The 144,179-nt window shown below is 40.2% G+C and overlaps 1 protein-coding gene across 1 annotated transcript; it reads right to left on the bottom strand.

Moving 5' to 3' along the window:
* Positions 1 to 34,287: 34,287 nt before the first annotated feature.
* Positions 34,288 to 111,261, bottom strand: Il23r (interleukin 23 receptor). The gene is made up of 11 exons (XM_087907167.1): positions 110,909 to 111,261; positions 109,988 to 110,090; positions 105,802 to 106,119; positions 87,688 to 87,811; positions 81,851 to 82,011; positions 77,159 to 77,304; positions 64,183 to 64,339; positions 49,458 to 49,544; positions 46,617 to 46,719; positions 42,575 to 42,665; positions 34,288 to 39,916 (listed from the first exon to the last, which is right to left on the bottom strand). Exons 2-11 carry the CDS (start codon positions 110,082 to 110,084, stop codon positions 39,260 to 39,262), a joined length of 1,941 nt encoding a protein of 646 aa, XP_087763293.1. The 5' UTR covers positions 110,085 to 110,090; positions 110,909 to 111,261; the 3' UTR covers positions 34,288 to 39,259.
* Between the last annotated feature and the right edge of the window lie 32,918 nt (positions 111,262 to 144,179).

The following is a 144,179-nucleotide window of genomic DNA, read 5'->3' as shown; positions in this document are numbered from 1 at the left end:
TGTTTTTGTGCTAATGCTAATACCATTCAATTTTTATTGCTATAGTCCTGTAGTACAACTGGAATTGGGGGATGATGACACTTCCTGCAGTTATTTTATAACTCAGGATTGTTTCAGTTATCCTGTTTTGGTTTCATTTTATTTTTTTTGCATTTCCTATGAACCTGTCTTTTCAATATTTGTGGAGAACTGCTGTGGAATTTCAATGGAATTTTGAATCTGTTGGTTGCTTTGGGAGGATGGCCATTTTTATTATTTTAATCCTACTGATCCATGACCATGGAGATATTCCATCTTTTGATATCGTCTTCAATTTCTTTCTTCAATGTTTTAAAATTTTTATCATATAAGTCTTTTGCTTTCTTGGTTAGAATTACTCCAAGAACTCTTTCCCTCCCTCCCTCCCTCCTTCCCTATCTCCCTCCCTTCCTTCCTCCCCCTTTCCCTCCCTCTCTCTCTGCAGCTATTGTGAAAGGTATTATGTCTCTGATGTCTTTCTTAGTCATTTGTATATAGAAAGGCTACTTACTCTTGTTTGTTAATATTGTATCCTGTCCTGTTACTTTATTGAAAGTATTTATCAGCTGTTCAAGTTTCATGGTGGAGTGTTTAACGTCATTTATGTATATAATCATATCATCTGCAATACTTTGACTTCTTCTCTTCCTTTGTATCCCCTTTGTCCCCTTTAGTTGTCTTATTGGCCTAACTAAGACTTCAAGTACTATATAGAATATGTATGTAGAGTGTGGACAAACTTGTTTTATTCCTATTTTAATGGAAATGTGGTGCGGGAGATTTATCTGTATTCTGTTAATCATGTATTTTAATAAAATGCTGATTGGTCAGGCAGAAAATATAGGCGGGTCAACCAGACAGGAAGTACAGGCGGGGGGATGAGAACAGGAGAAGGCTAGGAAGGAGGAAGCCCATTCCTCTATTCCTGCCCAGACCATAGAGAAGCAAGATGTAACCTATCCTGCTGGAAAAGGTACTGAACCACATGGTTAACACAGACAAGAATTATGGGTTACCCTAAGATGTAAGAATTAGTTAATAAGAAGAGTGAGCTAATGGACCAATCAGTTTATAACCTAATGTAGACTCTGTGATTCTCTTTGGGACTTGCTGGCTGTGGGGTACTGTGCGGGACAGAAACCCCAACAAGCCGGCCCTCATGTTACAGATGGAGCCCACATGGATAACTGTGTGATAGTGGGGCAAGGCCAGTTCAGGCACCCTCTCCTCTGCTGGCCAAGCACCTAGCTGGGGACATCCCTGTGGACACCTGGGATCCCCTCTAGAGTCAAGTCTTTTGCCAACCCTAAAATGGCTCCCTTAATGTAGATAGCTTCTTCTTTGCTCTGTATAACCCATTTCTATTAATCTGTGTATTGCCACGAAATTGTGGCTTATCAGAAAGATTGTGGTGGTGTCTGTCTCCTTCGGCAGCTACTTTGACTCTGCCTACTCTCTCTATCTCTGTTCAGATTTCCTACCTGGCTTAATTCTGCCCTGTCATAGGCTGAAGAAGCTTCTTTATTATTCTTCATGGTAATGAAACATTCACACCATCGGAGAGGAATCCCATATCATCTCTACCTTCTGTCTAAATAAAAAAGAAGATTTTCACTTTAATATAGTAAAATTACATATAACATAAAAAGGTATCAAGCAAGAATTACAGTTTCTTTGTGAGTCTAAAGTTTCACATATAATTTATATTTTATCTAAGGAAAATCATAGCTGTAACTACCTGTCTTCAACTCTTCAAAGACACTAGAAGGATATAATATTATCTAAATAAACAGGAAATGCATTGTAAGCAACTTCTAAAACTTTAGAATTGAAAGAGACATCTTGCTACCTGGACAGTCACTCAGAGTTGTTCTGTAACATTGTAGACTCCCTCTTCAGCCTATAGGTCCACAGTATCCAATAGATTTTTTTTCATGAAGCAGGAAATTTGAAAGATTATGTTGCCTATATTGGCAGTTTGTCAGTCACTTTCTTCTATGTCCTGCAGAATATCTGGCAGTTTCTATGGTGGAGCAGGAATCCTGAAGGACGATCCTGTCTTTTGAAAAGTACAGCAGTCACTTTTCTGTGGGTCCTGCATGTTCATTTTATACAGCATACCATCCAGCAGTCCAGGCAAGAGCAGTTTTTGGACAAAATGGCTAGCAAACTCCATAAGGAGCCTCTTTGATGTTCATCATCCTCTTGAAGTAATTAGTGCTGACAGAAGCAGACATTTCTCATTATTGTGATCAGTCTAAGTTCTTACAACCTTTTAAATGCCATGTTCTGTAGGTCTTTGGGTGCTGAAAATTATCTATCTAACTGAAATGCATCTCTTTATATCTAGAAAAGCTAACTAATATCAGCGAATCAATCCCACACCAGTTATGTTTTAAGGGGTTATTTATTTTGGGGGGTAAAACTTACATACACCATAAACCGTCAGGAAAGGAGCCTAGTCGCTGGAGCAGGAGCCGGTAGCAGGAGCCGGGACCAAGCACCGGAACCAAGAGCCGGAACCAAGAGGGCCTGATCCGGATCTGCTTCTCTTTTTAAAAGAGAAATATACCATGCCCCAGTGGGCTGGTATTTCAGCAGCTATTGGCTGACGGAGTGGAAGTCGCTCCCTGCTGCACTGTGGGCTCGTATTTCAGCGACTATTGGTTGAGGCAGTGGAAGTTACTCCCACAACACCTCCCCCTTTTGTTTAAGTAAGAGAGTTCTAAGCCTACTATGAAATTATATACAGTAAGTACAAACCTACACAATTATATACAATAAATACAAATATCCTATTCTAACTAGCTTAAGTCTTGTATAAGAAATAACTTGGCCACATCATGAAAGGAAAGTAACTACGTTTATATAATCTTCAATCCCATCAAAGATCTGAGAAGGGAAATAATGTTACCTAAGTAATTAGGAAGTGCAATCAAACTTCCAGAACATGTAACAAATCACAGAGACAACTGGCTACCTGGGCAAACACCCAAAATCACGTTTGCAGCGTTGAAGCAACCAACTTTGGCTAAGGCCTAATGTAACTGACATACCATTTTCAAAGGCAAGGAACTTTTCAAAACTATCTTATCCTGTCTTGGCAGGATATGACAGTCCTGTTTTATCCATTTACGGATACTCTGTAACTCTGTCAGTAGTTGAGGTATGGGCATTTCTTTACCCAACGGCCAGTTCTGCCAAGAAGAAAGGCTCCAGGTGGAGTGTCTTTGGTGCTCAACATTCTCTCGGGAATAGATCAGTGTTGCCAGGAGCGATTGTGTCTCCCTACCACAGAACTCTGAGTTAGATTAAAGGCCATTTTCTACAGCTCTTTGAAGAGGTTGAAGATTATCTATCTATACTGAATATAATCTCTATGTATCTAAAGAACCTGATTAGTCTAATTGTAAATGACAAACTTAGATGACTATTGATCTATATTATTCTCAATATCTATCTAACTTAAAGACTGAAATAGTAAACAACTGTGCAATAAATGGGGACAATATGACCTCCAAATATAAACAATGTGCAAGTATACATTGCAATATGGTAAATATATATATCAATACATAAACAATATATAAGTATCTTAATCAGAGGTAGAAGTGTACAATGCAATATGGTAAAATATACATATATCAATACAATATATATATGTCAATACATAAAAATGTTTTAAACAGAGGTAGAAGCATGCATGCATAAAATAGTCAACATAATTTAACTTTGTATCAATATATAAGAATCAATACCAATATATTTGTCTAAAAACAATAACTCACAAGTACAAAGCTATTATCCCATAATCCAATTATCCCTCTTTTTTTTTTTAAGGATTCCTGCGCTTATAAAATTCCTCCCCCAACCCTCAACCCTATACTAATTATAACCAACCCCTAAATGATGTCCCTAAACCGAAGGACAAACTTTACTGGGAGAGGGGACATCGTTCTCTAGAATTACTTCCAGCTGTCATGGGGGCGACATTCTTTCTGGGGGATCCTGTGAAAGCAAAATGATGGTTAAATTTCAAGATCAATGTCTTTTAAAATTGCAAATAGTCTCTGAGTATTTTGTGGAGGACTGACCAGAATGTTGTACAAGATGTGCATCATTTCAGCTAACCATGTTGGAATCATCTTGTGCAGCTGGTACCCAAAACAGGTCTTGTAGTAGCGCTATCAGTATCATGATGTCATATCAACCAGGTGGAGTTGTTGTTATGGGGCTTATCTTCTTCCTGGAATCTTCAAATGTCACTGCAGGAAAAACTTATTGTTCATTGTGGAAAACTTAAACATTAATCATATATATTAATCATATATTAATATCATATATTATATGATTATAAGAATATATAATCATATATTAATCATATAGACATATACAGACATACATATATTCAATAAAAGACATGATAGATATATTTAATGAAAGGTATGATAGATATGAAGAAAAGTAAAGATGTTTTCTAAACTCATATTCCTTTCTGTCCCATATCATGGCTCTTGACATGAGACAGAAACTCCAGAAACTCTGGGTTTTTCTTTTAACAACAGGCTTGGAATTAGAGAGGGACTGAACCAGAGTCCAACTCTAAAACCAGCTCTATAAATTTAGAAATATGATTTAGTATATTTTACTTACAGAACCTATTCAGTTTTCTTGATAGTCCTTATTGGGCCATTATTTTCCATCTGTCAGTATTCAGATATCCAGGGTCCCTTGAACTTTTCAAAAATCAGTGTTTTCCTGTGGAGATAAGAACAGAACCCTGCCCCCATTCTATATGTTTTTCTTACAAACTGTATGAATATCATCATTGTGGATGAGCTGTCATTTCTCCTTTCCAAGAGGTTTCTCCTCTTCAAATCGAACCTTTATTAATTTTGATGGTATCCACAATTTTTCTTCTCCTGTGGAAACAAGAGCAAAACCCCTTCCCCAACGTAGTACATCTCCTGGCCTCCATTGAGAGGTCAGCATGTCTTTGAAATAAACAGGTTGGTTTAGTTCAGAAGTTTTTTCCATTATCCAATGCCTCTCTGCTGCTGTTGTTCCTTTCTCATTAGCATTAAGAAAATTCAAGGTTAATAAAGCATTATGCAATCTATTTCTGGGAGTATCTTTTGTCCCTTTCTGTTTGTTTAGCATATCCTTTATAGTACGATTTGATCTTTCTATAACTGCTTGACCTGTAGGATTGTATGGTATACCTGTAACATGCTTAATATTATAATAAGCAAAAAATCGTTTCATTTTCCTAGATACATAAGCTGGACCATTATCTGTTTTTATTTGTGCAGGTATACCCATAATGCCCATAACTTCTAATAAATGTGTGATTACTGAGTCAGCTTTTTCTGAGCTTAAAGCAGTTGCCCACTGAAAGCCTGAATAAGTGTCAATGGTGTGATGTACATATTTTAATTTGCCAAATTCTAGAAAGTGAAACACATCCATCTGCCAAATTTCATTCCTTTTAATACCCTTTGGGTTAGTCCCTGCAGGCAATGGTGTTTGGTTATAAAAAGAGCAAGTAGGGCATTTCTTTACAATCTCCTTAGCTTGTTGCCATGTAATAGAAAACTCTTTAGTCAAGCCTTTGCTATTGACATGATGTTTTTTTATGAAATTCAGATGCCTCCAGCACACTACCAATCAATAATTGATCAATATCTGCATTACCTTGTGCTAGAGGACCTGGCAGACCCGTATGGGATCGGATATGCGTTATATACATAGGGCAGAGCCTGTTTCTGCTCATGTCTTGTACCTGGATAAACAATGAGGTCAGTTCTGTATCATCAGGTATAAATTCAGGAGTTTCAATATGCAAAATAACTCTTTCTGCATATTGTGAGTCAGTAATTATATTAAGAGGTTCTTTAAAATCCCTAAGCACCATAAGGATGACATATAATTCTGCCTTCTGGACAGAATCATAAGGACTTTGTTTCACTTTACTCAATTCTTCTGATTTGTAACCTGCTTTCCCTGATTTATTAGCATCGGTATAAAATGTATGGGCTCCGGTTATTGGAGCATCACGGACAATTTGAGGGAGGATCCAAGAAGTTCTCTTTATAAAGTTAAGTCTCTTGCTTTTTGGGTAATTGTTATTGATTTCTCCCAAAAAATTAGCACAAGCTCTTTGTCATGGTTCATTGTCTTTTTTATCTCATCAGCAGTGAAAGGCACTATAATTTCTGCTGGGTCTATACCTGCTAATTGACGAAGTCTCAATTTTCCTTTTATAATCAATTCAGAGACTTTTTCCACATAAGTTTTTAATTTTTTACTTGGTTTGTGTGGTAAAAAGATCCATTCTAAAATAGTATCTTCCCTCTGCATTAAAATTCCCATAGGAGAAATTCTGGAAGGCAATATAACTAGAATGCAACTAAGATTTGGATCCACCCTATCTACATGTGCCTCCTGTAATTTTTCCTCAACCATCATCAGTTCCTTTTCTGCTTCAGCTGTTAACTCTCTGGGACTATTCAAATCTTTGTCACCATCTAAGGTTTTGTTTAAATGAATTATTAGATCAGGTGTTATCCCAACAGCTGGTCGTAGACTGGAAATGTCTCCTAATAATCTTTGAAAGTCGTTAAGCGTTCGTAACCGGTCTCTCCTGATTTGTGCCTTTTGAGTCTTAATTCTTTGTAAGCCTATTTTATAACCTAAATAATTAACAGAATCTCCTCTCTGAATTTTTTCAGGAGCAATTTGCAATCCCCATTTAGGTAATACTAGTTTTACTTCTTCAAACAGCCTTTCTAAGGTATCTTTGTTTTGATCAGATATCAGGATATCATCCATATAGTGGTATATTATGGACTTAGGAAATTGTTTGCGTATAATTTTCAATGGTTGGCTTACAAAATATTGGCACAGGGTGGGAGAGTTCAACATTCCCTGTGGGAGGACGGTCCACTGGTACCTCCTTGCAGGCTGAGAGTTATTATAGGTAGGCACTGTGAAGGCAAACTTTTCTCTATCTTTTTCTTGTAATGGTATAGTGAAGAAACAATCTTTCAGATCAATAACTATAAGAGGCCATCCCTTTGGTAACAGGGAGGGCAGAGGAATTCCAGATTGCAGAGGGCCCATAGGTTGAATAACCTTGTTGATAGCTCTAAGATCTGTCACCATTCTCCATTTACCAGATTTTTTCTTAACAACAAACACAGGAGAGTTCCAAGGGCTGGTAGATTCTTCTATATGTCCAGCATCTAATTGCTCTTGTACCAGCTGTTCTAAAGCCTGTAACTTTTCCTCAGCTAAAGGCCACCGTTTAGTCCATATTGGTTTCTCAGTCAACCATTGTAGAGGCATGGCTGTTGGTACCTCTGAAGAGCCATCAATTGTGTTGTGTTCTTGTATAGCTCTAATGGCTGGTTTCTGCCATCTGTAATATCTTGTAATATTGTCCTCAGAAATATAGGCTCTGGAAGCAGCAGGAATGTTAATTTGGGTATTCCATTGCTGCAATAGGTCACGGCCCCATAAATTCACTGCAATATTTGCTACATATGGCCTTAGTTTTCCTATTTGTCCGTCTGGACCTATACAATTCACCCATCTCGTGCTTTGTCTTACTCGAGATAGGGTTCCAATTCCCAAGAACTGAATATCTACCTCCTGAGGAGGCCAATGCAGATGCCAAGACTCTGGAGTAATGATACTTACATCCGCACCTGTGTCCAGTAAGCCAGTAATAAGTTTGCCATTTACACACACTCTTAGCTGTGGTCTTTGTTCATTTATACAAGTCTGCCAGAATATTCGTTTACTTTGTCCTCTTAGATTTCTTGATTCATTCACATTTATCTCATCCTTCAGGCCGTTATTGCTTTTAACAGCAGGCATGGGGCATTCTAATTTCCCTGAAGAGGCATGTTCTCTGCAGTGATCGGAAATGACTGGACCACATTTGCCATGGGGGCCTTCGAGAGGCCCCCTATTGAATTTCCTGATGGCAACGGGTTGCCCTGTTTATCTCTTGTTGACCTACACTCATTCGTCCAATGCCTGCCCTTTCCACATCTCCTATATAAACCTGAAGGCTGAGTCCTCCTATTCCTGTTATTCCTAGAAGAGGCATTATTCCTGGAATTCCATTGTCTGCAGTCCCTTTTCATGTGTCCCATTTTGCCACAATGAAAGCATTTTGTAATCTGATGTCTCCTTTTACCTTTGGAAATTGCTTCTTGTACCCATGTTTCATTACCATAATCAAATGTATCAACATTCATTGTATGTAAAACCCATTCATCCAAAGGCGCTGATCTGAGCTTTAAAGGCCCCAGGATCCTTTTTCATTCTACATTGGCATTCTCATATGCCAAAGACTCAATTACTATATTTCTTGCTTCTGGATCAGGTATCCCTATTTGTACAGCCTTAGTTAGTCGTTGCAAAAAGTCACTAAAGGGTTCTCTCTGACCCTGTTTGACCCTGACATACGATTCTACTCTCTGACCTGAGTCTTGAACCCTGTCCCAGGCCCTTAGAGCTGCTGTAGCACATATGGATAAAATGTTTTCATCATAAAAAGCTTGTTCCTGAGGATCAGATTAAGGTCCTTCCCCTAGAATTTGATCTAGAGAAACCTCAATTCCTTTCGCTGATTCTTGTTGTTGTAAAAGTCTGGCCTCTTGTTTGAATAGGCATTTGAAATGCCATAAAGGTCCATTCTCGAGGACAGCTGATGTGAGCTGGTTCCAATCTTGAGGGGTGGCCCTGTTGCTCAGAGCCCAGGATTTTAACATCTCCCTAACAAAGGATGAATGTAGTCCATAATTCACAATTGCTTGTTTAAATTCTTTCAGATCATTCATACATATAGGCTCCCATGTATGTTCTTTAGTGACCTTAGGGGTTTTGGAGCCAGTTATCTTTTCTGATGTTATTACTGGAAAGGCAGGTATAACTCTATGTAGAATGAGAGTTTTTTGAGGTGAAGGTTGCCTTTCTACCTTTTGCTCCTGTTCATCAGAGTCTATGATTTCCTCAATCTTATTAAATCTGCTCACCATTGCTTTCTATAAGTCCTGAATCTCCTGTCCAGTATTATGCTCCAAAGCCTTCATTAACGATTCTAAGGCATGGAGCTTGTCCGTCAGAGACACTATTTCCTCCTTGGACACAATCGCCTTCATTGATAATTCCAAGGCATGGAGCTTGTCCGTTAGAGATATGATATCCTCCTTGGACATAATCCTCATGGCATGTACTGTGCCTTCTTGTATGAAAATCCTGTCAATTAATCTATCATACCCTTTTGATAAAGTCCGATTTTCACATTCAATGGTTATAATCCTCTCAGCTAATGTTTCAGCACTTACAGTCATGGACTGGAGGTTATGAGTCATTTCCTCCAGAGCAGTGAAGCTCCCTTCTAAAGAAGCAATATCAGACTGTACCTTCTTGATATTTTGGTCAGTCGACTGAGTCATATCAAACAAAGATCTAGTCTCCTCCTTGAGAACTCCAAACTCTGATCTAGTCTCCTGCTTGAAAACTCCAAACTCTGATCTAGTCTCCTCCTTGAAATCTCCAAACTCTGATCTAGTTTTTTCCTTGAAATCTCCAAACTCTTTTTTGAGGAGGTTGGTATCAGTCTGAATTGTTCTTAAGGTTTTAATCTCTGTCGTCAGCATTGTAGATTCAGTCTGTAAGGACTGTATCTTTCTTATAAAATAGCCAAACACCAGAAAAGCAACAGATCCCAGGAATAACAAAGTAAGAGGAATATCTGAGACATTCTTCAGAATATCCTCCATAGCGCAATTAAAAAAAAACCATTGAACTTTTGGATAGTAATATTTTCTGACATTTTCAATCAAAGGAAATTGTACTTGTATGTATGTATGTATGTATTTATTTTCAATCAAAAAGAAAAATCTTACCTGTAATGACCGTTGCCTGCCAGTAGGAGGTGGGGCGTACCTGAATCCACGTGGCAGTGGTGTTGATTCAGGAAGTCAACTCTAGAATATATACACTCAAATCCAGAGGTTAAATCCACAGATCACAAAAGGTCAGAGAGCTTCTAGTGGCCAATAAACAAGGCAATAAACAAGGCCCTGCTGCTCTGTTCAACCGGATGCAGAGGGTTGTGACACAGCCACTGCGCTGTTGCTAAAGAGGCCTAGTGCTTTGGGCCCCGTGTCCCTGTGCTGGGATTAAGGGTCAAGCTGTCCCTGTGCTGGGATTAAGGGTCAAGCTGCTTGCAGCACTCCTAATCAGTTATGGCGGATGGCAGGGATTTCAAACAGCTTGCTGGAACTTCAAAGGGAGCTTGCGCTGTGAGCTCTTTGACTCACATTGCAAGGAAAAATTTAAAAATCCGTGCCGAACAGGGCAAAGTAAGCCGGCAGAGACTGTCTGGACCTGTGTATCCTAGGAGGCCGAGCTGGGGGTGGGGAGGTGGGGCGGTTCTTAAACCAAACGTTGGACGTCAATTATCAGTGAACCAATCCCACACCAGTTATGTTTTAAGGGGTTATTTATTTTGGGGGGTAAAACTTACATACACCATAAACCGTCAGGAAGGGAGCCTAGTCGCTGGAGCAGGAGCCGGGAGCAGGAGCCGGGAGCAGGAGCCGGGACCAAGCACCGGAACCAAGAGCCGGAACCAAGAGGGCCTGATCCGAATCTGCTTCTCTTTTTAAAAGAGAAATATACCATGCCCCAGTGGGCTGGTATTTCAGCAGCTATTGGCTGACGGAGTGGAAGTCGCTCCCCGCTGCACGGTGGGCTCGTATTTCAGCGACTATTGGTTGAGGCAGCGGAAGTTACTCCCACAACAAACTAACATAATTAAAAGTTTGGCTATTATAAGCGACTGTTAATCTGTAATTTTAAATTATACATTGCATTTTTAAATGAGCTGTATAAACATCATACCTTAAAATAAGCTGAAATACATATACACAGTATAGCAAATCAACTTTAAAATTATATCACTAGTCCAAAGTCTGTAACAATGCAAAACACTCCTCTCTAGATTATATCCCCCTTTAAATGAAAACAAAAATTTATAAACAATCATTTTTGGAATTTGGGCAAAGTTTTTTTCAAATTGCTTCTTACTGCTTATTGAGCAAAGTATTTTTAGGGTTCACAGAGACCTTTTGGGTGGTCTTGTTCCATAAAACTACATTAGCCTGGAAGGAATCCACAGGTTACCATCCTCTGTGGATACAAAAGCAGAACCTCTTTTCCAAAGCAACATATCCTTAGACCCAAATTTCAAGTCAAGATACCTTTAAAATATATATCTTGGTTTAGCTTCACAGGTCCCAGAATCAAATGTCTCTTTGCAGTCAAAAAATTCAAATGAAACACAATAATATGCATAATCCAGACTCTGTGTATTTTCCATCTTTACATGAGTTATTTTTACTCCTCTAATCTAGGACTGTCTGTACTCTTTTATATTACTTTTACTGTCTCTTTAAAGACTTTGTTTTATTTTTAAAACTATTTATTTCTTTTCAAACCAACTGTCTAGACTCTTTTTCTTCTCTCTTCCAAGGCATTTTTTTTAAAAAAAAACATTCTGTGACCCGCTCAGAGGTTTATTTTTTGTTGGAATATATCTTTATTGTATATTTGTAATCATTTTCTGATCAGAAGTACTTTTTTTTTTTAAAATGTTAAGCAGGTGTTGCTAGAACCAACTCCACAGTCCTGCCTGTTTGCTTTGTCCAGTCCAACATGGTAGAGATATGTTCAGTGCCTCTGTAAGCCATGCTTACCAGCCCAGCTTCAGGAATACAGCTGTTCTATGTCAGTATTAAGCAACTAGTAGCATGCTGTTCACAAACCACATTTAAGTGCAGGGCTCCTGAACATTCCAGAGCTGTTCATGCTGCCAGCATGAACCAGGAAGCCAACTCTTAAAGAAGTTGCACCTCTTTGCTGTCAGCAATCAGAGTCTATCTGAAAAAATGCAGCATCAAGAAGCTGTGCTTGGCTCTGGTTTTTTGGGTCTAGAAGCCCTCTTTTTTCCTTTTTAAAAGCCTTTTTAGGTCTTATGTGGATCAATGCCCCAGATAGTGGCTGCCATTTGAAGAGTGAGGCCCAGCAGCCAAAGGAGAAGGGAAGGGTTACTGAGAGCAGGAGTGCAGGACTCGGCAAGGGAGTGACCCAAGCAGCGACAATTCAGGGTGTCCCAGCCGGCCAGCAAAGGGGATGGTGATGGCAGGACATGGGCCAGCTAGGATGAGAGCCAGCCCAACTATGGACTCCGTAAGCCTGTGTGCAGTGTCCAGCTAGCTCATTCAGTAGAGCATGAGACTCTCAATCTCAGGGTCAAGGGTTCATGACCCACGTTGGGTGCTATTTTGTAAATGGAGAGTGCTCATTCATTCCTGGCCACTCAGAAACAAACAACCACACAGAGACTATACTAATTACAATACTGCTTTCCAATAACTTAGGCACACTCATGGCTAACTCTATATCTTAAATTAACTCATTTTTATAATTCATGTATCAGCATGAGGTTGGGACCTAGCCGTAATGTTCCAGTGTTGGCATCTTTCTCTTTCAGCTGCTATATGACATCTCCTTGACTCTGCCTACTCTCTCTCTACTTTTCCAGTTTGGCTATATTCTGCCTTGCCGTAGGCCAAAGCAGTTTTATTCACTAACCAATAAGAGCAACACATATACAGAAGGACGTCTCATATCAGTGATTTTCTTCCTTTGTTGAATCTTTATATGGTTTGGGTATCAGGAGACTGTGTCTTCATAAAAAGAATTAGGCAATATTCCTTCTGTTTCTATTTTGCAGAATAATTTGAGGAGTATTGGCATCAATTCTTCTTTGAAAGTTTGGTAGAATTCTGCACTGAATCCATCTGGTCCTCAGCTTTCTTTTTGGTTTGAAGACAGTTAATTAGTGCCTCTATTTCACTGTGGGTTATAGGTATGTTTAAATTACTTATTATGATCTTTATTTAGCTTTGGTAGGTGGTATTTATCATAAAAATTTTCCATTTTTTAAAAGTTTCCAATTTGGTGGAGTACAGATTTGTAAAGTATGTCCTATGGTTCTCTGATTTTTTTAAATGACTGTTTTTTATATTACTCTCTTCTAGTTTTATTAATTTGGATCTTCTCTCTGTGTTGTTTAGTTAATTTGCTTAAAGGTTTGTCCATTTATTGAATTTCTGAAAGAAACAATTTTTTGTTTTATCGATTCATTCTATTTATTTGTTTTTCCTACTTTATTGATTTCAGCCCTCAGTTCTCTTATTTCTTGTCATTTACTTTTCCTGTGTGTCATTATTTCTTTTAGTTTGCTAATATAAGACCTCCAATTTTTTATGTAGCCACTTAGTGCTATAAGTTTTCCTCAGCATTGCTTTAATTGCGTCCCATAAGTTTGGGTATGCTGTGTATTCATTTTCATTGAATTCTAAAAGAGTCTTTGATTTTTCTTTATGTCTGTCTTCTCCCATTTTCATTCATCAGAGAGTCGTTCAGCTTTCATGAATTTGTAAACTTTCTCTTGTTTCTGTTGTTGATACCTAGATTAATCTGTGGCAGTCTGAGGGTATAGAGGGTGTTATTTCAATTTTCTTGTATTTGTTGAGATTCGCTTTGTAACTGGGTATGTGCTCAATTTTGGGGAAAGTTCCATGAGGTGCAGAGAATAAGGTATATTCTCTTGTGCTTCGGTGAAATGTTCTGCAAATATTTATTTTTGTTGCCTGGGGGACCAACCTCCAGCAGCACAGGGCTCAAGGGGAAATCCACTGAGTCTGTGATTCAGTGCATTGCAATTTTCTTAACTGGGGGGTGGGGATAAGGAAAAAGATACTCACACATTTTCTGGATGGATTCCTTCTTCTGTCATCTTCATTCTATGCTCTATGTCCTCTTTCCTTATCCCTATTCAGAAATGTCCTTTCTGTCTCTCTTGACATTTTCCTTTTAACTCTTTCGTTTTTCTTTCTTTACAGTTTATATATCCCAAAAAATCTTCCATGCAGTATAAAATTACAATGTGGTTACATTCTATTCTTTAAGTGAATGATTACAATGATTACAGCTAAAATTAAGTTTTTAATCTCCCTTACACGATTAAAACAAAGTTATCTCAAGAAGCTACATAAATTTACATCTAAGGAGGTTGGTATAGATTAACAGAATGTGAGCAAGCAGGGTGTTTTTCTCAGCCACTTCTTTTATTGGCAGGTAGCATATTGCAGTTATAAGAAAAGAATCAATCACTTTATTGCTTATCTTGAAAGATAATCCTTTAAGGACTCTTAAAGGAATCATAAACCTAAACTTTTAAACATAAAAAAACAATCAGTAAGCTTTACCTTAAATCTTTAGGATGCAGATCCACTCATCAATATTTTTTTATATTAGGAGATTTAGGACAAAATGGGTATCTTTGATCATCAGTTAGTCCTAGCAAGCATGTCAGTTAGTAATAATTGAGATGTTTTGTATTTTTGTTCCTAACCTAATGAATTTATAACTCATATACGTGTGAACTTTTTATTGTTTTCAAGGTTTTTCCATCTCAAAGCTATTATCAAAACATCTAATCTAACCTGATATGATTTTAAGGGTTTGTTTCAGCATTGATGCACACTGAAACCTGTGAGTGCATCTTTCAGCATTAAAATTAAAAGAATTTGAGCCAGCCTGACTCCTGGTGACTCAATTGTTTTCTTTAATCATTAACTTGAACTGTGATTTATGTAGCTCCTTAGATGAAACTGATAGACCTTAGTTGTGTGACAAATATAAATATAATATATATTATATCTATTATATAATTTACTGTATTTATTATATTGTTTATATTGCATATATTTTAATAATCAGAACTCTGTTTAAACTAGCATTATTATTATCAATTAAACAGTACAGCTTAAGAAGAAATTATCTTCATAATAATCCACAGGTAAAAATACCTAGTACAGAATGTTTCCATGAGATAACACACTACTTTATAGACAGTGGGGATCTCCCCCCACACCCATTCATACCATGCCTGACAGAGACAGATGGCCTTGGCAAACATGTAAAGGCACAGTGAAAGCAAAAGACATTCTGGAGTCTGTGATCTCTGGGCCTTACCTATTTCAGATTCATACATTGGGGATTTGCCTCCTGGTGGGCTGACACTTTGAATTTAGTTGTCACCTGCTGCTCCTCTGACATGGCCACTGGTAATCTGTTAGATCTGTTTGGTTTATGATGTCATTCAGTGTCAAGATTTCTTTGTTTAGTTTTTATCTGATAACCTGTTTATCACTGTGTAGGTCAGTATGTGATTTAAGCAGTAGAAGTGTTTCTTGGGTGTCCTTGTGTTTGATGCATAATTGTTTAGAGTTATGATATCTTCAAGGGATTTTTTCTTTGATCAGTATGTAGCATTTTTTCCCTATCTTTTTTGATTAGTTTTATTTTGAAGTCTATTTTGTCATATACTAAAATGACTATTTTGTAACATGAGGGCTGGCTTGTTGGGGTTTCTATCCCGCCTAGTACCCCATAGCCAGCAAGTCCCAAAGAAAATCATACAGATATCTCCATAAGTTATAAAACTGATTGGCCCATTAATTCAGTCTTCTTATTAGCTCTTGTAGTTTATATTAACCCATTGTTCTTATCTATCCTAGCCACATGGTTCAGTACCTTTCACGGCAGGGCAGGTCACATGTTGCTTCTTCGGTGGCCTGGCCTGGACTGGCGAGAGAGCTTCCTGCTTCCCAGAATACCCCTGTTCTCCTTGCTCCACCTCTACTTCCTGTCTGGTTTTCCCGCCTATACTTCCTGCCTGGTCAATCAGCATTTATTTAAAATATGATTGACAGAATACAGACAATTTTCCCGTACCACTTCCCCCCTCCCTTTTTTTTTGTAAACAAAGAGAAATATCCATAGTCCATTTTTGGGAATGTAGGTGTAGTATTCCAGGCTACTTCTGGCTGATTGGGGGCACTGATAACACATCTTAATAGAATTTAAAAAATGCAACATAAGAAAATGCAACACATCTTTTCATCATTAAATAAATATTCCACAGCATAAAAGAATGTAACATGTCTTTAATGTTCCATTAACACTTGAACATATTCATAATAGGTATTTTTAAGTTTTCTTGTGTTTTAGTTATGTTGCATTTTTTAGGGCCTAATGTATTAGGGTTGCTTGGCTCTGGTGGAGCCATATTGTCTTGGGTGTCATTGTGTTTTTGTGGTGGTATCTATGCATCTGAGTTTTGCCTGATTCTAATTCTAGGTGTTTATACTGTTGATACATGGTCTTGTCTTTGTTGGGCAGATGTTTTGTTCTTTGGTTCCTACTGCTTTCTCTGGATTTTAGTAATGTGTGGTGCCTGTGGCTTGCATGATAAGTAGTACTTCTTAGTCTCTACCAGGTGTAGCCACTGGGGTTCCTGGTAGAGTGTTCTCTAGATATTGGGAGTTGACATTTAGGATTGGGGACAGGCTAGAAGAGGGTGCTGAGAATTTCCACAGGAAGGGGAGAAGCTGAGTCTATCATGAGGTTTGGTGAAGTCCCAGGGAGTGGTGGCAGAGAGGGAGGACAGGCTCCTGCAAGGGTCTTCTACAGGGCTGGGTTTGACTCTGGGGATTTAGTAATGGAGGACAGGAAGGAGGGTGCAGATTGCCTACTTAATTCCCAGGCTAGTGTGTCCAGTGGGTTCCCAGGTAGAGAGTGCTGGTGGCTAAAACAAAGGGATTGTGTGAGGCAGGAGGATTGGGTGTGCCAAGAAAGGGTATCCCTTTTCTTTTTTTTAAAGACACAGACATTCCATAGGGGATCTTGTGAAGGTGCAGCCATTTGGATGTCAAAGAGTGCTCAGACATCTTGGTATCTGACTTCCAGCCTCCAGAACTGGAGGAAAAATAAATTTCTGCTGTTTCAGCCACCCCATTTGTGGTAGGAATTTGTTGTGACGATCCTACCACCTCAACTCCCAGGATTTCCGAAAGGCCAAAAGTACATGAAAAGGTACTCATTAGTCATCAGAAAAATGCAAATTAAAACCACAACAAGCTACCATTCCCCACCTACTAGAATGGTTATAATTAAAATATCTGATGGTACAAAAAATTTAGTTACTACTATAATTACTGCTATACTCAATAGATACATATAATAGGTTGTCTTTGGCACTGTTCTAGAGAAATACATCACAGAGATAAAAAGACAAAACAAAACAAAGACTGCCCTAACTTCTTTGAACTTACAGACTTAGAAGGAGGATAGAAGTCTAGACCAGTCAAAAGAAGTAATCCAGGCTAAAAACTGTGATTGTGAAGGTGGCTTTGGGAGCACACAGCAATATGATCTAGGCTAGATTAAGGGCAACAACAATGATAATTAAAAAGAAGGGAGAGCGTGACAGATCTTTTCTGACAGAACAGGACTTAGACACGTGATTTCAAAGCAGGTGAGTAATTGAACTACCTCAGAGATTCTGCTCAAATAACTGATTTACATTACTGAAAGGCAAGACCCAATGTGTTTGGAAAGACAGAAGGCCATATGGGGTATTCACTTCCCTCCTCTTCAGGATGATCCAGTTCTGGTCCCAAATCACGCTCAGCAGCATAGATGACTGCAGTTCAGGTTGGCTTCATGTGAAAGTTGCAAGATCCAGGTTTCCAGGAACCCCATGCTCTTTTTAGTACTATACTACCATCTTCCTGAGACTGTAAATAATTTTGTCATAGAGTCCCATATTTTCATGGTACATGTATTAAATAGCAGATCCAGCCTATTGCTAAGAGTAGTCATAAACCTTAGCAATTTAATGTGTTCCTAGATACTTTGTAGGTGGCTCAATACCCTGGATAAAGAGGTTTTTTTTTTACATAATAGAATGACAAGTCACAGTTAAGAAAAGATGTATATTTGTTACCCAGAGAGAGAGGGTCCAAAGAGGTTTTATGGCAGAACAAACATGACAGTCAGTTAGGGTTTCTTTGCTGTGAAGAGACACTATGGCCATTGCAACTTTTATAAGGAAAATGTTTAATTGGGTCTGGCTTACACTTCAGAGACTTAGTCAACTGTTGTCATGGTGGGAAGCATAGTGGCACACAGACAGACATGGCACTGGAGAGGTAGCTTCTACATCTGAATTGGCAAGCAGCAGGAAGAGAGAGTGAGTCACTAGGCCTGACTTGAGTTTCTGAAACCTCAAATCCCACCTCCAGTGACACTTCCTCTAACAATGCCACACCTATTCCAACAAGGGCTCACCTCTATTAATGCCACTTCCCATGAGTCTATGGGGGCCCTTTTCATTCAGACCAGTATACATGTCATAGAGAGATAATGGGAAATCTGACCTGAAACTTAGGTTCCTGGGTTAGCCAAACATAATCATCACATTTTTGAAATGATTCAAATTGGCAGAACAAGTGTGAAGGCCATACAAAGAATTTTCACATTTCCCCAGGTTACCTGTTTTATTTTATTTTATTATTTTTTAGAGAGATTTTGTCACATTTCTTTTATTCTGTGCAAAAATATTCTGGGAAAAAGCTCTGTCCACAAATATTTACTAAAGTTTCAGTGACTACAGAGAGTTTGGACTATTGCGGGTCCCAGAGCATAATTATAATTTCTATATTTTTAGTCTCCCAAAAGAGCTATACCTTGTCCACGTCGGTGTCAGATGCAATATCCTGATAAACAGATTAAAAACCCTTGGGATATGCTGTGGGAAAATGGTCTTTTATCCTGTCACTTGTATTATTTTTAATAAAATGCTGATTGGCCAGTAGCCAGGCAGGCAGGAAGTATAGGTGGGGCGACGGTGACCAGGCAGGAAATAGAAGCGTGGCAATGAGAATTATGGGAAAAGGAAGTTTGAGTCTGTAGTCATGACCCAACTGCAGAGGAAGCAAGATATGCTTGCCTCCCTGAAAAAGGTACCAAGCCACGTGGCTAACATGGACAATAATTACGGGCTAATAAAAGTTATAAGAGTTAATAAGAAGCCTGAGCGAATAGGCCAATGGTTTATATTTAATGCAGACCTCTGTGTGTTTATTTGGGACTTAACTGCGAGAACCAGGCAGAACAGAAACCTCTGTCAACAGAGATATATATGCTTAACAAAACTTTATTGTCTTCTGAGGGAGGTTCGAAGAATGCCAGGAGACAACACCCAAAGCCTGTAGTTGAGATTCTCCCATTTTGCAGAAAGTATCTCCCAGATGGTTCTATCAATATACTAAAACCCAGAAAAGCCTTGATTTTTTTAATATTCTTTGTCCTGTTACCATAAAACTCCATGAAACTGCTTCCAGGTTGGAACATTGTATCCCAGGCCATGACCATTTAAATTTTGGTTCTAGAACAAACTTTCTCTTATTTCCTTTGAGTTGAGAGCTGTATTTTTGTGTGGATGATTCCTTATTATTTTCTCTCTCTATTTTCTTCCCCTTGAATTCGTCAAGAGAGGCTGCTTGCAGATGTATGTGTTTTAATGTAAATAAAAATAAGCCTTTAAATGCTCACAGTATAGCATTAAACACACTAAACTTAACATTATTCTATTTTTCTTTTTACAATCTTAGGCATCAAAATTTTGGTGACTGTCCCAAAAGCACTTGACAGAAAAGTCTGTCATGCTTCCTTATGTGCAAGGTTTGGTCCACATTCAAGTGTTTCATTCAGTGGTAGACTCTGGTTCTTTAATGATTTATTATGGCTGGATCTGGATGTTTGTCACAGATGTGCTTTCAGTAACTTTTCCAGGACATGTACATGTGTGTGTGGGCATAAACACACACACACACACACACACACACACACGCTCATCTGTTGATGTTTATATTGTCTTGGTATTTATTATGATTTATATATTATTGCTTCTAAGAGGGATCTGTATTTGCATGCCTAATTAAAGAAACAATTTGAACAGCAGCCCCTGAGACTCACTGAGGACCCTCTAGTGCATTGCTGGATTAGGCACATGGATAGGTATGAAGGGACATGTCTTTCAAAGGTGTATCTCTCTATGACCACACACTAGTGGGTGATGCTGGGCAATACTTGGTTTCCTTTGCCATAAAAGAGTGGTGATAACCCGTGCCTCAGAGGCTGTTAGGAAGGATAATTAAACAACGGAGGTGAAGAATCTGGTGTGAATGAACGTGTGCACTGAGATTTTGTTTCTGTCAAGTTTATGTATTAATGGTAATGATGCCTAGTACCTCAATAAGCCTATTTACAGCAGGAGGTGTTGGAGCTGACACTTAGGTAATTTCTTCCTCACTTTGTAGGAAGAGTTATCTGGTCTCTATGCAAATACAATGCTTTCTCTTTTACATGCTACACCACATCAAACTCAGTACCGTGCAAAAGATTTTTGCTTATGTAGTCCTAGGAAAGAAAGCTTGCATCCGTTGGCTTGACAATTTTGCTTAACCATACTTTATTCACATTCTGAAACTTAGCTGGGCATTTTAGGGGTGGCGGTGGTTTCCTCTTAGTTGATGCTTGATATCTTTATCCAGGAACAGTGTTTTAATCAGAGACATAAAGTCATGACTAGGACCATTTATAACTATAAAAACAACAGACCTTCCAGCCTATTTCAGATTTCCAGTCAGGATGTTTGGTGAGTTGATAACATGAGTAGTGTCTCCTCAAAAGCCTCTAAGACCGCGGTGTTTTCACGGCTTTTCAGTTTGATTTCATTTGCTCTATCACCTGAAATTGCAAGGATGTCAGTGGAAGAGGAGTTGTGAGGGTAGCTTCAGGTTTAACCCCCAGCATACTGCTTCCTTAGGCTGGGGTTCAGTTCGGAGTTCAAGCACTTTAGAGTACAAGGTTAAACAAACACTGCGAGTTGTTGCTAACCATCATTAACACAAAATCATGTACATTCTAGAAGACAAACATGAAGTTTTTCTTTAATTTTTTTTCTGAGAAATGGTATCACTTGAGAATCTCACTTGTAAATAACAGAAGCTAGATTCTAAGTGGCAAAAGAAAATAGACTGTAAGATGGAAGGATGAACCATGAGTTATGAGTATGACTGAACTTTAAGGAAGTATTTATAGCTGACTTCCAATCCCAGCACTTGAGAGGTAGAAGTAGGAGGGTGTGAACTCAAGGGCAGCTTGGTCTACACAGCAAGCTCCAGGCTAACTGAGAATACACAGTAACATATTGTCTTAAAAATTATGTATTAGTTTTTATGACTATGGGTGTTCTGTCTCTATGTATGTCTGTGCGCCGCATGTGTGAAGTACCCACAGAGGTTGGAAGAGACTGTCCTATCCCTTGGGGCTGGAGTTATAAATGGTAGCAAGCTGCCATGTGGATACTGGTAAACAATTACCTGTCCCCTAGAAGAACCTAAGTGCTCCTAACTGCTGAGCCATCTCTCCAGCCCTGTAATTGAACTTCATTTTATTTTAGTTTTTCAATGTAATAATTAGTAATAATATGCCTCCTCAGTGGGGAATTACTCCACATGCTGAGAGATGAAGGACAAGCTCTTTACTTAAGGGTCTGACCAACTGGGGCTAACAACCAAAGAGGAGTCTGCCCCAACTGAAGATTTCATTAGATTTTATCCACCTTCGGCTTATGCATCCTATACATGTGGTCATCATAAATTTCTTTCGGGTTTGGCCCCAGGTTACACTTCCAAACAATTTAAATAGGGACAGGAGACTGCAAGTCTGGGGCCTTAGGCAGACAGGAGATTTACACCACAAAGACATTATATATTGCCAGAATTATTTTAAGTATGCCCGTGTAACAACAAATAACAAATAGGGTCACCTGGTAGAATTGTTTTTCTTGATAAGAGTACAGCAGTCCTAATGACAGGCCTGGACTTAATGATGACTGTGACATTACACTGCTGCCCTTTAGAGGTATTCCTTTGTATGAAAATCAGGGCCTAATGGCTGGTCAATCGTGGTGAACATTTACACCCTAGAATTCCAAATTTCCCTTGTTGCTAACAGGCTGGTTCAGCATAATACTTATCTTTGGGATATTTTAGAGATAGTGTTCTCTTAGCTAAATTCCACTTGTGAGACTTCATGTCTCCTAAGCAAATCTATTAGTAAATCTCTTATAACATCAATTTCATTATTTCTGGGTTTCTTCTACATCAGGGCGATGTTATATGTATGTAAGTTCTGGTGTCTGGGAAGGCTGGAGGCATTGGATCGCCTTGGAGCTAAAGTGACTGATGACTATGGATGTACACGGGTGCTAGGAACCACACTCAGGTCCTATGAAAGAACAGTCTATGCTTTCAACTGCTGAGCCATCTCTTCAGTCCCATAATGGCACTGAGTTTTAGCTCCCTAGCAGGAGAGCCCACTCTCCTAATTTCTCAGATCGGAAGTCAGAGCTTCAGTGTATGTATTCAAGAGGAGCAGTTCTTTCCACATTCCTGGTGATGTGGTGATGTTCCTATAGTTCCCCCTTTCTGGTTCCCTCCTACCTACCCACACATTCCTTCGGTGTCAGCCAGTCAGCTAGCTTCTATTGACGGGCGTGGCGTATACACCTGTTTCAAGAGAAGTTTATCAAGGCTCTCTTTCAGGACTTTCACTAAAGATTGTGTGCATTTGCCCCCTGCTAGATCCATCAAAGCCTCTCCTTAGAAAACTTGGAGTTAAGTGTGTGGGGGAGAGACTCCAACAGCACACTAGAGACCTAGTTCCAAAGCTGCTGTCAGTCTTGTTTTTAGCCATATGGCCAGAACAGAAGAAGTAGGCTCTGCAGTTACCAAGCAAGAATAAACAGATATATAGAAAACATAAAAATGAATGGAAGTTCTAAATGGTTTTGGTCCTTAGTGTTGTTAATTATGGCTGGATTTAGTGGCCTCTTTGCGTAATTTCAGAACTCCTAAGGCCGAGGCAGGAGAACGAGAGGTTTGAGGCTAGCATAGATTATTTAGAAAATCTGTCTCAATGATGTAAAAGAAACCCAGAATAATAAAATAGATGTTACAAATGATTTTCCAGTAGATTTACTTAGGAGACATGAAATCACAAAGTGAAATTTAGCAAAAGGAGCGCTGTCTCCAAAATAGCCCAAGGACAAGCCCTGTGCTAGCCAGGACTGTTAGAGACAACAAAGTTTAGGCTGCTGGGATGTAAATGTTCACCAGAATTGACCAGCCTTATGGAAGATTCCATTCCCATAACAAAGATAATTTCCATTTAACCCACTGTGGCAATTTGAATGAGAATGGCTCCCGTCTATTTGAATGCTTAGTCACCAGGGGGTGGAACTCATTGTGAAGGAATAGGAAGTATGACTTTGGAGAGGAAATACTGGAGAAGGGCTCTGAGGTTTCAGAAGCCCACACCAGGCCTGTTCTATCTCTCCAATGGGAAAGACTATCTCTTTAACAGGAACCCTCCTTTATTTCTTTAATGGGAACCCTAAACGTCCAGCTTCTAGAGAACCCTCTCAGGATTTAAAAGAAGGTCTCCACAATAAGAAAATAGGAACTAAAAATCTGTTCAGGCACCAGACAATGGGAGCCTTAAAGTTTCAGCCTTTAAGAAGTCTGCTCAGGGTTCAATTAAAGACATCATGAGTAGCTAAAGGGGGGCGGCTAAAGATCTGAGGGTAAAGAAGTCTACTCACAACAGGTTTCATCTATCCATAATTCTTTATTCTTCTCTCTTCAATCCATCATTTTTCATTGTTCCTTCTTGTTCTCCCTGGTTCTAAACTGTTCTTAGTTCTTTATTGTTCTACCCATTACAAATGTTCACAGTTATATATATCCTTAAAATCAGCAATTCCCCAGCCCTAGAAGGTTCCAGGGCTAGAATTCTTTTGCTCTATAGAAAATCAGATAAGGGTTTTCACGCACGCACGCACGCACACACACACACACACACACAGAGATCCGTGTGAGTGAGTAGTACATGTTCAGTGAACTCCTTAATGGAGAAAATTAGTTTAAAAAGGAATTAAATCATCAGGGAATTCTAGAGGGGAAAGTTAGTGTGCTATGCTACATTTTTAGGCAATAGATAAAAAAGCTAAAAGGTTTATTTTCAGTAAACTTATGGGCACGGATGGTTTAAATTAGTGCACCACTCTTTTTCTTCCAGTATGCATAGAGGCTACCAGGTAACTAGGCAACCTGTGGGAAGCTGATGGCTCTTGATTAGATTACACATACACCAGATGCTGCAGTTTCTATAGGCCTAGGTCTGGAGTGTTGCTCTAGGCAGTAGAAACAAAGAAGGGACCCAGGCCTCTAAATTATCGGTTCCTATGTATGCTGTTATCAGTTATTTTGGTCTAGGGTGTTGTCTTTCTCTGGGTTGCAGCTGATTAGCCCTTCTGCTGTCCTTTACAGTAAAACAGAAGCCATAAACTTCCAGAACTAAAATCATCAGTAAACCGAGGTGAAAGTGAGTATAAAGAGTTAAGAATCTTTTGAGTGAGGTAAAACCAGAACAACAGCTTGGGCAATTAGCAATTCTGTCCTTGTATATCTGTGACTATCTTAGATGGAATGCTTTATGCCTGGACCCTAAACACTGACCAAATGCCTGCTGATTAAGATAATTGCAGGAAGGCACATCTCTTCACTTACCTAGGAGAGAGGAACAAGGCCTGGCAGTGGGAAACTGTTCAGAACTAGGGAATGAATCCCCAAATATGTAACAGAAAGGGAGTTCAGCTACAGCAAACAATCCACAACAGAAAACAACCACTTATTCACAAGGCAGTAACGCCAAAAAGCCTTGCCTTTTGGTTTAGCCTTTACCAGATCCCTTGGTTCTGATAAATTGCTCATGAAAAGATGGCTGAGCAATTACTGTATAATGTTGTGGCTTGGGGCTCTCCCTCTCTCTCTCTCTCTCTCTCTCTCTCTCTCTCTCTTTCTCTCTCTCTTCCTGTGGCATGTGGATCAGGATGTCAAACTCCCAGTTATTGCTCCAGAACCATGCTTGTCTATTTTGAGTCATGACAGTGAACTAACCTTCTATGAGTGTAAGCTTGCATCCAATTAAATGATTTTTTTTTAAAAAAAGAGTTGGCTTGGTCATGGTGTCTCTTTACAGCAATAAAACAGTGACTAAGACAGTAACATACTTGGCACGGATAAAAGAAAGTCAGTAACCCCCTAGTATTTTAGTATATAGTTCAGTTGCCCATTACAACCTCAATAAAAGCGTACTCCATCTACCCTCTGAAATGCAGTTTCTGGTTACCCACTGAATCCATCAGAATTAGTTTAAAAGTGCCAGTGAGATGGTTCAGCCAGTCGAAGCTCTTGCCTCAAAGCCTGATTGATGATCTGAGTTTAATATGTGGGGCCTATGTGGTGGGAGGAAAGAACTGACTCCTGCAGGTTGTTCTATGACTTTCACATGTATACACACACACACACACACACACACGCATGTGCGCACGCACACACACATACACAGGATGGGGGGAGGAGATACATAATAAGAAATAAAAGGATTAAGGCCAAGTGATGGGCAGACACAGATGGATTTCTTCGAGTTTAAGGCCTGCAAAGTCTACAGAGTGAGTTCCAAAACAGCCAGGACTACACAGAGAAACCCTGTCTCGAAAAACCAAAAACAATAACACAGAGAAAAACCAAAATAACAGCAACAAAAAAGGATTATTTCAGATACAAATAGCAAGACCTCTAATTACAGAGATTTAAAATAAGCAAGGCATAGTGGCAAGCACTCATAGTCCCAGTTACTTGGGAGGCTGCAGCAGAAGAATCCTGAGAAGGATCCTGAGAGTAAGATTCCATCTCAAAATAAAGGGACAAACTCTAAACCCTCAATTTCAAGTTTAAAAGTCCAAAATATTAGTTAGATTAAGGAAGTTGGTCCAGAGAAACTCCTTAAATCATTGGCTGTTTCTTTTTGCCCCACTACCTTAATTTTTTTTTTTTACGTGTGTGTGTGTGTGTGTGTGTGTGTGTGTGTGTGTGTGTGCCATTGTATGTATGGTATGGAAGTCAATGGAGAACTTCCAGAAGTTAGTTTCCCTTCACCATGCTGGTTTTGAGGATCAAACTCAGGTTATTAGGCTTGGCAACAACTGCCTTTACCTACTGTTATCTTACCACCCCTGCTCAAGCATCTTTGGTATATGGCTTCTAATTTTCAGGTCACCTTATGGATTTGGATGAGGGTTGAAGCTGTACAACTTTCTAGTTGGCAAAAAATGAGAAAAAAAATGGCTTCTTTCTTTATCTGTTCCATACCTCTCTACTGCTTTATAAACATTTCCTAGAACCTCTCTCAATAGTTTCTAAGCATACTTCATTATGGCCAAACCTAGCTGCAAGAGAGACTGGACATTGTATTTTTATTGAGTGTGCTACTTCCATTAGATAGCATATGGACAGAAACTTAGTAGTCCCTGCTATAGTTAATTAGAACCCACCACTGTGGTAAATTCTGGAAACACAGTAAGTGTATCATAAACACACAGTCACAGGCAGTCTCTGCAGAGGACCAAACATCGAGAATCCAGGGCACTTAGAGATAAGTCTGGTGGCAGCGGTGTCCTTCTTGTGCTTTATGGAAGGCAAGAAAGTACAGGGAGTTGAGTTTGTAGATGGACTGGTGGGGGCATGATGAAGCTCCATTGCTCGTCATCTGTAAGTCTGCTTAGGACGGCACTCGCAGTGAAAATAATAGTCAATAAAGGCAAACAGCCCGTTTTCCTAAAGAGGAAACTTAGTTCCTAGAAAAGTATAAAACACCTCTGACAAACCTTTAGAAAGTTCCCACAGAGTTCACAGGAGCTTCGATTTCAGTAGTTTGGTATCACTAGGGTTTCCCCGCTAATTTTTTTCTGAAATGGAATCTGGTTAATTGAAACAGGGTGAGAACCACTGACATATTTGTGGGTACGCTAGTCTGGTAAGTTGTAATAGAGCCCTGGACTGGAGTGAGGGAGAAGGTCTGGCCCAGAAAAGCCTGTATATATCATCAGGCTAAACTCAGTTTCCTTCAGAAAAAGATTGGGTTGAATCTAAACAAATCAGGTGTTATCTAACACAGTGTCTTAGTAAATGAGGTCTTAACAAGACCCTTAGGGTTTCATTGCTGTGAAGAGACATCATCTCCATGGTAACTCTTATAAAGCAGAATGTTTAAGTGGGACTGGCTGATAGTTCAGAAGTTTAGTCCATCATTGTCATGGCAGAAAGTATGGTGGTGCAGAGGCAAACACGGTGATGGAGAGGTAGCTGTGTTCTATATCTGGATCAGTAGGCAGCAGGAAGAAGGAGACAAACTGGGTCTGCTTGAGCATCTGAGACTTCAAAGCCCAAGTGACACACTTCCTCCAACAAGTCCCCATTGCAAACCACCACAAACAGTAATAGAAAATGAGCAAACTTTTGACTGTTAGAAGTCAAGGATTTGCAGCTGAGACTGTAGCTCAGTGGTAGAGCACAAACTTGGTGTGCAGAAAAGCAAAGTTTTAATCACTAATGCTGAATTTCTAAATTTATATATGGAAGGGACATATTTCTCTCTGCTAAACTTCCTATCAGCTATAAGAATGCTTGTATTTTATAATTAAGCTGTTCAAAGATATTTAGTTACTGTTCTGAAAGGTGATCATGCATGTTTGCTTACTCATTTTCTATTATATAGTGCACTGCTTGCCTGGGCTTTATCATCAGGCAGATAGCTGTCTAATAAGTGTGGAAGGTGGAAAGATTTCTTCCCAAATGAGGGACATTGTTTGCTCGGTGGGGCCTTATTTCTATCAAATGAATCCACCCGACAAAAGGGGTTTTGTGCAAAAGCAAAGAAGTCCATTGAAAATGACTGACACAATTGGAATGACTCAGGAAAATAAGACTCAGTAGACAAGAAGAAAAATGTATAAAGTGCAAAGTATTGCTGCTTTCATACCAATCGCATGATGGGCAATTAGGGAACGATCTGGGATGGAGATGCGAGATAGGGGTATTATGAACACAAAACAACAACAGCCTCAGTCTACACAGGTCTGAAAGCTTGTCATTGGCTTCAGGTAACACCGTGTTCCTTCACAGGAAGATGAAGGAATCAATAAACTGTGCCATTGTTTATTCCATCAGCAAATTTGAAGTGCCCACTTATGGGACACTGTTCTTAGCGTTAAATATTTTCAGGGAGGGGCTGGAGAGTTGGTGCAGAAGTTAAGAGCACTTGCTCTTACAGACGACATGGGTATGTTTCTCTGCTCCTAAAGACAGTTCACAACCATCTGTAACTCCAGTCCCAGGGGATCGATCTTATGGCATCTTCTGTTCTTCTCAGGCACCAGAATGCATACGGTGCACATACACACATACAGGCAAAACACCCATCCACATAATATAATTATAATAAAAATAATAAATAAATATAAAAAAGGTATTTAAGGAACTGCTAGATGCAAATAATGGAGGCTACTGTCTTGGTTGATTTGTGTACTAAATGGCACAGAAGCAAATAAGACTTTAATGAAGTCTTAAAGTTTGAGGTTTCTTTATCCACTACAAAAATGTGAGTAGAAATTGATGTTAATCCATCAGCTTTCCCTCTGTCTGCGTCCTTGTTGCTACCTTGCCAAACCCATCGTCCTGCACTGCTCTGGGTAGGGGGGAATTCACCCATGCTATTTCTCAGTATCAAGCCTGCCCTGATTCATCACAATCAAAAGCCAATTAGACCTGTAATTCTTTGTAATTTTGTATTTTGACAGAATAAGCCGACAAAATTCCTGCCTTTTTGGGTTTCATATTGTAGTAGGTGACAATGAACAAGATTATTTAATGAGGTATGCAGTATATTCAATGTTAGATCGAATGCTGCAAAAAAAGAGAAAAATCAGTGGAATAGGAAGAATGGTGTTTGAGTTGTGGTGGGGGAGGTATTGGTTTTAGATAGAATTTCACAAAAAGGCCTTCGCACTTGCAGGCTTTGAGCTGAATCATCTGTTGGTGGATCTGCTGGTCAATGTACCGAAGACTGACTTTTGCAGTTGGGATGAAGTGGTGTATATTGAAGGTAGAACACAGACTACCTTTTATGATTAGATAAGTGCCTGTGCTACTTCTGAGTGTGAATGGAGTTGCAGGTGGAGGAGCTCAGGGCTCCTGAACTTGAATATGCTGATGACTGCTCACACTGTGTGTAGGACGCTGTCAACAGTCAGCACCATGTTCAGATCAACTTTGTTATTTCTTCCCCTTAGGGCCTCTAGCAGCCAAACAACTTTCATTTTCTGAAGACTCTTTATCTTCACGTAAAGACAACTTTTATTTGTTACATACTTCTTTTCCTCTCCATCTCACAACTCTGCTGCTATCCCCCCACAGTCCCCTTCAAATTCTTGCTTGTCCTCTTATGTGGAACTTATGTATAAGCTGGTCATCTGTCCTTTCTTCAAGTCTCATACATTGTGGGTTTTCCATGTGTGGATGTTCAATATTTATGTTTTTTCTCTTCTTAATCTCTTGTTTATCACTCTTGTGACCAGATGCTGAAGCTTGTAGAAAGAACCCATTATTGCTCCTGTATAGGGTAGCCATGAGGCCTTATCTGCCTCCCTGATGCCCAAATGGAGATGACAAGTAGATGGTTGAATATATGAATGTGGCCCTCAGGAGAGAGTTTGGATTCACCCAACTTTGTAACATTTAGATAGTGTGTCAGGCACAAGAATGGGCAAGGTCACAAGGGAGAGACTGAGATGAGTACTTTGGGGTCTGTAGTGTCTTAGTGATGAGGAGATGAGGAAAATCTGTGACAGGAGACTGAGACTGGGTGGTTCAAGAAAGAAGTCATTGTATGTGATGTCCATGGAGGGAAGAAACTGTTTCAAGACCGAGACTGGGTGATCCAAGAAAGAAGTCATTAGTATGTGATGTCCTTGGAGGAAAGAAACTTTTTCAAGATGTTAGGGACATCTGTAGTAGGTCACACCAGAGCTTGCATGCCTTGTTGCAGAAAAAAAGGGCACACAGGGAAAAGGACAGTAATAATTTCCTAACATCACACACTGTAGTAAGTTTGAAATTTAAAAACCTTGTTTGTCCTTAATGCAAGTTTTTGGGAGGAAAACAATTAGTCCACTTACACGTGACGCCAGTTGTATTTAGAATTCTATACGCTATCCTTGAACGTTTTTTGCTAATGAGGATCCCTACTCTAGTAAAACAAAGAGACAAAATGGAAAAGATTCAACTTAAGAATTTTTAAAGATGCTTTTAGAAGTCACTGCACACCGGAATAGTAGACAGCTGCCTGTGTCACAGAACGCTTTTGGCTCTTCTTTGGCACTTGCCTTAATCACTTGTCATCATGCTCAAGGCTTCACTGAATTCTTTCTTTTCCCTCAGAAGATTCCCTGTGTTCTCCTAGTCAATCGAGTAGAGCTTCCAAGCTGATCTACCAAAGGCAGCATGCAAAGATGACGAAAGAAAGCAAATATTTGGCAGCTGGTCGTTTCTTAAAATCCCGTTATATTTAATGAAACATAAATAAACTTCATTTCAGTGGCAGAGATAGACTAAATCTACATTGAATCCTAAAGTAAAATGAAAACTGCACTTTTCTTGTATTTAGATAAAAAGCTTTTACAAGTGCTTGTGATGTAACTTGAGAATCACCAAAATGGTTAGTGTGTCTAAAGGGAAGATATCGGTTGTGTCTCTAACTTGAGGCGTCTACACCCGGGTTTGTCTCACTTTCTCTATAGGTCTTATTTTCTCCTCTCTCTTGGGAAGTACATAATTGTAAGGATGTATCCTGTTTTCTCCATGAGTGGCTCTTTCTCCCAACCTTCATGCTTAAACCTACATTAAAAGATCTTTTGTGTCAATGAGGTGGCTAAGCAGGTCACACGCATGTCACACAAGCCTGATGACCCGAGTTTGATTCCAAGAACTCATGTAAGGGGGAAGGAAAGAAATGACTTTACAAAGAGTTGTCCTCTAACCTCCACATATGCACCATGGCATGTAATACCCCTGCCCCATTAATAATAAATAAAATTCAAAACAAAACAACACGGCCTGCCAAAATACATCTTTAATAAAACCTCTAAATGTGCTTCAGGATAATTATGCCTAAAATTCTTCTCTGTGTGAACTCCACAAATGCAGGTTATCCTAAGTGAGGAGTCCTAAATGATTAGAAGAACTCCTCGGGCTGCTGATGGTGACAATGTGGAGTCACTGTCATTGTCCCTTATTGGTGACAATATGGCCATATCTTGCGGAAGAAGAAATCAAATTCCTAAGAGACAAGCAAGTGCTAGAAATCACATTGCTAAGAGGAGGGAAGGCAGACCTTTTTACTCAGCTCTGTGGGCTTCTAATGCCCACTGGCTTCCTAGTTCGCATTGGGAATGTGTGCTAATTGAATATTGTGGCAGCTCCTGCGGTTACAGCTACTCCAGAGGCTGTGGCAGGTGGATTGCCTGAGCCTAGGAGCTTGGAGCTAGCTGGGGCATAATAGTGAGATCCCAGCTCAAACAATCATACATACATACATACATATTTGTGTATATACATATATGTGTGTGTGTACATACACATATGTATCAAACAGTTATACATACATATATACACATACATTTGATTTTACTCACATTGCTTAAAATGTATTTTCACGAAATACTATGCAATGCCAAAATAAAATGTTTACCCTCTAGTGTACTGTTGCACTTCTTTCTTTCTCTTTTATATTAAATTCTCAGGCAGACTATCCTGTCATTGACACTATCTTGTTATTGGGTTGGAGGAGCTCAGGAGGCCTCACCCTCCTTGAAGATTTATATAATTCATAATTATTGGGGGAGGCAGGCATTTCTTCAGTGGGGTAACCACTGGAAAGTTGTCAGTGCTTCTGTAAAACAGTCCATCACTCATGCTTCTTTGAAGTACTCCAGTGAAACTCATCACGTCATTAAAAAAAGAAAAAGAGAAAAGAAAAAGATTTGGTGGTAAAAGGGGAACCAGCTGAGAAGAGAAAGAGAAACAGTGAGAGTGGGTGGTGGACAAGAGGTGATAACGGGGGTGCACACCATCAGACTACATCAGCGAGGATCGGAGGTGGGCAAGAGGTGATAACGGGGGTGCACACCATCAGACTACATCAGCGAGGGTGGGAGGTGGACGAGAGGTGATAACGGGGGTGCACACCACTAGACTACATCAGCGAGGGTGGGAGGTAGACAAGAGGTGATAACGGGGTGCACACCATCAGACTACATCAGCGAGGGTGGGCGGTGGACAAGAGATGATAACGGGATCAGACTATATCATATACATATATGAAAGGCCCCATCGGAACCCATCACCTATAAATACTCTTAACATATACCAAATAGAAAAGCTGACAAAAGTTGGAATAAATAAATTTTCAGGCAGGAAGCAAAAACAAGTGAAAGAGAGGGTTCACTGGCTTCCACACCTCACATGCGGGGCCTGGTGTTGGACTGTTTATGATTTCCTTCCTGTGCTCTGAGAGAGCAGCTAATTTTAGGTTTGTCTTTATGGCTAGAGGAAGTATGTTGTTTTGCTTGAGACAATGATCTAAGGAAAGAAAGTTCTACATTTTTTATATAATAAAAATTTTAAATTTATAAATAAAATAAAAACATGGTTCTACAAATTGCTACCTAGCTTTATGCTGTTTTGTTTATCATTTTTTCCTGTTATACAACTCAACCAGAATGTTCTCACTGTTTCGAATAAAAGTGTATCATTTAAAATCACATTCTTAATATTTGCTAAATGTGAATTATGAGAAGAGATAATAGCTTGCATTTCTGAACATAAGGGCAAACAGAATGTATCTTCAGAGCAGTTATGGGAATTCTACACATACAAGGTATAGAGTCGTTATCCTGAGTTAGGTTGAATATGAAATTGGTAAAATGGCTAAAAGAGCCCTAACATGAAATATCAATTGGAATTTAATGGTTAATCTTGCAGTGGGAAAAAGACATAGTGACACTCTGTCCAGCTCTCTGTAATTCATCTTAAATAGAATCAAACACAATCTATTCATGAATCTGAATTTAATTACTTTACATTAGTTTCATGCTTTTACCTCAGAGAGAGCCATGGTTTATTTTTAATCACTTCTTGTATGTTAAATCAATAGTGTCTGCCAAGTGGGTAACAGTTCCCTTTAAGGTGCAATCCTCTGTAATTGGTATAATTACCTCACACAGAGAGAAGCCACAGTAGGATTCCATATCTCCAGGTTTATAAAATCTAATTATGTTCACAATACAATATTTTATTTCCACTGCTCTCAGAGCCCAAATTTGAACAAAGCCCAGACAAACCACATAGCAACCGGAGAGCAGCGAGGTCGTGCTTCGTGCAGCTTGCCTCTGTCAGCAGTGTGAGGGAGGAGGAGCTCCTTTGCCCAGTCAAGGGAAAGTTAAGGATGCTCAGCATGGAGGTTCTGGGCTGGCCTACTTTATGTAAGATGAAGAATTCTGTTTAGTCCTGGGGTTCAGGCTTCTCCAGGCCAGACTCAGTGCACAGAAAGGGGAAGAGGTGCCCTGTCTGGGTTCTTCATGCTGCTTCAGAGGCAGCTGCAGGTAAGAGATAAAGGGAGGTCTCAAACAGGCCTCCAGAGGTTTCTCAGCAGGAAGTTTGCCTTCCTTGCCTTAACATGTTGAAATTCTGCAACTAATTGTGCCCGAGAAAGGGTAAAGTATTGAAGCACATTTGAATCCTCTTCTCTATGCAATCATGTGCAGCCGCTCTGTCCAAAAAAAAGGATGATTGAAAATACATGGAAAGAAGCTGGGAATGTATGGGGAGGTGTAACCCAACAACTCATGCAGCCCGTGCAGCCCGAGAGCCACAGCTTTATTGTGTCTTCTGTATTATTTCTAACTCCGGTTCAAAGATTCTACTCTAAGTAAAGTACATGGAGAGAGAGATAGATGGACATACAGACAGAGAGGTGGGCAGACAGACTGACAGAGAGATGGACAGTCAGTTAGTCTCTCTCTCTCTCTCTCTCTCTCTCTCTCTCTCTCTCTCTCTCTCACACACACACACACACACACACACACACATCTACTCCAGGAAATGACCCCACTGAATTTCATCTTGTCTCCATTTTTTAAAACAAATCTTTTTATTGATTCTTTGGGAATTTCACATCATGCTTCCCAATTTCACTCATTTCCCAGTCTTTCCACACACACCTTCCACCCTTGTAACCTCCCCCCCACCAAAGAAAGCGAAAAACAAAAATTAAAAGAAAACAAAAAACAAACACACGCAAACCAAAACTATCTCACCTACCCCTGTGGACACAACCTGCTCTTCTATCAGCTGCAGCCTTTTCTCACTCCTGTCATAGTGGTCATGTCTCCAGTTTTGCTGTTCATGTACCGTTCTGCACCTCCATCTTTCCCACCACTCTGTCACATATTCATTTGTCAAAGTGGCGTTGGAAGCATGTGTCATGCAGTTCACTCTTTGCTCAGATAGCTTTACTTGCAAATGTTCATTGCAATGAGTTCAGGGTCTCTGACTTCTGCTACACCATCAGTACTGGATTTTCACTGAGACTCATCTGGATACCCTGCTGCTGTATTGAATCATAGGGATCCTGCAGCTATGGTTCCTAGAGCACATAGGGGTCCCTTCATGTGCTCCAGCAGCTCATAGATGGGGAAGATGTTGGGGTGGGCCAACTCAAATCCCTGAATCTGGGCCTGGGTGACAGCTGAGTTAGTAAGCCTTCCAGCTTTCCCTCACCAAAGCAATGGGGCCTGCTCTCCTATGGTGCCCAGGTGAGGGGCAGGGTGTGCCTCTGTTTTTTGCTCTTATGTAAGAAAGAAGAGTAAAGAGCGAGAAGGTTCTAGAACATAAAATAAATTATTCTTCTTACCAGCTATAGTAATGTACGGAGCAAGGTACTCCACTGTGTTTTAGCATTTTTCCCCTGACTCTTTCGTATTGCTATCTAGAGAACCACTTTCCTCTCACCTGTGTTAAACTAGCAAGCATACCTGGAGACTATTACTAAACTGTAAAATAAAATGGGGGTTTGGGTGAAGAAATGTCTCTTCCAAATTCCTCTTTGATATTTTTTATTTATGCATGTGTATGTTAGGGCATATATATATGCATGCAGGTGTTTGTTAAAGCCAGAAGAGGACTTTGGAGCTCTTGAGCTGAAGTTACAGGCAACTGTGGGCCCCCTAGTATGGGCACTGGAAACAAACTCCAATCACCTACAAGAGCAGTACTCTTTTTTTAAATTGATTTTTATTGAGCTCTACATTTTTTTCTTCTTCTCTCCCTTCCTCTCTCCTCCCCTTCAACCCTCTCCCAAGGTCCCCATGCTCCCAATTTACTCAGATTTTGCCTTTTCCTACTTCCCATGTAGATTTGATCTATGTGTGTTTCTCTTAGTGTCCTCATTGTTGTCTAAGTTCTCTGGTATTGTGATTTGTAGGCTGGTTTTCTTTGCTTTATGTTTAAAAACCACTTATAAGTGAGTCCATGTGATAATTGTATTTCTGTGTCTGGGTTACCTTATTCAAAATGTTTTCTAGCTCCATCAATTTTCCTGCAAAATTGAAGATGTCGTTATTTTTTTCTGCTGTGTAATACTCCATTGTGTAAATGTACCATATTTTCCTTATCCATTCTTTGGTTAAGGGGCATTTAGGTTGTTTCCAGGTTCTGGCTATGACAAACAATGCTGCTATGAACATAGTTGAGCACATGTTCTTGTGGCATGATTGAGCATCCTTTGGGTATATACCCAAAAGTGTTATTACTGAGTCTTGAGGAAGGTTGTTTCCTAATTTTCTGAGAAATCACCACACTGACATATAAAGGGGTTGTAACAGCTTGCATTCTCACCAGCAATGCAGAAGTGTTCCCCTTACCTCACAATCTCTCCAGCATAAGTTGTCATCAGTGTTTTTAATCTTGGCCATTCTTACAGGTGTAAGATGGAATCTCAGAGTTGTTTTGATTTACATTTCTCTGATGACTAAGGATGTTGAATATTTCCTTAAGTGTCTTTCAGCCATTTTAGATTCCTCTGTTGAGAGTTCTCTGTTTAGGTCAGTACTCCATTTTTTAAATTAGATTATTTGTTCTTTTGATGACCAATTTCATGAGTTCTTTGTATATTTTGGAGATCAGTCCTGTGTCTGATGTGGAGTTGGTGAAGATTTTTCCCATTTCGTAGTCTGTCGTTTTGTCTTGTTGACCATATCCTTTGCTTTATAGAAGCTTTCAGATTCAGCAGATCTCATTTATTAATTGTTTCTCTCAGTGTCTGTGCTGCTGGGGTTATACTTAGAAAGTGATCTCCTGTGCCAATGTGTTCAAGTGTACTTCTGACTTTCTTTTCTATAAGGTTCAGTGTGGCTGGCTTTATGTTGAGGTCTTTGATCTATTTGGACTTGAGTTTTATGCATGGTGATAGATATGGATTTATTTTCATTCTTCTACATGTTGATATCCAGTTATGCCAGCACCATTTTTAAAATATGCTTTCCTTTCTCCATTTGATAGTTTTGCTTCCTTGTCAAAAATCAGGTGTTCGAAGGTGTGTGGATTAATATTCGGGTCTTTGATTCGGTTCCATTGGTTGTTCTGTCTGTTCTTATGTTAATACCAGGCTGTTTTCAGTACTGTAGTTCTGTAGTAGAGTTTGAAGTCAGGGATTGTGATGCCTCCAGAAGTTGTTTTATTGTACAGGATTGTTTTGACTATCCTGGGTTTTTTGCTTTTCCATATGAAGCTGAGTACCATTCCTTCAAGGTCTGTGAAGAATTTTGTTGGGATTTTGATGGGCATTGATTGAATCTGTAGATTGTTTTTGGTAAGATTGCCATTTTTGCTATGTTAATTCTACCTACCCAAGAGCATGGGAAATCTTTCCACTTTCTGGTGTCTTCTTCAAGTTCTTTCTTCAAAGATTTAAAGTTCTTGTCATACAAGTCTTCCACTTGCTAAGGTACTGCCTGGGTTTATTCTGCCAGGTTACAGGGACCAACATAATGCCTGAATTCTAAAAATGGGGACATCCAAGCATGGACTACTGCTGGGGATCATGTCTGAGTCCGTGATCCTACCACAGCTTGGGTCTGTATTGATGCCTGTGGCTATGATGCCATCAAAGGTGACATGGATGCCTGGGGTCTAAGCGACAACTTATGGCCATGTTGGTGTGTAAGGGCAATGCTACTGCTGGGGCCATGCTTATCTGAGTGGCCTGCACTAACAGCTGGGTCCATGGTATTGTCTGGGCCAGGGCTGTTGCCTAGGGTTATGCCTGGATCTGTTTTAATGCCCATGACTCCTGATGCCATCGAAGGCTGTGACAATGCCAGGGGTCTGGTCAGCCACTTGAACTTACTTTAGTGTCCGAGGGCTATGCTGTAACCAGGACCATACTAATCTGGGTGACCTGTGCTGTCACTTGGAGCAATGGTAATGTTCAGGCTTGCACTGCTGCTTAGGCCATTTCTGGGTCCGTGGTCCTGCTGCAACTGGGTTCTGTGTTGATCTCCATATTACAACAGTGGGCCATAGGAAACTAGAAAGGGGCCCTAGGGAGGGGGAAATGACTTCTAAGGGAGAGAGGTGGGGAAGGTAATAGAAAACATTTGTTATGCAAGTACAAGTGAAGTTCTGGGGTGGGGAGGGCTTAAGTGGACTGGGGGCAAGAAGATCAAGTAGGGAGAGTGTCAGCCAAAACTGAGTATAAATGTTAAAGCCACAAAGAAACTTGCTACTTTGTAAGCTTATTTGAAAAAAAAAAAAGTTTTTCCTGTGCTGAACATGAAAAAAGGCACGTGGTGGGAGGAGATACCAAAAACTGCTGCTTCCTTCACATCGCCTGGGGTGAGAGGCACACACTGTTCCGGAAGCATCGACAGATGAGCAAAGAACTCTTTGCTTTCATCCCTAAAACTGGGCAAAAGCTTTCTAAATGCGTTATATTTATGATTACAATGAAATGGCCTATGTAAATATCCTTCTCAATAGACCAGATCAGTCAACACACAAAGGTGATCTGTCCTGGCATTTTGCATCAAGTCTAACCTGCCCCTTTCCCTTACTGGCAGTCTCCCCTTAGAGAAGAATAAAGCAAAGTTATTATAATTTACAAGTCAGGATATTTAACAATTACAATTTTGTGAGTGACACTAAACATTCTTTTTAGATTATGTAAAATACAACAAATACACACAGATTTTAGGATAGGCAATAGACTTTCCATCAGGTTCTAAGCATTTTACATTGGGACTAGTTGTTCTACTTTGGAGCACAGTGGCTTCAGAGAATGAGAAGAAGGTAAACTGAGGCATGTAGGGAGCAACTTGCAATGTCTGCAGCACACACTGGCTATGGGACAAGGGTAGATGTAGTGTGTGTCCACCATTCCAAAGTAGGATATGTATCTGTTTTCATGGCGGTTTTCTGAGATCCTCAACACCTGGTTGAGAATAACAGTCAAACCACCTGTCTTGCCAATCCTGTGCCTACTCCCTGGCATGATTTCTGTTAGAATGTAAATACTGGTGTTTGCCACAACATGATGCCCACCACTTAAAAGTGAATGGAGGAATCAGCTCCATGGTTCCAACCACCCTTGATTTACAATTTTTTTTAATCCAAAACAAAGAAAATAGTGGAAGAACAATAAGCAAGTATATTAATTAGCAGCTAGTCTCTGTTTCTGCTTTTCCTTGTTTTGTGGTTTGGCTCTATAGCTAACTTTAGGTGATAAGATAAAAATTAAACTTGATTCTGCCTTTGCAAAGAAATATTCATGTTTTGATTTTAAAGACCCACATTTCACTAGTACCTATTCTTCAGTATTTATTCTTTATACAAACAAAGCTGTTCTGTACAACTTAATGAAGAAACTATGAGAGGAATAGTCCTGGAGGCACACACCTTTAATCCTAGCATTTTAGAAGAGGCAGGAAACGTTGGAGTTCAGTCATCCTTGGTCTTGTAGAGCACTGGAGTCAAACCTGGCTATGTGAGATCCTGTCTCAAGTGCGAATATTAAAAAATGAAAATGAAAACAAGCAAACAAATCTACCCTCACTGTTTTTGTTTTGTTTTGCCAATGAGGAGAGTTCATTCCTGACATCTTGCGAGTGTACGTATACTTCTTTTGAGGGAAGACTTGGCCTTCAGTGGAAAGGCGGCGTCTTTCACTGACTTTGATGGGATAGTCTAGTTTTGAAGAGTGAAATCCCACTGAATTGGCTTTCCAAAATGTTCTGTGGAAAGTAAGAATGAACAGATGGCAAGTCCTCACTCCCGATTGCCAAGCAGGAGACAAATTCATCAGAAAGCAGGGTCTGCTCTGGGATAGTTTCACTGGCTGAGCCACTTTCCAAAACCATGGTGGTTTCCTCCTGTCTTGAGTTTTGTATTTCAAGAGGATTGAATTCACCTTGATTTAAAACAAGGTTCAATTCATCAAGAATTAGTGTTTTGCTTAGTAAAGTCGTACTTGAAGAAGAAAATGCAAAGTTGGGGTATATTTTCAGTCTGGCAAAGCAGTCACCTGTGGCCTCAAGGGTTGTAGACTCCTCATCTCTGCTAATGAAATGGTTTTCCTCAGGGGGAGCATTTGAAATCTGGGGTTTGTAGCCAGTGTTGAGATCGGGAATATACACAACAGAAGAGCTGGTAGACAGCATTGTTAGCGGACAGTCTCTGGTCTCCAGGAGGCCCATGAGCTTTTCTTCCTTGTAACCTGTGGGCTTGTGCTCCGGGGGAGTGGTTTCACTTACCTCTGTAAGCACAGGATCCACATACAGGTCCTGCTCACTGGCAGTATTATCCTCAAGTACACTTTGTTCCTAGAAAAAAAAAAAAGACATTACATCATTTTACAAACAAAACAACCCCCCAAACAAAAACTATTCAAAGGAATCAACTGAATGATTGAGTTAGGGCTGAAAGTTTCCTTCTGCCTTGCTTTTTGCTTTGCTTTGCTTTGCCTTGTCTTGCCTTGCCTTGCCTTCTTCCCTTCCTTTCCCTTCCCTTCCCTTCCCTTCCCTTCCCTTCCCTTCCCTTCCCTTCCCTTCCCTTCCCTTCCCTTCCCTTCCCTTCCCTTTCATCTTCGTGTTTATTGGATGATTTCTGCCTTCTCTTTCTTTGGTGTCTTCTAAACCTTTATTCAGGCCTTCCAAAGATAGAATTAAAAATAATCCATGTTTTAAGCATATTTCTTGGCTATAACCTTTTTCAAAAGTTTTTTAGCCAGACAGTAGGGGCACATGCCTTTAATCCCAGCACTTGGGAGGCAGGAGGCAGAGGCAGGCTGATCTCTGTGAGTTTGAGGCCAGACTGGTTGACAGAGGGAATTCTAGGACAGCAAGGCCTATTACACAGAGAAACCGTGTCTTAAAAAAAATCAAAACCAAAACCAAACAAAAAAGTATTAAAAATTCTATTTATTTATTTTTATTTTATCCTGGGAACCCTTTGTTCACAGGATGTATGTCTGGGTTAAGTTGATTAGTGGTTGTGCTGACTAGTTTTATGTTAACTTGACATAGCTAGAGTCATTTTGGAAGAGTGCTGAGAAAATGTGGCCTCCAGATTGGCCTATGGACAAGTCTGTGGTGCATTTTCCTGACTGATGATTGACATAGGAGGGACTGGATCATTGTGAGCAGTGCCACCCCTGAACTGGGTGCCATAGAAAAGCAGACTGAACAAGCAAGCCATGGAAAGCAAACCAGTAAGCACCACTTCTCTGTGACCTCAGAATCAGTACTTGCCTCAAGTTCCTGCCCTGCCTTCCTTGGATAATAGACTTATAGCTGTAAGATGAAGTAAACCCTTTCCTTCCCAAATTGCTTTTAGTCTTAGTGGTTTATTCCAGCAATAGAAAGCAAATTAAGACAGTGGGCTCATCCAATGTTAAGCAGAACCATTTGTGTGTGTGTGTGTGTGTGTGTGTGTGTGTGTGTATGTGTGTGTGTCTGTTTTTACAATTAGGCCTGAACTGTCCAGATGTTGCTGGCTTCTCTGTACTTGAGTTCACATGACTCTTCTGCCTAGAACTTCTTTCAAGAAAGTCCTCATCTTCCCATATCTCCTCTCTGCCTCCATCACATTTGGGTTCATTTTCTATGGTCATTGCTGTGGTAGTACCACATGTTTCTGACCCACTAACTGGATATTGAAAATGGTGATAGATAAGCAGAATTCTGGAAACATACTTCTGACCCTTTTCTTTGTAGCTGTCAAAGCCCCCCGCCCCAATTCCCTCATTCCCAGGGTCATTCTGGGGCATACTCCTTTTTTCCTGGTTGACATAAATCATATACACTCCTGGTGACACCATCTTCCACAGTCACCCAGCAATAATATTTGCAAGGTCCATAAAGTTAAAACAATGGAATGGTACCCTCCCAAAGACTTGGGCGTCTTATAAACAATCCCCTTGGGGCCTTCAACGGATGCTTCACAGGATGGTTCTTTCCTTCCTCCTCTGCCCTGAAAACACCTAACTGTTCTTTCACCTAAGGAGGGCTTGAAATGCTACAACTTTGTCTCCACACACACACAGTAGCTATGTTTCTACTCTAACGCCCAGACCACACTTCAACTGATATTTCAATTGCAGGGATTTTGTTATTTACTATTTATTTTTAAGTTTATATGTATGTGTGATATTTGGTGCCTGAAGAGGTAAAAGGGCATTGGATCCTCTGAAACTGGAGTTAAAGATAGCTGTGAGCCACCACATGGGTGCTGAAAATTGAACCTGGGCCCTTTGCAAGAACGATAAATACTCTTAACCACTGAGCAACCTCTCCAGACCTGCTTATTTAGTTTGAAAAGGTTTCATTATGTAGTTGGCCTTGAATTTGTGATCCTCCTGCCCCAGCCTTCCCAATGCTAGTATTACTGACATACCTACCACACTGGTGTAGTAAAAAGGAGCGGCGGGCTGCATTCCTGCCGTCCGGACTCCAGCTAGCTTACACTCGAAATAATTACACGGAAACTATATTCTTTTAAACACTGCTTGGTCCATTAGTTTCAGCCTCTTATTGGTTAACTCTTACATCTTGATTAACCCATTTCTAATAATCTGTGTAGCATCTCGTGGTGGCTTACCGGGAAGGATCTTAACCTGCGTCTGTCTCAGAGAGGAGAGTCATGGCCACTGTCTGCCTCTGCTTTCTTTCTCCCACAATTCTGTTCTGTCTACTCCACCCACCTAAGGGCTGGCCTATCAAAAAGGCCAAGGCAGTCTTTTTATTAACCAATGAAAATAACAATAGACAGATGACCCTCCTCCATCATTTCCCCTTTTTCTGTTTAAACAAAAAAGAAAGACTTTCACTTTAACACAGTAAAATTGCACATAACAAAACAGTTATCAAGCAAGAATTACAGTTACAATATTTATATCTACTTTATCTTTTATCATAACTAAGGAAAACTATAACTAATCACACTGGGAACCAATCAGGTTCTCTTTAGTGCTGCTTGATTACCTGTAGCAATTTTGCAACATTACTATTTTCCATATTAGGAATATCTTCATGAAGCCACTTTGGGATCACCAGTAAGACTTTTCTTTTAATTCTAGAAGACAAAATGATACTTTAGAAGCAGCACCTTCCGCTTTCCTTCCTTCCTTCCTTCCTTCCTTCCTTCCTTCCTTCCTTCCTTCCTTCCTTCCTTCCTTTGTTTTTAAGACAGAGTTTTTCTGTGTAGTCCTGGTTATACCGAAACTTACTCTGCAGACCAGGCTGGTCTTGCATTCAGAGAAACCCCTGCCTCTTGCTTCCCAAGTGCTAGGATTAAGGGTATGCACCATCATGCTCTCTTAGCACATTTATTTAGAATCAGAGCAGGCAATCATAGGTGATGTACGGAGCTAGAATGGAATTCAGCTTACCCCACCAAGCAAAGTCTTCCATGTCTTACTTAAAGGTTCAGGTAGAAACCAGTTTGAGGTCTTATCAAATGTTCCTCCTGGTGCTGTCTTCATGTATAAAAGCACTTTCTACATTGATTGTGTGAACTTGTTTGGGCAAACAGGTTGTACCAGGGATATTGACAAGACCACACTGATCTGAGGTATATTTTTATACATCAAGAGACTGAAAAACAAGTAAGACCTGTTATTTAACAGGTTCCCTAAACACATTTATTAAGTAACAACAAAAATGACCAAGTGAACTTTGCAAGATCCTTTGACCTTGACTAACACTAGGGAAAAATGATTTCTTTGCATATATCTATACAATCTTTTAAGATTCCGTTTTTAAAATTAATGCATGTACTTTCTATATTTAAAATTAGACCATGATAGTGAATTGATGTTTCTGTGGCGTTTCTCAGAGTACACTGGTACAGTATATAGTGGTTTTTCATACATATTTTAATTTTAGTTTTAGTTTTATTATATTTATGTGACAATACAACATTCTGAATATATTTTGCATTCTAAAAGACTGAAATTTTAGCTGTTCCTCACAGAGTTAATAATACACCTTAAGGTCACTTAAGACTTGAGACTGCAGGCCTTTTGTGTATTCAGTTTGTTTAACCTGCCTTTAAGAAATAATGTAACAGTCTATCTTCTTGAATTGGATTTTCCATGTAATCAACATTTGCAACCTAAGTTAATGCATAGCTGTAATCTTAAATAATCTACTCTTCCATGCCCCTGAGCCAGGTAAACCATGTGTATAATTTGCTAAAGCAGCAAATATAGAAGTTTAAAGCCACTTTCAAAAGTCTACCATAAAAGTTGAAAGCAGTCATATTGGTTGATAAAAAAAACAGTGTCTATCATTGATGTTATCTGGGTCAGTTGGGATCAGTTGGTGCCGCAGACTTAATCCCTTGTAAAACTCTGTTAAAAAAAGATTTCTGTAAAGTATCCCATTTCTTCCCCCATGTGATAATTTCTGCGTTGTGCAATAAACACAGAGTGAAGCCCTCTTTGAGAGACAGACACACACAGAACTCACAAAGAGACAGACACACACAGGGATAGACACACAGACAGACATATTTGCAAGACAGTCTTCAGGCAGGTACAGGTTTAGACTCACACAACAGAGAGGTGAGAACTGAAGGCACAGAGAACATGAGCAGAGGATTCAAATCTGCACTTTGTTCTTGATTAAATGACTCCAAGGGAAAGGTTTTTACTTCTTTCCTTAGAGCGACACTGATGCATTCTTGATAACTTGACCTTAGTCACTGATAGATATAATCTGTGCATGTTTAAAAGGTGATTTTTGTTTCTGTTTTCGTTCTGATTTTAATAACAGGCTTTTATCAATAATGTATAGTTTTGGTAGCCAACTGTATCTACATATATGTTAAATACTTATATTGGAATTATTTCTTCTTTCTACTTTGTATGTGTGTGTATTTTCATACATACATGTGAATTTGTGGATATGTGTACATGTGAAGGCCTGGGGACAGCCTTGGGTGTCGTTCCTTAGGTGCTATCTCTTATTTGGAAGGCAGGGTTTATTACTGTCTTGGAGTTTGGTAAGTAGGCCAGGTAGGCTGGCCAGTGAGCTTCACAGATATGCCTGTTTCTGTTTTTCCAGCACTAGGATTATGAGTGAGCAGCATGATACCTGTGGCCTTTGTTAACTTGGATTCTAGTACTCAAACTCAAGTCCTGCTGCTTGCGAGGCAAGCACTTTAATGAAAAGCTATTTTCCCAGCCTCTCCTTTATTTTCTTAAAATTATAATTTAAGCAATTAAATTATCCAGGGATTGTTCTATTTTCTTATGGATTATTGCTAACTAAAAGCCTTTGGGTTTTACTAATTATAGTAATAAAATGATTATTAGTTAAAATTGCAAAAATATTTAGGATATATTTAGATGATAAAACTAATATCAAAATTTTTACAGGCATTATTTGAACACTAAGATATTTCTATTGTCTTTGTATTTCATTACATTTTAAAACATCCCCAAACAAAATGACATTCTAGTTTGTCTACTTTGGAAAGGCACTAGGGATATACTTATTAATATATAATTTAAAATTTGAAATATTAAGTAAGTTCTGTGGGGAAAGGTTGTGCAGATAATAAGTATAATATAGTAATTAATAGACTAGTTTGCTTAAACTCTTTCTTCTTCATTTTGATTATATATTTAGATGAAGGATTACCTCCTGAAGCAAGTGATGACAAAGAGGACACTGGCTTCCAGTTTCTGATTGGCTATACATATATAGTTTAAGTCAGAAACCAAAGAATGTTCATGTGTCTCCAAATCTGTGCATTATTACACACATTAGAAAACTGCAACATTAAACAGCTTTAGTCTATTAACATATAAGAAATGCCAAATGCATTTAGTAATATTTAGAAATACCTGGGGCCTTTAATGCTAGAGACCATTCCTTATTCATATCTCATTTTGAACAAGTAGGCATAAACCTTCCTAATACTATACTGGGATAAGTTGTTTGAAAGAAGATGGGCCCTTCCACAAGATTACACAGACCATTACCACTGCTTTTAACTGCCCACCATAACTAGATGGTAAGACATTATTTCTGAAGATACCATATATTTTGGTTGCAGAATATAGGGAAATTATGCTGGAACTGACTCGGAACTTCTTCCTGGTCAGTGTTTATAGTGCTAGAAGGGACTATGTAGGCCACTGAGGGAGAAAAATCATCAATGGTTTTACCCAGTGGTAATTCCATGTTCTACAATACTAAAATGCCAGGCTAGATGTGTTCACTGATGCTACAGTGTCATGGATGTTGCAGGAGTAACCAACAACTTTCTGATTGGATTTGAATCCCTTTCCACAGGAGGTAATTAAATTGTGATACTATAAACCCAGTTAAAAGCTCATGTCTGGAGAGGGGATAAGCCCAAATAAAGAAACAATCTACTACTGTTCTCTTGCTAAATGGTCATGTAGTCAAATTGCCTTCTATGTATTTATTTATAACCATAGATTAGTAATATTCTCAATCTGGGTCAGAGAGGCTTCTTTTTGCAGTAAGCAGAAGTCAATGCAGAGACTCATAACTGGCCAAAGTGCTGAGAAACAAGTAATTGCTTAATGATTAGTCTGAGTGGACCACCTATAATGTGCTCGCCTTGCAAGGCTCAAGACAGCATGACAGTCAAGACAGCATGACAGTCAAGACAGCATGACAGAAGAAGGGGCAGACAGAATGTACGAGCCAGAGAACAGGGAGAAGTGCTGTGAAATGCTGTCTTCAGGACAGAACCTGGCTGTCACACTCGCAGCCTTACATCAGCTGTGGATACCTGTGTGACCTGATCAGTTCCTGAACTCACTTGGAGGTGGAAAGAGGGAACCAACTCAACAAAGTTGTCCTCTGATCTCCACACGCACCTGTGGCATGTGCGCTCTTCCAATCATACATCATACACACACAATAATGATTAAAATCTCTCTTTTCTCAAAATAAAGATGTTAATGTGTGTTTTTTAGTAAATAATTGCCTACATTTTGATAGTATACTTATATGGCCTAAATCAGAAACTGCAAAAACCTACCCTATTCGAAGTGATCTGTTAAACATCGCAATCAGAGAGAAAATCGGCAACAAGATGCCCAAGAAGACCATTCCCGACAAAAATCCAATGTCTTGACTATTATCTAACAAAGGAAAGAAAAGTAATTTTAACTAGGCATTTGTGTCCACGTGATGACCATGTCGTTGCTTTCTGTACTCTGCTTAGAGTGACAGTCAAGAGTTAACACTCACCTAAGACTACAAAGTGACTGCCCTTCTAGATTGCCTGACTGTGTACCCCAGGAAACCATCTTCTGTCTGAGAAAATTGGACCACATCCACCTGAGGTCAGTGGGTTTCTAGAAGTGCATCTCCAGCAAATGTGGTCAGCTCACACGAACATATTTTATATGAATATGTGTTCTGATGAACCTCACTTGGTTTGTCTGACCCAGCTGAGAATTCCCAACTGCTGTGACAATGTCTAAGGCAGTCCCAAGCCACAGCTAGGATCTTTTTGTAACCTTTTCTGCGAGGCAAAATTTATCTGACTTCTCACCATGCATTAAAATGAAATTTGACCTATGAGAAAGCACAGCAATTCTGCTTAGCACAATATATGCTGTGAGAAAGAAATAAAAATTGCTCTATCTTACACCTATTTTAAAAAGACCTTTCTTACATTTTGAAGTCGACTCGATCTCTTTAGCTTTCTCAGTACAGTTTATCCAACACGCGCTGCTCAGAGACTCACCACATTTCTCCCCAGTACCTGGGACGATAACCTCAGTATTTTCAGATCTCGACGATATTTCAGATGTGACTTTACCATCTTGGGACTTGTGGGCCATTCTGAGTTAGCAGCTACCTTTCCATCCTCCTTCTTCCATCCCTGCCCCTTTCCCACTTTTCTTAAATAATTCGCGCTAGGCAGCTTCTAGCCCCACACTAGCCACGTCTCTGCTCCATTCACCTGGGGGTGTCCAGGCTGGCCTTCCTCATCTTTAAACCCACTTGCCAGGTAGGAGCCTGTGAACTTTAGCCTGTTCCAAATTCTCACACACTCGGGAATTGGTATTTTTCTAGGGCTTAAGAGTTATTTTTGAATATTCTAAGCAACTAATGGGGTTACACACTATTGCACACTGTTGGGCATTTGAGCTTGGAATTAGAGAGAAAGTTATCAAGGTCACATGGTGCTCAGAGAAATGGTTTAAGGAGGGGATCAGAGACACCAGGAGACCAGGAGTCTAGTTGAACTCTGCCATTCATTAGCTCTATAGATTTGGGGAATAATTACAAACTTGTTGAGATTCACATTTAATTTTCTATAAGATATAGAACATCCTGTGTGTCTAATGGAGTTGTCATGGGTCCCAAGCCTCCAAAATTTCCACAGAAAATTCACAGTGCATGTGTGCAATTAGAAATCTATACTGGGATGTTTTTGCCTGTTTCATGTTTCTGCACAATATGAGACATTTTCCCTTTTATTTTGTTATTTTTCTCCCCTATCTATGAAAAGTAGAACCTCAAGACAAAGGCATTGTTTACATTTTCCTTCCATCCTTTTCTTCCTCTTTTCTTTTCTTCTTTCCTCCATCTCTTGTCTCCTTCACTCTTTGGCAAGATCTCATATAGCCCAGACTGGCTTCTAAACTTGCTACGTAGCTGAGGTATTGAACTGTTGATCTTTCTGCTTGAACCTCCCCACTGTTAGGATTAAGGCAAATACCACCAGGTCCAGCTTTGTTCATTTTTTTCATTGTTAATTTCCCATCACCCAGAACAGTACCTGATATATAGTCATTTAACACATATTTGTTGAATGAATTAACAACAGTGCAAAAATGTCAACACAACCTGCAAAATTTCTTATTCTAGTCCTGTTAGATTTTTGTGCCAGGAAGCAAATAGTCTACTAGTGAAATAGTCAAGGCCTCAAGTTTTTCAATGTCAAATTTCAATTTGGAGTTATATTGTATTGTATTTTTTGTCTAATTTTTAATTATAATTATATAAATATAATTTTATAATTATAATTTTGTCTAATTTTTGTCTATAAAATTGTCATTGTATAATTTTGTCTAATATTTTTACATGCTAAAACATTTGTGCATGGCCATCATAAAAACACATCAAGCCATATTACCAAATAAAATGGTAACTGGTTCATCTAAAAGAAAGAGCACAGACTTGTATATTTAGAAGGATAGGGCTGAGTGTGATGTCTCATGCCTGGAATCCCAGCACTTGGAAAGCTGAGGAAGGAGACTTGTGAATTTCAGGACATCCTGGAACTGGGCTACAGTGTGAGACCCTGTCTTGAAAAACAAAACAAAGCAAAAACTAACAAATAAATAAATGAAAACAGAAGAGTAAGATTTGAATTTCTAATAGCGTTGTACATTTTGGTATTTTTTAACCTTCCTGAACTTCAGTTTTCCCACCTATAAAGTAGACCCATGGCATTTATCTCAACAGGTTGCTCTTCAGATTGACAGATGATGTATATACAATCCTAGCATATGATGGACAGGTGATATATTTTTTAAAATATTTTAGGACTTGAGACTCAGAAGAGTCTGCTGAAATAACAATGTGACTAACTCACTACCACAGCAGGTTGGACTATTGCTTACAATCAGTTTAAGCACATTTTGAACCTAGTCAAGTATTTCCCAGAAATGCTGATCATTTATTTTTGGTATGGAATTTTTCTGCTGAGGAGGCCTTAGTGCGTGCGTGCGAACACACGCACGCACGCATGCACACACACACACACACACACACACACACACACACACACACACACTACATAATGCATTATCACACACATATGCACACATAAATGTGTGTGCATTTTTTTTTTTTTTTTTACCGAAAATAGAATGTCTTTTAATGACTGTAGCAGCAAGCATCCCAATCTTCTGAGATTCATGGGACGATCTTGATGTGACCTGGGGAACTTAGAACAAGAAAGAGAGAGTATCAGCAATTTAAGTCTTGACATTCAGGTGACCCACTTTCCTGAGACATTCTCTTGTCTGTAGATGATCAAACTAGTAATTTCCATAGGCTCAGAGGGTGGAATAAAGCACAGATCTCAACTATGTACCTTTTCTTATTTTCTTGTCAGTAACTATGTGTCGAAGGAGGAACTTCTGCCTGGACAGTTAAAAACTACTCCAGGCTTTAAAATGCCAATGTGGCTAGCAATTTCACTTGGTTCCTGGCAACATACACCAAGACAATACCAAGATAAAAATTCCACTCAACCACAAAATGCACAATAACTTGTCCCTACTTGGTTTCTTCCAATAGGCGATGAAGCTATGAAGCTATGAAGCCCGAGTTGCCTTGACCATCCAAGCTGCATCACCTCTGCCTTGATACAGACTCTAGTTGCTCATCCTGCTTTGGCTGCACCAAGGGGAGTTTTCATGAGCAGACACTTTGAGGTTGTAACACAGTGGTGCGATGTCACTAATGACTACTCTCTGCTGCTTTCCTGCTCGGCCTCGAGGATCTTGACCAGCCCTGTCTAGCCATCAGACTTTCAGGGCCCCACTAATGAAAACTTCAAAACTGGGTGAGGTAAGAAGTCTTGGCAGTTAATTTACTTTAAGTCTGAATTCAAAAGCGTTCCATAGAAAGCTTGCCCATCTCTTGTTTCCTAATAAATGAGAGCTGTCAGAGGTGACTTCGAAGACACAACCCTCAAGAGCAGGAGACAGCACCAAAGAAGGTTCTGATTCTGAAAAAGGTTCTAGGTTCAGCATTCCATAAATCCGAGTTACCCAGTCGTTCTAGGGTCGCTATTCAAATTCACCTTCTGAAAAAGTGTCTTGCACAACTTGAGATGTCCCTGTTGGCAAGCCACCAAAGTCTTAGGTGATAAATTGTAGTCCCTGGGACTCTCATTAAGAAATGGACAACACATATTCAAAGAAAAGATTCTTACAGACCTTTAGAATTTTTTGAAAAGGCTAATTGTATGTAGTCAACTTCAGTCCAGTTTCTGTCAGTTAGGGATGGGGATTTTATTTTATTTTATTTTTTTTTAGTAAATTTTATTAAATTATAAAAGTTTCCATTTCCACCCCCCCTCCCAACACCCTCCCACTCCCCCTCCTCCCCCTCCTCCTCCCTCTTCGTCCCCCAGGGCAGTCAGGGTTTCCTGCCCTGTGGGAAGTTCCAGTTGGGATGGGGATTTTAGAAGGCAGAGGAATCTGAAAACTGTGAGGATCTTTTCTGTTCTGACTTTCTGCAGCAAGAGCAAAGTGTTCCCTGTGAACTGTGGCTATCAGAAATTATCCTGAACTTCTCAATATTTCCTGAAGTTTCTTCGGCTTCCCAGAAAATAATTCTACTAAATTATGAGTCACGAAGGTTAAGTAGTCATGGCCAACTGCCAGGCCAGCCACCTAGATGGATGCTTCGCTGAGCAGTGACCATTCTCCCAACTTGGGAGGGACTTGCGATTTTGGAATTTTAAGAACAGAAACACAACATTAAAATGCAGCATAATTTTCCATTTAGTAAAGGTAAAGGTTTACAGCATATGTCGCTGGTATTTTTATTATTTGAAAGCTAGCATTTTTATTTAAAAATAATAAATTGTGTTGTTGTAGTTTAGTACAAGTTAATATAATTTTGTTGTATAAACTAAGTTGATTATTTGACAATGAAAACTTCATTGAGTTATTATTAACTCATACAAAATAACTATAGTTCACATTCCTAGCCTTAATAAGTAAATGCAATTTTCCTTTAGAGTCTGTTATTATAGTTTCAAATCAACAAGGTGTACTCATTTAAATTAAATTCGTCATTTAAGAGAGGTGCTTGATTATGAGAAGATAATTTCACGGAGAATTAGGTGTCTGAATAAAATAGCTTATAAACAGGACTATCAGAGAAGAAATCAAAATCTATGACAATTTTTTTAGCCTAGGGCTGAAATGATGCCGCACTTTCTCCATGTTATGCTGCCACCAAGTGGCTAATTTCTTTATAAACCATACTTAATTTTAAGTTATGGCGAAGATATTTTTACAGAAAACAGATGTGTGAGATAAAAACAACCCAATTATACCCTCTTAATTCACCAGCTTTTAGTATTTTGTAGTACATCTAAGTATTTTAACATATGAAAGTACCCGCAAATAGAATGACACACGCACAGACTCCTTCACAGCTGTAAGACATTGTTTGTGTCAGCTTCAAGCACCAGGCCATTAACTACCATGCTGGGAAGCCCTCATGCTATCTCTGGTATTTCTTTATTACATGCGTGGTCTGTTCACAGTGGGGCAATTCTGTCATGAAGTAGAGTGTTGCATTGTGTGACTATTATATCTTCACAGGATATATCTGAGAATATTCAGAAACTCAAATAGTTTCTAGTTTGGAAAGATTTTTTTTTTAAATATTTATTTATTATCTATACAATATTCTGTCTGTGTATATGCCTGCAGGCCAGAAGAGGGCACCAGACCTCATTACAGATGGTTGTGAGCCACCATGTGGTTGCTGGGAATTGAACTCAGGACCTTTGGAAGAACAGTCAATGCTCTTAACCGCTGAGCCATCTCTCCAGCCCCTGGAAAGATTTTTGATGTAGCTTACACATACTGACATGGAAAGTAAGAGTGATCCTAACAGAAGACAGTGTGGCGGCTGGAGAGATGGCGCAGCGGTTAAGAGCACTGGCTGCTCTTTCCAAGGTCCTGAGTTGTTTCCCAGCAACCACATAGTGGTTCACAGCCATCTATAATGTGTTCTAGTGTCCTGTTCTGGCCTGCAGGCATACATGCAGGCAGAACACTGTATACATAAACAAAAAAATCTTTAAAAAAAGAAAACAATATCTTTGGAGAGAGCTAGAGTCTTTACAAAAGAATAGTTCTTCATTCTTGGGCAAAAAACAGAGCATGATTATACTCGTAAGCCCAACAAATAACAGGTTAAATTAACCAAATCTACTCCAAAGGACTAGTTTTAGAAATAATGAATTCTATTGGTTTCTTTGAGCTGGTACCAAATGATCTCCATAGCTCTTCACTGTATGATGACCTCCAGGCAAACCATGTCTGGACAATCTATGTTTGTCATCACTGTGAGGCAACCATCCAGTACCTTCCAGTGTGCTTCAGATGACACAGTAGACCTTAGATGCATGCTGCAGAGTCTCACAATCATGCCTGAAACCTCATCGTAGCTAAGCGTGCTGTTTACTGAGCGGAACCTCTCACCTGGTTGTTACATGTATTTTGTACTGGTCACTAGGCTCATAAATTAATAGTCTCACTTTCGCAGCAGGACAGTTCACGGTGGTGGCCCTGCCAGAAGTCTTCCCCCCTGCCAAAGATGACCTTGTGTCTCTGAGGATAAGTCACAGTGTGTCACCACTGCCTGGCCGCACTGTGTGTTATTGAGCTAAAACACTGAGCATGGATTCTTCAAAGCTTTAGCCTATGGTTATTTTCCCCAGATATCTTTCTTGATCACTCCATCAACACACTCTAATTATGGGAGGCTTGGGAAGTACAGAAGATTATAGAAGGCACACAGGATTTCAGACTCTGTCACAACCTAGAGACAGTCATTTGAAATACTTGTTTCCACATCAATACCCTATTCGAGAGCACATGCTTTAGCAATGCCACAGTGTGTCTTTTGCATCCAGTGTTATATAACGAGCACTTCCTCATTAAAAATTACTCAAAACACACTTACGATTGCTTAATATTCATCATGCTCATACAATGTAGTATCCATTCAACCACACTCCTGTTGAAAAGCTGTTTTGAACATAAACTGCTGACTTACATAAAATAGCTGAGGTCCTATTTCCATCACTTGGAATTACATAATCCCAAATGGATTAGTAATCCTTTCTGTGACTTGTATTCTTCAAAGAAAAACTGGAAAACAGCTATGCTTCACTTAGGGATTTTAATGATTGTCTTAGTTACTGTTCTATTGCAGTGAAGAGACACCATGATCAAGGCAGCTTATCAAAGAAGGCATTTAATTGAGGGACTTGCTCACAATTTCAGAGTTAGTTCATGATTGTTATGGCAGGAACAAAGGTGGCAGATGTAGTAGTTCAGAGCTCACATCTGACCTGCCAGTTGCAGGCAGAGAGAGAAAGAGAGAGAGAGAATGAGAGAGATTAATTGGGTCAGGTCTGGACTCACCTTCTCCACTAAGGCATACCTTCTAATCTTCTATAAACAGTTTCACTAACTAGAGGCCCACTATTCAAACACACAAGTCTGTGGGGGGCCATTCTCATGAGACACAATGAGACAGTTGTTTTACATAAATTAAAGCCTCAAGAACATTATTTATTGCTATGTTGGACATTGGCTCCAAATTCTTACTGTTACAATCAGCTTTGGGACAAGTGTCATTGCACAGGAATTTCCTTTCCTTATCTGTTGATTTTTTCCTATATATCTTGAGCTCCATATCTCTAACTATTTTTCAAGGCTCTGTTTCTATAAGCGGGCTTCTTTGAGATAGTTTTGTCTCTTCCTTTGTCAGTCTTTGTGTCAGTAAAGAATTGTATTACAAGAACTTAGATTAGAGTTGACAGGTGGCCATTCTGGATATTTCTTTCCAAAATAAAGAAGAGGTAAAGCAAGAGGCAACTTTTTTTTTTTAAAAAAAAAACCAACCATTTTCTTAAACCATAAACATCTTTTTTAGGTTCCTATCTTTCTAATCTTACTATAATAATTCAACCATGTAACAACTTTTAAATGTTATCATCCCAGGCAAACATGAGGTGGAGTTCAATACCATCAGAGCATGCGCAAAAATTTGGTCTAGCCTATACTAACTGACAAAACAAAGACACTGAACATACAACAGCAGGCAGGCATCAGTAGCCCAAGGAAAAAACAATAGTAAGTCAACAACCAACTCACCACAAGACTGGGAAAACTAAGCCAGATCAAAAGTTATTTTAAGGAAGCATGAATCACATTGTCCAGGATAATTAAGAATGACAAGGTATTCAGAGACACTACCAACAGACTCTTAGTTCATGCGTTCCTCTATTGTTTACATGTTTACAGAGAAAAGGGAAGTTGAACAAAGGCATCTTGTGGCAACAACAAATAAGAGAATGGGAAGGAAAACAACCAGAAGCTGTTCAAGAAAATTCCCCAAGTCATGTGGACCACACAGAAATGAGGGTCAGAGACCAAAGCACATCAAAACTCTAGAGGTAAGAATTTTGCCTGTTATCAAAGATTCTTTAAAGTTCCAGCCTTGGTTTTAGACACAGTCCTTCCCTGTTCTCAAGTCTGAATAGTCTAGTAGCCTCTTGGGAAGAACAGCACACGTTCCTACCCACTGAGCAATCTCTCTAGCCCTTCAGGAATCTTGAGTTTTTACTTATCCTACAGAAACACATTGGTTTATTAGAAGCAGGACTAGGAGAAGATAAAACCTGGATGGGAAGTTCAAAAATGGCTGATATTTCAAGGAGCGCTGTGTTTGTTTTACAGTTTATTAACTAAGAATCTACAAATTATAATTCATCTATATATGTGTGAACAAGTCTCTAATTATAAATGAGGGAAAATTTGGAAAACTTTGTACAGCATTATCAAATTTGCATTACCTTTAACATATGTTGAGTTCTATTAAGATGTCTGTTTTTTTTTTTCTCTTTAGGCACTAAAAATCCTGAAAAACTGATAATGAGCACCTAAACAGCGCTGGTGGTGCTAGAGCTACTAACTCCACAGGAACAAAGTGAGAAGGAGTTTCCCAGCTTGCTCATACTTGCCTTCCTCTGGAAAACCGTCCAAACAGGTGTCTGTCTTCTCTGGGAAACTTCCACTGAAAGTTGCAGTTCAAGCACACTAATTAGTCATTATGAAATTACTGCCTTTCCCTTGGTACTCTAGCTTCATAAAAGGATTGCGAAATTCAAGCCCTTTTCTATCACAGAGAGGTCTGTAGGACAGACAGTGTCACCAATTTACACTGGTAGTACTGAGTTCAGGGAACTTACTCATTTTCAGTATTGGTTTTCTATAAATTACTGACGAATTATCTTTGTCATTTCTGGTATTATCTATTCTTAAAGTCCCAGAGATTTCTATAGCAGCTGTCCACGTTGTTGGCTTAAAAGCCCTCAGTTGTTCTGTCTCACTGAGGCCTCATAGCCAGAACAAACCGAATGTGGAAGAAAGGGTCATGTGGACACCATTCCTAAGGATAGAGCTGCGCTTGTGCTTCCCAAGAGCCTGGGCTGCCAAGGATGCCAGGATGGGCAGACTCTCAGTAAAGCGGGCAGACAGCACTCAGGAGAATTCCTAAGATTCTTCCGTGCTCTCTGAAGCCTGTGATTACTAAAACCAAGTTTGAAACTGGTCTTGCCCTGCTTCTTGCCTTTGCCAGGTGTTCTTTCTTAAGGAGACTAAACAACAGGATCCCAAACTATCACCAAGGCCTCTTGCCAGTGCATGCTGCTTACAAAGAAGGTTTCCACCAATGACCAGGTTGCAGGGCTGTTGACTCTTCCCCAAAGCTTTTCCACGACCCCCACTTTTATAATATACCTCAACTTAGTTTATCCATCTTAGTGAGGGTACAGAGGCAATGCCTCCACCATCTTTTGCAAGAAGAGTCCAGATAGACCTAGTTCACACAAGTAGATCATTAAGCCAAACAATAACTCCAGAAAGGAGAGCAAAGATCTCTAAATATATGTGTAGAAATGCCGGGTTGTGTGTAGTGGCGACTATGTGGCCTTGGGAGCCCACCTTTTATTTAAGTATGAACCCAATCCGGGAACACTGTTTTTTTTTTTTTTGTTGTTTTTTTTCTTTTTTTTTCTGTTTCCCTTATTGTACTCATTTAGATGGTATTGTTTGCCTCTGGTTTCTGTCTTAGTTATCTAAAGAGCCCAAGAATAGTCTGGGAACAATGAAAATTAAGAGCTGGAAACTAAACCTGGGAAGAATGGTAGCTAATAATTCTCTCTGTTCTTGGGGTGGGAAGACGAGTTTCATTACATTTTCCAGGCTGGCTTAGAACTCACTATACTGTCCAGGCTGCCCTTAAACTCTTGGTGAGACTTGTGCCTCATGCTGGAATTACAGGTAGTAGACATCCAACTAGAGCTTCTATTTGAAGGTTGGTATGCCATTTAGAACAATGTTTCTTACACTTCCTTACAGAAGAACCTGGGAGTGAAGTGACTCAGGAATCTACACAGGCATTCCCAAACAACTGGCCCAGGGCTCCCACTCTGAGAAACAGTGTACTCTAGTTTACTTGAATGGAACCTGCTTGAAAAACTTGTTAAAAGTGTCCATGGCTATCCTACCTTCAACAAAGTTACTTTTTCCATGTGTTCTTTCTTCCTCTTCTCAGACTACTCCCTTCCTTATACCATCCAAGATTTTTGGAGTCCTGTGGTTTCATTATCATCACCTCAGATTAAGCCTGCCTCCTCATCAGTTACTCGTGACAAGGTGTGAAGTACTTGATGGTGTATTAGAATTATTTCCCCACTTGTGCATTTTCAAAGTGAGTCCTCCATTAGAAACAAGGCTCTGTCAGCATAGCGTTATTACTGACATATGTGTGGAGCATTTAGACAAGATGCTGAGATGGGGTGGACACAGGCTATTCCTGGTTCTCTAGGGAAGGCAAACGGCAGAACTGTTCTGCAATCCTATAGCCTGATCTTGCCAGAACTTGGCTATTTGCCTGTTTTGTAACTTCTGGCAAGTTTTTGGACCTCATTACCTTCATCTGGTGAAGGTAGTGGTGGAACAATGATCATGCTGGTTTTACAGGACTATGCCAATAAAGGACAATTTTGAGGTAAAATGGTTACCATAGTGCCCTACCCATAGTAATCATCCAAGAAATGTTAGCTAATATCTTATGTTTTAAAGACTCCCTGTCTTACTAAGGGACTACTTGATAACATGCTAGGATAGAGGAGCATGGGTGTCTAACCAGCAAAACTTCCCCTGTGGGTGTGCTAAAGTCGGACCTTCAATTCTGAGGAATGGATTTTTTTTTCTTTTTTCTTTTTGGTATAGAGCTCTGCTTTCCAGTAAAGGCTTAATACTCAAGGAAGAAAAAGAGATTAAGTAATTCAAGTCACCCAACTCTGACTATAAATGAGCTCTTTCAGTTTCTTTTTGAGGCTGGGTTTTTTTTTTTAAATAAAGCTTTTATTGTTGTCATTGTTGGCAGTACTTGAAGCAGATAGGCCAAGCAGTCTACAACTCACTAACATCTCAGCTTGAGGCCAGTTTTTGCTGCTTGTATCCTCCATCAATTCATCCTTCAATCCATACATCCATTCATCCATTCACCCATTCACCTCCACCCATCCATCCATCCATCCATCCATCCATCCATCCATCCATCCACCAATCCATCATTTATTGGCAGGCTTTCACTACATAGCTTAGGATGAACTTGAACTCCAAATCGTCCTGTTTTAGCCTCCCATGTTACAGGATTATAAGAATGTGTACCTATGCCCAGTCCTAAGATCAAACTTTGAAGGCACTCTTTAGAGAGCAGCAATACAGAGAAATGTCCACTAAACTAGTTGGATATACTTTGGGAAATATGGAAACATGGTGATACACATGTAATAATTTTTAGAAAATAAATTGGGAAAATCCTCTATGAAAGGAACATTATTGCTTGGGCTGTATGTACTTCCTTATAAATAAACCCTTAATTACTTGGAGTTTAACTGTTGGGAAAATATATTACCAAGCAAACTGGTTAACCATAATAATATTATGTGAATAGATTTTGTTTTATGTTTCAATCACAAGTCATGTCAATATTCACCTGTGTAAATTGCTTCTCTCAGATTTTATTTGTATTTGTACATGTAAGGTAATGATACTTACTATGTAATTATTCTTTCCTATCTTCTATAGAATAAAACTTCTCCAATATATAGATCTTGCTCTACTCCTTTGCTTACTGAGGTTCTTAAGCACTTATAAGGCCTCCATGTGGTATAGGCTAAATTAATATTTAATTAACACAATGATAACTGTTTTTTCATGGATTCTTAAAAAGGTAATAAGTAAGAATTTGATAAAACATGCTTGAGAAACTACTACTACCATTTTCCTAAGTCAATATAGCTTTTATTTCTAAACACACCATTGCACCCAAAGATAAATGTGGTTCATATTCCTCTCAAAGAAACTTCTTTTCCCAACAGATGTAGACTGCTACAGGGATTCAGAAGCAGACTGGTCAAAATGCAGAGACTAAGTGACCATAGGATGCAAAGACCTAATCAGTACATCTCCAACACAATCCCAGTACCTAAAGCTCAGGAGACATGATGGGAAAGAGAGCAGAAATATTGTAAGAGCCAGAGGACCAAGATGCCTGTTGTAAGATAGTGTCTTCTAGACACTATAGGGAGTTGCTCTATGATCTCACATCAATATGGCTGCCTAAACAAGACCTGCATAATGAATACATCAGTTGGCATGCCAGTGATGAGGAAACTTTCACAAGACTCCAACCCTAGATGAAGACCTACAATGGCTTCTGAGGAAAGGAGAATTAGTTATCTTTGGAGATAAGCTCTGTCATAGACTATCCATTTCAAATGGTCAACCCTAAACACACATACCTAAGTACAATGATGGATGGATTCAGTAGGATATATATATACAAGGGTCATATCCAAGAAGCGGTGGTGCATGTCTTTTAACTCCAGCACTCGGGAGGCAGAGGCAGGTGGATCTCTGTGAGTCTGAGACCAGCCTGGTCTACAGAGTGAGTTCCAGGTCAGTCATGACTACACAGAGAAACCCTGTCTAAAAAGTGAAACAAAACAATAAAAAGGAGGAGGAGGAGAAGGGATCATGAGTTTGAGAGGAAGTATAAAGGAGATATGGGGTGTAAATGATGTAAATACCGTGTATTTATGTATCAAATTACCAAGGGAATGAAAAAAAAAACCAATTTGGCAACATGCATCTTAAAATGTGCTTAATTCCTGCCCCCCCCATGTGTGTGCCTCAGTCTATGTGATGTGTGTGTGTGTACGTGTGCTTAGCTTGGTTGATGAATGCTGTATATGTGTATATGCTTACCACTGTATGTGTGTTGTATACATGTATGTGCTTAACTGTGTGTGTGTATGCTGGTATATGTGGGGATACTTTCTTCCGTGTATGTGCACGTGGCAGCCCGAGACTGACATCCAGTGTCTCCTTCTATTGTTCTTCACCTTATTATTTTATTTTGAGACACTACCTCTTACTGAACCTGGAACTCACTGATGGCTTAGACTGACTGGTTAGTTAGCCTCTAGCATGTGGCAGGCTTTGGCCTACCCAAGCACTGGGATTACAGAAACACACTGTTGCACATGGCTTTTATATGGGTGCTGGAAATCTGAACTCAGATCCTCATTCTCGCACAGCAAACACTTTACCCACTGAGCCATCTTCCCAGCATCAAATTTGCCTAACTCTTAATCTAATAATTCTTTTTTAGACATAAAGAAATAAAAGCCTAAATGAAAATCTATTTAAAGAAGCTCACTGATAATGATGAAATGAAGTAGCTAAAACTTTGTTTGAATGAGGAAAGAGAGACAGGAGAAATGGATCAGCAGTTAAGGGCACTGTCTGCATTTTGAGAGGTACCAAGTTAGATTCATAGCATCTCCACATTGGTGCATATGTAACTCCAGTTTCAAAGGATCAGATGCCCTCTTCTGGCCTCCTTGGATATTGCATGCATATGGTGTACAGACATACTTGCAAGCAAAACACCCATACACATTAAAAAAAATCTCAGAAAAGGAAATAATTAAATTAATAAGACAACAACAACAAAAAAGATCAAGGGGATACAAACCAGAAAAGAAGAAGTCAAAAATCTCACTATTTGCTGATGATATGATGATTTACATAAGCGACCTCAAAAATTCTACCAAGGAATTTCTACAACTCATAAACACTTTCAGTAATGTAGCAGGATACAAGATTAACTAAAAAAAAAAAATCAGTAGGCCTTCTTTACACAAATGATAAATGGGCTGAGAAAGAAATCAGAGAGCCATCAACCTTCACAATAGCCACAAATAGCATAAAATATCTCGGAGTAACTCTAACCAAAGAAGTGGAAGAGCTGTATGACAAGAACTTTAAATCTTTGAAGAAAAAAATTGAAGAAGACACCAGAGAGTGAAAAGATTTCACATGCTCTTGGTATGTAGAATTAACACTGTAAAAATGGCAATCTCACCAAAAACAATCTACAGATTCAATGTAATGGCCATCAAAAACCTAGCAAATTCTTGATAGACCTCGAAAGAATGCTACTCAACTTCACATGGAAAAGCAAAAAACCCAGGATAGCGAAAACAATCCTGTACAATAAAAGAACTTCTGGAAGCATCACAATCCCTGACTTCAAACTCTGCTATAGAGCTGCAATGCTGAAAACAGCCTGGTATTGGCATAAAAACAGACAGGAAGACCAATGGAACCTAACCGAAGACCCGGATATTAATCCACACACCTATGAACACCTGATTTTTGACAAAGAAGCAAAAGAATCAAATGGAAAAAAGAAAGTGTATTTAACAAATGATGCTGGCATAACTGGATATCAACATGTATAAGAATAAAAGTAGACCCATATCTATCATCATGCACAAAACTCAAGTCCAAATGGATCAAAAACCTCAACATAAAGCCAGCCACACTGAACCTCACAGAGAGAAGGTGGGGAAGTACACTTGAATGCATTGACACAGGAGACCACTCCCTAAACAGACACTGAGAGAAACAATTAATAAATGGGACCTCCTGAAACTGAAAAGTTTCTGTAAAGTAAAGGACATGGTCAATAAGACAAACAAGACAAAATGGCAGCCTACAGAATGGTCAAAGATCTTCACCAACCCCACATCAGACAGATGTCTGATCTTCAAAATTTACAAATAACTCAGACATCGGTCATCAAAAGAATAAATATTTCAATAAAAATAATGGAGTACAGTCTTAAACAGAAAACTCTCAACAGAGGAATCAAAATGGCTGAAAGACACTTAAGGAAATGCTCAACACCCTTAGTCATCAGAGAAAAGGAAATCAAAACAACTCTGAGATTCCATTTTACACCTGGCCAAGATCAAAAACACTGATGAAAACTTACGCTGGAGGGGTTGTGAGGTAAAGGGAACACTCCTGCATTTCTGGTGGGAGTGCAAGCTGGTACAGCTCCTTTGAATATCAGTATGCTGATTTCTCAGAAAATTAGGAAACAAACTTCCTCAACCCAGTAATACCACTTTTGGCTATATACCCAAAATATGCTCAATCATACCACAAGGACATGTGCTCAACTATGTTTATAGCAGCATTGTTTGTCATAGCCAAAACCTGGAAACAATCTAAATGCCCCTTGACTAAAGAATGGATAAGAAAAATGTGGTATATTTACACGATAGAGTACTACACAGCAGAAAAAATGACATCTTGAAATTTGCAGGCAAATGCATGGAGCTAGAAAACATCATATCGAGTGAGGTAACCCAGAAAGACAATTATCATATGTACTCACTCAAAAAAAAGTGGTTTTTAAACATAGAGCAAAGAAAACCAGCCTACAATTCACAATCCCAGAGAACCTAGACAACAAAGAGAACCCTAAGAGAGACATACATGGATCTAATCTACATGGGGCATAGAAAAAGACAAAATCTCCTGAGTAAATTGATAGCATGGGGACCATGAGAGAGGGTTAAAGGGGAGGGGAGCAGAGAAAGAAAGTGTATAGTTCAATAAAATCAATAAAAAAGAAAAAAATATTTAAGTTTGATTTGTTTTACCTTATAAGTGAAATTTCTCCTTATGAAATAAGAAATCTTAAGACCAGGCTCTGTAGGTTCTTATTCTCTTTTATCCTAGATGCAGGACCTTTGTCCTTAATCAACATCTGTTCTGGATATGGTGGCACACACCTGTAATTCCAGCACTTGGAGGGTTGAGGCAGGAGAATTATCATAAGTTCAAGACAATCCTGTATCAGAGTGATACTCTAATACAGGCATGCACACAGATGCACCATTTGTTGGCCTGCCCCTGACCTAGAGTGGGGAAGGATAATCTGCCATTCCACTTGTTCAGACAGAACTGTACAACAAGAAAGATTGAGTGTGGGTCAGTGGTGATGAGAGCGCACAGCATTTGAGCAACTCAGTGCAATGACCCATGAGCAATGTGCTGTCTAGCAAATCATGACTCAGCTTCTACATTTACAAAATGGTGCTAATTACACAACCAAAAATGTTGACAAACCAAGCAAGCTTATACAGAGCAGTACTTTGTAAATTTAACTATATTATGTTTAATTATATGCATTTGAGCAACGCTAGATTCCATTTTAAAAGAACCAGGTTACTTGGGGCTAGAGAAAAGGCTCAGCAGATTCGAGCTCATCTAGAGGATCTGGGTTTGATTGCCAGCACCCACACAGTGACTGACCACCATTCAGAGTTGCAGTTCCAGGGGCCTGCTTTTGGCTTCTGCAGGCTCCAGGCTCAAACAAGTAAACAAAACTCCCATGCACATAAAATCAAAATAAAATAAAATTTGAAAAAGAATTTCATTACAAAATAAATCTATTTTTTATTGAGTTTCAGGAAGTTTTGCCACTACCAACTTAAGACAGAAAATATTAAATTTTAACTTGCAAAAGTAGAGAACTGATAATTTATTGAAAATTATTCCCTTAATAATGTATCTCTAAGATTTGGACATCAGGGGGCGCCAAAATAACTTGTCTTGTTTGGCTCCTTCTACTGGAAGTCACAGATCGTGGTTGCCAAGCTGTTACAAGAAGGATGATGCTATTAATAATGTGAGTATAATTAAGACAAATGTGTTCTTTCTGGAAAGCAAAACAAAACCTGGCGTAGAAAGTACACATAAAGGCATATCTCTGGTTCATGGAGCCACTCTGGAATATTATGACAGTTGTAATTGTTTGTTTTTATTACTTGCTCACAATTGAAATCTGTTCAGCTAAGATGGTGGTATTGCGTGGTGTGATAATAATACATAAATAGATTATGTAATTAAACTAATAATAATTGGAACGAGATCTTTCTAAATCTTTAACAGTGAGGCTTTGCTAAAAAACATTAACCCATGGTTAAGTGTTTTTAACTCTTTCTAGTTACTTTTAGTATAATCAGTGTTTATTCACATCACATTTTGTTTTATTTTTGTGACACTTTTTTTTAAATGTAGCTCAAACCAAGAACTGATAACAAGTTAGTGTGTTTGTAAGAACTGTCATCTAACTGTGTGTGGAATACGTCCTTTGTGAGAAGAAATGAGAGTAAAAGTGTTGAAACCTAAGTATCTCCAGGTGGTTTAAACCACTTCACAAATTGCCACCCTTAAAAAGCTCTAAGCAAATGCTGATTTGAATGTTATCACCCTCCACAGAAAAGCCTTTCTCAATGGTGGCAGGCAAGCTGCAGGAATGCTTAGAAGAAGGAGAAGAAAAGGAGAGCCGCAGAGAATGCAGCATTTAAGCAAACCCACCTGTTTGGGGAGTTTTGTGAACAAAGGGTGAACTCCAGGGCTGCCAGCTTCTTCTACCTCGTCCTCGGCATCTCACTTGAAATACATACTCGCTGTCTGGCTCCAGGTAGAATTCTGACTGCTGCACATCTGTGAAGTTGGTGTCAAATTCCTTAACCTACAATAGATGCACAGAGGTAGTGAGGTGATTTGATGGGCAGTTAGCATGGGTTATTCCATTCAGCAGATCTATGGAACACTACTATATTCCTGAGCACTTCCCAGAGCCAGAGAAAACAGGCAAGAATAGAATATTTTGTATAAAACATACACAACCAGATGCAGTTTTTAAAATTAAAAAGAAAATCCATATTGGTTTATATTTGACAAACTTGGAAATCTCTGAAAATTCCAAAATATGATACCTTTTGTACTTTGGAATAGTTGCCCCTCCCCTCCATGGGATGGAGGATTTCATTGTAATCATTCATATTCTTTCTTTGTGATGGACTTTTTTTTTTTGAGTTAGAATCTGACACAGGCTTGGCTGACTTCAAATGGTGTGTAGCTGAGGATAATCTTGAACTTCTTATCCTCTTGTCCCACCTAAGTATCACTAAAATTTCTGATATGTACCTGTCACACAGTTATTTGGTGCTGTTCGCTGAATTCAGGCAAGCATTGATCAATTTTAAGAATGACTTCACTGAATGAGGAAAATACCTCATTTATTCATGAAAAATCAGCTTGGTTTCCTCGATGTGACAATGGCCACACATTTGGGAGATCAGGAAGCAGAGGCTTCCCTCACAGCCCTCTGCTTGCTTGACTCATCAAGCCTCATAATGAATACAACCCATTCTTGAGGACTCTCCTTACAGATGCTTTTTCTCACAATGCCTTATCCTGGGCAGAAATCAGACCCAAATGGCCAACTTTCTTCTATAACATCATCTTGTCACACACACACAAAATTAAATAATGGCTGTCAATGGCCTAAATATGGTATCTTTGATGTAAACATTTGTATAGACCTAGATTTTATACTGCATAGTGGCAAATGGTTTGAAAACTCCTATAGCAAATGTCTTTCTAACTCTAAAACAGCCTTCTCCCTCTATGTTTTTCTTTACCATATTCTCCACCGTCTCTCCAGGAAGCCTCTTTCTCCAGCAGGTTGGAGACGGAAACTTTTCTCTATGGGTGATAGGAGGCTGCATCATTCCTAAACAGATCTTTGCTATGATGGCTAAAGGTCTGGCTTCTCCAGTGTTGTACTTGGGTTTTGTTTGACCCCCCTGACACATGGTGGTTCATGGTTGCTCTTTTCTGGCTCTCCGGGATCTTTCTAAAAGCCTCCCGATTTCTCTTGGACCTGACTGATGCCGCTGATACTCACCATACAGTTATTCCTCATCTCCCTCCATGTCGGTATGACATGACTAAGACAACACCATTTTGTCCTGACTCAATGTTGTGTTTACTTAAATGGTTCTTAGCTTTCTACCCCACAATAATTACAGCTACCTTGGCAACACATTTGATATTTCCATGACCTTGACTATGGTCCAGGTGTGCTAATCAAAATAATAATGTGTATACAAACTTAACATAAACTAAAATAACTGAGGAAGGTATAAATAAAAAATTAATCGTCTTGTCCTGTCTAAAATAATTACTATATTCTGCTAGAAATGAATGTTTCAAAGTTGCTCTGACCCTCATCTAACTTTGATGTAAATTATGGTCTTTGTGGTTTTTGCCTTTAAAAATGCTGTTTCACTGAGCTTTGGCACCAAGAGACTTTGAGGCATAAGCCTGCTCTTGGTCACTGGCTAATAAAGGCCTCATATACTTTTAATTGACTTACTTAACCAGGGTGGTTGCCTGTATCTTTCTGGTGTGGATTATTACAGGTGCCCCACCTCGTCTCCAGGGCTACACATCACAGGAGCCTCCACTGCTTTCTAGTAGCACATGCACCAGCCCCTACTTGCAGTGTCCCCTCCTGACCAGACCAAATGAAGTCCACATGCATGGATCTAATATTCATGAGAAGTAGATAAAGACAAGATCTCCTGAGTAAATTGGGAGCATGAGGACCTTGGGAGAGGGTTGAAGGGAGGGGAGAGGCAGGGAGGGGAGCAGAGAAAAATGTAGAGCTGAATAAAAATCAATAAAAAAAGCTGCCTGTCAAGGAGTCAATAAAACAGAAATCTTAAATCTTTTTGGCATCACTTCCTTTGATGTTGCTAAATTTATTTGTCTTCAACCTCCTTCTCAACAAATGCAATTCAAAATGCTTTTGAAACTAATCTTGGGCCTCTTGTCTTTCCCTTCCCTTCCTCCCCCTAACTTATTCTCTTCTCCTTTTCCCCATCTCTTTCCTCCTTTCCTTTCTTACATCTCATAGTCTAGACTTTTACAAATCCTTTAGGTACATTTTATGAGCTACTGTGGTCTTTTTATGTTCCTTAGCAATCTTTGAAGAAAATAACCTCAAAATTCACCAGCATTTTAATGACTATTGGAAAGAAGTGAGACACTAAGAAGCCTGCCTGTCTACTCCATGTTTTCAGGTGTGTCTTACTTTCTTCCCAAGTGCTTCTCTTTCACAACCCTCAGGTTTAAAATCTACACTAAAATCTCTTCATAAAGTTCAACTCTGTTTCATACTGACTTGCATCCCCATTTTTTTTTCTACAAGAAAGCCAAGGATGCCTCTTTACCCACATAAGAGTCTATGAAGCACTAAGGGAACTTCTCCAACTGTTGGGAGCAACAGCCCATGTCTGATTGCCGGAACAGTTACACTTCCCACTCTCCAGTTTCACATTGTAGCCTTGAGATAAAATATGCCTGTGCCTGCAACACATATCACACATAGAATATAAGTAGTGTAACTGTCCTAACAGGAAAAAGATATTCTAAAGAGTCATTTGTTCCTCTCCTTTTAGTGATCAAAATATTGAAACAATGGTTCCCAAAGTAAGAATTCATCAAAAAATCTCACACTGGAATGAAAAGGCTGAGGCTCTGGTGCTAGGCAGAGGGAGAGTTTATCTCCCAGAAAGATATTTTACACAGTCACAACAACTTGAATGATATGGCTGGAAGCAAGAAAATGATGAGAGTGGACAGCATCTTGACCGGAACTTCTTAGTTGTACACATCTCTTGCTTTTTGTTTTAACCTAAACCTCATATCAGAACCCTAAAGACAGATGTTGCTATGGTGGAAATGGTGTGTCTGTCACTGGACCTCTTTGTTTCTCTCCCAATATGGCCCCTGAATAAACTCCCCTTTCTGCTTTACACCTTTACTTGGTCTATTTAATTTGACATATTTGACATAAGGAATGGGTATCCAGCTGGGCATGGTAATGTACACCTTTAATCCCAAGCAGTGGCATGGTGTAGGAGATCCTATTGTCTATGTGTTGCTTTTATTGGTTAACAAATAAACAAACTGCCTTGGCTTGTTGATAGGGCAGAACTTAGGTAAGCAGGAAAGATGGAACTGAATGCTGGGAGGAAGAAGGGCAGAGTCAGAGAGATGCGATGTAGCCACTGGAGACGGATGCTAGAACTTTATCTGGTAAGCTACAGCCTCATGGCAATACACAGATTAATGGAGATGGGTTAAATTAATATGTAAAGGTTAGCCAATAAGAAGCTAAAGCTAATGGGCCAAGCAGTAATTTAATTACTACAGTTTCTGTGTGATTATTTTGGCTCTAAGCTAGCCAAGTGGCCGGGAATCAACAAGCACCCTCCCACTATAGTGGCAATCAGGAGGTGAGGCAGGCAAAACTATGTGAGTTGGAGTAGGAGGCAAGGAAGGTAGAGCTCTGAGAATTTGAGCCCTGCTTGGTCTACAAAGTGAGTTTCAGAACAACCAGGGCTGTTATGCAGAGAAACCCCATCTTGAAAAATCAAAAAGCAAACAGACAAACAAAAACCAAACCAACAACAATAAGAGTATCTAAACCTAATCTATTTGGGCTACTGATTGCAACAACTCTAATAACAATAAGAATCAAAGTTAGAAGGTGTTCAGTTAGCATACCCTGAAACCAAAACCAAAGACCCAGCCCCAAATAGAAAATTATAGAAAAATATTCTTTATGAAAACAGGTCCAAAATTCTCAATAAAACACTTACAAATCAAATCCAAGAACATATCAAAAAATTACCCTTTATTATAAAATTGACTTCATCCCAGAGATGTAGGGATGGCTCAACATACATAAATCAATAAAAGTACTCCATAATATAAACAGACTGAAAGACAAAAATCACATGATCATTTCATTCAATGCAGAAAAGGTCCTGGACAAAATCCAACAACGCTTAGTGATAAATGATCTGGAGAGACTACTAATAGAACATACTTTAACATAATAAACACAATTTACAACAAGCCCAAAGCCAACCTCAACCTATAAAGAAAGAAACACAAAGAATTTCTATGAAAGTCTAGAGCAAGACAAGGCTATATACTTTCTCCATACCTATTCAGTACTGTACTTCAAGTGTTAAGTAGAGCAATAAGACAACAGAAGGAGAATGAGAGGATGCTATTGTGAAATAATCCTTTTGTTTACTGTGAAGATATGTTGCTCTCACTGTTAATAAAGAGCTAACTGATCTATATTTGGGCAGGAAGAGATGTGGTGGGGGAGACTAGGAGGATGCTGGGAAGAAGAAGGGCAGAGTCAGAAGGGTCGAGAGGAGACAGAAGAAGCAGGAGATGAACATGTATTGAGATAAGGTACTAAGCCACGTAGAACACAGATAAAAAGTATGGTTAATTTAAGATATAAGAGCTAGTTAATAACAAGCCTAAGCTATTGGCTGAGCATTTATAATTAATAATAAGTCTCTGTGTAGTTATTTGGGAGAAGCTGGTGAGACAGAACTGACTGGCTGTCCAGACAAAAAACTTTGCCTACAGGATACAAATAAGAAAGGATGAAATAAAAGTATTTTCATTCTCAGATGATAGGACTTTACATAAAAGATCCTAAAAACTCCAGTGGAAAATTTCTATAGTTGATAAACATACTCAGCAAAGTAATTAAATACAAAATTAACTCACAAAAATCAGTAGCCTTCATATATAAAAATGATAAACATATTGAGAAAAAGTCAGGGAAACAGTGCTTTCCACAGTAGACTCAAAAAATATATCTTGGGGTAACTTAAATGAAGCAAGTTAAAGACTTAGAAAAACTTCCAGACATTGAAGAAATTGAAGAAGATATCAGAAGATGGAAAGATCTCCCATGCTCATGGATCATTAGATTTAATATTATGAAAATGGCAATACTACCAAAAGCAATCTCCAGATTCAATGCAATCCCCATCAAAATTCCAACACAATTTTTTAAAAATTTGAAAAAGAACAACTTTTAGCTTCATATGAAAACACAATAAACTCAGGATAACTAAAACAATCCTGATTAATCACCGAACTTCTGGAAGTATCACCACCCTTAAGCTCAAATTATGTTTTAGAGCTCTAGTAATAAAAACAGCATGGTATTTACACACACACACACACACACACACACACACACACACACACACACGTTGAAAAATGGAATTGCATTGAAAGTTCAGGTGTAAATTCACACAGCGATGGGCACTTCATTTTTTTGATAAAGAAGTCAGAAATACATACTGGAGAAAAGATAACATCTTCAACAAATGATGCTGATCAATTGGATGTCTGCATGTAGAAGATTCCAAATAGTTCTATATTTATCACCCTGTACAAGACAACTCTAAATGAACCAAAGCCCTCAACATAAGATCATCATAAGAACCTGATAGAAGAGGAAGTGGGAATAGGCTTGAACTAAATGGTACAGGAAAAGATGTTCTGAAGAGGACACCAATAGAATGGACACTAAGATCAACAATTAATAAACAGGACCTTGTAAAACTGAGAAGATTCTGTGTGGCAAAGAACACTATCATTTGGGAAAAGGAGAATCCTAAAGAATGGAAAAAGATTTTTGTCAATTGCCCATTGGAAAGAGTATGTAAAATATATAAGGAACTAAAAAATTTAAACATCAAGAAAGCAAATAATTAAAAAAATGGGATTCAGAACTAAGCAGAGAGTTTGCAAAAGTGAAACACAGGTGACTGAGAAACACAGAAATGTTCAACATTCTTAGTCATCAGGGAAATGCAAATCAAAACTACTTTGAGATTTCATCTCACAACAGTCAAAATTACCAAGATCAAGAAAACAAATGACAGCTCATATAAGGAAATTATAACACTTACTCATTGCTGCTGGGAGCACAAGCTTGTACAGTCATGATGTAAATCAGTGTGTGGATTCATCAGGAAGGTGAAAATGTATCTACCATAAAATCCAGCTATATCATTCTTGGGCATACATCCAGAGGTCTCTATATCTTACTACAGAGAGACTTGCTTATCCATACTCATTGCTGCACTATTTATAATAGCTAAAATTGGAAACAGCCTAGATGTCTATCAATTTATGAATGAAAAATGAAAAAGTGGTACATTTATACAATGATATATTGTTGAACTGTTTGAGAAATTATAAAATTTGTCGACAAATGGATGGAGCTAAAAGGAGTCATCTTGAGTGAGCTAACCTACACCCAAATACTATATGTTTTTTCTTATATTTGAATGTTAGTTCTTTTCTTTCGAGACAAGATTTCTCTAGGTAGCCCTGGCTGTCCTGGGACTAGCTCTTGTAGACCAGGCTGGCCTTGAACTCACAGAGATCCACCTGTCACTGCCTCCCAAGTCCTGGAATTAAAGGTATGTGCTACCATCACAGGGCATGAATGCTAGTTTTTAAGTCTTTGATATGTATGCTACAGTGTGCATAGTTAATCACAGAAGTTAGGGACTGGGAAGGAGAAAGGGATTTCCCAAGGAAGGGAAAATAGAAATAAATAGAATGTACTGTTTTGGGGAGATAGGAGGGATTGAATTGGGAGGATTAAATGGGGAGGGGGAATGAAAGAGAGGGGTAATGGAGAGAATACGGGGAAGGGAAACTAACACTAAGGACCATCTGAGGTACTATATGCAAACCTACTATTGTAGAAGGTTCCTAAAATACATGAATAGATGAAAAAAACTAAGTAAGCGGAGTCACTAATAATGGGGTAGATATTGTTCCAACTATATATCCTATACCACCACGTAAAACTCCATCCCTGCAATAGATTACATATGGTTGAGTTGGCCAGTCGGGCCCTATGGAGACCCCTAAAACACTTCAGGCTGTTTCCAAGGCTATTGGTTGCATTCCACAAACTGATCAGAAGGCCCTATTGCTAAAAACAGTACTTATATAGTTCACTGAGCACTCAGAAGTTCAGCTGATGTCCAGCTAGGAACTTCACTGCTACTGACTAGTGTTCATGATCTAGAAGGTATTTATGCTACCAGAGTGGAAACACCAACTAAGCTACAAACCTTGAGATCTACATTGGTGGCCTCAATGCACGATATTCTGGTTCAATAGTGACATAAACACTCTGCTTGGATTTAAGACCCACTTCATGGGATGGAACCCATGCCAGACATTGCTAGGATGATCAAGAACCTGACACTAGATAGTCCATGGGTCTAGTGGAAAACAATACTATTGTTCTGCTAAAGGACCATAGCAATAAAATGACACCCTGCTATGCTCACAGATCAGTGCCTTGCTCAGTCATTGTCAGAGAAGTTTCTTCTTGCAGTATATGAGAATAACACAGAGACCTACAACTGGAAAATGTATCATATGAATTTTTTCAATTAAAAAGGTAAACAAATAAACAAACAAACCAAAAATACTAAAATAAAAAGCAGATACTCACTTTATTTCAGATAAACTATAAAATTAATTTCTCTATAGTCTTACGACTTAAGATACCATAGGAATGACCAATACATGCAATTTCTTCTTGCTATTGGTTCCAAAAACCCTGTATGATCAGGTTCTTCACAGCAACAGTTCATTCCTGGTACCAACTTCTGTACTAGTTATGTTTTCCTTACTGTGATAAAACACCATGACCAAGGCAACTTATTGAAGAGTTTCTGGTCTACAGTTCCAGAAGGATAGGAGTCTGTGATGGCAGAGGGGAGGCATGGCAGCTGGAGCAGGATGCTGAGGGCTCAGTCTTGAACCACAAGCAGGAAACAGAGTGACCTGGGAGCAGTCTGTAGATCTGAAAACTCAAGGCTCACTCCCAGTGACAGACTTCCTCTAGCAAGGCCACACTTCCTAAATCTACCCAAATGTTATCACCAACAGGGGACCACGTGATCAGATGCAATGGGGGAACATTTCTCATTCAAACTACAACACACTTCAAATGTGTCCTTTGTTCCTGGAGTCCACGGCTTGCCAAAACTGTTAACAAAGTTTTTAGGGTTAGAGCCTAAATAAAGCTGGCAACCCTAATAAGTTAGGCATAGTCACTCATCTACAATGGGTCAGTTAAAAAGACCAAGACATGATGAAAGGCAGGATGAGGTGATTTATTCAATGTGGCCATACTGGGGGAGAACTAGGAGGTCCAGTACATCTTATAAGGTCTGAAATGAAGTTTAGGTTCAAATAAAGGGTAAAATATGGCATTGCTATGTAATTCTCGTTAAGGTGTGGTCCACCCATTACCACTGTCATGGTTCCAGCTGTCCTTCAAATTGGTCTGACAAGTTGGTAAAGCTGTGTGAACTCTCTTTGGGAGAGGAATTAACCCCTCTATCTGGGACTAGGATTCTAGCAAAAGATTCCTGGTGAGGAATTCCAACATCTTAGGGACCATTATATCAATATTCTGATAGCCAAAGAGAGGGGCCATTCCATGGCAGGGAATGTAGTTTACATTTAAGATTGGCAAACTGAAGTCAATGAAATGAATGGACATGAATTTTTTATTTGTGTGTTTATTGTTACTCAAAATTTTGATGTGAAATGACACAAATGTGTCTATGCTATTGACATATCTCACACACAACCATCATTGGAGATCTGGTCTTATTTTGTAATTTGGTCTACACTGTGTCTGGCTTATGTTCCTACTTCTATTGCTGAGACTTTCTTAAATCTTCTTTGTATGTCCCAACCCGATCTTGGAATTCAAGAAGGGATTGTGAACTGAATTTCTTTGAAGAAACAAAGTCTATATTAAAGGTCTTGCAGATTCTGACCTTGGCTGATCAGAACATCCTGATTATGGAGAGATGCAATGTTGCCGTTTAAGCCTGGTGTTTTCTTAGGCTTTCTTACCCCCTTTAACAGCCATTTGTCTTAAGATTTGAATCTGGCCTAACATTCTCTGTGGTAAATGTCTCAGAATGTATCACTAAGCTCAGCAGATTGAGGTATCCACTAACTTTACAATTAGCAACAGTTAGAAGAAGGGTGCTGCCGGCTGCACAGAAGAAGAACAGAGCTTTGACCCTGTGATCTGAGTCACAAGATTTTCTTTAGAAAATCCTGCCAGCTAATTTGATAAAGACTGTCCTCCCAGAGCTGAGGTGAAAGTGCAGCCCTTTTCAACTTTTCAGTCTCTTTTTTCTGGAATGACCTAGATGAAAACATTAAATAAAGCTTCATCCTGGCTATCTTTGACTTGACTGGAAAATTATGGAAAGAAATGGTGATCCACCTTTTTTTTCTGTGTTAGTGACTGTATTTTAGAAGCATGCAGAAGAGGATTGACTGTGAGCTTTGGATTGGAACATGTTGCTTTCATTTTCTGACTATTCACTGGGTCTCTGGAGTAATACAGAGTTAGTGAGAGGCACTTAGGTACTATGCAAATGTGGAAACCCTTGACTTGACTCATTCAGGCTTCACTTCATTTATACAATGGAGTTAAAACTACTTGTCATAAAGGAATGCTGGGAGGTTTGTGGTGAGGATTACAGAAGATAATGAATATGATGGGGATAGGAGGGAGGAGTAGAGGCACCTTGACACTTGTTGTAGAGCAGTTTCCTTAGAAAAATTTCTCTGTGGTGGAGTGGAGGCTCACGAAGTTCAGGAGGCAAACAAAATCTCCCACCATTGACCAAGAGAACAGAAACTTGGAAGACTCTCCTCCCTAGCAGAAAAATGTGCCAGCAGCTGCTGGGGGAGGGGCCGCTGGCAGCTGGGTGCTGCACAGAGAAGAGACTGAGTTATCTCATAGCTGTGCAGACAGTTCCAGGGTGGATGCTTTCAGTGAGTCATCACCACTTTTGGGACCTTTGGGTGATGCAGCTGTTTTTGAGTCATCCCTGTTCCTGTGGGAAACCTGCCACCTATAGTCCTGCTAGGAACCCAATAAAAATTAATTGCTTCACCGAGTTGGACATTGGTGTAATCTTTTGTTTGTTCTGTCATGGGTTCCTTTTCTGTGGTGAATAGGCTCCTCCCATCTATCTATCTGTCTGTCTATCTATCTATCTATCTATCTATCTATCTATCTATCTATCTATTATCTGTGTGTCTGCCTGTCTATCACATATCTTCTATCTCTGATCTATCTACATCTATGATCCATTTATCTATCATCTATCTATACTCCATCTATCCACCACCCTCCCCATTTATGTGTGTATATATTACATCTTCCTAGGAAAATGTCATCACAAAACATTATAATACATTCTGTATTATAAAAGTGCATTTACACTTCATAATTTGAAAAAATACTGCAGGAACACATTGTAAAAGGCCCAGCACCACTTTTTAGCAGTTTGCTTGAGTTAACTTTCAACCTAGTTGTAATCCAGAGTGATTTGGTAGGAATGTAAAATCAATGACCTTGAGTGTGTGTGAACTCCCTTCCCCTCACACAGAGGTCATAATGTGGGAAAGTGTAGGAGGTAAGCAGACACAAAGCTGATCACCTGACCAGAGGGACAACATTAAACCTTTGAATGATTTACTGCCTTTTCTGACGTTCTATAAAAATATGCTAACTTCAGCATCCTGAGGATGAGTTCACTAAAACTCCTGTCACAGAGATAGGCAAGGAATGGCTCTGCCAGCGGGCTTGAACTCTGGACGTGATACATTTCAGTCTTCCCACAGTGATGAAGTTCCAATCAGTCATTCAGTCTCTGGAAACACAGTTTCTTTTCACCAACTCTGTACCTAAGCTATGCTGTATATATGTGTGAATGCATATATAAATACAAATATTAAAAAAACTTAAGTATATTTAGGACCACCACTGTGTCTTTTAAAACAAATAAGCTTTCAAGATCTTTATTTTAGTCAGACCTATGTAAGAGAAAAACCTCTATGTATTTTATAGACTGACATTTTAAAAAACTACTTTGAGACTTAGACAAACATCTTAGAATTTGCAGCTCATTTTAATGGTTTAACCACAATGATAAATTTTAAAAGATTATTCATCTTTGGATTTTACTTAAAATAATGATAATAATGATAATTATAATAAAGTCATAATTCAGATACTCTAGGTGTCAACACATCCGAGAAATTATTCTCAGATGGAGGAACCTTGCCTGGCAAAGTCAGCAGGGCCACTGACTCTGAAAACTGTTACTTTCATCTGCAATTTCATTTGTGCAATAACAGCTATGATATCTCCCTATTATCATGCACTCTCATGTAATGTGTACATGTATTCTCATGATTACATATCGGTCTTATAGGCACACATATTTGTGGATGGGCAAAAGCATGACTTCTTACTACACTATGTTCTCCGTATTAGGGTGAGAAACTTAGAAGCCTATTCTCTATCATTAGTCTTACTGACAGAGCAAGCTAGCCAGGCATGTGTTCTTCTGAACAGATCACAAATGGAACTTTCACAGATTTTATTTATGAAATTGCAAGTGTCTGTCCTTGTAGGATCTAGACCTTCAGAGGATTTATGATGAATGGGGATGGTATTGCAAGAGTCTGTCATTGATATATCTTAGTCCTTCAAGAGACCAATAGCACCGAACTGGCTAACCATGTCCAGATATTATTAATCACACTTAGGAAATGGAAAATAATGCAAGTATCCTTTACCTTTTCCTTAGATTGCTCAATAGTTTTGTTTTCTCCCTTTGTAACCTGTAGTGGCCCCTTTAAAAGATTGCCAGTACCTCCTCACCACTGCAGCTGTGGTTAACTACAGACTTTCTCATAAGTTTTGCTACATATCTTCAAAGAATGCCTGCGTCCCTGAGAATTTTTTTGTTTTAATTTTTTATTACTAACAAATTGCTTATATATAACAATTATATATATATATAAGCAATTTGTTAGTAATAAAAATTATTGTAATTTATTTATTGTAATATATAATATATTACAATAATTAAAAATTATTGTAATTAATTTATTGTAATATATATTATATATATTACAATAAAGTAGTCCCACACTAGCTCAGAATTGAGTATAATAAAGGGTTCTTTATTAGGGGTAGACTCACAGATCAACAGTCCTCTGCACAAGAAGGGAACAGGAACCGAGTCCAGCAGCCAAGAAAGACTGTGCACATTTATGCATCTGTTTTTATAGCACCCAAGGCCACGCCCAACGTAGGCCAGCATCTCAAAGGCAGTGGTTGAAGGAGTTTCCCCAGCATATTTATGCTTGGGAATTTGTTACAGACATCTTACTCTAACATCTTCATTTTGAATCATGCTGTTCAATTTCACATAGAACGCTTTAGTTTCATATTCATGAATATGGATGCAAATTTCATCCTAAGAGACAATGCTAAGGAACTAAAAATGATCCCATTTAGTTGTAAATTCAGTCTATTTAACAATTTAGAGAAGTCAGAAGATCATTTCAGAAAACAATACTATTCAGAAACACACAGTAATCACTGAAACCAGAGTAGTTCAAATATTCTGTCAGTCAAAAGTGTAAGAAACGGATCTTTCCTAAGTTCAATCTGAACACTGTTAGTGGGCTGTTCTGTAAATCCTTTCCTCAGATGCTTAGGAAAAATGAAAATTTAGCTTACATTCCACGTTTGGTTTGTTGTTGCTTTGTGTCTCATTTCACAGAATACATTTCCAATCATGGTTTTGCTATCCCAGTAAATTATGGTCTTGGGCACAGTAGCATTTATAGTCTCAGCTCCGGAAATGATGGCTGCAGAAGGTATTACTAGAAAAAAAAAATACTAGTGGTTAAGAGAGTTCTGCAGGAAGAAATTGATAGCTTTTCATCAATATATAGACATGTCAAAAGTCAAAGTCCAATGCCCCATAAATTCATAATCTAAGTAACAGCTGATAGAACTTGTCTTCTTTTCTGATTTATTATATAAGAAAGAAATACTTCTTAAAAGCCTAAAGAAATACCAACTGCTGGCCTCATTATTTGGAGTATAAAAAAAGAGATAAAGGAGAAGGTATCTTTTCTTCTGGGACCTTGATTTTAAATGTGTCCAGTGTCCCATGTGTTAAGGACTTAGTACCCAGCTTGACACCACTGGGTAATGATAGGAACTTGAAGATGCATAATCTAGTAGGAGGTCTTAGATCTATGAGATATGTGACTTCAAAGGGGTATATTGGGGACTCTGGCCCTTCGTTTCTCACTTTTTGTTTCCTAGCATGCCACACCAACTCCAGTGTCGTCTGTGTGACATGACATATGTCATTATGCCAGATGGGAGCTATATGTCCTATAGGACTAGGCTTCCTGAAGGTCAGTGGCAGATGGCCAGGTATTAGCTGCCCTTGAGGCATAGACGGGTTTCTTGATTAGCTTACTATGCGGGTTATGGGCTTTGAATAATCTCTTTTAATAATGATATTCTATATATCTACAAGACAAGGATTATCTTTTCAGGAACAGCTCTGGGATAGGGAAGCACAGTATGGGAATGTATAAGACTACAGCAGAACCCTTGTCATACATGGGGTGTATGAAGAGCAAGGGAATAGATGGATTAATGTTGATGGACAAAGAGTGTTATACTTTGAACTTTATGGATAGGCTTGCTAGATCCCAACCCCCATGGTGTTCGCTGCATAAGAAGGTACCAAAAAGTATATTTCAACAGGTGCAGAAAACTGATTAGGCATATTTGGTCACTAGATGAGATAAAGAAAGGGTTAGAAAAGCCTAATGGATTTATAAATTCCTAAAAAGGAACAACAAATGAAAGCTGCTGCAAACAATATTCAAGGGAGCCAGGCTCCTTCCCAACAGGGCAGCTGGACTTGGCAGTGTCATCCACGGGCTTCTGACCTTAGAGTCATGAAAGATACAATGAGGAAAGAAGTTACAGAATCTCCTTCCAAGGTTAGGAGAGTCATTGAGTCCAGGCAATGTGTGGCATGGCAGTCCCTACATGAAGGTCCTAAGAGAGCAAGAGGCCATGAGAAGCCTTTGTATGAATCTGTGAAAGTGAACTGGGATGGTATTGAAGATCCCAAGATGACAGAACTGTGGGATATCTGCCAAGGGGATAGTCCCTGAATACAGGGAGTGGAACCAGACTGAAAGAGAGAAGGATGTTCCAGACAGCAATACTGGAAGGACAGAGTCATCTACAGTCTTTGACATCAGATATAGAGCTACAGGATTTGGTATTTGTCTTGTTGATTTTCAGTCTTACTTTGGTCTAATTTTCTTCAGGTTGACCTGTTCTTTCTTTTTAGAATGGTAATGAATATTCTGTGCCAATATATATAGGAGGCATGTAATTTGCTTTTTGATTTTACAAAGGGTCACAGTTATGATGGCCTTGAGTCTCAGAATAGACTTTGGACTTTTAAACAGTGGTGAGACTGAAAGACTATGGGGAGTTTTGAAGTAGGACTAAATGAATTTTTCATTACAACATGGCTATAAGACAACAGGGTGTGAGGCAGGGAATGGAATGGGTTGTTTGAATGAGACTGACTCCCATAAACTTTGGGCATTTAAGCATTTGTTCCCTGGTTGGTGACTGTTTGTGGGAGAATAGAAGGTGTTTGCTGGCAGAAGTTTGTCATTGGTGGTGGGCTTTGAGTGTCTAAGGACTCCAGCCATTTCAAGCTAACTCTCTGCCCCTGCTTATAAATTCAGATGTGAACTCTCAGCCTTTGCTCCACATCATAGGCTCTAACCCTCTGGGACCATAGTACCTATTAAACTGTTTCTTTTCAAAGTTGCCTTGGTCATGGTGTCTTATCACAGCAATGGAAAGTAACCAAAGCAGCAGCAGAAGAGGTTTAGTATGAAAGAGCAATGTAATGAAGAACTAACAAGCCTTTAGTTTTGAGCAAGCTCAAACTTCTAAAAAGAAACAAATTATAAACACATGCATGACTATGTTAAGACAACTGCTAAATCTCTGGTTTCAAACATTCCCACCATCTGTTGCATTTTTAGAAAAGTGTTAATTTATCATGGGTATTACGTATTTATGTTCCAATTGTATTATAATAGATATTGAGATTATAGTTGTTTTGTGTCTTTCCAGCATGATTGCCCATATTTAGAGAGAATTAATGGTCACAACTGTCAGAGACAATCCTCTTTCTATACCTAAATTTATTTTGTTGCCCCATATTTCAGCATAACCTTCATAACGTTCTTAAAGCCCGAACTTGGATTTATTGTGTGGAGATTACTCCCAGGATAGTCTCTGCTCAGCTTCATAAAATGGATCATGTATTGACCTTGCAATACCTTGCTCTTAAAGTGTCACCCAATGAAAACTCATTCATTAATAATCTGGTGACTTTATTCATTTGAGTCTCCTCCACAGTTGATCTCTACTTTTCAAATTGAGCTTATGAGTCTCTTTTGGGCTACGAGAAAGTGAGGAATGGACGGAGACACTGACGAGAAAATAAAGTGGATGTGAGGAGAAGGAGAAAGAGGATCCATTCCAAACTCCAGTTTGTAATTTAAGAAACCAGATTTGGAGGTGGAGGTCAACTGAGAATTTCCCAGCATACATGGCCTGTTATGGTTAACTGCAGCAAGTTAGGAACCTGGGTGACTTTCCTGCCGCTCTGTACCTACTGTGTTAACTCTAGCAAATTATCATTTTCTTCATCTGTAAAATGGAGACAGTACTACCATGTATGGTTGTCAATATTAAATACGATGTGGTCTAAGTTTCTGGAATATAGTATGTGAGTAACAAATGGAGGTGATTATATTGAGATCATAATTACCGCAGAAGTAAGCATGTTACTAATTATACTTTTATTCCTAAAAATCAAACAACTGTAATGACACAGGACATAACAGACTGTTACAGGTGATTGTGAGCTTCCCAAAGTGGGTGCTGGGAATTGAACGGGTCCTCTGTAAGAACCCTATGTACTCTCAACCACTGAGCCATCTCTTCAGCCCCAAAAGGAACCTTTGCAATATATAAGGCTATATTTATTATATCTTACTTCAAATCATGTATTTACAAAATGTATATACACTGTGAAGAGATCTGCAGTTCCAAATAATATATAATAAAATGAAATTATTGTTTGTCATCATAGCAGCATGTATTTTTAAAATCCAATAGTGAGAAGATAGGATAGATTGATTGTTAGAGAATTTTATTATTTGAGATAATTGACACTAATAGACAAGTTGTATTATTAGCTATGACAGAAGGCTTTAGTGACTCCCAAAAGGTACTCACGTTGAATCCCAAAATATTTTTCCACAACCCTTTTCTTATTAATCACCAGAAAAATTATCAAACACACAATAATGTTACTTAATGGCTTGGTCTCATTCAGCTGATTTTCTTGTACAATCCAGGGTCACTAGCCAAGGAGTGGCCTGGGCATTTCCATATTAATCTTAATCTAGAAAATGGCCCACAGACTGGCTACAGGTTAATCTGATGCAGAAAATACCTCTACTAAAGTTTACTTTTCCTAGTTGTCTCTAGTTTGTGTCAAATTGACAAAGAACTAATAAGGACAAAGAACAATTTTATATATATATATATTTATATGTTATAAATATATATAGATATGAAAATGTTGAATGAAACCCATTTTTTGCATACTAACCAAAATTAATTTTTAAGAATCAAGAACTTCATGATGATTTTGCTACAACGCAGTTCATGACATTATACTTTAGATGGTGGAAAATTGAGAACAGTGTAAATCTCCAACAAGGAAATAAGCAATCATATGGCCAAATAATAATGAAAATAACACTGCAGATTAAGTTAATAGAAGTGTTTATTAAATATTGTAACCTTTAAAAGGCTCAAGTAAAACATGAAAACACTAGCTTTGTTGGTGAAGTTAGGCATGTCAACACAATTTTTGGCAATCTCAATGTACTTGAAAAGGACCCTCAGTGACACTCAGCACACAGAGCGCAGTCTATTAGTATGCCATGCCTTTCACAACATAAGGTTCATCATATCCGAGTACAACCTTTGTTTCTTCCCATCTGCCCTTGACGAGTGGCTACTTCTTGTAAGGTAAGTTTGAAGTCTCTCTTAGCCTCCCTGGCTTTTAGAACACAAGTTCTCAAAACATATTTGTAAAATCACTGCCATTTAGAAAATTTGAGAAATTGGACAGAATTGCACCAGGGGGAAGAATGCCAGAAAAATTTGATTGCTTATGATCTGTGGGAACTTTAGGTGTACTTTGTTTAGATGTAAACCATTTGATGCAACCAATGCCAATTAGTTGTCTGTAAAAAAAAAAACTATGTAGCATCTCTCACTCCTTACCTATATCATCCAGATGGATTTGTAGTTGCGGTGAGTCCTCCATGCCTAGGGCATTGACAGCTTGGACCCATATCAAATACTTCTTTCCACCTTGTAATGAGTCAGTGGAGATGGTAGCATAGCTCGAGGCAAGATACTGTTGTTCTTCTTCTGTCTCTAAACTATAAGAACACCCACAAGTTATATTTATGTAGATTACTAGTTCCTGAAATGTTGAATGTTATTTTTTTTACCTGACTTCAGAACTCAGTCAGTTACTAAAAAATGGATCAAACTCAACTTTAATCTTCTGAATTAAAAAAAAAATCCCAAATGTGGCATAGGTGATGTTTTAACTATGGTGGGTTCCAAATACTTTTTCCATTGTAGACTTTCTCCACTTACAAAAAAAGTGGTTATACAGTCCTGTATAAGACTATGCGAAAAATAAATATATACAAAATACATATATATTCACATATGTTAGTTTATATCTATGTTTGTAGACAAAGATATTAATATTATATATTGAAATTTTTAAGTTCTATTTCTTTTCTCATTTAAAAAATTAAATATTTTTATGAACTCCTCTGTGTATTGTGGACACCAGGCACTGTACTTACAGCACCTGTTAATGACTAACTTGGCGTTAACCACAGCTGGATATAAATGAGCCCTGCTGTCAAGGAGCAATGTGGAAGTTTACTGCATTGGCCTTTTAATCTGGACATTTATTTCTATTTCTGCCACAATATTGGGTAAAGGGTGAGAGTGAGAGGAGGGTCAAGAAGGAGTGAGAGGCTGAAGCCAGGTAGGGAAGGCAACTTCACAGGTAGGAAAAACCCCATCATATTGTAAAACAAGTAAGTGAAATGATATGAGAGCTCAACCAGTGCTGTCCTCTGGAGCCTGAATGGGCGGGAAGTAGCTGGGAGTGGAACAGGCCACGACCAAAAGACCCTCTAATGAGGAGCTGATAGGTTGGGGTTTACCACGTGAGGGGAAACGAGCACATAGGATCGCTGTGCAATTTCAGAGGCATCTTCCTGAAGGGTAGACTGCTAGGAAGTAAAAGTGGTGCAGGAGAAGGGACGCAAGTTTAGTATCATTCAGAATTGAACTATTAGTCTGAAGTGAGGGTCAGTGACATAGTTTGAAAATAGAACTAGCTGAGTATGGTGGTGAGTGCCTGTCATTACAGCAACAGAGGCAGAGGCTTGAGAATCCCGTGTTTAAGGTTATTCCAGGGTATATAGAGAGCTTTAGGCTATCCTGGGCTACAATGAGTTCCAGTATCCAAAAATAACATTAGAAAACAGAACTGATTGTACCAGGTAGCTGATTAAATGAGGAGAAGGAGTCATTTGCTGTCCAAGACAACAAAGAAGATCATGGTAGGGGGTTGGGGGCTAGGCAGTACGGAGAGTCATTAAATGCCACTTCAATTACATCAAAGTTTTTACATTGCATGGTTGATGATTTCTTGTCATCCAGTCAATCCCGATGAATTCCACTTGGTTTGTGCTAACCTGTCAAATTTTATTAGCCAGTATTGCCTTTGGACAGCACACAGGAGAAGCAGAACAGGAATCTTCTAGCTCTCAAGAGATGAAGACAGCTTGAGCCTGCATGCGTGCGTGCGTGTGTGTGTGTGTGTGTGTGTGTGTGTGTGTGTGTGTGTGAAGGTCAGAGAACAACCCATGAAAGTCAGTTCTTTTTTCAGCCCATGGGTTAAAACAGGTCATCAGGTTTGGTAGAGAATACCTTTACCTGCTGAACCATTTTGTGGCCCTTTATTTTTAAATCTCTACTATGAAATATTCATACAGTGTTTTGGTCCTCTCTCTCTTCCTCTCTCTCTCTCTCTCTAGGGTCTCATATGTAGCACTGACTGGTTTGGAATTTATTATGTAGACCAGGCTGGCCTCAAACTTACAGAGATCTGCTTGCTTCTGCCTAACAAGAACTAGAATTAACGGATTACACCACTATGCCTGGCTTTTTTCTTTTTTGAGATAGGGTTTCATGTAGCTCTAGCTGTCTTTAAATTCTGTGCTGCTGAAGATGACCCAGTTTATTCGGAGTTGGGGGTCGAACCTGGGGCTTTGGGCATGCCAGACAATCATTCCATTAAGTGAGCCTCATTTCAGCCCCCAAATTCTTATTTCTAAGAAATGTGAACACTGCACGGATCTGTACAACACCATTCGTGGGATTAGGGTGCTGGGGGAGTCATCTGCACCTATTTTTGTACTGTCCCAATTTTGGCATTTGAGTCGAGGCAAGGATTGGCCCAATTTCTTTAGCTAACACCATCCATTGCTTTTCTTCCAGGAGACTGCTTTCATAGGGTTGGTGAGGAAGAGAGAGCATTAAAGTTACTGCCATTTCTTGCTTAGTGTTTCATCCTAGTTCCATTTATTACTACATGTGCACTTAGCAACTCCTGAATTTCTGCAGCTTCCTAATACATGATTCATGTGACTTACTCACAGGGACACAGATGGGAAAATTAGAACTGGACTCACGTGACTTACTCACAAAGACACAGACAGGAGAATCAGAACTTGATGCAAGTGACACACTTGCAGAAACATAGATATGAGACTTAATTTACTTAACCTTGATATAATTCAGTTTGCTCATCTGTGGAACAGAAATGATGGCATCACTGTGATAACAAATGAAGGTAGATGCACGGGCAGAGGAAGCTTGAGATGACTTCACACCTAACAGAGGACTCTAAATTATGACAAGTTAAAAGGTATTTGTAATGTCACTTTTATGAATATAAATGAAATTTAAAAATGATATTAAACTATTTAAGACAGTGTTGCTGCTCTGTATCTCAGGCTGGCCTTCAACCCTTAATCCCCTTGTTTTGGCTTCCCAGGGAATTGCCAGTGTGTGAACACTACCACATTTGTTTGATGTATATAAGATTTGTACCTAAAGTTAAATTATGTCATTGTGTTTAGATATTTACGTACGTGCCTTATATTCTTTCTGAAATAAGAGGGGTCATAAGTTTATCAACAGAGAAATTATTGGAAATAGGCTAGCGTGTGTTAACTAAGAGTTCAAATGTGAAAACAAAAAAGATGCACTGTGCTTAGTGGTAAGGGTAAGTGGGACATCTTTGAACTCTTTTCCAGTTAGAGAAAACCACACACACACACATTCTCAACGGGTTTGTGGCTAGTTCTCTTACCGCACATATTGAGACCTCAAGACTTATAAGGAGAAAAGCATGGGGTACTAAGGATGTGACCCAAACAGTGACAGGAGGGTTCTAATTTACCAGATTGGTCTCAGCAGTTCAAAATGCTTGTCTCCAAGCCTGACAGCCCGATGGGAACAAGCTGGCAGAAGATCCTGGTGTTTGACTTAGAAAACCATTCCCCATTTGGACATCTAAGAAGAGCTGCTGGCCTCCAAATGTTTATGATCTTGTTAGGCCCGTTACTATGATTTTCCGCCTTTAATTTCTAGGGTTTAACACATTCTTGGAAGTCATAAAATGGGGAATAAATATTTGCTAAATATTGGCTTGATTGGGACAGAATGGGGGATATCACTTACTCGTTTCTCTTTCTAAAATTTATTAAAATTGTTGACTATCTGCTCATCTGTTATTTACTTATTTATTTTGTGTATGTGTATACTCACAGGCACACATATCATGATATGGTGGTCAGAGTTCAACTTTTGGATTCAGTTCTCTCCTACCTTGTGGGTCTCAGGAATCAAACTGAGGTTGTCAGGCTTGAGGCAAGAACTTATATCTGTTGAGCCATATGAAGGCCCCATTCACTCATTTCTATTCAACAATTTTTAACAAGTAGAAAGCACTGTCAGACACTGCTGAGTTTCCTAGAAAGCCTATTTGTAAGGGCCAACTGAAGACAGGGGGACAAGGCAAACAGACACTTAATACCAGAGGCCAGTCTTTTCCCAGCAGTACCCACTGACACAGGAAAACAATACACAGCTCTGTCTAGTGGGGGTACCACTAGGGAAGATAAGAACTCTTGCAGCAACAGACTCAGCTCTGCTTGACAAGGGCCATGAAACACTGGAAGACCTCCCATTTCCCTGTCCTGCCATTGAAGGGCTGCCGCTTTTCTGTGGTACAAGCCAGGGTGGCAGGCTTCACAGTGTGTGTGCTCTTACTGGAAAACAGAAGCACGCGGGTTAAAAGTGAAACTTTGCCTGTGCTGATTTCTTGATGTTTGGCTAAATGGAAATACCCTAAGAGGCCAGGATTGGCCCAGGTTTCTTTCTTCTTCCTGCTGCCTGCTTACTACCTTGCCCACAGCATTCAGTATAACTCAACTTTTTCTTGCAGGAAAAAGGCCTTTGGGCAGTTTACTAGAGAGGTAGGCTTTTCTTCTCTAACTTCTTCCCACTCAAGGTTGTGTTTCCCATGAGTTAGAAGGAGGATGCTTGTTTCCTTTTGCTTGTCTGTGCTTACTGGAAAGTATGCTTTGCTAGAAGAAAGCTATTTTTGTATGATAATTTTTCCAGTGCTCTATGTAGTCACTAAAAAAGGTATTTTAATTATTTTTAAAATTTTTAATGACGTGCACATGTGGATGTGTGTGTGTGTGTGTTTGTGTGTGTGTGCGCATGGAGGTGTGTGAATGCAAGTGTTCATAGAGGCCAGAGGGCTAGATAACCAAGAGCTGGAGTTACAGTTATTCGTCATCTGACATGGGTGCTGGGAATCAAACTTGGGTCTTCCAGAAGAGCAGTGAATGTTCTTAATCTTTCTAGTGTCACTGTGTCTTCTTTAAAATACAATAAAATTACATTGATCTGTACTTCATCAATTTGAAATACAGGTTGGGCTTGCTAGAGTTTAATTATAGTTTACCTGCCTTATCCAAAGTACTTAGGACAAGAAGCACTGGGTTTTAGATTTTTTTTCCCAGATTTTGGAATACTTCCTATACATAAGGATATATCTAAGTTCAATAACTAATATATCTAAGTTAATCTTTCATATCAGAACACATTTAGCATCATTTTCTTGATTGGTCCAAAATTATCTGAAAATAAAATTGTATGCAGTACTCTGTAAATGATTGCTATGAGTTTACTAACCTTTGTTCTCCTATAAGAATCAGGCTTGATGTGAGACAAATCACATCAGCCTAAGCAGTTAGCTCTGAGTGCACCATAATAGTCTAGTTCCCTTTGTGATAGTTCCTGCAAACTCACATGCTGAGACCTGGCAATGAGTCAGTTTCTTATGTATGATTCAGACTCTAGTGCAAGAGTTTTAAGGGACTGACCTGCTAGAAGGTGATGATGTAATGAGGGCTTCACCCTCAAGAATGATGTTAATGTTTTATGAAGAAATGGAGTTGTTTTTCCCCCTCTCGTCTGAATACACACAGAAGACAATACTCATGAGGAGCGGGCTGGTGGCAGACACCAGATGTACTGTCACTTTAGACTGGAACTTCCAAGCCTGTAGTCTATATGCTCACATGTACGCAGAATAAATAAAAATCAATCAATAAGAACAGGCAGGCATTAAAGGCCTATTTTTAAGATAAAGAATGGAAATTTTGAGCGACTTAGTATATTATACTAATTCTCAAAGGAGAATAGGGCTGAGATTTAGGTAACTGTTTAAACTGAGCTGTTTAACTCCTGCTACCAGTTACTACCAAGAGAAAAGAATGAATTGGTCCAAGAGTTTTCTGTCCATGAAGCAGAAAACAGTGGGGTCCCAGGAGTGGTTATAAGTTCCCTAACCAAGGTAGGTGTCTCAGGTTTAAGGTTAGTCTTGGTCTCTGCTGGATCTACTCTGCAGTAGAATGTGTGTCTGATAGTGCAGTAGAACCTACCTCTTCACGTGCACCACATACTTGGTATCTATGTAGGTGGGCTTCCCAGCGTCCCAGGTACAAATCATGTTGTCTGAGTATTCATAAATGGCGCATGTCACTTCACTGGGGGCGTCTGGTGGATCTGCAACAAAATAAATCACTAAGAGCTGCTCTTGATAAAGGAGGCAGTTGACAAATTGTCAGTTTCATAGAGAAACTAGGCCACTTGGCACTGAGTACCCATAGGCTCCTCATTCCACTACTACTACCCTGTAACCCAGTTTGTCACCAAGTATTGCTCCTCCCCACACTATCCTGCAGTCTCTATTCCTGTGGGATACTAACAAGGCCAGGTTCCTCCCATTCAAATAAAGTAAGCCTCCTTCTAATTCTACCTCCCCTCGGCTACCATTCTAACATTTTCTTTTGAATAAAATCATTAAAAATTATTCTTGTATAAATTTTTGTGTGAATGCATGTATGCATGGTGTGTGTGTGTGTGTGTGTGTGTGTGTGTGTGTGTATGGTCTGTGTACACTTATGTGTGTGGGAATTCTGGTGCAAGTGGAAGCCAGAGACCACATTAGATGTCTTCTTTCATTACTTTTCATATTAATTTTTAAATACTTTATTTTTAATAACACATATCTGACTATGAGGGAATATGTGCATGCGAGTGCAGGTGCCTCTGGGAGGCAGAAGAGGGCGCTGAATACCCTAGAGATGGAGTTACAGGCAGTTGTAAATTGCCCTATGTGGGTTGTGGGAACCGAACTTGGGACTTCTACAGTGTGTGCTCTTAACCAATGAATCATCTCTACAGTTTTTCATGCTTTTTTTATGTTCTTGTTGTCACTGTTTTTTTGTTTGTTTGTTTGATTGTTTGTTTTGAGACAAGGTCTCTCACTGAACCTGAAGCTCACTGATTGACTAAACTGTTAGGCCAGCAAACCCTAGAGATTTTCCTGCCTTTGCCTTCCCAGTACTGGAATTACAGGCAGGCATCTCCATGCCTAGATTTCATGTGGATGATAGAGATCTAACCTCAAGTCCTCATGACAAGCACTTTACTAATGGAGCCATCTCCCCAGCCCTCTAATTTACTCAGGTTTAGTTTGCACAGGTTCTGCTGAAGCCACAGCTGTTAAGGTCACAAGTGACCTTCCATCTGGAGAACTCCTTTCTGCCCCATCAGAATTACATCAGTATTACAGAGCTTGGCCTCTGCAGAAGCTGGGCCTTTTCTTACTTTTCCCTTCAAGCCTCTGTTCTTAGGCTCTGAGAGAGCCTTCAGCTTTCCTCTTTCACCCTAAAAGACTATTTGCTCCTGTGGGGAGTGTATTTTACTTTCTCTTTTGAAAGTTTGTTGTTCACATGCACTTCAGCAGTAAGAGGAAGGAAACTTACAACCAAGTTACAATATGGATAAAACCTGAGGACACTGCACAGAGTAAGCCAGACATAAAAGATTTCATGATTCCTCTGATAAACGGTATCTAGAATAGATAAATTCTCAAGTAAAACGTAGAATGAAAGTGACGGCCCATTGTGCAGGTAGGCAGTGTGTGGAAGTCTGGGATGAGGCCTGTTATTTAATAGGTACAGTTGGCAAGAAGAGTCCTAGAAAGAGAGTACTGGAAGGATATAAGCAAACATAGTAACTACCACAGAAGCAAGCCCTTAAAGCTGGCAAAAATAAGTGGGTTATACTATGCAGATTTTACCATCACCACATCAAAAAGTTTTTTTTTTAAGGTTTTGCATTCATAGAACTATTTCAAGATGTTCTCTCTCTCCCACATCCTTGACCACACCCCCACCCACCCACCCCTGTTCAGCTTGTCCTCCCCATAGCCTCATTTTTTTTTTAAAAAGTTTTGTCTGCTAGCATTTTTTCCTATGAGAAGGAACACTCCCTTCCAGTCTCCTCAGCTCCCCTTTCTACCCTAGTCCAGTCCAAGGATGTCAAGGCTATACACACAAGGGTGCACTTGACCTAGGCTGACTAATCAGAGAATTTCCCTTGGGAATGAGCTCATGACTCAGGATGAACCAATAAGAATTCTCTAAGGGTCTCTCTCTCACCCTCTTCCTTCCTCTCCCCCTCCCTTCCCCATCCTCCCTCTCCCTGTTGCTCTCTCCCTCCATTTCGCTCTCTAAGCTGTATATGAGCTGAGCTGCTTGTGACCTTCCCGACACAGTCCACAGCCCTTTCTCAGTGGTGCCGGATTTAAGAATGAATCTAGCCCGCACAAAGAATTTTGATGACAGTCTTTGGACCCTTCGGGCCTCTTGAGGTCTATGTAACTCCAGAATGGCACCCAGATGTCCTATTATGTCATTCAACAATAAGCTACCAGGACTGATAGTTTCAAACAAGCATGGGACTATTGGGTGCTTGCCATATTGTCACATTTCTAGGGCACTTCTCTTAGTTTTTCCATTCAGTTAAACTCCTGCCTGAGATGACTATGCTGAGAATTATAAGACAGATGAAAGAAACCATAGTGGACACCAGAAGAGGGAATTGTGAGGAATAAAGCTTGGGCCAGTCCACATGGATTTATGGAGCTCTCCCTCTGTGGATGAACTTTTGGGAACTGATGGTTAGGGATAGACATTATCATCAGTTGTGTATCAGCCAGTGAGCCTACCAGCCACAATAGACAGTTTCAAACCATAGTCACACAGATGACCCTGCTTAAAATTGCTGGATTACAAAACAAAAAGATATGAATATGGGGAAAAGACATGTGAGGAGGAGGAGGGGGTTGATGGGGATGGAGAGTAGATAAAAGACAGTGAGGCTAAGAATCATCACAGAATGTATATGTGTATAAAATTGTCAAAGAACAAATTTAATTAATATAAAAGGATACAGACATTTTGGTGTCGGCAAATTGTCTACCAAGAATATTACATGTTATTTCTAGAGGCAGATGGATCCCTGTGAGTTCAAGGACAGCCTGATCTACACAGTGAGTCCCAGGTCAGCCATAGTGAGACACAGGGAGCTACACAATGGGACCATTTTCTTTAAAACAAAACAAAGTAAAGCCAAAAATCTAAAAAAAAAAAGTTATCTAGACCGCGGGCCAGGTCAGGCGGTGAGTGCAAAGGGACTGGAGTCCCTTTGTTCTGATTGCCGGCCTGCAGCAAGCCAAGACTGCAGGCAGGGGCACCTCTGACCAGCGAGGGGCTCTGATCCTGTGGAGGGGTAAGTGTATTGTTCCTGACTGCCACACAAGGCCGGTTAGGGAACACACAATATTCCCGCCATCCTTATCTCCCTGGCTACTCCAAAGGGGCAGCTTCCCCCAGCTACTCCCTCTCTCCTGCAACGCCATCCCAGCTTTCTGCCTGGAACCCATACCCTCCCCTCTCCTTTTTTCGGGGCTTAAATTCCTCCATCTCAGCCGGGGTGGGCACCGCGGGCTAGGTCAGGAGGTGAGTGCAAAGGGACTGGAGTCCCTTTGTTCTGATAGCCGGCCTGCAGCAAGCCAAGACTGCAGGCAGGGGCACCTCTGACCATCGAGGGGCTCTGATCCTGTGGAGGGGTAAGTGTATTGTTCCTGACTGCCACACAAGGCCGGTTAGGGAACACACAATATTCCCGCCATCCTTATCTCCCTGGCTACTCCAAAGGGGCAGCTTCCCCCAGATAATCCCTCTCTCCTGCTACGCCATCCCAGATTTCTGCCTGGAACCCATACCCTCCCCTCTCCTTTTTCCGGGGCTTAAATTCCTCCATCTCAGCCGGGGTGGGCACCGCGGACCAGGTCAGGAGGTGAGTGCAAAGGGACTGGAGTCCCTTTGTTCTGATAGCCTGCCTGCAGCAAGCCAAGACTTCAGGCAGGGGCACCTCTGACCAGCGAGGGGCTCTGATCCTGTGGAGGGGTAAGTGCATTGTTCCTGACTGCCACACAAGGCCGGTTAGGGAACACACAATATTCCCGCCACCCTTATCTCCCTAACTACTCCAAAGGGGCAGCTTCCCCAGCTAATCCCTCTCTCCTGCAACGCCATCCCAGCTTTCTGCCTGGAACCCATACCCTCCCCTCTCCTTTTTTCGGGGCTTAAATTCCTCCATCTCAGCCGGGGTGTGCACCGTGGGCCAGGTCAGGAGGTGAGTGCAAAGGGACTGGAGTCCCTTTGTTCTGATAGCCGGCCTGCAGCAAGCCAAGACTGCAGGCAGGGGCACCTCTGACCAGCGAGGGGCTCTGATCCTGTGGAGGGGTAAGTGTATTGTTCCTGACCGCCACACAAGGCCGGTTAGGGAACACACAATATTCCCGCCACCCTTATCTCCCTGACTACTCCAAAGGGGCAGCTTCCCCAGCTAATCCTTCTCTCCTGCAACGCCATCCCAGCTTTCTGCCTGGAACCCATACCCTCCCCTCTCTTTTTTTCGGGGCTTAAATTCCTCCATCTCAGCCGGGGTGGGCACCGTGGGCCAGGTCAGGCGGTGAGTGCAAAGGGACTGGAGTCCCTTTGTTCTGATAGCCTGCCTGCAGCAAGCCAAGACTGCAGGCAGGGGCACCTCTGACCAGCGAGGGGCTCTGATCCTGTGGAGGGGTAAGTGTATTGTTCCTGACCGCCACACAAGGCCGGTTAGGGAACACACAATATTCCCGCCATCCTTATCTCCCTGGCTACTCCAAAGGGGCAGCTTCCCCCAGCTACTCCCTCTCTCCTGCTACGCCATCCCAGCTTTCTGCCTGGAACCCATACCCTCCCCTCTCCTTTTTTCGGGGCTTAAATTCCTCCTTTTCAGCCGGGGTGGGCACCGCGGGACATACAGGCGGTGAGTACAAAGGGACGGAAATCCTTTTGTTCTAATAGCCTGCCTGCAGCAAGCTAAGGCTGCAGGCAAAGTGATTCCTGGATAGCAAGGGGCACTAATCCAGTAGCAAAAGACCCAGCGGAGGGAAGAGCCATTGGAGAGCATCTGAAGGAAGAGATGGGCAGGCGCCAAGGCAAGAATTCCTCCCACAATCTGAAAAACAACACAAAAACACCAGATCCCAGCGATCTTATGACAGAAGGACTTGAACACCCTATACCGGAAGAAGTGGAAAACAATGTCATTATGAAAGCAATAGAGTCTCTTAAACAGGGTATGAATAACTCACTTAAAGAAATAGAAGAGAAATATAACAAAAAGATGGAAGAAATGAGTAAAGAAATGGAAGACAAATATAACAAAAAGTTTGAAGAAATAAGTAAATTCGTAAATGATACCCTGGGAAACCAAGAAAAAACAATCAAACAGGTAATGGAATCAGTTCAAGAATTGAAAACTGAAATGGAGGCAGTGAAGAAAACACAAACCGAGGACCGGCTGGATATGGAAAATCTAGGTAAACAAACAGAGACTTCAGGAACAAGCATAACCAATAGAATACAAGAGATAGAAGAACGAATCTCAGATTATGAAGACACCATAGAGAAAATAAATGCCCTGACCAAAGAAAACATCAAATCCAACAAATTCTCATCACAAAACATTCAGGAAATATGGGACATAATAAAAAAACCAAATCTAAGAATAATAGGAGTAGAAGAAGGAGAAGAATTGCAGACCAAAGGTCCAGAAAATATATTCAACAAAATTATAGAAGAAAACTTTCCCATCCTAAAGAGTGATATTCCTATGAAGGTTCAAGAAGCATACAGAACACCGAATAGACTGGATCAGAAAAAAACATCCCCTCGCCATATAATAATCAAAACACAAAGCATTCAGATTAAAGAAAGGATATTAAGAGCTGCAAAGGAAAAAGGTCAAGTAACCTATAAAGGTAAACCTATCAGACTTACACCAGACTTCTCTATAGAAACCATGAAAGCCAGAAGGTCCTGGATAGAGGTACTGCAGAAACTAATGGACTATGGATGCAAGCCCAGATTAATATACCCAGCCAAGCTTTCATTCACTATCAACGGAGAAAACAAAATATTCCAGGATAAAAACAAATTTAAACAATACGTAACTACTAATCCAGCCTTACAGAGAATACTAGAAGGAAAATTACATCCCAAGGAATCCAACATTGCCAACACTGACTACAATAACTCAGACATCTAGCGACCCTTCACTAGCACAACTCAAAGAAGGAAAACACATACACTCTACTACCCCCCCCCCAAAAAAAATGACTCGAGTCAACAACCACTGGTCATTAATATCTCTTAATATCAATGGACTCAATTCACCTATAAAGAGGCACAGACTTAGAGATTGGATACGAAAACAGGATCCAACATTCTGCTGTTTACAAGAAACACACCTCAACCACAAAGACACCTACTCAGAGTAAAGGGTTGGGAAAAGGTTTTCCAAGCAAATGGACCTAAGAAACAAGCGGGTGTGGCCATTCTAATATCTAATAAAATCGACTTCAAACTAAAATCAATCAGAAGAGATGGAGATGGACATTTCATACTCATAACAGGAACAACTCATCAGGAAGAAGTCTCAATCCTGAATATCTATGCCCCTAATATAAAGGCACCCAGTTATGTAAAAGAAACTCTTCTAGAACCCAAGGCAGTCATCAAACCACACACGCTAATAGTAGGAGACTTCAACACTCCTCTCTCACCAATGGACAGGTCAATCAGACAGAAACCAAACAGAGAATTAAGAGATTTATTGGAGGTATTGAATCAAATGGACTTAACAGACATTTATAGAACACTCCACCCAAATAGGAAAGAATATACCTTCTTCTCTGCAGTTCATGGAACCTTCTCGAAGATTGACCACATACTCGGTAACAAAGCAAACTTCCACAGATACAAAAAAATATTAGTAACCACCTGTGTCTTGTCAGATCACCATGGATTAAAATTAGAATTCAACAACAATGCTAACCCCAGGAAGCCAACAAACTCATGGAAGTTGAACAGTCAACTACTAAATCACCCCTGGGTCAAGGACGAAATTAAGAAAGAAATTAAAGACTTCCTTGAATTTAATGAAAACAAAGACACAACATACTCAAACCTATGGGACACTATGAAAGCAGTACTAAGAGGAAAGTTCATAGCAATAGGTGCCCAAATAAAGAAAACGGAGAAAGCACACATTGGAGACTTAACAGCACACTTGAAAGCTCTAGAAAAAAAAGAAGCTGATTCACCCAGGAGGTCTAGAAGACTGGAAATAATCAAACTGAGGGCTGAAATCAACAAAATAGAAATAGAGAAAACAATCCAAAGAATCAATGAATCAAAAAGCTGGTTCTTGGAGAAAATCAACAAGATTGACAAACCCCTAGCCAAACTAATCAAACGGCAGAGAGAGAACATGCAAATTAATAGGATCAGAAATGAAAAGGGGGACATAACCACAGACACAGAGGAAATTCAGAGAATCATTAGATCTTACTACGAAAGTTTATATGCCACAAAGTTGGAAAATGTAAAAGAAATGGACATTTTTTTAGATAAGTACCATATACCAAAGTTGAACCAAGAACAGGTGAACAATCTAAATAGACCTGTTAGTCGCGAAGAATTAGAAGCTGTTATCAAAAATCTCCCTACCAAAAAAAGCCCAGGACCAGATGGTTTCAATGCAGAATTCTACCAGAACTTCCAGGAAGAGCTAATACCTATACTCCTTAACGTATTCCACAATATAGAAACAGAAGAGTCATTGCCTAACTCCTTTTATGAAGCTACAGTTACCCTAATACCAAAACCACACAAAGACACAACCAAGAAAGAGAATTACAGGCCAATCTCACTCATGAACATCGACGCGAAAATTCTCAATAAAATACTGGCAAACCGTATCCAAGAGCACATTAGAAAAATTATCCATTATGATCAAGTCGGCTTCATTCCAGAGATGCAGGGCTGGTTCAACATACGCAAATCTATCAATGTAATCCATCATATAAATAAACTGAAAGAAAAAAACCATATGATCATCTCACTAGATGCTTAAAAAGCATTTGACAAAATTCAACACCCATTTATGATAAAGGTGTTGGAGAGACTGGGGATTCAAGGATCATACCTAAATATAATAAAAGCAATATACAGCAAGCCGACAGCTAACATCAAACTGAATGGAGAGAAACTCAAAGCCTTTCCACTAAAATCAGGAACGCGACAAGGCTGTCCACTCTCTCCATACCTCTTCAATATAGTGCTTGAAGTTCTAGCAATAGCAATAAGACAACATAAGGAGATCAAGGGGATTCGTATTGGAAAGGATGAAGTCAAACTTTCGTTATTTGCTGACGATATGATAGTTTACATAAGTGACCCCAAAAACTCTACCAAAGAACTCCTACAGCTGATAAACACCTTTAGTAACGTGGCAGGATACAAGATCAACTCCAAAAAATCAGTGGCCCTCCTATACACACAGGATAAAGAAGCAGAGAGGGAAATCAGAGAAACATCACCTTTCATGATAGCCACAAATAGCATAAAATATCTTGGGGTTACTCTAACCAAGGAAGTGAAAGACCTATTTGACAAAAACTTTAAGTCCTTGAAGAAAGAAATTGAGGAGGATACCAGAAAATGGAAAGACCTCCCCTGCTCTTGGATTGGGAGAATCAACATAGTAAAAATGGCAATTCTACCAAAAGCAATCTATAGATTCAATGCAATCCCCATCAAAATCCCATCAAACTTCTTCACAGACCTTGAGAGAACAATAATCAAGTTTATATGGCAAAACAAAAAACCCAGGATTGCTAAAACAATCTTATACAATAAAAGAACTTCTGGAGGCATTACCATCCCTGACTTCAAACTCTATTATAGAGCTACAGTATTGAAAACAGCTTGGTATTGGCATAAGAACAGAGAAGTCGACTTATGGAATCGAATAGAAGACCCAGATATTAACCCACAAACTTATGAACACCTAATTTTCGACAAGGGAGCTAAAGGTATACAATGGAAGAAGGAAAGCATCTTTAACAAATGGTGCTGGCATAACTGGATGTCAACCTGTAAAAAAATGAAAGTAGATCCATATCTATCACCATGCACAAAAATCAAGTCCAAATGGATTAAAGACATCAACATTAATCCGTCCACTTTGAACCTGATAGAAGAGAAAGTGGGAAGTAGTCTACAAGATATAGGCACAGGAGGCCTCTTCCTAAGTAGGACCCCAGCAGCACAGACAATAAGAGAAACAATGAATAAATGGGATCTACTGAAGCTGAGAAGCTTCTGTAAAGCAAAGGACACTGTCAGTAGGACAAAAAGGCTGCCTTCTGACTGGGAGAAGATCTTCACCAACCCCTCATCAGACAAAGGTCTGATCTCCAAAATATACAAAGAACTCAAGAAACTAGGCACTAAATCTCTAATTAACCCAATTAAAAAATGGGGTACTGAACTTAACAGAGAATTCACAACAGATGAACTTCGAATGGCCAGAAGACACTTAAGGTCATGCTCAACCTCCTTAGCGATCAGGGAAATGCAAATCAAAACCACTTTGAGATACCATCTTACACCTGTCAGAATAGCTAAAGTCAAAAACACCAATGATAGCCTATGCTGGAGAGGATGTGGGGTGAGGGGAACACTCATCCATTGTTGGTGGGAATGCAAACTCGTGCAGCCACTGTGGAAATCAGTGTGGCGGTTTCTCAGGAAACTGGGAGTCAACCTCCCTCAGGACCCAGCAATTCCACTCTTGGGAATATACCCTAAAGATTCCCTAACATACTACAAAAGCATTTGTTCTACTATGTTCATAGCAGCACTATTTGTAATAGCCAGAACCTGGAAACAGCCTAGGTGCCCCTCAATAGAAGAATGGTTAAATAAGGTGTGGAACATATACACATTAGAGTTTTACTCAGCGGTAAAAAACAATGACATCTTGAATTTTGCATGCAAATGGATGGAAATAGAAAACGCTTTACTGAGTGAGGTAAGCCAGACCCAAAAAGAGGAACACGGTATGTATTCACTCATTAGTGGATTCTAACCATAATTAAAGGTCTTTGAGCCTATTATTCGTGATCCTAGAGAAGCTAAATAAGAAGATGAACCTGATGAAGATTATTTAGCTATCCACCAGGAGGTAGGAAATAGACAAGAGTCCCAGGTAACCTCGGGTGCATGGGGGTGGGGTGGGAGGGTTGATGGAAGGGGAGAGGGTTAGAGAGAAGGGAGTAGGGGAGGAATGGGGAAAGCTCGGTGGCCTGGAATGGGGGGGGGGAGGGAGGGAGGATGAATATGGGATCAGGGAAGAATATATTTCAACTAAGGGAGTCATTTTAGGGTTTACAGGAGACTTGATTATATATGGGATCCCAGGTCCAAGGAGAGATCCCCCAGATTGTTCTCTGGACAGAGGAGAGGGTGCCTGAATCGGCTGTGGCCCATAACCATACTGATGTATATTTTGCTTATCACCATAGATCCTTCATCTGGCGAAGGACGGCGATACAGTCGGAGACCCACATTGGAGCACCGGACTGAGCCCCCCGAGGTCCAAATGAGGAACAGAAGGAGGAAGAACATGAAAAACGAAATCAGTACTGCGAGGGATGCTATCACCTACTGATACAATGGAACGGATCTCATGAGAGTTTACCAAGGCCAGTTGGACTGGGTCTGAATGAGGAAGTGATCTAACGAGATTCTCGGAATTTGGCCGGATTCTCTGAATGTGGCTGGCCTGAAGTCTTTCTGAAAAGCCATTGACTATGATACTGGGACCTGTTTCCTCTGCATATACTGGATTTTGGGGATCAAGTCTGTTTGGACACTCACCCTCCTGGACCTGGAGGGAGGGGGGAGGAACTTGAACTTCCCACAGGGCAGGAAACCCTGACTGCCCTAAGGGACGAAGAGGGAGGAGGAGAGGGAGTGGGGGGAGTGGGAGGGTGTTGGGAAGAGGGGCGGAAATGGAAACTTTTATAATTTAATAAAATTTACTTAAAAAAAAGTTATCTAGAGCTTTAAAAAGTTGACAAAGAATTAAAAATGGTATCACAAATTATAACATGTTAAAATAGATTTATGAAAATATACATTTCTGGTATGAGTACAAATTTGGATAACTTCTAAGGTTTACCCCTTGTGTATCATAATAGTGAAAGGTGAGAATAGGGCTTGCAAGATCCCTCAGTAGGAAAAGGTGCTTGCTGCTCAAACTGACAATCCAAATTTGATCTCCAAGACCCATATAGTGGAGATAATGGATTTCTTGGAGTTGTCCTCTGACCCCCACATGCATCTGATGGCATGTGCTCACATGCACACAGAATAAATAAAAATATACTTAAAAATTACAAGTAAGAACAATACCATGCAACCCAGCAGTTTTAGAGCCAGGAGTGCATTCTTCATGAAATATCCACACATGTATAAAAATAACTTGCTAAAAAAGGATGTAAGTATCCTTCAAAATTGTGCTCATAATAACACAGGGACTCTCCTTCAATGCTCCAACACAAGGCTGAGAAAACTATAATATGCTCCTAAAACATACCTTAAAACAATGCTGTTGACAATACTTTAAGGACTTAGGAGTTATTAGAAATATACTGCTGAACAATGACTATATGATAAAGTGACTTTAAAAGTATGTTACAAAGCGGTGTAGTGTAGCAGCCTCCTTGGAGAGAAAGGGAAAGGAGGAAACTTCAAAGACTCATTCACACTTGCAAAGATGGGATTATGACATGGGTAGAATGATGGACTTGTGCCCTTGATAGGCATTTCTATTTTTGCTCATCAAAACTATGTTGAATGTAATCATTTTTATTATTAAAATCTGTGTTTTTGGCTATAGAGATGCCTCAGTGGTTAAGAGTGTTTGCTGAACAATTATGAAGCCTGGAGTTTAGATCACTGCACCTGTGTAATGAACTAGGCATGCTATGCATATCTGTAACTCCAGCTCCAAGTCCAGCTCCAAGGGAAACAGAAACAGATGAATAACTATGCCTTGCTGGCCTCCAGTCTAGTGAAGAAAATGTGAGACCTGGGTTCAGAAAGAGATGCTGCCTCAAAGACAGAAGGAGGTGTGTGGTAGAGGAAAACATTCAGTGCCCTCTTCTAGCCTTCATACCTTCACACACATATGTGCATGCATTCTCACACCAAAACGCACACAAACAACTCGATCTTTTTTCAAAGCTAATTTTGAGCAGCACTCGTGACATGAAAGTGCTTTGTGAGAGCTTGGTGAGTAGTGGCGTTGGTTCCAACCAGAACCGCAGGCTTTTGCAAGGAGGAAGAAATCTTTAAGTCTCATTTGAACTTGAAGTAGGAAAGTATGGCGACAGTCCTTTACATCATTCTGTATCCTGGGTTGTGAGAGCTTGTGGATTATAACAGTGGGATTATGTCCTGGGGAGCTTGTGGCCTTGATAGGGGTTTTCCAGTTTTGCTACGTTTTCCTGTGGTTTTAGACAGAGAGCACTGTAATTTGACAATTAAAGAAGAGAAATGTCAACCTTCTAGCTTCTGTTTCACACTGTTCTCCATGAAGCAAATGGTCAGGACTGTAAATGCACAGTTGGCATTAACTTTGAAAAAGACAAAAGTGACAGCTCTGCACATGGCTAAGTGAGCAGTGTATGTTAGTGGGAAGCAAAATAAAGAGCTAGAGAGTAAAGCCATGGAGGGACATCCCATTGTTAGAGTCACTGCTAGGTTGTAAATATCCAAGAATAACACTGGATGTCCACTTCCTGAGAATACCCTGAATACACAGGGAGGATTAAGACTTTGTTCTCTCTCACCAATCCCTACCCTTATAGAAGGCTCCCTGTTCATTTACCAGGAGATTTATTAATTCAGTCTAGCCAAAGATCATTTGCCACGGAGACCTTCTGAAGAGGCAGGGTCTGTGGTTCTCTTCACTTTGTGTTTCTGGTACTTCGCACATCTTTGGATACATGTATAAACCCATCACTGAAGTTTATCCCATGAATTGAATGGCTCAATTCAAAGATGACAATGACAGGAATTAAGATGGAGAAAGGCGTGATATTTCCCATGGAGATCACTAAGTTGCTGCAGGAGCGTGCAGGCCAGGCCATCCACACAAGGAGCTACACTAAAAATATTCAGGGTTTTGAATGACTAACACGTCTTACATCACTATAAGTACAGGTTGAAGACTGGAAACATTCTTCTGGAAACTGGAAACTGAAAATTTTAATGGTTAAATGGAAACATCACTTGCATGGTTTATTTAATTTGGCACTTTTTAATAACCTCTATTTGAACAATTTCCCATAATAGGTTCTCACTGAACAAGAGATAAGAATCTAAGAAGTATTTGAGATTGTGGATTATAGTGGAAACTGTGATAGTGATATTTCAGAAATCACTCACCAGAGAGCCTTTGAAATGCCTGGATCTTGTCAGGGAAAGCACTGACTCCCTCTCCCTCTCCCTTCTATGACATATTAAAATACCTGCAACCGCTCTGTTCAAAGCAGTGACAACTATTTGGCATCGTAAAGCTTACAGAACAAATATCCTGTATCAAGGCAGCCCAGTGAAAGCAGCGTGCTTTCTGGAGCACCACAAAACCCTCAAGCCCCCGCCCCCCCCCCCCTTTTGACCTAGTTAATAGGAAGTATGTTTGCTGAGAACTCAGCCCCGAAGCACATTCAGCTTGAACCCAGGGGTTGAGTAAATTCTAACCTGGCAGTTGGGTTTCCACACTCATAACCCACGGTTTCTGTGAGGAATTGCACCTCGAAAATTAATGAATGGAAAGAGTGATGGTAGAGAATAAGAACTTCTCTTAGGCTGTCCCAGAAGAGGAACAATCTCTGGCCTGAAACACAGCTTGTCTCTGGGCTTTGGGCAGAAATCCCTCAACCAACACTGGGCTGGTGACGGCGAGTAATCAGTCACCTGCACTCCAGTACAGGGAATGGGTGTTAAGTAAAAATTTTAATTTTTAATGCTTGTTTTTTGGATGAAGGTCCTTCACTAGGAAAATGAACTAGCAATTCAAACCAAAGTGAAGGGGCCTATGCTCAGTGCCAAACTGAAGGTTAAGATCAGGGTTGCCTGAAAATAGGGGGCTCAACAACATCCTGTATTAAAGGTTCATTCAACTGGACCTGGTGTGAGGCAGACCCATTCTGCTTTAACCAAAAGTAACATGGTGGTTACTGCTTTGATTTCCTGATCCAGTTTATATAATCACCTGTTCTGATCTCCATCACCACTTTTTTTTTCTGTTTATAGGATGAGGTGCCCTTTGAACAAGAACTGTAAGTAAAACACAGAACTGAAAACCAAAGTTGCTGGATTATTTCTTTTAATAGAAGTGATACTTATTTTATATTTTTCCCCCTTTTTCTTAAACCAACAATTTGCCTTTCTCTGAAACTGTGAAGATTTCTCATTTTCCCTCTAAATAAATTGCATATCATCTCTACTCTTATATCAATCCTCAAAAGAGAAACAGCAAAGCACTGGCATATTGAGAGGGTGATTTTGTTCCTGCAGATATGGACAAGCTAACATGATTTCATACATCAGACAAGTTGTTTGTCTATGGTTTGATTTTTACAATGTAGGCATAGTTTATTGTTTAACGCATTGATTCAAGGCACATGGTGCAAGTTTGTTATTAAAGTCTAAAACTTACCTCCAACTCTCCTCCACCTCATCCTACAGCTCGCTGTCTCATTTGAAAGACATGCATGCTTGATCAGCTGCCTGGAGTTAACTAGGACAGTGACCTTATTACAGAACAGGGAAGTGCCCTAGTTTTCGGGCAGCCAAGCATGAGGCCAGATGATAGTGGGGTCTGTTCTGGCTCTTCTTGTCTATGATTGGGAGCCAAGGAAGAAGAGAGAACTTCTATAGTATTTTCAAAAGTGTGGGGGAAGGGAGCCCTTCTGATCTTTCACCCCAAATGGCAAAGATGTACTGAAGAACGACTCTGGCGTTAGAAGCCTGGTGAAAGGAGAAGGAGGTAGCTCAGTTAGGTGACAAACTGCTTGCTGTGAAAGCATGAGGACATGAGTTTAGTGCCTCGTGCCTGCTGTAGGAGGTCCTTCTGTCTATGTGCTGCTTTTATGGGTTGAATAAAGAAACTGCCTTGGCCTTTTGACAGAGCAGCACTTAGGTAGGCAGAGTAGACAGAACTGAATTCTGGGAGGAAGAAAGCAGAGACAGAGAGCCGCCATGGAGCTGTCAGGTCAGACACGCTGAATCTTTAGAAATGGGTTAAATCAAAATGTGAGAGTCAGTCAGTAGGAGGCTAGAGCTAATGGCCAAGCAATGTTTAAATTAATACAGTTTCTGTGTGGTTATTTTGGGTGTAAGCTAGCTGGGGGATGAAAAGCAGACCATCTCTCCCTCATCAAGTGCCCACATCACATTCCTGGCATGATGCCATAAATCTGTAATCCCTGCACTGAGTGAGTAGAGACGAGAGGATTCCTAAGGCTCCCTGACCAGCAAGACTAATTAGTGTGCTTCAGGTTACAGTGTAAGGCCTTGTCTCACAAAAATATGTGAAAGACTCCTTTTGAATAGTACACAGGTTTAACCTCTGGCCTCTACACCCACATGCACACCTGCAAACACACAGTCACAGACACATAAACACATCGAAAACAAAAGGTCCATAGATATTTATACAAATAATTAAAGGAACTTTCATACCTTTATAATATTGTGAACACAAACTGATTTAGTATGTTTTGAGATTGACTTGACTAAATTTTTCTTAATAATGACAGAAACAGTAATTCACAACAGGGCCTATGGGATTAGGAACAAGAGATTATATGAGAATCTCCCTATATATGGCTACTTGTTTGTTTATTGAAATGTGATCTTACTATGTACCCCTGACTGGCCTGGAACTCCTGATATAGAATGGGCTATCCTTGAACTCTGCCTGCCTCCCAAGTGCTGGGATTAAACACAGAAGCCACCATGCCTGTCTGGAGAATCTTCTTATATTTTATCAAAAACATGCATTTATAAGAATTAAATACTAACATACCTTGAAGTTTTTAACATATATTTCAATAAATTATTGAAATATCGTGCTTACAAGTACTTTCGTTTCATAAAAAAAGCCATGGAGGTTGAGGTCAGCTAATCAAATTATACAAGATCACACAGCTCACTGGGAGGACAGTGAGACAAAGGGAATTTGGAAATGCATCCTGAATCTTGGTTTCAAAATCTCTCATTGGGATCAAGCAGCTTCAAAGTTAATTATTTTAGTTTGGAAAACAAATTCACCAACAAAATCCAAATAAAAACATGAAAAGAGCATCATTTAAACTTTTTACTGTTGCCAAGACTCAGGTTGATCAGTATTTTAAGGTCTAGCCTTAAAAGTCTTTGCTCAGGGCCCTAAAGAGATGCTACAGTAAATGAAAGAACTAGTTTCTGAGGGCTGTAAAGAAAGTCTTCTCACAACACTTTCTTTCTATTCGCGTGCAATTTATCTATTTCTTGTTCTCTCCTTTCTCTTCTGCTTCAAATCTAGTTCTTTTGTCCTAATTGTCTACAACCTCCTAGCTCTAATTCTCTGTCTCAATTCTAATTCTCTCTCTCTCTCTCTCTCTCTCTCTCTCCCTTCCTTCCTTCCTTCCTTCCTTCCTTCCTTCCTTCCTCCCTCCCTTCTTCCTTCCCTTCCTCTTTTCCTTCCTTCCTTCCTCCCTCCCTCCTTCTCTTCTTCCTCCTCCTCCTCCTCTTCTTCTTCCTACATTTTTATTTTTTCTATATTCTTATCCTTTTACATGTCTGCTAACTTCTTCCAGCTTCTCCTTCCAGTTACTACTTCTTTAGTCTGGTTTCTCAAAATCTTTGGAGACTTGAAGCAAAAGAAAGAGTTATCAGACTAACTCTCATTGGTCAGAAGCACATCCCTATACTAAGCAATAAGGGCAGAGTCATTGCCATTGCCATGGCAACATAAGGGTCCAGGGTTACAGAACTGAGACTGTGGCCAGAGGGCAGGGGGTACAGTTAGATAAGCTTTGAGACATAGGTATTTAGTTAACAGACTGGCAAGTGAAGAATAGGTATGCTTTAAGGTTAATGCGAGGTTAGCTTGGGACAACACTTTGCTTTCTGCTGACAGAGTGAATCTAGAACAGTCTTGCTCCGTTTCTCTCCAAGAGCTATGGCTCAATAACTTCAGGCATGCTGTAATTCTTGTTCTTTGGCATCTATGAAAGTCTCAATTGAGGTCCCTTTGCCTGGACACTGACTTTGACCAACTGTCTGTGAAGGAAGATAATTACAGGGAGGAAGACTTCTAAGTTTATACAAGAACCTGGTTGTGAGAGTAAGGGTATTGACTGTGATTACTTTCTTGCCGGAATTACACATTGCTGAGAAGAACCATTCAATATACCAAATGCAAAGGGGAAAATTATGCCTAGTAAACAATTAATACACTGTAGTGTTGTGGGAAGAATCCCAAGCTGTAATTCTTGAAGGAAAGAGCTGTTCACACAAGAAATCTACATTGAGGACAGCTAGCCCATTCAGAAGGCCGCATACCTTATCATCCTGCTAAATATCTCCATCAGAGGTGCCTCTCAGAGAGAGTATCACTTATCACCTCTCTAAATAAGGTCTATCTCCATGAGATATGCATCTCTGATGGTTTGACTCCCGAAGTCCTTGCTTAGCTCTCAATGCATAATTCTGCAGTACACCACAGATCAGGAATTCACCATCCTGCTTCCTCTACTTTCAGAGTGCTGGATTACAGGTGTGCACAGTCATTCTTACCTAAGAGCAGTCTCTCCGACCTGAGGTGCTGACTTTCACAGAGACTATTCATTCAGGCTAGCGTGGAAAAATTGTCCTCTGGGGATATTTGCAATATTGTAAAATTTATGGTGTTCCCATCAAGCCTTCCCACTTCTGTCTTGTTTTGAAAACCCAGCAGATGAAGGCACACTGGGCCCTATGTAGCAGTGACTGTCCCAGTGAGCCATGATCTTTCTTCTCAGTATGGGCCTCACCAGCCTCTATAACTCAGAGTTCATCAACCTGACTCTGCAGACATTTGAGTTGAGCTCCTATCTTAAACCTAACAAAGGTAAACTATGTTGATTTGCTTCAGTTCAAAAGTCAAGCAATTATCAGTTAACCGTTATGATGCACCACAGTACTTACATCCAGAGAAAATGTCTTTTCCACAAATGAGTGTCTCTTGAAAATGTCCAGGACATTCAGCAGTGCAATACATATAGGCATGAGGCTCCCAAAAGCCTTTATACCAAAGTTGAGCTGTTGTTATATTAATCATGGTGATATGGAATTCTTCTTTGAAGCCATTTTTATAAATTTTTTTATAATTTTTATAAAAATTAAGCTTCGTTGGTTGGCAGTTCTTAAGGGCTTCTTGGCAATATATAGAAACATTCATCCCCATCTGAAAAATTTCACCAGGTTCTACCCACATGTTACCAGAGCAGTTTATAGTTGTAATACCTGCAAATGAACACATAAAATAATCAGTTGTTTGCAACTGATTTAAGGGATTTAGAAGAAGAATATGCTACTTCATGTAAAATATATTCTTTCAATAACTGAATGATTACTGAAGAATAGCTATGTGTTTCCACTATGGTTCCCCTGATGGCCAGCTGCTTAACCCAGCCTTTAAGCTTTCCTCATTGTCAGAGAGAAAATACAATTTCCTCTTCTACAGTAAGGTGGAAAATGTTATGAAGCCACAGATTTTTTTTCCAAATATGAGACTCAAAGTAGACCGGACACCACAGAATCCAACTCTTCTCTTGATATTCAACCTATCTTTTGCTGTTTGGGAGGGTGTTTTTGTTTGTTTGTTTGAGATAAAACTACTTTTATCAGCATAATGTGAATAAAATGATCAAATCCTTCCAAAAAGAGAGCACTTAATAACCACATGAAACACATCACTAATTTACTAATATAGGCGAAACATAATACATTATTGAGTTAAAGGGCAAGTTGCAAAACAACATGGTTTATGAAAGCTCAACATTGAAAAAAGCAAATAATGATCAAATCAAGGAGAAATACTAAAAGTTGTTAGTAGCATCAATCTCAGTGTTAATACTTTTATTTTAAATTGTGTATATCTGTGAATTAAATACGATACAATGGGAATATTACTTTCATGACACCAAATCAGTAACTTAAAGTTTAGTGCAGCGCTTGCGTTGAGTTACATTCCTATCAGTCTCCCCTGACATAAAGTCATTTGTATAAAATCAAATGGAATGGAATGTTAATGAAATAAAACTCTTATCTAGAAAACACACCAGGAGTTTCATGAAATTTGTTGTATCTTCAGACGGAGACCCACATTGGAGCACCGGACTGAGCCCCCCAAGGTCCAAATGAGGAGCAGAAGGAGGAAGAACATGAAAAAGAAAATCAGGACTGCGAGGGATGCTATCACCCACTGATACAAGGGAACGGATCTAATGAGAGTTTACCAAGGCCAGTTGGACTGGGACTGAACGAGGACGTGATCTAACCAGATTCTCGGAATTTGGCCGGATTCTCTGAATGTGGCTGGCCCGAAGTCTTTCTGAAAAGCCATTGACTATGATACTGGGACTTGTTTCCTCTGCATATACTGGATTTTTGGGATCCAGTCTGTTTGGATACTCACCTGCCTGAACCTGGAGGGAGGGGGGCGGAACTTGAACTTCCCACAGGGCAGGAAACCCTGACTGCCCTAAGGGACGAAGAGGGAGGAGGAGAGGGAGTGGGGGGAGTGGGAGGGTGTTGGGAAGAGGGGCGGAAATGGAAACTTTTATAATTTAATAAAATTTACTCTCAAAAAAAAAAAAGAAATTTGTTGTATTTTTTCCTGGAAATACATTAAAATATATTTAAATCTTATTAAGATAAGAATATAGATCAGTATTTGATTTTTAAAAGGCCCTTGTCCTTGAAACACAAGGCTTAAAGAACTAATTTGTTGAATATCTAGTTTAAAATTCCCTTTTGTTTAAGTAACAGTTATACATAAATTATCAATTTTTAAATGTTGAAGTAGTAATAAAATAATTATAGCATTGTCAATAGGGAGTAGAACCAGAGACATGAAACGAGGGTTTGTGACAATATTGTAATCCTAGGACCTGTGAGACTAAGGAAGGAGGACCATGAGTTTGGGGCCAGCTTGTGCTACATATATTTTAATCTCTAAAATAGCCTAGACTACACAACAAAGAATGAGATCAAGTAAGATGGCCACTGAGTCTGAAGACATGAGTTTGATCCTTGGACACCACATGCTGGAAAGAGAGAAGCACATTGTCCTCTAGCCTTTCCTTTGTGCCTTGACACACACTTTGTTTCCCAAATAGATAAATCATTGTGAAAAATATTTAAAAAGAAAGAAAGAAAGACCTGTGAGGGTATGACAGCATATGCTTATAATCCTGCAATCCTTGGCAGGTTGAAGGAGAATGGGGAATTTGAGGCCAGCCTGTATTATAGCAAGTTCAAGCCTGATGTAGAAAATGTAACTTGGTCTTAAAAAATAAATGAAAAAAGGATCTGGGAAGAGGAAGAGGAAAATGAAGGAGGAGGAGACAAAATGGGGTATTATTGAGTAGAGCAGCATAGGACCTGAGTAAGGATGACAGACAGATTTGTGTTGTACTCTATTTTCTCAAAGAACATATCTGGCTATTTTAAATAAATGTGATAATTCAAGTTTAGGAAAAGCGTATCTCTATGACTCATTGTGAAACCATTTTTAGAATACATAGAAAAATCTCAAAAGATTTAGTCACATGTCCTGGGTTTTAGAAATGGCTTTTCAGAAAATATTGGAGGCATCACAGAGTATGAAAGAGTAGGTCATGTTAACTTGTTAGTTTTTTTTCTTTTTTAAACGCTCTTACTTTGTATGCAGCCTATGCTGACTTTGAACTCATTTTCATCCTGTCAGCCTCCTGGATGATGGTACTATAGACATGAGCTACTCTGCCCAGCTAATTGAGTTTCTTAAATAACGTTTTAGATTGGTTAGAAATGTTTGACTTTTTGTAGAAATGTGTAATTATACTTCTATATATTTATAAAGCTCTTTGTTTGTTTAAGGATTTTTTTTTTTGACAGAGTAGTTTTTCTATGTGTGCCAGGCTATCCCTGAACTCGCTCTGTACCCCACTCTAGTTACAAACTTCCAGCAGTCCCCTTGTCTTGGCCTCCTGAGTGTCAGAATAAAGGTGTGTGCCTCTGCACTTGGCCAGTAAAGCTACTGAAATTGAGTAACGCCATCCTAGTGAAAACCTCGACAGATGTCACCTGGATCCTACTAATAGTCATGGAAGAACAAGCCACAGTGCTAGGCACTGTCCAACACCATGCCTTACTTCACTTGCTGTGTACCCATCATTTGGATGTAGAACCAGAAGTTCTACTTATTGTCTGGCATCTTTTCTTCTAAGCCTTCTAAGGCATCTGTTGACCTAATTCTGAAATGTCCAGTTATCTTGCTACAAGTTTTTATACCTATATCTGTAGCTCCAACATAACTGTGTTCGCTACGAACAAAATGGAAGCAAGCATGGTCCCAAGCAAGGATGACTAATAAATTTGTGAAGCATTTCATATTAACAAAAACCAGAACAAAAACAAAACAAAAAACTAAAGAACAAACAAACAAATAATCCCCCCAAACCAGAACAAAATGAAAAAAGGAAGAAAACTAACTAGTTTGTCACTATTCTGAATCACCTAGTCTAAAAAACGTCACTCACTGTTCAGAACCCTGTGCTGGTATTGTTTGTCTTCCTGGAACTGTCCCCTTGCCCAGGAGACAGTTGTTCCCAAAAGCAACTTCCAGATGCCAAGCATAGCCTTTCTTAACTTCTGCAGTCTCAAAGGAACTTGTTCTATTGAATGTTAGTGTGACTTACGAGACAGAAAGAAAAACAGCAGCAAAATAATGGTGAATCACAAGGACTAAATGAGACCTTGCTATACAGTGACCGTCAATAATTAGTTCACAGAACTAAAGTAAAGGCAGGATTTGGATAAATTACGTAACAGTTAAGATAATCCCCAAGCAGAACATCTCACGATGGTCTCCTTTGCAGAAACAGTTATGTATGACAGTGTCCATTTAGGTGTCTGGGGGAAAAAAAACAAACTAAATGAAACAAAAACAACCTGCCTTTGGAGGGAAGTTGAATTATTTTTAGTTTGTTTCATTCCATACTAATTTTTCTCAGTGGAATAGCTTTTGTATTTTCTAGATATTAAGACATAATGGCTTGAAAAATGATAACCGTTCAATGTTCTATTTGTTAAATGAGAAGAGAGACAGAAACACAAAATACTATACCTCCATGACACCATCTGAAGAGAACATAGAGGGCTATTCCTACATGCCACTGAAGTGTGAGATGACTCACGTCCCAAATGAGGAAGAAACCTTTCATTTCTCTCTGGAAAAAAAAAAAAGAAATCTTTATATCAAAAATTTTAACGAGACACTGAGCACTGCATTTCTCGTGATTATTATCTTGAATAGGATCCTTTCCTACAGAATGACAGAAATAGGGTAGACAGATGCCAGTGTTCTGAGGAGGTTTATCAAGCGGCAGATAAGCAGAGCATCTGGGTAGAACGTCCACCTTAGAGCAATGTTGCAGGTTATCCTACGAGGTCATTAGGCCCTTCTTAAAATCACACGGCTCCCGCATCAGGCAGCTCCCCTCTCTGCTGATGTCTGACCGTTCACAGCCATCAAGACTGGAAGACCGGTCTTTGATGAACAAAAGCTGGCAGAAACTGAAAGTTTCAGAATTCCCACGAAAAAGGATACAAAGTGAGCAAAAGTGAATCAAGGTCAAAACATAACTATGACAAGCCAAAGCTGCAGGGGCCTCTTCATCTCTAGGGCTCAGAAGAGACCTGTGATGGAAGGCACTGTCCATAGTTTTCACGTGGGGCCTTGCTCTTCACACATCAGTCTGGTTGTGGAATAAGTTAGTTACTCAGGAATAGTTATTGCACTTTTTGTAATTCAGTTAAACCTGACTTTTCCTATTGAAAGAACTTCAAAACCCAATTCATGGCTCACCAAACAGCATAAAACAGGCAATTGCATCTTTTGTGGCTTATGAATTTGGAGAGCTCTTTCTTAATTATGACAATGTGTCTCTAGAAGAGGCAGTACAAGCTGTAGAACTGCCTCATCAGAAGCTAACTGCTCACAACCTAGCTGTCAGAATTGTGGTGGTAGACAGTATGAGAGACTCACCTTTCATCAGGAGCATTGCATGGAAGAATCACAGAACATGTGCGAGAGAGCAGTTTGGCTTGTGCATCCCCGGAGGGAAGTGCAGCTGCCTTTCCGTATTTCAAGGATCAGGGTCTCTTTGCCTCTCTGCTCATTCGAAGGACCTTCTCTCTTCAGAGCCAAGCAACTGCCCTGGTGCCTGCCTGTCAGTGAGTGCTTCAGATTTTTTACCTATGCGGCAAATGGAAATGTCAGTAGAGCCTTGACCTACATTTCCGTTTCCTGAAGAGGAACTTGGTGTCCATTTCATAATGACTGGCTCTCGTGTCGCTTTTTGGGAAAACCCAGATTACTGAAAGTGAACTGCTGTGTCAATACTTTTTCTCCTCACCTCAACTGAAAATATTGTCTTATTCAAGAAGTCAAACAGATGGACATGATTGTACGTGCCTTTTTTCAGGGGGTGTATGGGTGTCTTTAATACTAGCACTTAAGAGGGAAAGGAAGGCAGATCTTTTTAACTTCAAGGTCAGCCTGGTCTATATAGGGAATTAGAGGCTAGCTAGGGTTACATAGTGAGACGTGGTCCCACAACAAACATTAGAAAAGAAAAGAAAACATCACTCCATATAGCTGCTTATTTTTCTACCTGCACCATACACTGAAGTGAGAGAGAGGACGAGGGCAAGAGATTTGGAGAAACCCTCCACTCTCCAGAGCTCCTTCAGAGATAACGGCAACTAAGGAGGCCACTAAGGAGGAAGTCACACCACTCTCTCCTGTTGGCCTCATTTCCAGATTCGTTTTTACCAATCCTAACCATCCACTGATGCGCAGAAGCTTCCTGAGTTCTAACCAAGAGGCTGTGTTTCCCCAGCGAGAAGCTGAAGTTTCTCTGTGCCAGCGCTCCTCCTTTTTCCATTGTTCCTGGGAGACAATGGTAGGTGAGGAAACGACACATTTTAGCGTGCAGAATTCTGAGAAATGAGATTTCAGAGCAGAGAAGGGTATATGGAAGGGAGGGACGATAAGCACTTCCCAGCACGACACAATGAAGGAGTTGAACCTTACAAGGGTAAAAGGGACAGGGATTATAGCCTTGTAAATCCTTAGTTTGCCAACCAATGCAGGGAGCAAACAAGAGAGACAGGCTTGTGAAGGAAGGAAAACAGAAAGTGGGTGAAAGAAAAGTCAGCTTGGGCGCCTCCAGCAAGTTAAAGAGCAACTTATGCACAAAACTTCAAATTTTTTCCTTATGGTTCCCGTGGTGGTTTGAATGAGAATGGCTCCCGTGTGCGTGGGCGCCGTTTATCTAGTTGGTGCTGTTTAGGGAGGTGTGGCCTTGGAGAAGCTGTGTTACCCGAGGTGCGTGGGGTGAGAGGGGGGTCTGAAGCTCACACCAGACACAATCTTTTCCTCTTTGCCTCCAACTTGCTGTTCAGATGTGAGTTCTCAACCCCTGCAGCAGCACCATGCCTGCCTGTCTGCTGCCATGCTCCCTGCCATAAAGATCATTAACTAACTCTCTGAAACTATCAGCAGGTCTCTACTGACGCTTTCACTTACTTTGGGGCTCTTACCAGGTACAATGTGATAATGCTGTCAGGCTGCTTGGCTTCAAAAATAATCACTGGAGAGAGAGAAGGACAAACCCTTCCATGCTTCAAAAGAATATAAGAAATTCCTTCCCTAAAAGGAAAGATAATCTTGAATAAGAATGACTAGGGTCGAGCTGGGTAGGTGAAATGCTTGCCGTGACTCTGATCCATTTACAGCTCACAGGGATATGTATATTTATTAAGAAAAGTTACTTTAAATCCCCACCTTTGGGAGGCTGAGGACCTCCAGTTCAAGGACAGTTGGGTTATAAAATGTTTAAAGATAGTGTGGGAAATTGAATAAGGTCCTATTTCAAAAAAGAAACAAAGCCTGGGTTTGGTGTGGTTTAGCTGTTAAGAGTGCTTGCTGCTCTTCCAGAGGACCCATTTTCAGTTCCAAGCAACCAAACTGTGGGAGAACATTTAAAACACAGTTGTGCTCAGACTTTTTGCAGACAGTGAGACTGCAATTTCTGTGGGCAAAATCTGGACACTGAAGAGGGGGAGGATTGAGGATGGCTTGGGGGAATGGGATGGGGGGGAGGGAGGAGGGATGGATGTGGGAGCGGGGAGGTGTGTATCTCAACTAAGGGAGTCATTTTGGGGTTTGCAAGAGACTTGATTCTGGAGGGGTTCCCAGGCCCAAGGAGAGGTTCCTAGATTGTTCCCTGGGCAGCGGAGGAGACGGTGCCTGAACTGGCCTTAGCCCATAACCATACTGATGAATATCTTGCATATCACCATAGAACTTTCATCTGGCGATGGATGGAGATGGAGACAGAGACACACTTTGGAACACTGGACTTAACTCCCTAGGTCCAAATGAGAAGCAGATGGAGGGAGAGCGTGAGCAAGGAAGGCAGGAATGGAGGGAACCTTCATCTGACGGTGGATGGAGATGGAGACGGAGACCCACATTGGAGCACTGGACTGAGTCCCCAAGGTCCAAATGTGGAGCGGAAGGAGGGAGAACATGAACAAGGAAATCAGGACCACGAGGGGTGCGTTCACCCACTGATACAAGGGGACTGATCTAATGAGAGCTCACCAAGGCCAGCTGGACTGGGACTGAACGAGCGTGTGATCGGGCTGGATTCTCTGAATGTGGCTGACATGGGGGCTGACTGGGAGGCTATTGACAATGGCGCTGGGTCTTGTTTTGTCTGCATGTGCTGGCTCTCTGGGATCCTGGTCTGTTTGGATGCTCACCTTCCTGGACCTGGAGGGAGGGCGGGAGGAACTTGGACTTCCAGCGGGGCAGGAGGCCCTGACTGCTCTTGGGACTGGAGAGGGAGGAGGGGAGGGAGTGGGAAGAGTGGGAGGGTATTGGGAGGAGGGGAGGAACTTGGACTTCCCATGGGGCAGGAAGCCCTGACTGCTCTTGGGACTGGAGAGGGAGGAGGAGAGGGAGTGGTGGGAATGGGAGGGTATTGGGAGGGGGGGAGGAAGTGAAAATTTTTTTATAAATAAATGAATAAAAAAAATCTGGACACTGAGATTTTTACAAAACACCTCCTGAATGGCTATAATAAATGGCTAAGCTGAGAACTCCTGAAAAACATAACCGTGTTATAACTTTGAAGACCAAGCTGAAGAAGTGACTGCTAATCAGGAGCTATTATTTGTTATGGCCTTCCAAGCTGTGAAGGAGGTGTGAAAACCATTTCCCTCACTGAGAACAGAGAGAGCAAGTGGCAGCGCTTCAGTTTGCTTCTCCAGAGTGAGAGAAAAGAGAACTTCAATTTAGGAGAGAGTGAGCATGGCAGTATGTGCTTGTCATCCTAGTCCTTGGGAGTCTGAGGCAGGAGGAGCAGTTTGAGTCCAGCCTTAGTTATACAGTAAGATCCTCCCTGCCCAGTCCACCCCTGTCATGCCAAAACAAAACAAAACAAACAACTTCAGGTCTGCAGCAGCTGGAATTGGCATGGTATTCCTGCCTAAACAGTTAAGCTTCATTCTGAAGGCAAAAATGTAATGTCAAATATTGCTAAGTAAAGAAATAACATTATCCAATTGAGCTTTATAAGATAATTCGAATGACTATGAGGAGAACTGATTAATGACGAAGTCACCTTCCATGGAGGAAGGCTACCAAGACTCAACTGGGACCAGAAGAAAAACAAAGCAGTAGGAATTTGGAGAGCTATGTGGGGAAGTGGAGGTGTTCTGCAAATTCTTTTGCTTGGAATGGGTGAAAATATCCAGTTTCCCTGAGTACAATCAATACATTGTCATTACCAGTCTGCTAAAAGTTGTTTGTCTTTGTTTGGGTTGATAGAGTCTTAGTGATACATTATACTTTGTTATTCATGCTCACTCTGATCTCAGTTTCATGGTGTAGGCACCCCGCCTTTGACTAGTAGTTTCGCTACCTTACCATCCTCCAGTGGGTGAACATTTGGATCATGTCTTTCCTTTATCACTGGTGCACAGTTCACTAAACCTGATCTACTTTTCAACAATGAAAATTCTGAGTAATTAAAAAACATACAGACTAAGTGACATAGCTATTATTTAAGAAGGAAACAAACTATTTTCAATGAATTTATTAAAAATATTAACATAGTGCTAGGCATGCTTATCCAGCATATATAGGCTTTAGATTCATTCCTAACAGTAAAAGTTCTTTGGATTAATTCTTTCTAAGTTTATGTCTTATTTATAGGTTTGAAATAAATTGAAAATACTTTTACTCATGCTTCATATAGGTCAAATAAATGAGGAACTATTTTGTCTTTTAGTTATCACAACACTGAGCTGATACTTGAAGATTTTCTGAGGAGAAAGAGCCATAAATTGACTTATCTGAAAGATAATGCCTCCCCTGATCAGCAGCTCGAAGCTTCAGCTTCACGCTCCTTAGATTCACTCAGCTCTGTTAGAGGGAAAAGAGCAGAAGGCAGATTCACCCCATTTCCTGTGAGGTGCACACTAAAGGCTAGCTTTGCTTGATTTCCCAAGACTCTAAGAAACAGAGGTAAGTTAAAACTACTAGTGTGAAATATAAAATAGAACAACCACTTTGAAATTTAAACAGGCTCTTATAAATTCATACATAGAAATAAGAAACAGTGTTCCTTGGTATTTACTCAGAGGATAAAAATCTAGAAACACACAGAATATGGCATATAGAAATTTACAATTTGATTCATATTTACTCAAACTTGCATGCAACCAGTATGCCTTTTCGTAGGTGAATGGATAAACTGTAGCACAGACAGACGATAGAATATTATTCAGTGTTGAAGAAAATGAGCTATGATGTCATAGGAAAAAATGAGCTATGATGTCATAGAAAATGAGCTATGATGTCATAGAAAAAAAGCTATGACATCATAGAAAGGCATGGGAAAAGCTTAATGAAAGTTATTAGATAAAGAAGCCAGTCTGAAAGACTACATTCTGTATGATTCCCACTGCATGACATCGCAGAAGTTAAAACTGAAAAACAACCAACCAACTAATGAAACAAATAACAACATAATAATCACAGTGTCAGAGATTAGTCGAAGGGAGAAAAGACTGAGCATGGAGAACCTTTAAGGTAGTGAAATTACATTGAGTGATGCTGCAGTGATGGGCTCCTGTTGTTCTATATTTGTTCAAACCCATAGAATGCACATTACCTTATCATGAACCAGGACCCTGTGTGATAGCGACATGTCACTATGAGCTTATCAGTTCTAATAAAAGTATTCCACTGATAAAAGTGTGGAGAATGTCGTACACAAGAAATCTATGTACTGTTTTCCCAGTTTTTCCTATAAAACAACAAGCTCTAAAGAAAAATATATAAATATTAAAGTAAAATAGGAAAGACAAGTCAGGAACTACAAGTGAGAGGAGGCTCAACCCAGACGGTGACACACATAGGTGTTTGGGAGCACATGACATTAGTTGGGAATAATTTTGGACTGTGACATCCCTGAGCCTGAGGTCAGCAGGTGGATCAACCTCCAGAGCATCTCTCTGCCTGTGGGAACTCTGAAGAACCAGCAAACAGACATCTTGCTGTCCAATCCAACTGAGTGATTAATGCTTAGTGGAGTTTGAAAGTAGGACAACTGGTCAGCCTATAGAGATTTCAGTGCTGCGGCTTCTTCCCTTCGCAGCTATTGTACTTGGAAGACACCTTCTCAGAACATCAGCCATCCTATCCAGTATGGTCTAGGTCATCTCCAGAGTGGGATAATATGTTCAGTCCATGCATTGCAAAGCTAAGTGTGGCCAGTAGAGGCCACTCATGCAAAGAAGAGAAGCTACTGAACTGAAGACAGTTCTTGGAGACATCAAACACTTGCTGGGTACAGCATCTATTACAGGAAAGATGCAGGCCATATTTCCCATATGCGGGAAGCTGAGGCAGAAGGATTTCTGTAAACTCAAGGCCAGTTTTATCTACAAAGTAGACCCTGAATCAAAATAACAACACCAAGAAATTAGTTCACAAGTCCAATTGTTTAATACCTCATCCCTTCTCTCTATATATGCCTGCCAGTCTCCAAGGTTCCCTTCCCTTCTCTACCCCACTTCTTCCTCTGACCTGTTATTTTGTTGCAAGGTATCTTGGGAGCCTAGCTGTGTAGGCCCAGGATCCCCTTTGAACTGTTGATCCTCTGGCCTTCACCAGTGATCACAAGCTTGGGTTTCCTTGCTCAGTTAGTCTTCAATTTCCAAAGGCCCAGAAGGAAGCTGCTCTAACACTTTTCTTCCTTCTTCCCTCCCTTCCTCTCTTCTTCCCTTCTTTTCTCCTTCTCTCCCTCCCTCCCTCCCTCTCCTTCTCTCCCTCTCTCTCACCCTTCCTTTCTTCCTTCCTTCTTCTCCCTTTTCTTCCTCTTCTCTTCTCTCTCCCTTTCATCAAGTGCATAAACAAAACTCAGTTTATGGGGGAAAATTAAAAAATCAAACATTAGAATTAACCAGATCTAGAGCCTTTAAATTTCAGTGGTCTTTTATACAGTTAGAGTAATTATTCTGAAACTGTGGTGCTTCACATTGGATTTAATATTTTCACTATTGAATAAGTTTAAATGTATATCCACCAGCAAATGGAAAAAAAAAATCCATGACAGAATTTGAACCAGAACTAGAAAAACAGTTCTTGCTATGATGTTTCTTGTCTTCACTTCTCTTTCTTTCTCTTTTTGAGATTCAAGGTCTGATCAGTTGTTATTCTTAAAGGCTTATTTTTGACTGGGTTCAAACTTGGTTGTAAAAACATCACCAATGTACTTGATCATGCAGAAGAGATATTATTAGGGATTCAGAACAAGATTGAGAAAATACTACACTCAAACACCAATGGGGAAAAAAGGTTCATGTTCATGACATCCAAGGATTCTGGGTTATGACAAAGAAACCAAACCTAGGGGTTGGAGAGATGGATTAGTGATAAAGAGTTCATAGTGCTTTTACAGAGAACCCAAGATCAGTCATAGCACCCACACCAGGAAGCTCACAACTTCCTGTTACCCTGACTCCAGAGGAGTCACTTCCTCTTCTGGCCTTCAGGTGCATCTGCATTCTTGTGCACATGAAGGAAGCTTGTGATTTCTGTCTGTTTTTCCTTATTCTCACTGGCAAACTTATCTATCCTGACCCATTCCATTGCTGGTGTCAGAACTTAATTCTTCAGGATTTCAATGTGAACTGGAATCTGGCACCTCTCTGGGACCTCCCTGGGACTCCAGCGTTAGACTGGAACTGCTCACAAATCCAGTCTTGTGGACTGAACAACTACTGAATTCTTGGCCTTTCCACCAGGAGACATCCATTGCGGGACCACTTGAGTCACAACCTGTAAGGTGCTCTGAGAAATTCCCTGCTAATGTATAGATGCACATAGTTTATTTGTTTTATCAGTTCTGTTCCTTAGAGAATCCTGACTAATACATATAATTAAAAAATAAGTTTCAAAATCGATGCTCACTTTTAATGACTCAAAGAAGAGCAAGTTTGCAATGTAATATAAATAGTTATTAACGATGCTTAGTATAATTACTTTTATTGCTATTGGTAGCTTTAATGGAAAATTTTATCAACTTGTTATAAACAATACATACAAACTAAGCCACCTATTTTATTAATTGTGTGTAAAAAGATTACTGGGAAGTTGATCCATAATTGAAAAACGTGTGAAGCTCTATATACCACCAAGTTACAGGATTTCAGTTTTGTTGTTGTCTTTGGAGATAGGCCTTGATATACTGGAACTTGCTTGTAGTCCCAGCTGTCCTTAGACTTAAAGTCTTCCTCCAGTTTTTGGAGAGTAATTGCTATTTAATTTAAAGGCTAAAATAAAGTGACCTTAAACTAAAAGTAGATTAGATGTAACCTTCTGGGATCTTTGGCCATTAACACTTTGATCAGTGGGAAATAAGGTAGTTCAGTTCTTAGAATACTTTAAATCCAAGGACTTTAATTTCTGACAAATTAACAAACTGGCAGGCTGGTAAGCGGTATTAAATGGGCATATTAAATATGGGTTTGCGCAGACCAAACTCAATATTGCTTTTACCAATGATTCAAATAGTTATAATCAGATACTTGGGAAACTGAACCTGGAGAGATCATTTCAACCCAGGATAACAATACCAGGTTTTTTTTCAAAAAAAGGTGGTAAATGCTTTAGTTCTAATTTACAAAAAAAAAAGTGCATGTGTATGTGTGCAGGGAAGAGAGACTATCCATCCAGTTTAAGGGACCAAATCCAATCCAACGAGTGAAACTTTGAGAAGGAGCATAGTTGTCACTCTCAGCTTCTTGGCTGCTCTGAACCACACCTCTGCTTTCTTAGTGTGGCCAACACAGCTTTAGATCAGCCTAGGCTTCATGTGTTTGCGCTTTTGCTATAAACAAAGTGCCTGCTAGTTTTTCCTGAGTGCTGAAGTGGCCATAAAGATGAGTGCTAATTATTAACCTGACAGCCTAGACTCATAGATGAAAGTCGCAGTTTAAGGAAATGCCTAGAGAACAGTGGTTTGTGGATACCTCTGTGGAGGACTGTCTTGATTACTCACTGATATAAGAGGGCCCAGCCCACTGTGGATAAGACCATCCCTCAGCAGGTAGTCTTAGATTGTTCAAGAAAGCATAAGCCAGTGAGTGAGCTAGATACCAAACTAGAAGTTCAGGTTTTCTGTGATGTCTATGTCAAGACAGAGTCAGATATACTGGGTACTCACTAAATGGAAAAGTTTTCGAAGGATGTAGGCATAACAATAATCAGAGGAGGTCATGATGAAGGTCTGACATTGCTTAAAGAAGAGAAGATGAGGTAAGAAGAGACTCAAGGTTTAACATAGTTCTAGAGAGGTGCTGGAGACAGGGAATCCCTGAACCCCAAATTGCTCACTAGAGGAACTCTGTTTCTTGCAGAGATGGGTATCTACTGCCCTTCACATCATTCTCTGTCATTGGGTAGGAGTAGCCTGGGGAAGCATTAGCTTGTTTTTCTCTCTTGAGGAAAGTCAAGGACAAGGACAGACATTATGAGGTGGTCATGCTCTATCATGTAGCAATTTCCTCTGAAGCTCCTCAAGACCCAGGAAGTTCTAAAGAAGGCCCCCCAAGATTCAGGAACTTCTTGAGTCTGGAGAGATGGTTTAGTGGTTAAGAGCTTTTGCTGCTCTTACAGAGGACCTACGTTCACAATAACCACAGAGTGACTCACAATCATCTATAACTCTAGTTCCAGGACACCTGACACACTTTTTCATCTCTGTGAATAACAGGCATGAATGTGGTGTCTAAGTATGTAAGCCTCCGCACTTTCTGTGGATACCCAGGCCTAATCCAGGAGTGCACTTTCCTGAACCAGGGCCACGAGAATGGATGATTGTCCTAAGGGTTTAAACAGACAACACAAGAGACCTGCTCGCTTGCCAAAGAGCAAAAAAGTCCCTTATTAAACTCAGGTCGGGTATTTATACCAGGAGGCAAGAGGGTTCAAAAAGGCATGGCCCCCTCCCATCAGGAGCAGTAGAATAGATTGATACATTCCCAGCGCCTCAGTCAGAATCAGCTATGGGGGAGGCAGGCGGGGGAGGCAGGCTTGGGAGGCGTGTAGGGCCCGCAGCTGCAACCTTGTTTACAGGTGGAATTACCATAACAAAGACAGCCAAATTCTTTCTAAGCTACCCTCAAGCCAGTGCTTGTGCAGAATCTCCAGGGGCCAGAGGTCAAACAGCCCTGCGAAATGCCAAGGAAGAAAAGGGAAAAAGACCTGGGTACCTACATAAGTACATGCAGGCAAAGAACTCAGACACAAAAGTAAATAAATAAATATGTCTAAAATAAACCTTAGAAATAAAATCTAAAAAGACCCAGAAAGTCCCTAAAACTGACCAGTTGCACAAAGACCCCTTTCCTCGATGTTCTATTAGCATCAAGGACTGCTAAGGGGCTGCTCAGGGCAGCTGAGCTGCCTTTAAGTCTTGCAGCTTTCACGAGACGTCACTCTGACTAGGGTGAGCTTTTGGGTGATGCTACTGTAAACCCCCAACTTATATTCCTCTATGTAAGCCCAATAAAACTCATTGGTTTCTCAAGTTGGACATCTGTCATCTGTTTCCTGCACATGGTGAATACATTTGTGTGTTTCCTCTCAGGAATAGTGTCCCATAATAGTTTTCAACAGTAGAAGATCAAAGAAGCATATCTTCGCAGCCACAAAAATCTGGGTAATTTTAGAGTTTGAGTAAGTTTTCTGTTCTGCATATACATTATTATGTTGCCAAATGAACAGTTCTTCAACATGTTTATGTGCCTTCTAATTTCATATTTTGAATGCTGAATGTGATGGTGTCCAGATGCTTTTGACTGGGCTCAAAGCCCCAAGGGCTCAGTCCCTATTGTCAGAATTTGGAGATTCTCTGGTGTTTCAGGCAATAGGACATTATGTAAGGTCCTTAGTAAAGAGGCTACATTCACAAAGGATGCTTTGGGCCTGTTGATAGGGCAGAACTTATGTAGGTGGGGAAAACTAAATGGCATTCTGGGAGGAAGAAAGCAGAGTGAGAGAAACGTCATGGATCTGCCGGAAACAGATGCTGGGAATTTTATGTGGTAAGCCACTTCCATGTGGCGATACACAGATTGATAGAAATGGGTTAAATTAAGACATAAGAATTAGCCAATAAAAAACTAGAACTAATGGGCCAAGCAGTGATTTAATTAATACAAATTCTGTGTGGTTATTTTGGGGCTAAGGTAGCTGGGTGGCCAGGATAAACTAGCGCCCCCCTGCAACAATTGGTGCCCAACCCTACCAAATACTCAGAGACTGTTTGCAATTATACCAGACATTAATCTTGGAACTTAGCCATCATTTTACTTTCACAGGATTCCATAGAAAGAATATCACCCCCATGACAGCTGGAAGTAAATCTATAAGACAACATCCTCTCTCCCAACAAAGTTTGTCCTCAGGGTTGGGGACATCAATTAGGGGGTGATTACAATTGGTATAGGGTTGGGGATTGGAGGAAATTATATATGCTCAAGGATCTCTTTGATTAAAAAAAGGGGGAATTGGATGAGATAATAGGTTAGTTTGAGCTTACTCACACTAATAATAATAGTGAGTAATAGAGTGAATACTCGTGAGTTATTTATAGGCAATTATATTGGTATAAATTCTTTATTAATACAAAGTTAAATTACATTGAATATTATGCGCATGTATGATTCTACCTTTGCTTAAAACATTTTTTTTAGTAATTTTATTAAATTATAAAAGTTTCCATTTACGCCCCTCTTCCCAACACCCTCCCACTCCCTCCTCCTCCCTCTTTGTCCCTAAGGGCAGTCAGGGTTTCCAGCCCTGTGGGAAGTTCAAGTTCGTCCCCCCTCCCTCCAGGTCCAGGAAGGTGAGCATCCAAACAAACTGGATCCCAAAAATCCAGTATATGCAGAGGAAACTAGTCCCAGTGTCATTGTCAATGGCTTCTCAGAAAGACTCCGGGCCAGCCACAGTCAGAGAATCCGGCCAAATTCCGAGAATCTGGTTAGATCACCTCCTCGTTCAGTCCCAGTCCAACTGGCCTTGGTAAACTCTCATTAGATCCGTTCCCTTGTATCAGTGGGTGATAACATCCCTCGCAGTACTGATTTTGTTTTTCATGTTCTTCCTCCTTCTGCTCCTCATTTGGACCTCGGGGGGCTCAGTCCGGTGCTCCAATGTGGGTCTCCGACTCTATCGCTGTCCTTCGCCAGATGAAGGATCTATGGTGATAAGCAAAATATACATCAGTATGGTTATGGGCCACGGCTGATTCAGGCACCCTCTACTCTGTCCAGAGAACAATCTGGGGGATCTCTCCTTGGATCTGGGATCCCATATATAATCAAGTCTCCTGTAAACCCTAAAATGACTCCCTTAGTTGAAATATATTCTTCCCTGATCCCATATTCATCCTTCCTCCCTCCCCCCCATCCCGGACAACCAAGCTTTCTCCATTCCTCCCCTACTCCCTTCTCTCTAACCCTCTCCCCTTCCAACAACCCTCCCACCCCCCACTCCCCCCCACCCCCCGTGCACCCAAGGTTACCTGGGACTCTTGTCTATTTCCTACCTCCTGGTGGATAGCTAAATAATCTTCATCAGGTTCATCTTCTTATTTAGTTTCTCTAGGATCACGAATAATAGGCTCAAAGACCTTTAATTATGGTTAGAATCCACTAATGAGTGAATACATACCGTGTTCCTCTTTTTGGGTCTGGCTTACCTCACTCAGTAAAGCGTTTTCTATGTCCATCCATTTGCATGCAAAATTCAAGATGTCATTGTTTTTTACCGCTGAGTAAAACTCTAATGTGTATATGTTCCACACCTTTTTTAACCATTCTTCTATTGAGGGGCACCTAGGCTGTTTCCAGGTTCTGGCTATTACAAATAGTGCTGCTATGAACATAGTAGAACAAATGCTTTTGTAGTATGCTAGGGAATCTTTAGGGTATATTCCCAAGAGTGGAATTGCTGGGTCCTGAGGGAGGTTGACTCCCAGTTTCCTGAGAAACCGCCACACTGATTTCCACAGTGGCTGCACAAGTTTGCATTCCCACCAACAATGGATGAGTGTTCCCCTCACCCCACATCCTCTCCAGCATAGGCTATCGTTGGTGTTTTTGACTTTAGCTATTCTAACAGGTGTAAGATGGTATCTCAAAGTGGTTTTGATTTGCATTTCCCTGATCGCTAAGGAGGTTGAGCATGACCTTAAGTGTCTTCTGGCCATTCGAAGTTCATCTGTTGTGAATTCTCTGTTCAGTTCAGTACCCCATTTTTTAATTGGGTTAATTAGAGTTTTAGTGCCTAGTTTCTTGAGTTCTTTGTATATTTTGGAGATCAGACCTTTGTCTGATGAGGGGTTGGTGAAGATCTTCTCCCAGTCAGAAGGCAGCCTTTTTGTCCTACTGACAGTGTCCTTTGCTTTACAGAAGCTTCTCAGTTTCAGTAGATCCCATTAATTCATTGTTTCTCTTATTGTCTGTGCTGCTGGGGTCCTACTTAGGAAGAGGCCTCCTGTGCCTATATCTTGTAGACTACTTCCCACTTTCTCTTCTATCAGGTTCAAAGTGGATGGATTAATGTTGATGTCTTTAATCCATTTGGACTTGATTTTTGTGCATGGTGATAGATATGGATCTACTTTCATTTTTTTACAGGATGACATCCAGTTATGCCAGCACCATTTGTTAAAGATGCTTACCTTCTTCCATTGTATACCTTTAGCTCCCTTGTCAAAAATTAGGTGTTCATAAGTTTGTGGGTTAATATCTGGGTCTTCTATTCGATTCCATAGGTCGACTTCTCTGTTCTTATGCCAATACCAAGCTGTTTTCTTTTTTTTTTTTTAGTAAGTTTTATTAAATTATAAAAGTTTCCATTTCTGCCCCTCTTCCCAACACCCTCCCACTCCACCCACTCCCTCTCCTCCTCCCTCTTCATCCCTTAGGGCAGTCAGGGTTTCCTGCCCTGTGGGAAGTTCAAGTTCCCCCCCCCCAGGTCCAGGAGGTGAGTGTCCAAACTGACTTGATCCCCAAAATCCAGAATATGTAGAGGAAACAGGTCCCAGTGTCATAGTCAATGGCTTTTCAGAAAGACTCCGGGCCAGCCACATTCAGAGAATCCGGTCAAATTCCAAGAATCTGGTTATATCACTTCCTCGTTCAGTCCCAGTCCAACTGGCCTTGGTAAACTCTCATTAGATCCGTTCCATTGTATCAGTGGGTGATAACATCCCTCGCAGTACTGATTTCGTTTTTCATGTTCTTCCTCCTTCTGTTCCTCATTTGGACCTCGGGGGGCTCAGTCCGTGCTCCAATGTGGGTTTCCGACTTTATCGCCGTCCTTCGCCAGATGAAGGATCTATGGTGACAAGCAAAATATACATCAGTATGGTTATGGGCCACGGCCGATTCAGGCACCCTCTCCTCTGTCCAGAGAACAATCTGGGGGATCTCTCCTTGGACCTGGGATCCCATATATAATCAAGTCTCCTGTAAACCCTAAAATGACTCCCTTAGTTGAAAAATATTCTTCCCTGATCCCATATTCATCCTCCCTCCCTCCCCCCATCCCAGGCCAACGAGCTTTCCCCATTCCTCCCCTACTCCCTTCTCTCTAACCCTCTCCCCTTCCATCAACCCTCCCACCCCCCCATGCACCCGAGGTTACCTGGGACTCTTGTCTATTTCCTACCTCCTGGTGGATAGGTAAATAATCTTCATCAGGTTCATCTTCTTATTTAGCTTCTCTAGGATCACGAATAATAGGCTCAAAGACCTTTAATTATGGTTAGAATCCACTAATGAGTGAATACATACCGTGTTCCTCTTTTTGGGTCTGGCTCACCTCACTCAGTAAAGCGTTTTCTATTTCCATCCATTTGCATGCAAAATTCAAGATGTCATTGTTTTTTACCGCTGAGTAAAACTCTAATGTGTATATGTTCCACACCTTTTTTACCCATTCTTCTATTGAGGGGCACCTAGGCTGTTTCCAGGTTCTGGCTATTACAAATAGTGCAGCTATGAACATAGTAGAACAAATGCTTTTGTAGTATGTTAGGGAATCTTTAGGGTATATTCCCAAGAGTGGAATTGCTGGGTCCTGAGGGAGGTTGACTCCCAGTTTCCTGAGAAACCGCCACACTGATTTCCACAGTGGCTGCACGAGTTTGCATTCCCACCAACAATGGATGAGTGTTCCCCTCACCCCACATCCTCTCCAGCATAGGCTATCGTTGGTGTTTTTGACTTTAGCTATTCTGACAGGTGTAAGATGGTATCTCAAAGTGGTTTTGATTTGCATTTCCCTGATCGCTAAGGAGGTTGAGCATGACCTTAAGTGTCTTCTGGCCATTCGAAGTTCATCTGTTGTGAATTCTCTGTTAAGTTCAGTACCCCATTTTTTAATTGGGTTAATTAGAGATTTAGTGCCTAGTTTCTTGAGTTCTTTGTATATTTTGGAGATCAGTCCTTTGTCTGATGAGGGGTTGGTGAAGATCTTCTCCCAGTCAGAAGGCAGCCTTTTTGTCTTACTGACAGTGTCCTTTGCTTTACAGAAGCTTCTCAGTTTCAGTAGATCCCATTTATTCATTGTTTCTCTTGTTGTCTGTGCTGCTGGGGTCCTACTTAGGAAGAGGGCTCCTGTGCCTATATCTTGTAGACTACTTCCCACTTTCTCTTCTATCAGGTTCAAAGTGGACGGATTAATGTTGATGTCTTTAATCCATTTGGACTTGATTTTTGTGCATGGTGATAGATATGGATCTACTTTCATTTTTTTACAGGTTGACATCCAGTTATGCCAGCACCATTTGTTAAAGATGCTTTCCTTCTTCCATTGTATACCTTTAGCTCCCTTGTCAAAAATTAGGTGCTCATAGGTTTGTGGGTTAATATCCGGGTCTTCTATTCGATTCCAAAGGTCGATTTCTCTGTTCTTATGCCAATACCAAGCTGTTTTCAATACTGTAGCTCTATAATAGAGTTTGAAGTCAGGGATGGTAATGCCTCCAGAAGTTCCTTTATTGTATAAGATTGTTTTGGCTATCCTGGGTTTTTTGTTTTGCCATATAAACTTGATTATTGTTCTCTCAAGGTCTGTGAAGAAGTTTGATGGGATTTTGATGGGGATTGCATTGAATCTATAGATTGCTTTTGGTAGAATTGCCATTTTTACTATGTTGATTCTCCCAATCCAAGAGCAGGGAAGGTCTTTCCATTTTCTGGTATCCTCCTCAATTTCTTTCTTCAAGGACTTAAAGTTTTTGTCAAATAGGTCTTTCACTTCCTTGGTTAGAGTAACCCCAAGATATTTTATGCTATTTGTGGCTATCATGAAAGGTGATGTTTCTCTGATTTCCCTCTCTGCTTCTTTATCCTTTGTGTATAGGAAGGCCACTGATTTTTTGGAGTTGATCTTGTATCCTGCCACGTTACTAAAGGTGTTTATCAGCTGTAGGAGTTCTTTGGTAGAGTTTTTGGGGTCACTTATGTAAACTATCATATCGTCAGCAAATAACGAAAGTTTGACTTCATCCTTTCCAATACGAATCCCCTTGATCTCCTTATGTTGTCTTATTGCTATTGCTAGAACTTCAAGCACTATATTGAAGAGGTATGGAGAGAGTGGACAGCCTTGTCGCGTTCCTGATTTTAGTGGAAAGGCTTTGAGTTTCTCTCCATTCAGTTTGATGTTAGCTGTCGGCTTGCTGTATATTGCTTTTATTATATTTAGGTATGATCCTTGTATCCCCAGTCTCTCGAACACCTTTATCATAAATGGGTGTTGAATTTTGTCAAATGCTTTTTCAGCATCTAGTGAGATGATCATATGGTTTTTTTCTTTCAGTTTATTTATATGATGGATTACATTGATAGATTTGCGAATGTTGAACCAGCCCTGCATCTCTGGAATGAAGCCTACTTGATCATAATGAATAATTTTTCTAATGTGCTCTTGGATACGGTTTGCCAGTATTTTATTGAGAATTTTTGCGTCGATGTTCATGAGTGAGATTGGCCTGTAATTCTCTTTCTTGGTTGTGTCTTTGTGTGGTTTTGGTATTAGGGTAACTGTAGCTTCATAAAAGGAGTTAGGCAATGACTCTTCTGTTTCTATATTGTGGAATACATTAAGGAGTATAGGTATTAGCTCTTCCTGGAAGTTCTGGTAGAATTCTGCATTGAAACCATCTGGTCCTGGGCTTTTTTTGGTAGGGAGATTTTTGATAACAGCTTCTAATTCTTCGCGACTAACAGGTCTATTTAGATTGTTCACCTGTTCTTGGTTCAACTTTGGTATATGGTACTTATCTAAAAAAATGTCCATTTCCTTTACATTTTCCAACTTTGTGGCATATAAACTTTCGTAGTAAGATCTAATGATTCTCTGAATTTCCTCTGTGTCTGTGGTTATGTCCCCCTTTTCATTTCTGATCTTATTAATTTGCATGTTCTCTCTCTGCCGTTTGATTAATTTGGATAGGGGTTTGTCAATCTTGTTGATTTTCTCCAAGAACCAGCTTTTTGATTCATTGATTCTTTGGATTGTTTTCTCTGTTTCTATTTTGTTGATTTCAGCCCTCAGTTTGATTATTTCCAGTCTTCTAGACCTCCTGGGTGAATCAGCTTCTTTTTTTTCTAGATCTTTCAAGTGTGCTGTTAAGTCTCCAATGTGTGCTTTCTCCGTTTTCTTTAATTGGGCACTTAGTGCTATGAACTTTCCTCTTAGCACTGCTTTCATAGTGTCCCATAGGTTTGAGTATGTTGTGTCTTTGTTTTCATTAAATTCAAGGAAGACTTTAATTTCTTTCTTAATTTCGTCCCTGACCCAGGGGTGATTTAGTAGATGACTGTTCAACTTCCATGAGTTTGTTGACTTCCTGGGGGTAGCATTGTTGTTGAATTCTAATTTTAATCCATGGTGATCTGACAAGACACAGGTGGTTACTAATATTTTTTTGTATCTGTGGAAGTTTGCTTTGTTACCGAGTATGTGGTCAATTTTCGAGAAGGTTCCATGAGCTGCAGAGAAAAAGGTATATTCTTTCCTATTTGAGTGGAGTGTTCTATAGATGTCTGTTAAGTCCATTTGATTCAATACCTCCAATAGATCTCTCAATTCTCTGTTTGGTTTCTGCCTGATTGACCTGTCCATTGGTGAGAGAGGAGTGTTGAAGTCTCCTACTATTAGTGTGTGTGGTTTGATGACCGCCTTGAGTTCTAGAAGAGTTTCTTTTACATATGTGGGTGCCTTTATATTAGGAGCATAGATATTCAGGATTGAGACTTACTCCTGATGAATTGTTCCAGTTATGAGTATGAAATGTCCATCTCCATTTCTTCTGATTGATTTTAGTTTGAAGTCGATTTTGTTAGATATTAGAATGGCCATGCCCGCTTGTTTCTTAGGTCCATTTGCTTGGAAAACCTTTTCCCAACCCTTTACTCTGAGTAGGTGTCTGTCTTTGTGGTTGAGGTATGTTTCTTGTAAACAGCAGAATGTTGGATCCTGTTTTCGTATCCAATCTCTAAGTCTGTGCCTCTTTATAGGTGAATTGAGTCCATTGATATTAAGTGATATTAATGACCAGTGGTTGTTGACTCCGGTCATTTTTTTTTTTTTTTTTAGGTAGTAGAGTGTATGTGTTTTTCTTCTTTGATTTGTGCTTGTGAATGGTCGCTAGATGTTCGAGTTATTGTAGGCCGTGTTGGGAATGTTGGATTCCTTCAGTAGTGATTTTCCTTCTAATATTCTCTGTAAGGCTGGATTAGTAGCTACGTATTGTTTAAATTTGTTTTTATCCTGGAATATTTTGTTTTCTCCGTTTATAGTGAACAATAGCTTGGCTGGGTATAGTAGTCTGGGTTTGCATCCATGGTCTCTTAGTTTCTTCAGTACCTCTATCCAGGATCTTCTGGCTTTCATGGTTTCCATAGAGAAATACGGTGTAAGCCTGATAGGTTTACCTTTATAAGTTACTTGACCTTTTTCCTTTGCAGCTCTTAAAATTTTTTCTTTAATATTTATGTTTTGTGTTTTGATTATTATATGGCGAGGAGATGTTTTTTTCTGATCCAGTCTATTCTGTGTTCTGTATGCTTCTTGCACCTTCATAGGAATATCGTTCTTTAGGTTGGGAAAGTTTTCTTCTATAATTTTGTTGAATATATTTTCTGGGCCTTTGATCTGCAGTTCTTCTCCTTCTTCAATCCCTATTATTCTTAGATTTGGTTTTTTTATTGTGTCCCAGATTTCCTGAATGTTTTGTGAAGAGAATTTGTTGGATTTGCCGTTTTCTTTGACCAGAGCATTTATTTTCTCTATGGTATCTTCAGATTCCGAGATTCGTTCTTCTATCTCTTGTATTCTAATGGTTATGCTTGATTCGGTAGTCTCTGTTCGTTTACCTAGGTTTTCCATATCCAGCCGGTTCTCCGTTTGTGTTTTCTTCATTGCCTCCATTTCAGTTTTCAATTCTTGCACTGTTTCCTTTACTTGTTTGATTGTTTTTTCTTGGTTTCTCAGGGTCTCATTCACGGATTTACTTATTTCTTCAAACTTTTTGTTATATTTCTCATCAATTTCTATACTCATTTCTTCAAACTTTTTGTTATATTTCTCATCCAATTCTTTAAGGGAGTTATTCTTATCCTGTTTAAGGGACTCTATTGCTTTCATAATGGCACTTTTTCCACTTCTTCTGGGTTAAGGTGTTCAAGCCCTTCTGTTGTAGGGTCCTTGGGATCTGGTGTTTTCATGTCGTTTTTCAGATTGTTGGATGAGGTCTTGCCTTGGCGTCTGCCCATCTCTTACTTCAAATGTTCTCTATTGGAACTTCTGTTACCGGGTCAGGTTCCCTTCTTGGGCAGGGACTTCACTGACAGAATGCCCACCTTTCTTCAGGCAGGCTATTGAAGCAAAGTCACTCCCTCTTTCCTGGATGCGCTTACAATGCAGGCTCAGCTTGCAAGGCAGCTGAGCTGGGGAAAATTTTATGGCCCCAGGGGGAAGGGAGAAATATAGGAATTCGTACCTGGATGGGAGCTGGGATGGCAGGCGGGAGGGGGTAGCCAGCACTGCAGGGCGACCTGGGCGACTGTGTGGTCGGGGAATGCCAAAGCTCTTCCTCACCAGGACCCTGTCAAGGCCCGAAGCAAACTCACCCCTCCGATGGCTCTCTGCTAGAAGTCAGGGCCCCTGCTGGTCAGGAATGTGGCTGAGCTGGCACCTGGTCCACCTGTCCTCAGGGAGGCCTTTAAGACCCAGGAACTGCCTCGAGCCGGGCTGCGCCTACAGCCCAGGCCCAGCTTGCAAGGCAGCTGAGCTGGGGAAATTTTATGGCCCCAGGGGGAAGGGAGAAATATAGGAATTCGTACCTGGATGGGAGCTGGGATGGCATGCGGGAGGGGGTAGCCAGCACTGCAGGGCGCCCTGGGCGTCTATGGGGTCGGGGAACACCCAAGCTCCTCCTCACCAGGACCCTGCCACGGCCCGAAGCAAACTCACCCCACCGATGGTCCTCTGCTAGAAGTCAGGGCCCCTGCTGGATGGGAGCCAGGATGGCAGGCGGGAGGGGGTAGCCAGCACTGCAGGGCGACCTGGGCGTCTATGGGGTCCGGGAACGCCCAAGCTCCTCCTCGCCGGGACCCTGCCACGGCCCGAAGCCAGCTCACCCCACAGAAGGCCCTCTGCTAGAAGTCAGGGCCCCTGCTGCTCAGGAATGTGGCTGAGCTGGCACCTGGACCACCTGTCCTCAGGGAGGCCTTTAGGACCCAGGAACTGCCTCGAGCCGAGCTGCGCCTACAGCCAAGGCCCAGCTTGCAAGGCAGCTGAGCTGGGGAAATTTTATGGCCCCAGGGGGAAGGTAGAAATATAGGAATTCGTACCTGGATGGGAGCTAGGATGGCAGGCAGGAGGGGGTAGCCAACACTGCAGGGCGACCTGGGCGTCTATGGGGTCGGGGAACACCCAAGCTCCTCCTCACCAGGACCCTGCCACGGCCCGAAGGAAACTCACCCCACCGATGGTCCTCTGCTAGAAGTCAGGGCCCCTGCTGGATGGGAGCCGGGATCCTCTGTTTGGTTTCTGTCTGATTGACCTGTCCATTGGTGAGAGAGGAGTGTTGAAGTCTCCTACTATTAGCGTGTGTGGTTTGATGACTGCCTTGAGTTCTAGAAGAGTTTCTTTTACATATGTGGGTGCCTTTACATTAGGGGCATAGATATTCAGGATTGAGACTTCTTCCTGATGAGTTGTTCCTGTTATGAGTATGAAATGTCCATCTCCATCTCTTCTGATTGATTTTAGTTTGAAGTCGATTTTGTTAGATATTAGAATGGCCACACCCGCTTGTTTCTTAGGACCATTTGCTTGGAAAACCTGTTCCCAACCCTTTACTCTGAGTAGGTGTCTGTCTTTGTGGTTGAGGTGTGTTTCTTGTAAACAGCAGAATGTTGGATCCTGTTTTCGTAACCAATCTCTAAGTCTGTGCCTCTTTATAGGTGAATTGAGTCCATTGATATTAAGTGATATTAATGACCATTGGTTGTTGACTCCAGTCATTTTTTTTGGGGGGGGTAATAGAGTGTATGAGTTTTCCTTCTTTGAATTGTGCTAGTGAAGGGTCGCTAGATGTCTGAATTATTGTAGTCAGTGTTGGCAATGTTGGATTCCTTGGGATGTAATTTTCCTTCTAGTATTCTCTGTAAGGCTGGATTAGTAGTTACGTATTGTTTAAATTTGTTTTTATCCTGGAATATTTTGTTTTCTCCATTGATAGTGAACGAAAGCTTGGCTGGGTAAAGTAGTCTGGGCTTGCATCCATGGTCCCTTAATTTCTGCAGTACCTCTATCCAGGACCTTCTGGCTTTCATGGTTTCTATAGAGAAGTCTGGTGTAAGTCTGATAGGTTTACCTTTATAGGTTACTTGACCTTTTTCCTTTGCAGCTCTTAATATCCTTTCTTTAATCTGACTGCTTTGTGTTTTGATTATTATATGGCGAGGGGACGTTTTTTTCTGATCCAGACTATTCGGTGTTCTGTATGCTTCTTGCACCTTCATAGGAATATCCCTCTTAAGATGGGAAAGTTTTCTTCTATAATTTTGTTGAATATATCTTCTGGACCTTTGATCTGCAATTCTTCTCCTTCTTCTACTCCTATTATTCTTATATTTGTTTTTTTTATTATGTCCCATATTTCCTGAATGTTTTGTGATGAGAATTTGTTGGATTTGCTGTTTTCTTTGGTCAGGGCGTTTATTTTCTCTATGGTGTCTTCATAATCTGAGATTCGTTCTTCTATCTCTTGTATTCTATTGGTTAAGCTTGATTCTGTAGTCTCCTTTCGTTTACCTAGATTTTCCATATCCAGCCGGCCCTCGGATTGTGTTTTCCTCACTGCCTCCATTTCAGTTTTCAATTCTTGAACTGATTCCATTACCTGTTTGATTGCTTTTTCTTGGTTTCCCAGGGTATCATTTACGAATTTACTCATTTCTTCAACCTTTTTGTTATATTTGTCTTCCATTACTTTACTCATTTCTTCCATCTTTGTGTTATATTTCTTTAAGTCTTATTTCTTTAAGTGAGTTATTCATACCCTGTTTAAGAGACTCTATTGCTTTCATAATGACACTGTTTTCCACTTCTTCCGGAATAGGGCGTTCCAGTCCTTCTGTCGTAAGATCGCTGGGATCTGGTGTTTTCATGTTGTTTTTCAGATTGTTGGAGGAGTTCTTGCCTTGGCACCTGCCCATCTCTTCCTTCAGATGCTCTCCAATGGCTCTTCCCTCCGCTGGGTCTTCTTCTACTGGATTAGTGTCCCTTGCTATCCAGGAATCACTTTGCCTGCAGTCTTAGCTTGCTGCAGGCAGGCTATCAGAACAAAGGGACTCCTGTCCCTTTGCACTCACCGCCTGCCCCGGGCCGCGGTGCCCACCCTGGCTGAGATGGAGGAGTTTAAGCCCCGAAAAAGGGAGAGAGGAGGGGAGGGGTTCGAGGCCGAAAGCTGGGATGGCGTAGCAGGAGAGAGGGATTAGCTGGGGGAAGCTGCCCCTATGGAGCAGCCAGGGAGATAAGGATGGCGGGAATACCGTGTGTACCTAACCGGACTCGTATGGCGGTCAACACACTCATCCCTCCACAGGATCAGAGCCCCTCGCTGGTCAGAAGACTCTGTGCCTGCGGTCTTAGCTTGCTGCAGGCAGGCTATCAGAACAAAGGGACTCCCGTCCCTTTGCACTCACCACCTGCCCCGGGCCGCGGTGCCCACCCTGGCTGAGATGGAGGAGTTTAAGCTTCGAAAAAGGGAGAGAGGAGGGGAGGGGTTTGAGGCCGAAAGCTGGGATGGCGTAGCAGGAGAGAGGGATTAGCTGGGGGAAGCTGCCCCTATGGAGCAGCCAGGGAGATAAGGATGGCGGGAATACCGTGTGTACCTAACCGGACTCGTATGGCGGTCAACACACTCACCCCTCCACAGGATCAGAGCCCCTCGCTGGTCAGAAGACTCCGTGCCTGCGGTCTTAGCTTGCTGCAGGCCGGCTATCAGAACAAAGGGACTCCGGTCCCTTTGCACTCACCACCTGCCCCGGGCCGCGGTGCCCACCCCGGCTGAGATGGAGGAGTTTAAGCCCCGAAAAAGGGAGAGAGGAGGGGAGGGGTTTGAGGCCAAAAGCTGGGATGGCGTAGCAGGAGAGAGGGATTAGCTGGGGGAAGCTGCCCCTTTGGAGCAGCCAGGGAGATTAAAACATTTTTTACATATTGATAAATATTTATTCTATTGCAATGTATTTCTACCTCTGATCAAGATACTTATACATTGTTTACATATTGGGGTCATTGTCCTCATTTGTTGCACAGCTGTTTAAAAATTGTTTAATATTCTAATGTGAAGTCTTAGTCTTTAAATTATATAGGTATTAAAGATTATAGATCAATAGTCATATATGTTTGTCATACTTATAGTTATACAAATCAGTTTCTTTAGATACATAGATATTGTATTCTGCATAGATAGGTAATCTTTAACCACTTCAAAGAACTGTAGAATATGGTATTTAAATAATTTAGGGTTCTGTTGAAGTGAGACACGATTGCTCCTGGCAACACCGATCTATTCCTGAGAGAATGTTGAGTGCCCAAGACACTCCACTTGGAGTTTGTTTTCTTCTTTGCAAAACTGTCCTTTGGGCAAGAAATGCTCATGCCTCAGCTATTGACAAGATACATAGTATCTGGAAATGCATAAGCAGGACTGTCAAATCTTGCCAAGATAGGCTAAGACAGTTTTGAAAAATTTCCTGCCTTTGAAAATGGTCTGTCAGTTGTTCTAGGCTTTAGCCAAAGTTGGTTGCTTCAACATGGCAAATGAGACTTTGGGCGATTGCCCAGATAGTCAGTTATCTCTGTCATTTGTTGCACATCTGGGAAGTTGTCTTATTACACTTCCTGCTTACTCAAGTAATATTGTTTCCCTTCTTGGATCTTTGATGGGGTTGAAGACTACATAGTTGTTGTTACTTTCCTCTCATGACTTGGCCAAGTTGTTTATTATATAAGACTTAAACTAGTTAGGATAGGATAATTATTGAATATATTTGTTCTTATTGTATATAATTTAGTATTGGGCTTAGAACTCTTATTTAAACAGAAGAAGGAGGAGCTGTAGGAAGTCTTACAGCTAGTGGTTACCTGCCCACTGGGGCGTGGCCTTTTATACCATATGTGTTGATGCAGAGCCTGTGTCCATCCTCTCTTTTCCAGCCTCTCTGTTCCGGTTGCTGAATTCGGTTTCTGTTCTCCATTCAAGCAGAAGATTCTGATTTGTGAGTTTACCCCTAAATAAACAACCATCTATTTCTCAATTCTGAGCTAGTGTGGGATTTCTTTTAAGTGTCCTTCCACACTCTCTTTCTTTTTTCCCATCTCCTAGTTTATGATATGAACATTTTGCTTTACCACACTTTCTTGGTTGTGACTATCTGGAACCTCAACAGAGGCAGAGAGAAAAGGTCCTACTTCCTCTGGGACTAGAACCTTTAAACCATGGGCCAAAATAAATTTTTCTTTTTAGAATTTAACTATGTCAGATATTTGATGAGGGATGTTTTTTTGTATATGTGTTGCTTTTATTGGTTGATGAATAAAGCTGTTTTGGCCAATGGCTTAGCAGAGTACAGCCAGGTGGGAAATCTGAACAGAGATATATATAGAGAGTAGGTGGAGTCAAGGAGAAGCCATGTAGCTGCTGATGGAAAAGGACGCCAGCACCTTACTGGTAGGTCACACCCTCATAATGATACACAGATTAATAGAAATGGGTTAATTTAAGATATAAGAGCTAGCTAGAAATATTCTTGAGTCATCAGCCAAAGAGTGTTGTAATTGCTATAGTATCGTTGTGATTATTCGGGTCTGGGCAGCAAGAAAACAAAAAAATTAGTCACAATTTACAGATATTTTTATTCCAGTGATTCAAAGATGACTAATATAGGAGGTAACTATATAATGGAAGGAGAGGCCTCCTGAATGACAATGGCCTTCTATAGGAGAAGACCAGAGACCTCTCCTACAATGTGAATATACAGTATTTATCTATAAAGCAGGAAAGGAACTCTCAACTGAAATCTGATAATGACATCCTGATTTTCAGCTTCCATCCAGCTTACAGGACTGTGAGAAATAAACACTCTCCATTTAGGCACCTTATTCTATAGTAGTTTGCTATATCAGCCCAGACTTAGACACACAATCAGATCCCATTCAGGAACCAACATCTTTGTATTGACTTGTATGGTTTGAATGTACTGTGTTTCCCCCACAAAGCTGGTATGCTGAAGACTTGGTCCCCACTGCAAAATGTTCAGAGGTAGAATTTGGGGGAAGCATTTGGATCATCAAGGTTCTGGCTTAATCAATGGACTAATCCACTGATGAACTAATAATTTTACAGGCTATTTGGAAGGGACAGGCACTCTGGAAGACCGGAATGATCAAAAGAAATAAATTGCTGGGGACACACTCTAGTCTTTCCCACTTTGTGTGTCTTTCTGAACCCAAAATGTGATCAGCCTTGATTCCCAACATGTGATGGAGTTGACCAGCCGTGTACTGAAATCACGGCCCAAACAAGCCTGCTTTTCCTTACATGTTTTCCCAGCTATGTCTCACAGCAATGAAAACTAATACAGCATGTTACACTTGAAGACTGTGTGAGTGTCAAGGCTCCAAAACTACTCCATCTGTATTCAGAGGACCAAGAAAAATAACTTCCTTTGGCTAAGCACTTGGAAAAAGTGTTCCAATGTGGAATATGGCTTAAATGATGTATGTACAACTTTTGTGAGTATACTTTCCTGAAGAGTCATGAAAGGACAGCTGCTTGAAGAATCCCACTAAGCATTTCCTGTGGCATCTTCACTGTCATTAGGACTTTGTTCATAGTCAGAGAAGTGGCTTTGCTGCATACTAGATCCCCATTCACAGTGGTTCTCATCCCAGCAACTTCCTGTCTTCTAAGTTTCCCAAGAATAAAGACATATGTCTCTTCTCTGGGACAACACATACCCAACAACAGATCTATTGTGAATGTAAAGCCATGGCCTCTGTGCTACAAGTGAGCATAAGCCTACAGGCATCGTACCTCTTCTTGAAGTTGGCTGAGAAATGCTTTCTTTCTTTCTTTCTTTCTTTCTTTCTTTCTTTCTTTCTTTCTTTCTTTCTTTCGTTCTCTCTCTCTCTCTCTCTCTCTCTCTCTCTCTCTTTCTTTCTTTCTGCTCTCTCCCTCAATGTTCCTTGTTTCTGGAGACTTTCTACAATAATATTGCACTCTGACACACCTCCCTTTTTCCAGGGGTCCCAGTGCAGTAAAACTACATTTTCTTCTACAGAAAGTCGTGTTGGTCCACAGAGACTTTCACTCTTATATTTTATGAGGTATGGGAAGCTGAATACTGAGTTAAAGGTGATAGAAACTCTGCAGAACTATGAACTGTGACTCATTTTATAACAGGTTCATACAGGTACTTTCAATGTAATAATCAGATCTTTGTTGCTCTTGGTATACAGCCTGTGAAGCAGGTGAAATAGCCATGGGTTTGATGAGAATCACAGATATGATGGACCATAGCTCATGGGAAGTATCTTGATTGAAATGTTTCCTCATCCTTCTGAAACATACACTGGGTGTGACTATTTAAGTGTTTGCAATACTGGCTGCATCCTTATTCATAAGTTACATTCCAATAAAAATTAGCTTGCATTACCTTTATCCATTCTTCTAGTTTCTTGTCATTCTAACCCTTCTTCACAATGGACAGGTCTTCCACCTTAAACTTACCGTTTTTGCTTGAAGAGAAAGGTCATACCAGCACACAGAGTGCTGGTTTTACAATTATCTCTTGAAATGCTAGTGTACTAACATCTTCAGCACAGTCCCATTCTTGTCTAACTAGCAGCCACTAAGATCTGGTTTCTGAAGTCAGAGCCAGAATAACTCAAAATGGCTAAATGTCCTCCAGGGGGAGCCAGAGGACGTAATCACAGCTTAAATATTCATTCAGAAGTTCCAGCTGAGAACTCCTTTAAGTGGTTGCAAATAATTACTTCCTAATTGCATAAGTAAAAATAAATATAAGAGAATTTCCCTTGACCCTATCTTACAATACCATTGCTCACATATTGATATGTAACCATCTTCAAAAGCAAAATTCGAATATCTTAAGTATTTACAGTACTTGAAGCACTATACAGAAAGTTGTACCTTCTTGCCACTTAAATGCACATTCCTTTGTTCCTTGCAAGGCAAGCACCTTCTCATGCTTACATGCTGCTTGAATTTCTTCTTCAATCAAGCAAATGCTTCCTAATTCTCTCAATCAAATTTTTCTTGATTTTTCGAGACAGGGTTTCATTGTGTAGCTTGGCTGTTCTAGAACTCACTCTGTAGACAAGGCTGGCCTCAAACTCACAGAGATCCACCTGCCTCTGCCTCCTGAGTGCTGGGATTAAAGGTGTGCACCACCACCACACAGCTTCAATCTGTTATTTTTTACAAAGAAAATATTCCTTTTATTGACTTACAAAATTTTTGATTGTGTTAGAACCCAAATCAGGTACTGCTTAGATCGTGCCCATCTATAGTTATGCCCCCCTTTTCCCTCATAGCTGATTCTGTGTACAAGTCCTTGGGTAAAGAACTCACATCACATGTGATGGGTACACATTAACTAAGTTGGTTCCATTTCCCCCCGCAGCCTCAAGGTCATATGCTCTTTCCTCCTCTCCTTTCCCCTGTTGCTGAGAGTCAGAGATGGCCTGATCATAGAACCATAGCACCATCTACTTATCAACCCACTAGCCACATGGTGGCATAGAACCTAGCCCTTTCTCTGACACTCGTGGGAAGGGTCTCCCTCTCTGTCACATGGACCTGAACTCTCCTCAGAGCTGACGTTGTGCTGCTGTTGTTATAAGGTATTAATAACTCTTCTAATAAATCTTTTCACAAGAACAATCTTGCGAAGAGATATCATGACTGAGGCAGCTTATAGAAGAAAGCATTTAATTCAGGGCTTGCTTACAGTTTCAGAGAACTAGTCTGTGGTCATCATAGCCTAAACATGGTGGCAGGTGGATATGGTGCTGGAGAAGTAGCTGAGCACTTTATATGCTAATCCTCGGCAGCAGGCAGTGAGAAGGAGGGAGACTGGCTCTGGTATGGGCTTTTGAAACTTCAAAGTCCTCTCCCAATGACACATCTCCTTCAACAAAGCCCCCACAACTAATCCTTTTTAAACAATCTATCTGGGAACAGAACATTCAAGTATATGTGTCTATGGGGGTCATTCTTATTCAAACCATCAAAATATTCTTAGGAAATAATGGACAAATTGTGATACATTAAAGCCACAAAATAATATTCACCACTAAGAGTAAACATACTGTTAAGCCATGAAAACATGTAAAAGGAGTTGAATGACACTGTTGTTCCAACAATATGACATTCTAAAAAAGGCAAAACTATGGACATAGTAAAATGATCAGAGGTAGCCAGGGGTTGTGAGAAAAGAAAAATGAACAAGTATAGCACAAAGGACTTTTAGGGTGATAGATACATCATCATTAGACATTTATGAAATACCAGAAATGAACTCTAATACAACCTCTAGACTCTGTATGATATGATGTGCCACTATAGTTCATCAATTTTAACAAATATGCCATTTTGGTATGGAGTATTGATGGCAATGGAGGCTATACATATGTTGGTGCCAGGGATATATAACAAATATATATCCCTGTGTGTGCACTCTACTTATTTTTTCTGTGAGACTAAAACCTCCCTAAAAATACAAAATCTATTGAGATAGCTAATTTTCATCAGGTTCACTGAACTAAAGGATGGTAAAAGAGCTGGTAAAATGTACTTGGGTATGACAGGATTTCTCTGTGTAGCCCTGGCTGTCCTGGAACTCACCCTGTAGACTGGTTTGTCCTTAAACTCAGAGATCCACTTGCCTCTGCCTCCTGTGTGCTGGGTAATTCTTTAATAAGGAGTGTGACAGGTCCTGATCTTAATAATTATCTCCATAGACTTCTTTTAGGTTTGGCTTGTTTTGTTTCTCTAAGGCTGTAAGGTCATGCATGATTAAGTTACTTATTGGAGTGCCATTTTTTGGTGTAAGAATTTATATCTATGACCTTCCCTTTTAGGGTTACTGTCATTATTTTCCACAAGTTTCATTTTCATTCACTTCTAAAAATTTTAAATTTTCCTTTTGATTTATTCTGTGACACTTTCATCATTACATATTGTGTTGTTTAATCTTCATGAGTTTGTGTGTTTTCTACACTTTTTCTTGCTGTTGATGTCTAGGTTTATTTCACTGTGGCCAGATACAAAGCAAGAAGTTACTTCAATTTTCTTATATTTTTTGAGACTTACTCTGAGTCGTAATATGTGATCTATTTTGAGAAAATTCCATGGGCTGTTGAAAAGAATATATGTTTTGTGCATTTTGATGGAATGCTCTATAAATATCTATTATGCCCATTTGTTCTATGATGTCATTTAATTCAGATATTTCTGTTTGTTTTGTTCAGATGACCTGTCTAAGGGCAAGGGTGGAGTAGGTATTGAAGTCACCCACTACCAGTGTAAGCACACTTTTAATCTGTGTTTTAGTTATTTTTCTCTTACTGTGAAAAAATACTCTAAACAAAAACAACTTAAGAGAGATAACGTTTGTTTTAGCTCACAGTTCAAGATACAGTCCATCATGCAAGGAATTCAGAGCAGCACGCGCTTGTAGCTGCTGCTCACATGACAGCCACAATCAGAAGAGAGCAATGAATGCAGGCATGTTCTTCAATTCCCCCTCCCTACTTATATGACCCAGGATCCCAACAAGGGAATACCACCCACAGTAGGTGAATCTTCCCACTCCAATTAAAATGATCAAAATAATGCCTCCCAGGCACGCACACATCTCCCAGATGATCTTAGATTCAGTTGACTTGACAATTAATACCAATCATCATAATCTGTAACCTTACAAACAAAGGTTACAAAACAAAAACAGGATACAAAAAACAAAAAACAGGATACAAAACAAAAACAGGATACAAAACAAAAAAAAGGATACAAAACAAAACAGTATTTGTTTTAATGAGATCAAGTGCATCTGGACTTGATAAATGTATGTTTATAATTGTAGTGTCCTCTTGATGGATTTTTGCCTTAAATAAGCATAAAGTGACCTTCTTTCTCTCTTTGAAGTAGTTTTTGTTTGAGGTCCACTTCAACAGCAATTCCTGATTGCTCTCTGATTCCATTGCCTATTATATATATATATATATATATATATATATATATATATATAAAATAAATATAAATATACATTACATACAGTGTTTTTCTTTGTTCTCTGCCCTTAGGGTAGTAACTAACATTGATGATGGGGTGTATTCCTTAAAGTCAGCAAAGAGATGGTTCATGGTTTTATTTTGCTTTATTTTTAAAATAACATTTTATTAATGTCTTTGAAAATTTCATACAGTTTATTTTGATCATATTCATCCCAATTTCTCCCAGATCCACCTTAGCCTTCTTTCCCATCCATCTTCTTGTTCTCTCTCTCTTTGTAACTCATTCACTCTTCAACTCTCTCTTTTTAAACCCATCAAGTCCAGTTTACATGGATTACCTTCTCTTGAGTGTGAGCCCTGTCCTGGAATATGGTCAATACATCAGATCCTACACCATTAAAGGAAACCAACTCTGCCTTTGCTAGCAGCTGTTAAATGTCAATCATCTCCGCAGCTAAGAGTGGTATTACAGGGTCACCTCATTACATTTCTTGCTGAGAGTTTGTCTGACTTGAGTTTTCTCATATCCTGTGTATGCTGCCACAACCACTGTGAGTTCCGTGTGTATGCATCCTTGTGTCCAGAAAACTCTATTTTCTTGAAGTCATCCACCACCTTTGGCTCTTACAATCTCTCCATTCCCTCTCCTGTGATTAGCCCTGAGCCTTAAGTTGTGACATAGATATCCCATTTACGGGTGAATATCCCATAGTCTGTTATTCTTTTATTCCAGTGGTGGATCTCTGTGAAAAATCACTATCTGCTGAAGAAGCTTCTCTAACGATGGTTGTGTTGTTTTATCATCAGCACAGAGACTGCACTTTAATCTGCTGCCATTTAGCAGCTCTACAGTTATTGGCCTACTTCTCTGGCCATGGCTGGCTGCTCAGGCTGTGACCAGGCACAAATTCTGTTCCTGTAGGCACTGGCTGTCTTGCTGTCACCAACTATAGCTTTTAATTAAATCTCTATTGTTTTATTTATCAATAAGATTAGGGAGTCAAAGCCTGGTATGAAACACCTGCTAGCTCAGGGAGGTTGAGTAACAACTAGCTGACCTCCTCTCTTTGCTAACATCTCTGAGAGAGGCATCCTTCTACTCCACCAAAGCCAAAAATCCCATTGTAATGGTCTGTCCTGTCCCTTTAAGAGACAAGTCATGCCTATTCCCTCCCTATCTGCTGAAACAAGCTGACTTCCTTCTGCGTTCAGCCTGTGAGTCTCTTCTTCCTTTCTGTCTCTCTCCCAAAGAGTTAGCTGCTGCTGCCATGGCTCCTTTCCTGCCCCCCCCCCCGTTTCTTTCCTCACCCCCCTTATCTCTCCCTCTCCCCTTCCCTTCTATAACTATCCAACCTCACTCTGCATGGCATGCCTATCAGTTTGTCTCTCACCACCCACCATGGCTGCTGCTTCGTCTGGGTCGCTCACCGACCATGCAGCTCCCTGCCTAGGACTTGCTGGCCCTCATGGCCCACAGGCCACTCGGGGAACAGCACCATTATTTTTACTGTAACACCCACTATACACTAAGACCCTCCCTACTACTTCCTATGTGTCTCTCTCTCTTCTTACAGACACTCTCTGACTCTCTATTGTTGCTTTTTGACAGCTAGCTGCTAAATGGGCCTCCTGACCCAAGGTTGACTTTATTTAACTAATGCAAATGTAAACTCAGGATTCACAGTATGTTTGAATATCCCACAAAGGATTGAGTGATACACTGATCTTTGACTAAATCAGTAAGTCATTACAAGTTTCAATGCTATGTCAATTTAACAGAATAATAGTAGTAGAAACTCTCTTAGGGCCTTGGGATATTGGCCTCATTAATAGTGCAAGATATTTGTCCCACCTCATGGAGTGAGCCTTAGATACAATCAGAAAGTGGATGATCACTGCCATAACATTTATGCTACTATTGCACTAATGGGCATGTCTTGCCAGACAGGTCATTATTACAATATGCAGGGTTCATAGCTGGGAGAGACTGATGATTACTTTTCTCCTCCCATATTGTGCAAACCATCCTCTAGCACTATTAATGTTATTCAGTAGGGATGGAACTTCCAGATCAGTGGCTATTTGATTTCTTCATGTTTGTGAGTCAAGTACGTGTTGTCTTCAATTGCCGTCATGTGCCTGAGGGTAACCAAGAGCAATGGGAATAGCCTGGAATGTTTGTGGGGGTAGTGGGACCCTATTGGCCAGCAATTCTAAAAAAGATTTCTATTCTTGGTACTGGGAACTTTTGGTCGTGTATGGTATCTAGTTGGAATTTTGTTTGTCTCCCATTATAGGGTAGCTCCATTTAAACTCTTTGTGTGTGTGTGTGTGTTCTGGCAGGTTCCCTCAAAAAGGCTTTTCGTGTTAGTCTTCCTCATTTCCTCGTCTACCGTGCTTTTCCACTTCCATCCCTTTAATCCTTTTTATTTTTATTTCTTCCTTTTATAACTTTATGTTCTATCTCCCCTTGCTTGACAGGTTCCTTTATTAGTTTCTTAACTTTTATGGGTATTTTAAACCAAACACCTATATCCAAAGCTTCAAAGTTAATGTCCACACATGCGAGAAAATGCTATCTTAGTTTCTTTGAGTCTGTGGTACCTCACTCAGGATGGCTATATCCAGTTTCATTTATAATTTTTGCATATTTTATAAGTTTATTTTCTCCCCCTTGGCCCACTTTTTTAAAAAATTTTGCTGTTGTTGACGTTGTTTTTGAAAGAGGGATTCTCTGTGTAACAGTAGTAGTTGTCCTGGAACTCACTTTGTAAACCAGGCTGGTCTTGAACTCTTAGAGATCTGCCTGCCT

The sequence above is a fragment of the Myodes glareolus genome, chromosome 6, assembly GCF_982192425.1.
Source record: "Myodes glareolus chromosome 6, mMyoGla1.1, whole genome shotgun sequence".
NCBI classification, from domain to species: Eukaryota; Metazoa; Chordata; class Mammalia; order Rodentia; family Cricetidae; genus Myodes; species Myodes glareolus.
Note: the sequence above shows the minus strand (reverse complement) of the source record. Positions and strands in the feature narration are given on the sequence as shown.

Coding starts and splice junctions, on each gene's coding strand:
- Il23r (XM_087907167.1), bottom strand. CDS start 110,084: ATGAAAGGTTTCTTCCTCATTTGGGACGTGAGTCATCTCACACTTCAG. Junction 87,812..105,801: donor AAAAGACATTTTCTCTGGAT/GTAAGTACTGTG, acceptor ATTTTGTTGCAG/ATCCACCAGACGCCCCCAGT. Junction 49,545..64,182: donor TCACAAAACTCCCCAAACAG/GTGGGTTTGCTT, acceptor TCTTGTTCTAAG/TTCCCCAGGTCACATCAAGA.